At 48.9% G+C, this 124,848-nt stretch overlaps 1 protein-coding gene and 2 long non-coding RNA genes across 11 annotated transcripts; 1 reads left to right on the top strand and 2 right to left on the bottom strand.

Moving 5' to 3' along the window:
• Positions 1–3,160: 3,160 nt before the first annotated feature.
• Shal (potassium voltage-gated channel protein Shal) lies at positions 3,161–113,756 on the bottom strand. 9 transcript variants are annotated; one of them, XM_076813205.1, is made up of 8 exons: positions 112,548–113,756; positions 71,070–71,232; positions 50,304–50,492; positions 38,939–39,091; positions 22,174–22,257; positions 15,530–15,807; positions 13,584–15,154; positions 10,616–10,745 (listed from the first exon to the last, which is right to left on the bottom strand). In XM_076813205.1, exons 1-6 carry the CDS (start codon positions 113,660–113,662, stop codon positions 15,664–15,666), a joined length of 1,848 nt encoding a protein of 615 aa, XP_076669320.1. In that variant the 5' UTR covers positions 113,663–113,756; the 3' UTR covers positions 10,616–10,745; positions 13,584–15,154; positions 15,530–15,663. The 9 variants fall into 9 exon arrangements, with proteins under 9 accessions (XP_076669321.1, XP_076669318.1, XP_076669323.1 ...); XM_076813206.1 differs by lacking the exons at positions 10,616–10,745; positions 13,584–15,154; positions 22,174–22,257 and adding exons at positions 3,161–10,607; positions 28,018–28,068; XM_076813203.1 differs by lacking the exons at positions 10,616–10,745; positions 13,584–15,154 and adding an exon at positions 3,161–10,607.
• On the bottom strand, positions 31,670–37,150 carry LOC143369367 (uncharacterized). The gene is made up of 2 exons (XR_013085385.1): positions 36,693–37,150; positions 31,670–36,659 (listed from the first exon to the last, which is right to left on the bottom strand). It is a non-coding gene; the product is annotated as an uncharacterized LOC143369367 (long non-coding RNA).
• LOC143369366 (uncharacterized) lies at positions 71,168–82,052 on the top strand. The gene is made up of 3 exons (XR_013085384.1): positions 71,168–71,288; positions 81,399–81,659; positions 81,786–82,052. It is a non-coding gene; the product is annotated as an uncharacterized LOC143369366 (long non-coding RNA).
• Positions 113,757–124,848: the final 11,092 nt, after the last annotated feature.

The following is a 124,848-nucleotide window of genomic DNA, read 5'->3' as shown; positions in this document are numbered from 1 at the left end:
AACATTTCGGAAAATTCTCTCCGTCAACCTGAGGATACATTAATATACTAACGAAATCTTTTCTGTTTTTTTTTTATTTGAGATAATCTGGTTCCGAATGGCAGTGCTCACCGCAAAAGCAAATTTTTAAAAATGCTTCTTAGATGTCGGTTGTTACTTTATTATAAACGTAAATTTTTTTCCACGAAAAAATTACCAAATGTTCTTTAAATATTGCTCTTTTAAACGCAAAAAGTTTTGTAAAAATATACGCTTCCACTTCTTCAAAAAAAAATCCCAAATATACGCCTCTTTTCGGCCACCTTACTAGGTACAACCCCTTAACGCGTACCTAAGGGATGTTTCTAGCTGCGCCACGAATCATTTGAGAGATTAATTCCCTTCGAAAGGTATGACGTTCGATTTCAGCCGCTTTCACGTTTGTTCGTTCCCCGACGAATGCACGTTAACAAAGAGCCGAGCACGCAATTAAATAGTGGTCGCAGTGAACGGTATCGACCGACGCTCGATGATCGATCGCGGCCGGATCGCGAGCGGGCGTAGCCCTTAACGAGAACCCTTCATTTGCGTAATTAACTATCGACTTTCCGTCGGTAATCCTGTTAACGAGAAGCCCGCCAGTCGTTAATGGACTCCAGTGAATCGGACACGCTCCGACCGATAAGACAGTGGAATAATGATTCTACTTCCGGCGGCCCGGGTGCCATTGGCTCTACGAACGTCGAAAATAACGCGGATGGAGGTCGATGGAAATTATGACGATTCTGGGTACTCGTTCTCTCCAAACAATCCGTTAATTACGAGGTCCGCCCGGCCCTCGCGAACCGTTCAGGCTCGAGCCACGGTGTGATCGAACGGGGGTAGCGTCTTAATTAAAATCGTGCTCCACCGCGGCGGATAAGAAGAAGAAGAAGGGGCGCCGTTATCGACGGTTCTGCGTCAAGCAGAATTTCGTACCGCGGACTCGTTTCATAAAAATATTATTCGACACGGTAACCCAGATTCGCGGGCTTCACCACCGGCATGGCACCCCCTCGATCGCCTCGCAAATAGTACGACGAAATTACCACGCGCACCCCCCCGATTCGTCACGAATAATGTGGCGTTGAAAACTTGATCCCGGCACGGAAAGCGAACCTAATTATCCGTCGCCGTTGCGCCCTCCACTTTTCCAGGCGAATGCCCCTGAGGGAACTTTACGGCCTCCCCGATAGGCCATAAAAGATTATTGCAAAGTGGATCGCGCAGAAAGTAGCCGGCTCCTCGAGGTATCCCTTCGTCCCTCGGAATCGATAGGCAAGGGGGTTGGTCGTTGCCATCGTCCAGGGATTCCAGAGTATCCCTTTCGGTGTCTCCCCATCCACGTCCTTGACCAGCATCCTGAAAATAAACCGACCTACCCCGGCTGTGCAAGCCTCGAAAAAGCCGCGCGCAAGCAACGCCCGCAATCTAGCCATAAATTCCGCCGGTGAACGACGTTTACGCTGCTGCCTGCAAACACCATGGGCATCCCGTTTAAGCCGTCGAGTAGGTAACGAGCACGTCCTGTCCGTTCGTACGCGCAAACACCAATCGATTTCCCGCGTAAATGCGCGCGCCCACCCCTCCGCACACACGCTCCGCCCACCCCTGCACCGGCCGGCGTTCCGCAAACACCAGTTAATTCCGCGGACCGGTGTTTTCTTTCCGTTGTCGCCTCTACCCGTCCCGTCGTGAATGGACGGAGAGTTCGCGGATTCTTCGGGACGCTTGGGGGCGCAACAGCTGTAATTCCAGAGCGGAGTTGCGAGCTCGAACTTTCGCCCCCTACTTGCGCTTCGTTTGTGATCCCATTTACCTCGGGACGAATGGCACCGGATGGTCACACGACTCGCGATGCTGTAGTAGACCTTTCTGTTTGCTCGCAGGAGGGGATGGTGAGTGCAAATGATTTTGTGGGAGCTTCGCAGACGGGGAGATGGACGTTGGAAAGTAATTCCTAAACTCTGCAGTTCGCGAAGTATCTCGCCGTTCTAGCAGTGAAAGTTTAAAGAACATCGAACGCCCGCGTTCCTATCTGTATGTAGAATGAACGGCGCCTGTAAAGATCGCCGGACGGGGTAACTGCCGCTGTTTCCCCGTGCTGTAAAGTTTCTATCGGGGCGCAGGGACGTCGTCCACTTTCCTGTTTGCGTAAAGCGCGAGTAACAGTGGTAAAAAAGTGGCAGTAAAACAGCAAACTGTCCTGGGGGTGTCGAGCGCCTCGGTGTATATCGAGTTTCGAAGCTACGTGAGACGGTTGATACCCTGTTACGCGCTTCGATACTGTCGGTCCCAGCAGAAAATTATTAACCGCAAACGAGAGCCACCCCGTCGAATAATTCAGAGCCCACGCAGACGTCGAAGCTGCGAAGGCACCGATGAAAATGCAAGGGGTTGCAAGTTGAGCAAGTCCGTCGACGTTATCCAGAGATCCGTGCGGCGCACAGTGGTTCCAAGTCGCTGAAAGGCGGCAAACCTCTCAAAACGTACTACAATTTAGTCAGAAATGGGTGCTCGGGGGGGTTTTGGGGTCGCTGATTACGAATCTGAAATTCACAATTTTTTAAACAAAATGACGAATCCAATACGGCGGACCCGTATATCAGAAACATATCAAATTTGGTCTAAAAACTTGGTACCCTACAGTTTTCGAGGTCGCTGATTACGAATCTGAAGTCAAAATTGCAAAAGAACAGATGACGGATCTAATATCCCTGGTATAAACGTTATTTTTAAGTTATTTTTTGCGAAAATTGATTATTTTCCGATTCTTGACTAAAACGATATAATTAGAATGTCAAATTTCGTCAACTTTGACGGCCTATATCTCAATAACCAATGAATATATTTTAGAAATTCAAGCGGCATTCGATGCGCTGATGTATATACAACAAATCTGCTATAATAGCATAAAGCTGCTATATACATCGAAAATTGAATTTTGGCCAGCTTTTGACGAGTTGGGACCACTGTGCGGCGCGGCTGTTCGGAATCAATTTGCAGTGACATCGATCGAGCAAGGTATGCTGGAACGTGTTAGGAATCGAGATCGAACTCGAGCACCCCTCGCTCCGCGACGTGGACCGCGCGGAATAAAGAAAAAGCGAGTCGCTCGATCGAAATGAACGACGCTGGCTCCTTAAATATGAATTTCAATTTATTTTTCACTTGTTGAGTAAGGCGTGGAAGCTACCGAAGACGGACAACACCTTTGGCTAAAACGTCTTCACCCCTTTCCTAGTTACATCTATCGGGTGTACTCGTTACAACGTGCCGGCGCTTCACCGCTCTCGATAAACCGTGTTTCCACATCTACCTTCGAGTTCTGCCCTTCCCGACCCTGCCTCACCTCCCATTAATCCCCCCCATTCGCCTCCCCGTGTCCTACAGTTTCGATTAAAAATATGGTTATTGCCAAATGATCGATGCACACCGCGTTACCCCCGAGCCCCTGACAGGCGTCGTGTCCGCTTACAGATCCAGATTGGTGCATTCGGAAACCAAGAGGATCCGCGCGGGGGTCGACGGAGTGCTAGCGTCCATCATCCCCTCTCAGCGTGTTCCAACCCTCGTCGCGATATCTGTCGCGTTAGCTGCGGAGCCGGCTTCCTCGTCGCTCTACCCTCGAACGCGTTGCGACGTCCAACGGCTGAGTTTCTTCGTCCAGGCACGCGCCTACTGGGAAGTCCGATTCTAAGGGCGCCAGGGCGTCGATCGAGGTTACCTCGGAATACCCGCGAAATACGATCGAGGAAGAGATTTATAGAGCTGACACTGTTCTCGGCGGTGGTTCGAGGGGGAAGCGACAGGGGGCGGCTCCTCTCGTCGGCTCGATTAAGAAAATATACGAATAACGAGGGAAAGTTCGACGGTTTCACTGCGCTTCGACTGACGACTACTCTCGAGTCCGCTCGCGAACGCGCCACTTCCGAGTGGCCGGCGCATGTCCTTCGATCACTCTTCGTTCGACGACACGTGCTACGAGCGTACAATTACATAATTGTCTAATTACGGCTGGGAGAGGCAGCTCCGGAACCCGCGTCGCGAGTTGGACGAGGATCTGCGTGAAACGCGCGAGGGAACACTGTGAGGCACGAGCCGGCTGCTGAGCTCGCTCTAACGCGGGGCGGAGAAGTATATAGCTTGGATATGCCGAGTCACGTTGAGAAACTGTGGATATAGTACTCACGGGCTGATAGATTGTAGCAGAGAGAAGTTCGAAGCTGCTCCGTTTTCCGCGGGAGTACGTTTACGTTAATTTTCGATGGAATTGCGTGGAGGACACGCGTACACAGTGGTAAGACTCTAGGCAACATTCACGAGTTGAGAAGGAGATCATTGCGCGGGGCTTCGGAGGTATTAAATTCCCCGCGGGAATATGTTAACGTTAATTCTTTGCGATATTAGGCGCAGGATACGTAAGGTACCTGGCAGACGGCGAGAAAACTCCATGCAAAATTTAGTCCGCCTGGCTCGTCAAAGGGAATACCACTTGATAGATCAATTGAACCTAGTTGTGCAGAAAGCTACCAACCCTGAATGATTTGAAACTGAGTTTTAGTTTGAAGATGTTAATTTCTGAAGGAAAGTAGCTTTATTTCTATTTAGTGTATTTTATTTTTAATGGGTTATTCAATAGTGAGTAGCATAATTAATATTATTCTATTAAGAATTATTCTATTAAGAATTATTCTATTAAGAATTATTCTATTAAGAATTATTCTATTAAGAATTATTCTATTAAGAATTATTCTATTAAGAATTATTCTATTCAGAATAATATTAATTATGCTACTCACTATTGAATAACTCATTAAAAATAAAATATACTCAATAGAAATAAAGCTACTTTTCTTCAACAATTAACATCTTCAAACTAAAACTCAGTTTCAAATCAGAAAATCATTTCTGTGGCTTTTATTTTTTTAGCCTAAACTGGAACTATGCCTCAGTAGTCTTAATAATTGTATAGTGTAAGAGTTGGTCTGTGGCTTGGTAATTTTTTTCAAAATAAAGATCACAAAATTATGCGTACCGTGTTTAATTATTTTTTTTGTTATTTTGAGGGTTGGTAGGTTTCTGCATAACTGGCCCGATTTTCCGTTCGAGTGCGTTAACGTTTATCTTCTATGATATTACACGACAATATGCTATTAGACTTGGCGTTTTACAGAAAGCCAGAAAACTCTAGAAACCCCAAACTTTAGAAACCCCATCGACGCACCCCGATAAGTTTCATCGATTCTTGAAGCTTGCAACGACCACAGTTCCCCAGCATCGTCCACCTTCTAGTCAACAGAAGCCTCCCCCATCGCTCGTGCAGCTTCGCTTTTTTTTCCCAAAAAAAAACCTAGTACGTACACACCGTGGTGGCGCGAGTGATTTCCGCTCGGAAAGCGGCGCGTCAGAGGTTTTGGAGCTGCACCCCTCCCAGCTAGAATACCGTAAAACGCAATTACGGCCGAGCGCGTCAGGAACATTCGGCGATCCTGCTACGCTCACAGGTCCTGTGGACGGTGTCCTGGTTACAAAAGGATCGCTTTCCTTTCACGATGGAAAAGCGGCGCGGGCGAAGGGGCGGGGGGGGGGGGGCGGTGGGTGGTGTCGCTTTTAATCAGTTGAAGCAAAGCGAAAACAGCGGCTGGGATCGATCGTGCGATCCGAAATTCAGGCTGCCGCAGTCCACGCCAGTCCCCAGTCACCCTCGGTTCGTTTAATTCTTCGCGAGGGTGGGAACAAGCGCGGTGGACCACCCGTAACCAGGTTTCCAGGATCTTTCGATCGTCTTCGCGCGACAAACCGATTTCTCGACCGATACCGTTTCTCTGCTGGCTCGCCGAGTGGATAAAGTGATTCTGATTCGTTCTGAATTTTATTTCTTTGGAGAGCTCGTTGTGCCCTGTACACCGAGCACCATCAGGAAAACTGAATGGAGATCAGGTTTCTTCAAGCAACCCCCTCTGTCTCTTATTAGCAATCGTTTTTATAATCGCCGGGAAGGAGACCACCGTTAAGTAGCACCTCTCCCTTTCGCCCGATTTAAAGCGCACCCCCGAGACGCGCACCCCTTTGGAAAGATCGCAGGAGAGTTCTGCGAGACCCCTAAGGACGAAAGTAAAGGGACGAGCGTTAAACGAGCCATTGAACGCCCGTTCGCCGACACCCCTTCGCTCGCCGCCCCTCTTCGCGTCGCCTTAAACCCTTACTAAAGTTAATACACGTCGCATCGGAAAAATTGGCAGTACGGTAGTGAATTGAAAGACTCGTTATATCGTGTCCTTCGCTTCCCTCGATCGCGTGCTCCCGCTCCCTCTGCTCCCCTCCCTCGATCGCCGCAAGCCCCGACGCAGCTACTTTCTTCCTGCACCCTTGCACCGAGAAGTCGCCGTCTGATCTAAGGAAAACAGTTGCAGGGATTGCACCCCGACGATTCCACGCAGGCAACCCCTGCCCTGGTTTCCCACCCCCTTTAACTGGAGAGGCTCCGTCGTTTTCCTTCGGCAAGGGCGAAGGGTGTCAAGCAGCCTCCCTTCTCGGTGCATCCCCCTTTCCCTAGCAAGCGAGCCGCCAGTGTCGCGACACCTGTCTCCGCCCCTTTGTCTCCCTTTGTCGTCGCGAAATTGCTTGCTCGGCGGTCGCTTAAAACCGATCGACCGGCGCTAACGACACGATTTCCGGTTGCTTCCACCTATGAGAAGCATCTGGGTGAGCAGAGGGCCTGGGCGATCCAGCGAGGATCGAGATCGAACGAAGCTCGTCAACCCCGTCGTTCGCGCGAACGTTTCAAGCTTGAACGCCGAGGAAACGGTTCCGCGAACCAGCGGAGTCCATCGAGGAACGCGCAACCCTCGATCGAGAAGGGGAAGCGAAGGCTTGACCACTCGCCAAGAACCAAGAGACCGATCAGTTTCAGTGCACCAACCCCCGAGCTACCCTTGCACGCTTCTGCACTCTCGGCTCTTCTCATCTGGCCTTCGTTCGTTTCCTCCCGGTGGTTCCGTGCCCGCCAGGCGGAATAGGCGGCGTCGAAGCTTAACCCGACAGCCATTTCTCTCGATTAACGAACGCAAAAGGGGGTCGCGCTGTTTGGTGGTTCCTTTTCTTCCGCGGTTCGCGGTGAAGTAGATAGTCATCGGTGATAGTGATCGATCGATCTGCGGCGAGCTGGTATGATTTTTGAATTCGGGTTAAACTCGAGCCACCATTCGCGACTGCGCCCTCTTTGCTTTTAATCTTCCCCACCCCACCCCCCACCCCCTACCCTCCTCGTTTCACCCTTGTTTCGCGTGGCCATTTATCCGTAAGATTTCGTTCGCTGTCTAATGGCGCGATCCCGCGATACAACTGCTCTTCGGACGACAAAGGACCCGACACATTATTCTCGATTACCTCTACGATCATATAATATATTAATCTTCTTTTTCATTTACTTAGACTCACGTTTACATCTTTCTTTCGCCCCCCGCACTGCACCCAGCCACGCCTCTTGAACTGTAACTCTGATAATCGACTGGTGACAGCCACGTTTCTTGTTTCCCAATTGGTGATGGCTTTTTAAGCGTGTGTCTTTTGTCGGATAAGAAGCAAGGTGTAGAATGACAGTTTGCTCCAGAGTAGATATGATGTTCTTATGTCGAAGGACTGTTTACTACCAGTCCCATGAAATGAAATACAAAATTTAAAAACTCAAATTTTTGCTTTTTGTGCCGCAACACTGTGCGTCGAGTACCGGGCTACCCGAAACAATTTCAAGCCATTGAATGTGATATTGTTCGAACATTTTTGGCTAACATCAAACAATACCGCAGACAATAAAGCATTCAACTGCTTGAAGTTTGTTTCAGGTAGCCGGGTACCCGACGAGTTAAAAAGTAACAGCTCTACTCGAGAGTGAAAAGCTGCTGCGATCAAGGTTGACAGAAAATTGTTTTCGAGAGAAAGTGATGCTTAGATTGAATCTTCTGGATTAGTTGAAACATTAAAAGGACTAAAACGTTGCAAAGTATTATCATATTAAGGAAAAAGGCCCAAATGGCAAACGTTCTGGGACACCCTGTATAGATAGCAGAATTACAAATAAATTTTCTTCGCGTGTGGTATGAAAATTATAGGGGAAAAAAAAATACTGTTCAGATAAAATTATAATTTTTTTTGGAAGATGGTGCCCTGGAGGGCGTTCTGGGTAGGGGCCCAGGCTAAATCCGCCACTGTTGGAGCACCAGGTGAACTTTCTTAACAGTGGAATAGGGATCACCGAGATCTTCCAGTGGAAGGAAAGACTTCTTCTCAGGCAAGGTGAACGTCCCCTGGATTGTCTGAAATTCCCGAAACGATTGAGACAGCCAGTCCAAAGTATCTCCACCAAAGTTCCCGAGGAGTTTGTAAAGAGGGGTGGCTCGGTGCCTCGAAGGGGTTCACCTCCCACGCACTCAGGCACGCATTCTAGTTTGAAAGTTGATTTAGAATTTATTTTATTGCGCGACGCGAGGGTGCTGCAAGTGTATGTATGTGTGTCTCACCGATGTGTACATGTGTTCTGCTCCTGTCCCTCCATTTCGCATCCTATTCCCACACGTTCGAGTGTGTAGCTGTGTGTACGTGTGCGTGTACAATATATCTGTATGTTTATGTATATATATATAATATATTCCTTCCTCTTTTATTTGTATTTATAATATAATATATATATATATATCCTCTCTCAATATCTCTCTTTTGTTCGTCTTCGCTCGTTAGATCGTTTACAATTAATTACAAAGTTAATTACAGACAACACGAGACTCCCCATGCCGGATTCACGATTATTTACAGCGAGCATCCAACGGCGCCCAGGCGCCGTCGAATTAAAAACACCGATTCTTCAGAGCTTCCTGTCGCTCGAGAGAGAGAGAGAGTTCCTTCGGAATTCCGAAACTGTTTCGCCCCTCGAGGTGACCGCGGGTCGATCGTCGATCCAACGACCCCTCCCCCCCAAAAAACTGCCCCGCCACTTAAAACCGTCCGTTTCCAGACGAGCGAGACCGTTCCCAGTGGAAAAGCACCGCGAACGGGGGGCTCGTCGATAATACTGTTCGACGGATGAAAGAAACCTCGAATGCAAAACGGATCGCTGACTTAAACACCAGAATCCCGCGACGAAGACACGCAACCATCGAAGCGAGCGAGCGAACGGGGTTAAGGAGTATGGGTCAACGATCGACCCGTCGATCCGAATCAGCGCGCGCCAAGGTGGGATCGATAAGTTACCACCTAGGGAACAAAAGGATAGAACGGAAACGGGACTCTTCGAAGAGTTTTTGAAAGAACGAGGGCATCATCTTACTTTTATTTAGAGTACCAAGGTACCAGTGGGTCCCTACCATCCGCCCCAAACGTCGTATCGACCTCTCGCCGACTGCATCCCCCTGTTCTCGCCACACCCCCCTGGCAAGGGACCCTCCAACAAACTACTCCGCGCGGATACAGCACGAATTCCGTTCGCGTCTCGTCGCCCCTCTCTTCTTTTACGATCGCGATCGTAAAGCACTCCTCGCCTTATCCTAGCTCTCTCCCATTTCGACCACCTTCTCCTCGCTGTGCCCTTAAGCATATCGCTCGCCTACTTAAACCTAGCGAGCCGAGGGACACCTCGGAGACGGCGTCGATCCGCTTCCACGGTATCCATGCGTCGGCAGGATCTCTCCAGAGATCGTTCCTTAAAGCTACCAGGGACGTCGCTTGTCTAAAGGGTCGACCTGCGTCTGACGACCGCTCCAGCGAGACTCCTCCCTCCCTATTACCGTCGTTTAACGACCGCGATTTCACGTCGTCTTCAATTTTTCCGCCACGTTGAGCGCCACCCACGGAGACACCCCGACGAGGTCCTCCGCGCGGCGGAGCTTCGAGCAGGGTCCGCTTCGAAGATCGACGGACAACGAGCGGAAAGATCGAAGAGGACGAGAGGCTCCGATGAGTGGAAAGAAACGTCGCAAACGATCGAGAGGTTCCACGAGGTTACGCTCGCAATTTGTCAATTGATTCGCGTGCAGGCGCAGGTCCTGGAAATAACGAGTGTCCTGGAACGCGCGCCAGCTGTCCCGCGAGTGGCAGAGCTTCCGCTAGGAGTTCGAAATGGAAACAACTGTAGTTTAGTGACAGCCACGAGGGCAAATCGAATTCTGATCGGTCCGGAGACACTGGGGAGATAAAGGAGTCAAGCTCGTTGGATTTTCTTTGCTTTCTTCGTATCCTTTTCAGGGATTAGCTGGCGCGGTTCGAGGCGCGGCTATAGTTCGTCGATCCTCGGGTCCGTGAACGGAACGGATGGAACAAGGTGTGCAGGCGCGTGGCGCGTGCATTAACAGACTTTCGTCCTCGAAAACGCGGAGAATTCCAGCTGCAGACGCGTCCCTCCTTCGTGGTCTTCTTTCAGCCGGAGGTCGCGTGGAATCCTTGCTCCGCGAGGACGAGCGGCTTCCGTCCTCCTCGAGGATCCTCGAACCCTCTCTGGGTTCGTTGGACGCCCTCGGCGGGTCCGCGGGATCCTGTTCTCGCTCGTAGGCGTCTACGCAGAGGCGCCAGCCACTCGCGTCTCTCTCTTCCCTTCACTGCAATTAAAAGCGCCGTGCTGCTGGGTCTGGCTGCCAGACTGGGTGATTTCGAGGAGCTGATCGAGGCGCTTGACGATCGCTGGTCCGCCTCCCGGCGGTATTTTTCTACTGGCGTGACTGTGCGTCGAGGGGAAGCTGTTGGTTGAGATTGCGTTCCTTTATCTCCTGCTTCTTTTCAGTAGCTTTCTCCGAGGACTCGCTGATTTTATTGAGTGTGCTTTAGCAGGGTGCAGTGACTGGTAATTTTGTAAATTTTGAAGAATGCTACTGCGTTTGGAATGCGTTCGCCTTGCAAGAAATCTCGCGAATTGATTTATTTATTTATATATTTGTTTATTTATTAAGGGGCAAGCCCGAATTTATACAATAAAGAATACAGTGGCATACGTGCAAGCAAGAAAAAAAAACAAAGTATCTAGCCGCAAACAAAAAAGAATAAAAAGAAAGAAATACTTAAGCATTGCACCTTAGCTAAAGACAATTTTGCGCAGATTGCTCTGGAAAGTTTGTATGGATCCACCGAAACAAATCAATCTTCTCTGAATATAAATTGCCAACGCTGACGATCCGATTTACAGGATCGCGAGCACCAAACTTAGATTTTAAGCTCGAGCAGAAAAAAGATGTCCTTCCTCTTAAGCTTCTGGATGGTGCATAGAGTGAGATATCCCGCAGGAGTGAAGGACAGTTGATGCAGCCATTAACAATTTTAAATAAGAAACAGAGATCAGCAATACGCCTACGCTCCGATAACGTAGATAAGTTCAGAGATGCAAGAATTTGGCCACAATTATGATTATCGCGTGACATTGGACGTCGCTGTTTATAAGCGGCAAACCTAAGGAATCTATGTTGCATTTTGTCTACAAGTAGATTGTCTCTCTCAAGAATCGGCGACCAAATTGAGGAGCAGTACTCTAAAGATGGCCGAACTAATGTGGTATAAAGCAATCGGTTTTAATTATTTAAGAAGAATTTGTCACCCAAGGTTTAATACTAATAATAACTTCATTGGCAAACAGGTGCGAGTGCTTATTCAGAAGAATGTTTTGAAGCTGTTGGAGGTTTCGAGAGGTCGCCAGCCATCCTCCATCAGGAATGAATCGACGAGAAGGCTCCACGAGATAACAGTCTCAGCGAAATCGCCCAACATTCTGGCCCCCGTCCAATCATTCTTACTTAAACATTTTCGTGCGGAGGGTGGAGCTAGCTGGAAAGACGAATAGGGGAAATCCTCCCTCGGAGGAAGGAAAGGAAAAGAGTGGAAATCCTAGGTCGAAGGGCTTCTGCGAATAGGATAGCTTTCCCCGTGGCAAAGCGTGTCGATGTTAAATCTTTCGAGCATTGCTTTTAAAAGGCAAACCGCGTGAAATCAGGTCCCGACGCTTGTCAAAGCGTGACACGATTGACTTCTTGTTTTAAAAGGATCTTTGACGGAGGGATTGGGAGAGAGATTGTTCCTTTGAGACGCTTCCAAGAGACTTTCCTGCCTTCCCCAACGGTCTGAAAGCATTTCTTCGGAACTGTTTCGGGGAAAACCACTTGGGTGGGGATTTAAATGCGATTCGAAGACCTGTTTATCGACCGAGATTCCGCGGAACGCGCTCTTCCAGCTCGTAAGTTACGGGGAAGACGGCCAAGTTCGCCGAGAACTACGCTCGCGTCGCGTTTTCGACAGCCCGGCGGAGGTATAGCGCGCATTGTTGCGCGAGAAGCTTGGATTCGAGCCAAGAAAACATGCCCCTGGGTGCTCCGAGGGTGTTTAACGACTTGGATTGCGTTCTAAATAAACAATACAGGAATATAAAAGGGGGTAGCGAAGGACTGGAGAAATAACAACCAAGTAGCGGAGCCCAAACACCCCACGGAGTCTACGGAAGCACGAAACTCACGTACAATGCCAATTGGGAGAAATCTCTCTCGCACCGCGTTCCCCTGTGACAGCAAACTACCCGGTAACGTTCCTCTAACACAGCTCTCTAAAAGCCCGCGATCCGCCAAGCTGTCGTCGCGTTGATTAGCCGGAAGAGCCTTTGTGGCAAATTAATAACGCTTATAAAAACCGGAAAGTCGGGCCTAGCTGGCGCCCGCAAGCCCCCCGGTGCATTTCCCCAGTGGCGCGTGACCGCGCGGAAGGCTGGAGAGGAGCGCGAAGCCGCGAATCCGTTTTTCGGTCGTTGCTTCGTCGCCCGGGGGCTCATTGTTCGCGGCCACGTTTCAGGAAGCCGCGCAAGTTACCGCGGGAAAACTAGGCCTCCTTTGGAACTCGGTCACGGGGCGGGAAGGAAGGGAACCGATTGTTGGCCGAGGAGCAGCCCTGGCAAAACGGAGCCTCCGCCACGAGTGGAGCGGAAAGGAGAGCGACTGGTCGACTCGAGTGTCTCCCCGGTCTAAGTGAAGCCCTTTCGGAGGGGGGTGAGTGCTCGTGTCGCTGACGACGAGCTCACTTCTGCTCGGCGACAAGAAAAAAAAAAGAAAAAAAGGAGAAAAGAAAAACCGGCGATGGAAATAACACACTCGACCGGCTGCTGTCCCTCGACCCTGGTCGATACCCGCCCCGGGTCCCGGCTGCGAATATCGACCGACTCTCTCGCGAGGCGAGACAGCGTCCTGTCGGACTGATCGGTTTAGTAATCCGGCGGATTTCGAGGGCCCTTCGTTTCTGCTTCGACAGGCCCTAATCGGGATTTTTGATAGATGCCTGTTGGGTCTGTATCCAACCGCCTGGGGGCCAATTGTTTCGTCGAGAACAACGAATAACTTTTCGCCGAATAATATTTCTATTCTATCTGTCCTATTCTATAAATCTAAATGAAAACGAAGCGTCGAATGCCGTCCAATGTCGAACGTCCAAAGAAACTCGGGCCACTAAACGGGGACAAGCAATTCCGGCGAGTCGAGCCGCATTACAAACGCAGCGCGATTTGAGCAAGGATCAGGAAGCCGCGGCGCGGTCGCAGAAGGGTATTTCACCTGTGCAAATTTGCCTTCGGCCCCGTTTCGAGGATCAGCTCTCAGCTCCTTTCTCCGTGGCTCCGGTTGCTCTTCAACGGCCGGCTCGAAAGCCTCTCGACGTCGATATTCCAGTAACGCGCTTTGCCCGATCGATCTATTCGGCCGATTCACCCACTCGGCAGCCGGATCGAACCGGAAACCGGGTCGAATCACGGCTGCGTACGTTCCGGGAGCTTGTCTGGCCAGTCGAATAACGCTGTAAATGCGATTAAGTGAAAAGTCAAGAGGTGACCTGCGATATGACCCGAGCCAACAAGCTCGTTTCCCAGAATTTAGGGCTGCCTCGTTGGATTCGGACGATCCGAGGTATAAATCGGTCCGAGACACTGCAGAGGAAACGCGCTTTCCATCCCTTGCACGCGAGACTCTCTGATAATTTGCCTACTTCGATACTCTTCGCGGAACAACTACTACTGTTTGCGCATTCACTTAGGTCTTGAATCCCGCGCGACCATGCAGCCCACGTTCCCCATGGAATTTTCAAACTTCGGGCACCGAAAATCTGCAACTCAAACACAGTGCACTTGCCTATCTGTAGCGACCAAAGGATCAGCGATTAAATCGTCCCCAGAGTTCAAAACAAACGAATCCCAGGCTCATCCAGGTGCGGACGCTTCGCTTGCGCAACATTCCACCATCCTCCAGCGCGGCTTGGCGATCCATAGCCTGCGGCAACCTTCGGCTGGCCATTTCGATCCCCGAATAAACGGTGCTTCATCTTCGAAATGTACCTCGCGGAGCAGCTTTCAAAGCGGCTTTGTGGCCTATGCCGAACACCCTGGCGGCAGGCTCCGTCGATGTTGGCCGAGGGTGGTGCTCAAAGCCGCTGTGAACCGGAGATACAGGTCAACCAGAGGGTCGAACTTGTTCGATTACACTCGGATCTTCGAGGCAGCTTCCGAAACTCCCCCTTCGACTTTGTCGAAACGATGCCGGCTGATCCTCTGCGTTAATATCGAGTCTCCCAGTTACGCTCCGCGATCTCAACCAGCGTTCCCCTCTCGATGAGTGGAGGTGCGAGACGTGGAACTATCGCTCGTCAGGCGCCTTCGATCGCTGTGTTTTCTCTGCGGCAGCGGCAGAAGCGAAAGCCCCCCCGATGGCTCTTCGCGTACCAACGGTGAGCCCCTTTTGCTTGCGAGTACGATGAAGCTTGATCAACGTCAACGACGGGGGACCGCGGCGCGGATTTAAGGGGCAACGCCTCGCTAAATCGTCGCCCAGGACTTGCCACCCGAAACGCGGGCCAGATGGACTTTCGCGGGCACTGTAAATCATCGAGGGTATCGAGGAATTCTTGCTGCAGCCATGCAAAGAGAAGGGGGCGTCGCGGCTACTTAGATGCGCTCTAAAGTCTACGCACTCTCTTTTCATCGCTCCGAATGGACGAAGAATTAGTCGGGGGGGGGTGGAATTGTGTCGGGGACCTGGACGGAGACGCGAGCCACCGGGAGTAGCCACGCCTTACTCTGTGCTTTCGAGAATAGATTAGCAGAGGCTGGCTACTACCAGCGACCCGGGGCCTGTAGCTGTAAATAATGCACAGTTTAGCAGAAGTTTAAGACCGACGGAAGTGGCCTCGACGCAGGATGTTTCATCCCACATTCGACACCGTGCCCCGATTAATCAACTATCTATCAATCAATGAGCAGCAAGCTCGCGAAACGTTTCGGCCTCTGTTGTCAGAAGGAACGGAAGAAGTCTTTGCTCTTCGTCCATGTTCCTGGCGACTGGACAAGGCTCGTCCGTTTCTACCGTGGCTAAACGATCCCCGTAAGAACACTCGGGGAGCAAAGCGATGGAATATCCTGCTGGAGAGCGCGGCACCACTTCCGGCTGCGCCGCGAGACGCGCGCGGAACGTAGAACGCCCCGGGAATAAAGAGATCGTGAATGCAGGCTCACCGTTCTTCCGGCCGGTCGGCCATTGTTCTTTCATCGAGCAGAAGAGGAGGACGGTGGTTGGTTTTATTTATTGTTGGAGGTGGTTTGTTCGTAATAGCGGATTATGGTGATCGTGACCGGTCCCGGTGATCGACTCAAGCGGTCTCCGATACCGGGAGCGGTGGCTGCCCACCGGAAGTAGTCATGGCAGGCGCGGTGTTGGTGGTGGTGGTGGTTGGGACCGGAAGTGGCTGTAGGGCCTGCATGTCACAGGTGTGGGAACCGCGCTTCTTTAGGTCCTGCAACAATTCGCATTTCGGAAATGTTTCAATTTACACTCTTCGCGTCCATCTTCGCTGCTTCTCTCGCTACCCTTGCTCTCTCTCTCTTTCTCTCGCAGTCATCCCCTCTCTTTCGTACACTTTCAATCCCCCCCCCCCTTTCACTCAGATTCATTCGTTCGTTCCGTTCTACGCGACTCTCTCCCATTCAATCTCTCCCTTTCTCTCCGTATCTACGTATCTAGAGCGACTATGACGACTAATCGTAAGGCGAGTTACGTTATGCTACTGTCTACGTCTCCTCTCTCTCCCTCCCTCCTCTCCATCTCTCTCCGTCTCTCTCGTTTTAGCTCTCTCTTTTTCTCTATCTTTTTCTCTCTCTCTCTCTGTCTCTCTCTCTTTCTCTCTCTCTCTCTCCCGCGCAACGTGCCTTTGCGCACTATTTCTCTTGCCCGGAGCTCCTCGAGTTCGGAAAGACGGATCGACGCAGTCCCATTCTCTGCTTCCCGAGACGAGAGTCGGAGCGTGACGCTGGGCCAGCTGAGCGTTTCTCGAGACCGGGAAAGCTAGTTTTTAACTACTCGATTCTGAATGACATGGAATGAGATGCGACCTCGCGGCGACCACCACAGCGGCACCGACACCGAGCTCGCTTCGTCGCGTGAGTCTCTACAGCGCGAGGACGACTCGGAGGGTAGAAGCAGGGAAACGAGGTAGGCGGAGAGTTCGCGTCGGTGCCGCTGTGGTCGGTCGATCCGATGCTCCCGGTCGAGTTTCGAGCGACTTATCGCGCGGCCAAGATCACCGGCTAAGAGAGATGTCGAGAGGATCGGGGGAGGGGTAGAATGAAAGAGGCGCGCGGGCCACGTGCAGACGAACAATAATTCCAGAGAGAACAGAAATTCATGCGGAGAACAGTGAGAAACGTGAAACGACATGTACCAGAGGCCTGAGAAAGCGGGCGACGGTGCTGCCGGTAGACTAACGGACAACAGACAACAGGAGCAACAGTTAGAGTAAAGGTTGTGAAAAAGGGCGACAGCGATACACAACAGCAAGAACAGTCGACTAAAGGTGACGAGCAGATAGAGCTTGACAAAGGGCGGCGGTGAAAGGTGGCCGAGCAGCTGAAAAGCATGCGAGGTGCGTGTAAGTAAGAATGATCGTATCGACAGGCCACTAATCGCAGAATCAACGTCCTCGTCTCTTCAAGTCCTCGATGCTTCTTCGGCTTCGTGGTCCGCCGTGCGCGTCGCGTTATCTGTTTACCAATGACTCCGCCGTCGAGTCCGCGTGCTTCTTAATATTCCCGCGTGTTTGAATTTTGCTTATACCCGATCGTCGCGATGCAGTGCCATTGCATACGGTGCATTCGAACTTGCCCTGAGGGTATGGTACATACACGTGGAAGCTTCGTCAGCGCTCGGTAGCCGGCTGGACGCCGCGTGCGAGTATAAAAGCGGCACCTGTCACTGCCAGCGCCGGGGTCAGCCCGCTCTTTCTCGCTGACCGAAGCGAACTTCTCGTCAGGCGTCCGGAGTGTATGTACAATAAGGTAGCCTCCAACGTTACAGACGGCACGAAGTTCGAGTCGTTGCAAATGGGATGGATTCGTTCGTGGTCCCTGGACCTTAGCGGTACTTGAAAGCTACTTCTTAAGTCGCTCTTTAGCGAATTAATGCGAAACAATCCCAGGGTCCATGGAATCCATCGCACGCCTGCGACAACAGCGGCAAGCTTGATAAAATATAAAATCGCGAGTGGCACCAAGACTCCTACAAAGCCTGTGGAACTGACTTAACGATGCCAGTTCTCGGGGCGTCGAGCTAATCGTAAATAAGGGTAGGAACGGTGGTAAAAGAGAGATAAACGAGACGGGTGGACGCGAACGCGTCGACGGCCCCATAGCGCAAACCGTCGTCGGATTTCCCGGCAAATCCGCCAACTGCATCCGTGCACCGCAATGCAGTTCTCCCTCTCTCTCTCTCTCTCGCTGTCCCGAGCGAGAGTGAGTCGCCGACGCGAGCGTCATCGTCTTCCCGACGTCGTTCGACGAGCGTCGTTAATCCTGTCCAGCCTGCCCCTTCCGTCACAACGATGCTCGTCAGAACGCCCTTCCTGTCGCGCCGCGTCGCATCACGGGCGATGCACCCGCGACCGGGGGCGGCTTAAGGCTGCTTCACACGGAAATTTACAAGCTCGAACTTCAAATTTATCCTCTAATTTCTGGCAGATTAATCAGAGGGATCGAGTGTCCAAGTCGCTTTAAGGGGCAACGCGAAAAGGGGCTCCTAGGTGTAGTATGTTGGCATTGCTGAGAGGCAGCAGCTCGCGAGCCTCGATGCAGAGACTTGGTGATTTCCCCGTAGAAACGCATTCTTCCTCGTAGCGATGTTACGACGCCTGTGGCTTAGACAGCTTGCATCAACACCGTGATACTAATTGTCCGTGGCACGGTGGAGCGTCGTGACGCTGGCTGCATTCACAGACGCTTGGCAAGGTGTCCAAAAGGCGCCACCCGTACTCCCGTGTGAACGGAGCTTTTAGCCGCGGTCGCGTTGCAGTCTCTCGCCCGTGACGCACGGCACTCGCGCCTTGTTCTCTTTCGGTGGCGCGTGCACGCGTTATTTCGGTTGCACCGGGATGCATCTCCGGCGATTGATCGCGCGCACCGAGCGAGTCGACGCGCACCCGCTTCAGAGCGTCGCGAGCGCGATTCAGCTGGGACAAAGGGGCGTGCTGGAGCAGTCGCGTCGCTGACGAGGCGCGCTGATAGCTCTGCTTCCGCCAGGAGCTCGCAGCTTGGGAACTTTTCCCCGCGGAGCGAATAGTCGGTCATCGGCCTTCTCGTCTCGAATTCTTTCCCGCGATCCCTACGCTTGCTTGATCGAAAATTCATGATTGAAAAACCGAGTAACTCTGTCTTTCTTAAAATAAGAAGAGCGATCCATCGAGGCTTCTCTCGGCAACTGATCTCCTCCATTCTATCAACCCTTCCATCCATCAGCTTAGTTGTCGTGAGTCGCGAAAAATCGGCGCTCGCCGTGGCCACGTACACGCCGCGTCACGCGGTGTTAACGCAATACAGGGAGAACGCATTAGGAGGAAGACGAGGGGCGCATCATCGGCGACGTTTGGATTTCGCCCCCCGGCCGTCTTTCACGGGCGTGTACATTAATCATCGGCGAGCGCAACGAGGACGAGACGGCCTCGCTTATTAAAGCTCCTGGGGACCGTTAGTCGCAACCGTCACGCCGAGGAAACTTTAGAGGGCCGCGATCGTAAAATAAATCACAGCTACGTTAAAAATTTCCAACGATACGCGCGGGATCGTGGCGCCTGGGAAGGCTGCTGCAGCTCCCAGGGAGCGACGAGGCAACTGTGCGATGAAGGGTTGCGACGTTGAGAAGACAGTGGACAAAAGAGCAATATGACAACGTCTTAGAGTTAATATTTCAAGGGCTACGGAAGAAGAAGCTTCAAAGTGTATTACTCCTGCTCACCCTCGAGATAAAAGCGCCTTTCTGGAATAGGGGCGGAGCGGGGTGAAACTGGGTAGCTGGGTCGAACTAGGTATTCCAGTTTCTCCGTAAACAAGGATAATATCGATGGAAGAAAAATTGACGCGTACTATGGTTCGTCTGCAATAATTCGTATAAGAACTAGTATTATACTACAAACAGTGTTTCTTCTCGAGAATGCTTTCTCGAGAATTTCTCGAGAAATATGATCTGATTTCTGATTTCTCGAGAAACAAAAAATATGGAGAAATCAGGAACACTAACCACAAATCGCAGCAGTCATCGCGAAGAACCGTGAATACCCGATTTGACCCACCTGCACCTATTGTATCTGCTTCCATCCCATCCTCTCCCAGAAGAATTCCATTTCCCTAGAGAAATTTCACTCGACCAACGACAAGCCCGATGACCAATTGGTGAAAGCTCCCCCGTCACCTTTCCAAGCCCCCAAAGGAGTCGTTGCGAGTCCTTTGTCTCCAGCATTTTTTCTCGCAGAGCAGAGATGCCGGCGAGGCGCCGGACAAAGGGAGAACGCCGGCTGGACGAGGCCAGGGAAGCGTCGAGGCGTAAAAAGCGCGTAAAACCCGGCTCGCTTGGTACCGTAAACATCCGGAGTATACCGTGATTCGTCGACTTCCCGTTCCGCCGCTGAACGCGCCCTACTTCGATCGCCACCTAAAGGGGAGCCTAACGTCTCTGTCTCGATTAAGCGCGATTCGATTCTTGGCATCCTACAGCGTCGCTCGGTGGGAAGCTCGCTAAAGAAAAGAAACTGGAGCTAGAGCAGACTCGAAGCCTGGTGTGCGCTGGGGAGGGATTCCAGGGCGAGAGAGGATGCGGGAATGGACGGGAAGCGAAGAAGCGATCGCGCGGGAATGCACAAATCAGAAGCCAGATCAAGATTCAGCCGCAACCAGTGACGGGTACTCGGGGGCGGGCACCATGCCAGAAGGGTTCTCGCGTCCTGGGAAGACCTTCGCCTCCTCCTCAGGGACACGGTGGCCTCGGGGAGAAAGGGAAAGTAAAGCGACTCGGGGAAACTGAAAGGTCGAATCAGAAGAGGCCGTCGGGGAGCGTGTTCTTCGGGATGAAACGAAACTTGGGGCGACCGAGAAACGAAAGCTTGAGGAAAATGAAAGAAAAAAAACGGCCCGAAACCCAGGGAGAGACGAGACATGGATAGCGTCGCGCGTGAAGAAGCCAAGGGGGAGGGTTTCTCGGGGAAAGCAGACACCCAGAAGCCAATCCAGGGACCAGCCACGCGACACGATATGCATGTTCTCGACCATCGAGGGGATGCATGGGGAGGCCTTCGTGTGTCCTTCGTCCTGATCCTTCGAAGGACAAGAAGAGATGCCTCGTGTTCTCCCAACGGACATACAAGTATCTTATGCACATCTTACAGAAGAGATTGCACACGCGTGCGACAATGCGCGTTGCCGAGGCGCGTGATGCGTGTCTGTGTACGATGTCATGGCCGTGGGATCTGGTCACCGAGAGTGTCATCGTACCAGAGGTAGTGATCGGGTCGATACCGGTATCGATTCTATTAACCCCAGTTCATAACTTTCATCAAGCCGTAAGGAAAAAAAAAATTAAGTAATGCACCTTCTCTATGACAATTTCGCGCAGATTGCTTTCGAATGTTTGCATTGATCCACCGAAAAAATTGGTGTGGTCCGAGTAGGAATGGGCAACGCTGACGATCTGATTTAATATTAAAGTTTCGCTGCACGTGAGTATAAATATTATTTCTTAGCAGTTTGTAATAATATCTGATTCTCTTAGTTAATCAAAAATAAATAAATGAAACTCGTGTGGAGAGAAACTTTAATATTACCTATCCTATTTATAACGTTTGGAGATGAAAGCTGAAGCATTAAAAAGTAATGAAACAGACATCAATATTAAAGTAGTAGGTATGAATATTTTCGCCGAAGTATCAAACAGATTTTGATTTGATGCAATATTGATTTGGAATTGCTTTAAGGCCAATCTGTATCAAAAAGTGATACAGAGTGCCTACTTAAAATTTCGATACGTATCGACACCGTCTATTTAGCACTTTGGAATCGAATTAATTGAATATGATCAATAGTATCGATCCGATCACTGACCAAAGGATGGCTTGTGGATTCAAGCCCTGCTACTATTCAACTGTAAACGAGACACCAGGTTGTCGAACGTATCGCCTAGGCACTTGACAAATGCCTTTTCACTTTTCTATACACGTTATTTACAACGCGAGATTCGTGACACAGCGGGTACAGAGGATGGGAGAGATGTCTGTTTGAGATACCAATTGCGAACCTCGCTCTGGGAGTCGAATTCGGACAGTTCTGAATGGAAATAACGATGCCAGTCACGCTGCCATCGTTCCTCATTGATATTCTTTCCAGTTCCTCTGTATTTGTAGCGGTGGTCCGCGGTCTGAGAAGTGCTTTCCTATACTACTGATATTCCTCCGCCCAACGCTAGGTCCACGGAGAAATCCCAATTCCCTTGGGAGCTACTCGGACTGATATTAAAACCATATCTCCTTTAGTTTCTCCGATCACTTTCCATTGAAAATTTCTCTCTTTACGAGTGTTTGAAGCGCGGAACTATTTTAATAAGAAATAACGACGCTGTCTACCGTGTCACGAACACTTTTCTTCACTTTTCATTGCAATCGCACTCTGAGAACGTTCGCAGCTCTAGATCCCACGGCCGTGTACACAAGGGGACGCACTTGCGCGGGGAGGAACGCGTGCATCGTGACGCGCGCGTGCACAAGAGACATCGAAACGATTATAACATAGTGTGTGGCACAATTATCATCGTATCCAAAAATTGTTGGCCGGGTAACCACGGTTTTCTTTACCTTTTTCCGCACTTGTATACGGTCTCCATATACGAGCACCACTCTATCCTTGCTCTCGTTCGAGGTGAGCTGATACGACAAGCTCTAAAATCGGTCGATTCGTGTGTTTCTCGGGCGGCCGTCGTTGGGAGCGCCGTCGATTTATCGTTATCGCGCGGCCCGTGATTCCGTCGTTCACGACACATCGTTTTTTTTTTGTTGTATTTTTTTTTGCGACACGTTCCATTCGCCGTTAGCGTATTTTCGTTTCGTTTCACACGGTCGTTTTCAATCGGAGGCGTCGTCCACGAAATTCCATCGTGTTAGAGAGGGAAAAGAAGAGAGAGAGCGCGCGAGAGAGATCCATCGGGTTCATTATAAATTCCGCATGGTTCCACGTGGACGAATCGTTTATTCGATGTTCGTGTTTATTTGTTGTTCAGTTCGATTCGGTTTCGTTTCGTTATTTTTGTGTTTTTTTTTTTTTTTTTATTCGTGCATGCGTTTCCGTGTTCGTTAAAGATCGATTTGTCCGTCGTGGGCGAGCGAACGGATGAGCGACAGACAGGATGTGTCGAGAAAGAGGTTGCCGTTTCGCAGCGAGGTGGATGATGATGCACGGCGGTGACGCCCGCGGTTCAACGGTGACGATGACGATGATGAGGGTTGCGGAGGATGCGACGCCATCGCAGGTCCAGCGTGTCCACGGTAGATGACGGTCGTCGATGAACGGGGGTGGCACGGAAATGAGGAAATAGAAGAATTTGATTGACTTATACTGTTTTAGATTTTCGCACTGTGTGTGAGTCTTGTGTCATATACATATATATTTTTTTTGTTGTTGTCTGTTATTTTTGTTGCCACTCTCGCGTGACTGGTTGTATTTCGTGACAATAATTTGTGTTTCTTCCTCTCCGAGCGTTCCGTATATTTACACACACACGCGTCTCTAGTACACGCGCTTCGTTACTTTGTTTTTTTTTTTTTTTTGTTTATTTTCGTCTATCCTTCGTTACTCTCGGAAAGCTCGTTTCGTTCGAGGTGGCTGCGTCGCCGCAGCCGTGTCTCTGTGTGCCTCCGAAACGTGTACACGTATCTCGAGCTTTTTACCTTTCCATTCTCTAACGTTCTCGAGTGGTCGATCTCGAACCAATTTCGAACCTCGTCACGGTTTTACTCGCCGTGCGTCGTCGTCTCTGATTACACATATCTATCGTTTTACTTCGCTTATTCGATTTACTTGTTCGCCTTTTACACTGCTCTATCTCGGTTTCTGATGTGGCTGTTGTATTTTTACTTTACAGTTTCGTTCGTGTCAGTTTTACTGGGCTTTACAGCGTGCTTTACACTATGGACTGCGCTAAGAAAGCTTTAGGGCCGTTCAGAACGAGGCCTCGACGAGGTAAGTCCCGTCCATCGCAGCCCCGGTCTGTCCCCCTTGGGAACCCGACACTTGGGCCCTTGTCGCTGGGATGTACTGACTGTACGCCTGCTGAAATCCACACCACAAGCACACACTACATTGTTGCACGCTAGGCTCACCTACCCTAAGTCTGTTTTCTACATGGGCCTACGGTTTTCTCTACGTCGCCGTCAGACGGGGCGAGTTTCTTTCCCGAGATTCTACATTCAGGCCGTTTCGCCGTCGCGGGGACAGCTTCCCTTATCCCTGATCCGTCGCTAGGCTGTTTCTACGTGGATCGACGAGGCTACTCTGAGGTCGCGAAGGGGTTGCGATCCGAGATCTTTCAGAACGAGCGCGTCGAAATATTGTCGTGCCTAAAACAGTCTCCATCTAGGGATAATAACATTTGTCACGGTAACTCTCGTCGCAAGAATTCGTAACACTAGAGGTCTACGCTAAACCCTATTCTCCCTAACTCGGAGCGAGTTCGGGAAGAAGCAATCTCTCCGAGGGGGAGGGACGGAGGCACGCTGCTTCGAAGGCTGCAGCGCGAAGGGCGATCGAAAGGGGTGGCTTCTATCCAGGCATCGTCTGCTGATGCACGATTTTCCGAGCTTTCTTGAGCTCGATAGCTAACGGAAAGCAAGCCTACGTCAACTTCTACCGACTTCAACAGTCTGTCGTCTCTCGCTGTTGTCAGGGGGACGCTATCTTGGTTCCTCGCTGATCTGGCCCCTACGTAAGCGTGATCTAACGCTGGCTAACTGCCCCGGGCAACGTGGTCGTGTCTCGATCAGCGATTTTTGCCCGAGCATCGATCATACCTATCCTCCTATCAATCTTCCGTTTCCAAGTGGCGCGAGCGCTGCTCCACGCCCGCTGCGGACGGGACCATCGAGTCGGACTTAATCGACGGTCGGTTTAATTAAATTTAATTAATTCCCGTCGCGGCCATCTGCGTCGCGGTTTCCCGAACGTTAGGACGCTCCGGCGTCGAGAATTCCCGGCCCTGACGATCGCGAGGGCACCGTCGCGTTAATGGACGCCGTCGCGGCTCCGGTGGGGCCGAAAACATTGATGAACCGACCCGACGTCATCGTGGTGAACTGATTACACGAACGCTCGTTAACGCGCGCCGACGATTTCGAATATTCAAAAGCACGCCGACCTTTTCGACACTCGGGGTTGAAACTGCACCGAAATTAATAGTAGGGTCAATCCCTTTTGTTTCTGGATAAATTCAGGAAGCTTGATCGCGCGGAGCGTGTTTTTGTGTAACGTAAAGGTGCAAATCTGCGATGAGAGGAAAATCGCGCGTCTCACTTGAGACTTTAATTTCGTGAGAGGATTTTTACGCGCACTGTATCGGAAGGTACCTAATTGTAAGTTGACTAAATGATGCTTTTAATGTTAAAAATACAAAAAGGGTGTCTCAAAATAGATACCGCGATATCTCAAGGCAAATTATTTATTCTTTAATGACAAATCTGATAATCCAAACATATTTGTGGGCTTCTTACTCTTTTTTCACATTTTATTTTTATTTTATGTGTAATGAATGTGGAAGGAAGGAGACACGGTGACAATTTTGTTTAAGGTACTGCAACTGTCTCACAATTACCCTACCCACTAATGGACAAAGTTGAATTTTTTCGTGAAACTAGACTCTCGTCAGGCAAGTTTCATGATATATTTTCAGAAATTTCATCTCTCCGGACTGTTTCCATTATTTGCATTTAGTTGTGTCTCTAAGATTTTTGTCTCGCGCAGAATCACATCGTGGATTCGCACCTTTAGAGTTGATCTTTCCGTGGGATTACTTGCGACAGATTTCGATCGCAGTCATCGATTTGTATAAAGGCAAATGAACGTCACGATGAAACCTGCGCAAGCAATCCCACTGAAATTAAAGTGTGCCGCTACATCTCCTTCTAATGATCAAACAACCCCTTGCTTCGCTCAACCCTTTGACGAACGACTGCGAGTACACGCCCAAACACAGCGGACTGCGCACGTTCACGTTTCGGCGGCTCGAAAACCTGAGTATCCCACTAGAATCGATTCCCTGAGCAGGCTAAGGGTACCCCTGAGTGGCTGAACAACCGCGTAACAAAGTTCCCGCGAGTATCGACAATGAAAGTTCCGCTGAAAGAAAAGTAGCTTGATTAAAGGTCGTCGATCCGTGATCGATCAAAGAACGCCGCCAGCGTGCCTCGCGCCGATCGAACGGCGACGAGTGACGTCGCGGGCGCACAAGGAGCAGCGTCTGGGCTCGTATCCATGCAGCGTGTCTTCGATCGTTCGCTAATTAGCCCCGTCGATTTCAGCGGCGCTCGCGTCGGGGAGGGCCACTGAAAGCAAGTGCTATCGAGAAACAGAGGGTCGAAGGGAGGGCGAGCAGAGGGAGCCTCGCGACAAGGGGGCAATCTGAACGCGGTCTCTCCTCTCCCTCCCTCGAATATGTAACGTTGCGAACGCTCGGCGTACAAAGACTGCGGAGGGTAGTCGGGGGGGAAAAAAGTTGCTCGCGGTACCGAACGATCTCGCCGGGCACGACTCGTGCCCGATGATCGCGAAGAGGTACTTATGTGTTCCGGCATTCAGCAACAGTCCAGAGAGAGAAGTGTGGAAGAGGAACGGTGCCAAGAACGAGAAACAGAGCCGGTCAAACAGCATTTCCCAAGAAAGAAAAAGGTAACTAAACCGAGCTAGCAGGCTTTCGGTGGGGAACGGTGAACAAGAGGCAGACAAGTAACGAGTGTGAGATTTCGCTGGGCCTTACCTTAAACGGACGAGAACTGTTTCTACGGGACGAACCACGCACAACAGGTGCCGACAGTGTTTATGATACAAAATATACAGACATATTTACACGTTCGCGTGACACTCGCGAGGTTTTCAGGGGGACATGTATCACGGGGGTGGATTTCGAGTTGCTGGTTGGAGTATCTTAAGGGATGCAGTATCAGCTTCCATCGGATCCCTTGTATATACGTTGCTTGATTCTAGGACCGAACGAATTGAGCCTTGGCGATGGGAAACTAAATTATTATACGCATAGGTAATACAGAGCACGTTGTGTCATTCTTTATCCTGCTACTTGAATCATTTCTCGATTACAACGAGACCTTCCGTTGCTCCTAGAGGCAACGCCCGTGAATGCTGATACTGCACCGCGTCCAGCGATTAACCGCGCGACGTGGATCATAAAAATTGACAAACGACAGCCTGTCTCGCCGCGACGTTTACGGCCGATCCCATTGGCGACTTACCTGTTGAACCAGGGTAATTAATTTCGCAGGACGCTGGGATTGACGTCGATGCCGGCGGGTAGGGTGGGGCCAGGGCGCTCGATATAATCGCGTACCAGTCGAAAATAATCAGGAAGGCCGGGCCCGTTGAGGAATGCGTGGATCGCGGATCGATTAATCATCCCGCGGGCCGTAATCGACGCGGATGGACAGGCTGTAACATGCTGCTAATTCCCGATTAATCATCTTCGAGCCTAAGCTCGGCCGAAACACCGCCGTGATTAATGTAAAGGGGTAGCAGAGGCGCGAGGAGCCCTCGAATTTCAACGTGACACGTGTTTCTTCGAGATCATCGAGCGACGAGGCCGTCCACAAGATTAATCGCTGCGAGCCTACCGTACCGTGTCTGTTAAGCGCCTAATAAAGCGTTAATCGGCGAGAAGTGGGTGCGCGGTGCTTTCTAATTAATCCCCCGTGGCACGGCTGCGTTGAATTTCGATCGCCCCTCCTCCAACCGCGAGTATACTTAATTGCCGTTGGCAGGATTGCGTGCCCTTCAACGACTTAATGAAATATACAGATGTGGTCCACGCATGTTATGTACAGTCATATATTTCATCGAACCGGGTATTCATATGTATAAAGGACCGATGAGATTTCCAATAGCGATCAAATGGAGCAAAACTGGGGGGACAATGGGCAACGTCAATGCCCGAAATAGAAGTCGAGTGGCCTGGATGGCGAGGAGGCGCGGACGACAGTTCCTCAGACGTTCCGATTCGAATTTAAAATCATTCGTCCCGCTCGAGCCTTTGAATTTAGAATCGCAACCGATTGGACACCGAATTCAAGCTCCGAGCAGCGCAAGCAGGCCAAGACTGGGTCTCCGTGTCCCATTATATCGAGGGCTACTTGAAAACACTCGTCCTTCTCGATTTCATCCGCACGCTACACACCAGAGAAGCTTCCAGTGGCTAGAGAAAAGAAAAATGTCGCCAGCGCCTCTCGACTTTTGGACCGCTCGATTATCAGGGATCGGATGTTCGGGGCCACGGTTTTCGGTCACAAAGGGGCGAGCCCTCTGTCAAGTGGACCGGGGGTGGGGCTGGGAGGGGTGGTTGTCGAAAAGATGGTGCTCGTTACTGGACCGACGGCAAGTGAATTGACGGAGCTTTTCAGACGGACACTTAAGATTCAATTTTCTCTTGCCTGGCTGATCTGAAGTGGGTGCTCCACTACAGGCTCCCGGTGTTCCTTCGGCTATGCATTATTCATGAAAGCAACTCGTGTTATATATCACAATGCGCATCACAGGGCAGTGGGCGATTAATTCGGCGACACTTTCGCTCGTTTCTTTCGTTCTTTTTCTCGTTTCGTTCCGTTTCCCGTCAAGCAAATCGCGAGAGACCCCTTTTCCACGTTCGATCAACGCGACGCTTTATACCGAGGCTCGTTTGTCGAAGTTCTCGGTCAAGAAGCCGTTCCGCGGTTTGATAATTTCAAACGAACGATACACGCGCGCGTAGACTCCGATGCCGGGTTTCGGTGAATTTCGACGAGCTAAGAGAGACGTTTTCGTGACCTGAACAAAGACACCTGCTTAAACGCCTCGGGGATGATTTTGGGAGAGCGATGCGTCCTGGTTATTGAAACGCGATGGACTGACCGCGTCGGTTGAAACACAAAGTGGTACGAAGGGAAGAAGATTTTCAAGGGGGACAAGTATAGGTCTTAGATTCCAAAATCGGAGCTATCGCCTTCTAATAAAACCCAAGCACTGCCCTTGAGTGGAAGATTATATCAGAAGAAAGTGATTCCAGTGGGAAACGCGGATTGAAATACACCGTCGAGCTCGCTAGTGTTCCTCGGAAAATTCTAGAAGCTCGTCAGCTGCCACGTGCCCGAAATTTAGCACGAAATTTCGGACAGTTTGACTTTTACGCGGAGGGTGGAAAGTTCCTCGAGGCAGATCGCGATGGGAACGACAGAGGAGACGTTCATTCGACTTTAAACGCTTGCGATTGTTGTCGTTAGCGAGTTAACGGCTGGCCGAGCCGCGAGATTTATCGAGGCCCTGGCATATGGCAGCCACTCGCAAACACGTACACACAAACCGGGTTTCGATAATTTCATTGCCAGCTTCGAGAGCCACCCTCTACGGCGCGCTATCGATTCAGTCGCTGGTGCTCGCGAAAGATCTATTCGTCCATTTTCCAAGGTGTTCTAGTCAAAAGAATAGTAAATCGAAGAGAAGTCTAAATGAAAAAGCTGCGAGTCCGCGTAGTCTCTAAGACGAAGTGGATCGACCTGAAAGATGGATTCTTATTCAAGGAGGAAAGACGAGGAACTGTCTTTCACCCCTTCGTAGCCGCGCGCAAAAGGCGCCAGAGTCAGCGATTATTTTTTGCAAGCGCCACTCGTCGCTCATTGTGCGCCAGCCACGCGACGCAAGTGCGCGGCGACGCGTGCATAGGTGCAGCCGCGCTCTGCAGCGAGGTAAAAACGAGCGCGGGGGGGCTCGAGGAAGTCTGCCGGCCAAACTGGAAGAAAACTTCGACCTGCTAAGGACACGCTTAAGCCGACCGGGGATTCCAGCGGGTCCTAGACGCTCTAAACGGCGCCGTTACCCCTAGGAATGTTTTTCAAGAATTTACGCTGCAACTCGTTAAGCCCTGGCAGCTCTCAAGCCCCGGGAGTTCTTCACTTGACGAAAATTTGCCGGGACTCTGCTCCGCTACCTCGAGCGGACTCGAACGAGCAAAAAGAATGGAGAAGAGTGTTCTAGAGTCGACTTGTACACGTGTGCCGAGGATTGGGAAGTTCTCGTTGACTTGCGGAACGTTAAACTGCTGTTAGCAACACTCGCGATGGAGACACTTCGCAACTTTAGCTCGAGCTTTTTCTTGCACTGAACGCGAGGACCCCCTATCTCTGCCGAACTGGGCGCCCAAATTGCCAATTTTCGTAGTCTGGATTATCCTAGATTTTCCCTCTGACCTCGGGAAACTTTCAGTTCCGATTCTTACTAGCCTCTGATATGAATGCTAATAGCTTCCCTACTGACAACTGTCCAGAAGCAGTGAGACAGGTGATCCTACGCTCCAGGAGAACCTGCACTGCCAGACACCTGCTTCACCCATAGGATTCTGCGAAAATTTATACTTAATAGGACTACTTAAGTAGGCCATAGCCACTGATGTGCTGAATAACGTGTACAAATTTCAGACTGAATGGTCAAATAGTTTTTTTGCAATTACCTGCACCAGTTGAAAAAATGTCGTTTTGAGATAATCGCGTTTAAAGTTTCAAAACAAATTAAAAAATTCTTTTTCAATTTTTTTTGTATAATATAAGAGTAGATTAATAAATACCAAAAAGATTTATTGCATTGTATGTTGTATCTACGGAGAAAAAAATCTTTAAAAAGAGCTTAATTTTTCAAACCGTTACAGTGGACTGACCCCTTAAGCTCAATATTAGGGCAAAACGAAAAACACTAAAAAAATATTTTGTACTCTACGTGGTGGTACTAAACATTGTATTTCATCTCCATGCAATTAATTCGCAAAAAATACTTGATCTTCGAGCGATTCGAGTGCCTGGTCCGTTTAAAGACTTAATTGCAACTTATTTCTCTGTATAACTAGAACTAGTCCGTTCAATTGTACTAAATAAATAAACAAATAAAAATCTGCAAATATAACTAACTGTCAGCACTGCGTGCAGTAGAATGCTCGAGCTGAATGTTGACAGTCCCTCCGCGCCAGCTCTCAATGAAAGGATAAATCAGCCCGAGGTGTACTCAGTCCTAGTTTACCAGCTACCCCAATAGGACAACCCCCAGCAATTCTCCTCCATCACGCTACAAAGGTTGATGCTACCACCCACAAGCAGAACGACATCCGTCCAAATAGCGAGTATAGGTCAAAGAGTTGCCAGGCACTGTATGTCGCGAATGATCGAGGCGTGAAGCTCAGCAGGGTGTCTTCTGTCGGGTACGAAAGCTCGAGGGAGGCCTCGAGCCTCTCCGCGCTTGGGCGTCCCGACGCCAACCAGCACACGACACGTGTATACACGTATACACGGACCAAGCACGCGTTACACATACACATTCCCGTACATATATGTATATACATGTGTGCATTATACCTGCTGGATGTCCCTAAGGTCAAGGTGACACGTTGCCGTACAATTTTCTAGTCGATAACCGTGCAAGGATGACTGTACACCCGTATGAATATCCAACGGGCTGCGGCCCACGAGCCGCGGGGACAGGGTCGCGCGTCCGCCCCCCCCGAAAACCGAGAGAGGGGGTGGATCGCGCTCCCGGCGCCACCGGGGACCTTTTAGAATTTCTCTTCCGGCTGGGTGTCGCGGGGCTCGTCGAACGTCTGCAGCGTCGCGGTTTGCGGGATCTCGAAAGCGTCACGTCCGACAGCCACCTGCACGGAGAATCGACAGGCGGTTTCAAGGGATCGGCGCCATATCGTCCGCGGGGATCGAGCGACGCGGTACGACGCGAACGTGCGGGAGCCGTCCGTGCAGGGGATGGTGTTACGGTGCACTTTCGTCAAACGGTCAATTCGTACTGTCAATGGGTCTAACGAAGCTCGCTAAAGTTTCGTGGTGAGGTTACACGTGGCTGAAAATTCAAGAACTGGTGAGAAAGTGGGGACGGGCACGCTCGGTGGCTTTCCACGTTCAGAGAGGGTTTGGGTTCGTTGTGTGGAGAACGCTCCCGCCAATCGCAGTTTTCCCCCTACTTTCTCGATTTCGGGCGTCGAGAGACCCCGGAGGGGGGCGGGAATCGGTGCCCTATGACATACGCGTGCCGCTGTGAGGGTCGAAAGGACGCGATAGGTTAAAAAATCTCAGTTTCTTTATTTCCTTCGGACATCGTCTCAGTGGGATCATCGACTTCTTCCTGCCGCGCTCACGAGCGCTCTCTAACGGAAGAGAAAAGCGTCGCAGAGTAGGGAGCCGCTAGCGGATCGCTGGAATGTGTGAGAAACTTATCTCCGTGTCTGGAAACACCTGATCCTCGGCTCTGTTAAGGGCTCGGCGTGGCTGTCTCGTGGGAGAGGGTGGATTTTTATTGAAACAAGTGGAATCGCTAGATCGAGATCGATGTTGAAGCTGCATCTCGAAGTAGATGCTTCGCGCCGAGATCGTTGCGATCGAGGCGCGAGGCTTCGGGGACAACGCCGTTATTTAACATCTGTTGGTAAGCACCCTTAATCGCTGTGGAAGGCTGCAGAGCCGAGGATTCCTCGCGCGACCCGCGAGCCTGCGGGGATATCGAAAATTCGTGCTCCGAGCTGGCTTGCGTCAAACGGAGCAAAGGAAAATACATCAAAGCGGCGTAAATCACGCGGGGATTTCGTAAAACGCGATCCTCCCCCCGCGCCCTGTGACGGGAATTTATGCCGCTAATGCGGATCGATTACCCGAGGCATCGCTCCTTTATTACGGGCGATAAATTCTGAAAGGGAATATTTAGACAGGGGAGCGCGTAAATCGCGATTAAAGGCGGAGAACGGTCGTACAGCTTTCTAGAATTCGCAGCGGATCTGGATCAACGACCGGGCGGGATCTCGCGATTCTACGCCGCGATGATTAGCATTTAAACGACCAGAAAACACTCTGCTTAAACTGCTCCGCGCTATTCGCAGCACGCTTTCCGTACCGTTCTTCGCTTGATAATCGATCAGTTCGTATTTGTAGCCCGATCTTCGCCGCGTTTCCAATTAAAGAAACTTACGGGGCCATATCGATCATCCGAGATTCGTTGGAAGTGATCGATCGGTACTTAACATCCTGAGCGCAGAAAACGCTTACATCAGCATCGAGAAATTTTGTGGTAAAGTGCATGCATTATTTGATACGTTCAAGTAGCCAGCTGGAAGCAGTCTTTGACCTAACGCAGCGCTTAAGAGATTAAGTTACTCCGCTAATTATTTTTCGACAATAAATGCGAAAGGAGTCGAGCCTTTTAATGAAACCTAACGCCTGTTCGTTTGATGCAAGCCTCCTGGGACACGAAGTAGAATGAACACGATCGTTCTCAGCCGTCGGATCGATCCTCGAGCGATCGACTCTTGTGCACAGTGTTTCTCACAGACCGTTGAGCCTAGCTTCGCAATCGTCGCGCGGTGTTCCTAATTAATGCCAAGGTTCTCGATCCCTAGCCCTTCTTCAGCCTATCTACGAACTGGCAAGGTTTTCCTTAAAGCTACTCCTAGGGCCGAAAGCTCGCACCTTTAAACAGCCTCGTGTCACCCAGATGACCCCCATTCCAGGATCCCAAGTGTCCGAGAATCTGCCTCCGCGAAACGAAGGGATGAACGGCCACATCGATTGCGACATCGACGGCGCAGCTTTCCTCCAACTCCAGACAAGGCGGGGGAAGCGAGAGCCACGGGGAACGAGGTTCGAGTCCCACGTTCCACGCGCTATCGATTCGACTGCCTCGTGCGCGGCTCGAATGCCTCACCGAGCCCCGTGGAACTCGATGAAATCCTATCCAGGGAACGGGGACCGCGTAGACTGCGAACGAAGACGAGAGAAAGGATGCGCCGTGCGCGATCCGTTTCTCCTGCTATCCAGAGGGACACGCGGTCCACGTTCCGCCAGGCAACGTTCTTCTTTCACGCCGCTGCCAGCCCGCGAATGCTTCGGCACAGTCTCGTGGAACACGGTGGAGTTCGGCGAAGGGGCCAGAGCCGCTCGGGGACGATTAATTTGTGCGATCGGACGAGATGAAGGCGGGCACGAGCTCGGGCAGGATTCGACCCGAGGCCTCGGGTCGAGATTTTATCTAAAAATGGAAGACGTAAGGGTAGGGCTGGCGAGCGACCAGGCTCGACCTAGGGGATGATAGACTCGTCGGTGGAAGACGACGATCCGAGTGGGCGCCTGTCGATTCGATCGATAAAGGGCCCTGGATCTTCGATATGAAAGACAGAACGGTCAACGTGACTCCAGATCGCGATGAAACTTGTAGGGATCTCTCTCGAGGCTATTATGGTGATTCTAGTGTCGGGAACTTTGGGGATGAAGGTCTGGGTTGCAGGCTGGGTAAATAGTGGAGTAAATTTGACCACTGGGGTAACTTTGTCCAGGAAACTAGATCTTAAAACAAATGCCTCTAGCACCTATTGTATAACAGGTATTATTCTTGGACAAACTGCAGTTTCAAGTAGATAATTAAAGATATCCAAGGCACTTTGTCTGAGAATAATACCTGGTATACGATAGATGTTAGAGGAATTGAGGACCTCGCAGCAAAAGGGTGCAGCTCCACCTTGACCAATTTCGAGTTAATTAGAAAAAAAACTGTTCATAAATTATTGCTTTGACTTAACATTGAAAAGGGAACACTAATAGAAAAATATATATTTTCACACAATAAGTAGTAGTTATTGAGTTGATAAGATTTTATTTCTATTATTAGCGAATTTTTCAAATCTGGAGCTGCATCTGGAACTGCATTAGGGTTCAGGTTCAAAATTTGCAACAAATCGCTCATTTGTTATCGGATTTACATGAAACGTGCACCGAACGATGTAGATTTTTTTTACGCAGGGTAAACTGTACAATGATTGGCACCCTAAGCGGAAATCCCAATTGGAATGTCTATATTATTTTGTGAAGTTTTTATATGGTCTTAATTTTCAGTTATTATCAATGATTATGGATTTCTCTATAAATGAAAACCTCTTGAGTTTAAAATAAAACCTCTTGAAACCTATTAAGTCTTTTATTTTAAAAATATTCAATGAAAAACAAAAATAAGCATAAAACTACAATCACTGGCACCCTAACATTTGAGGTTATATAGAAAAACATATGTAGTTAAAAGCGAAGTTTAAAGTGTTTTAACAGACTATATCATTCACTATTAAATACCTACAATACTTAGTAAATCGGTATTTCATTCCATTACTTATTTATAAAGCGACAAAATATACTTACCTAGCCCTTATAAAAATTTTAAGAAAACACCTAAAACTCAGCGCTTTACCCCACTTCGTGGTGTCGCCAGATGTAAAATGTGTAGTTTAAATACTGGGACTTGCAGTGTTGTAGTGAAAGAAAAATAAGAAATTGTAAAAAAAGTACTTTCTAAACTCGTATTTTTTAATATTTGGCTTTTTACTCAGGAGTGCCAATGATTAGTGCAGTTTACCCTATATTACACGCCATAACTCAAAAACTGTCACAAATGGAGTTGCGCCCCCGTTGCTGCAAGGTTCTCAATTTATTTTAGAGTCTAGTTTCCTGGTGAAAGTTCTCAAATCTAAAGTCCGCCATATTTCTTGATTTCACGCACACTCTGACCGCGGAAGGAGTGACGCGAATGGGACCGCGGTAAAGAAGCTCGAACTCGAAGCGACGCGGAGTGGGAATAAAAGAGCGAGCGACGTGTTTGATTCGATTCCAGCGGGGCGGTTAATCGAGCCAGCGGTTCGCGGGAGATCTGCTCGCGAGGGCCGCACGAAATCCTCGCGGAGACAGAGAAACGGCTCCGCGGCAAGATATATCGCCGGTTGTCCCGCACATTTCGGCAATTCCGAGCAGACGCGGCGCGGAGGGTCGAGGGGGCGCGCGTTAAAGCTGCAGGAACACATTTGTTGCGCCCGCGTGACGGCGCACGTCGCGCAACGGCCGTGTTCCCTCCAGCCTATGAATCTTATCATTGATTTAAAGCCGGCAAGAAGCACATTCGCCGGTCTCGCCAATAGACTCGGTGAACGTCTGTCCGCGTAACATTCGCGTCGTAAAGATCGCGTAAACGGCCGACTGACGCATCGCAGACGCCCCGACCACGGTCATTTATCACTCGCCCTCTCGCGCCAATTAAAGTCGCTCCCGTGTAAACTCGTGCCGCTCCCAACGTTGCGGTCCGCAACCTCCGAAGCGGCGTGAAATCGCGAAGCTCGTCGAAGGGGAAGAAGAGGAACTGCGGATTAAAATCGCGTGCTAGGAGAGTCTGGATTCTATTTCGAGGCGATTGATCCAGGGGGTGAGGGAAACGGAAAAGCTTTTAAGAAAGAGATGCTGGGATTTCCTTTGGAATGGGTGGACGGAAGGTTGCGAATTCAATTTCGAAGAGATTAATGAGAGGTAAGTTGAGTAAGGGTGAAGGGTCAGCTAGAGAATTCTCGAGTTAAGGGACGATTAACGGGAAGCTGACGAAGGAAGCGGAGGACGGTGGACCGGTGAAAAATGGCGGTCGCAGGAGGGGAGAGACGAAGGAGGAACGACAGTTAATGGGGTTTCGATGGGGTCTCGTCCTCGATCTGTCCGCCGGCTGGATCATTTATCACTTCTCATTTTCCCTCGTTAACGTCGCCCTCGCTGCGTGCAAGCTGATTTACGAGTCGATGTACGCCGGCCCGTGGACTGCTGCAGTCGATACGCGTCGAGTTCTCGATACCAGAGACCCTCATGCCGTTCCGAGACCACCTAGACGCCACATTTCCCATCTCCTCGATGGTAACGAATACGATGGTGATACAGATGATTCCAGGAGATTTTGGAGGGGAATTAATTGAGAGAGATCGGTATTGTTTTACAAAACGATCGCGAGTCACGTCTCGAGCGATTCTGTTCGCGACAGGCTCGCAGCTGTCGCTTGGGAAGCTCGTGGAGCTGTACCTACAGGTAACTAACGAAGATCTACTTGCGTGCTTCTGGGAGACGAGAAGCAGAGGCTCGAAGAAAAGGCCGCTCGACTGGAAGAGGTAATCTAAGGACAATCTACGATTCTCCAAGAGACCTAATAATTTCGATTAGAGACGCAGACGTGGTGGGCTCGCTGCTCCTCGTAAATCCCCTTCGAAATCGTGCTCCTCTGCTCGATCGAATGCTAAAATATCTACGAGACAGCGAATCCAGCAGGCTGACGTCGTTCTACCAGAATCGCTACTACACCGATTTAGAATTCGCCAGGAGGCAGTAGTATAAGGCTAGATAATGTCGATTAGGCCCCAAATTCGACCGTACGTGGGCCTGAAGGGGCCGACAACGATGAGCTAGTTCTAATCTATACCCTAAGAATCTTAGTTCCCCCCTCGATCAGGGTAGTGTCCAGGAGCCAACTATAAATTGCTTCGTTACCACGGCTCGTTTCAGTCCGATTCAGTCAACGTCTCGCCCCTAGATGCGCGGACCCTTGAGCGGATTTTAGCAAAGCTACCTTACCACCGACAACTGATATGATTCCGACCCATAAAGCGACTGCAACGTAGCGTAAAGGGTATTATTCGACGAGGAACGAAATTAGTCCCCCAAAAGGGGGGGTATCACAGAAATTCATCGCAAACAAAGCCAAGTTACATACGTACCGCTCCCTGATCCGTTTAGACTCCGATCAGGACTCCAGAGGAAAGTAAAAGGCGAAAGGAGACGAGGCAGCATCGTCGAGGAGATCGATCGTCGTGGATCCGCTGGAGAAATCACTCGATCCACTCGATCGCGCGCTCTCTGTCCCTTCAGAGACGTAATATTGGATGAATTCCAAGCGCGAGGAGAAACTCTTCCACCCGAATTAGCGACCACTGCTGACGTAACCGAGCTTCTTCGTGTTCGTTCCCCTCTGAGTAATCAGCGTGGAGAGGTATGCTTGATCGAAGAAGAGATCGCTGCCCATTTCCTCGCGATTCCCTATAAATCTCCTAGCAGATTCCAAGCCGGATTGTCGGGAAGACGCGTCCGGGACGATGACACTATCACTTCTCGCGATCCATCCGAAGAGAACTACATACTGCTTCGCGACTCAGCATCCGGGGCCTGTCTCGAGGGAATCGCAGAATTTTCCCAGCCTCGCATCCCGAATACCAAGTTTATCTAGCTCTTATCAAGCGCACCGAACGATCCGCACGTAATGCGCGTGCACGGAGATAAAATGGAGAGAATATCGCCGGGGAGAGGAGTACTGCTTCGAAATTCGAGCCCTCGGTGCACGAGGGAGAGTCCACCCCGAAGGGACACCGTGCTTAGCAACTGGGATTCGCGCACAATCGCGATATTTTGAGCCCCCGGGCCTGCTCGAATATGCTGTCACGCGAGAACACCTAATCGTTTGAATGAGTGGTAACTTTGAGCCTGCCAGACGAAGGGGTGCAACAAGTTTCTAACGCCCTTCGCACTTTCGGCGATCGAATCCCAGATACTAATCTCCCAGAGCTTTATTAGCTAATCGCACCGTGAACAATCGAACGTCGACATCTCGAGGAAGATCACGATCGAAATAGGGATCGGAACGCAGAGTCCGGTCCTGGCACCAGCACCGAAAGATCGAGGTGATCGATAAGGACCGACAGATCGTAGCACCGCCCATCTCGCGGGTTTCAAGCCTCTACTGCCGAAGAAGAATCGGAGCTACTCGAGCGATAAGACTAACTAATCGCTGAGAATCGTCTTAGCATCTCCAAACTGCTCGGGTACGAGTGATCCTCGGTTAGAGTCGATACAGAGACTGTCGGATACAATAAATTCCTGACGACTCCGATTATTTTACACATAGAACGCTCAGTCTTTGTCTGATTCTGCACTCAACTATCCAAAGGTCCCTCTGCTGTCAACAATCCTCTCGATTCGATAATTTACTCCTTTTCCTGAGCTACGTACCTAGACTCCCTGTTAAAACCTGCTCTCGACACACCGCACCAACCACCAAACGCTGAAGCAGTGGTCCACGTATCCGAGTGAGCACGGTTCGCGGCCTAATGCTGCGACTGCTAACCCTGAACAGCGGTGACCGCTAATAGAGAGGCCCTTTGAACTCACCAGGCGCGCGAGGGCCGGTAATCCGAACGGTGGGTCAAGGAAACCTCGCCGTTCCCAGTCCGGGGGCGGGTCAACGGTCACCTAGAATCCTTGGCCCGAGCCCTGCTCACACCCTTGTCTCGTTGTAGGGGCTGGAGGAGCTGGTGCCCTGGCGACGTAGCCGGTCATTGTCGCCGGGCACGTTAAACGCGACGTTCGGCACGGTGGTCGGGTCGACCGACTGATAATGGGACTGGACCGGCTGCCCGCTCGGCTGCGATTGGTGAGAGTGGGAGGAAGACGAGGGTGGGCCCTCGCTTATGGAGGTCGTCGAGGCGAGAATACGGCGACCGCGTACCTGGTAACGTTGGGGGTAGCAGCGGCCGCAGCAGGAGTGCAGCAGGCCGCCCCTCGAGGCAGTGCTGTGCGCGGGGGAGGTCAGGGGCGAAGGGGAGCCAGGCCTCTTCGGGGCGCCGTTGTACGGCACCTCCATCTCCACGAACTCGCGATCCTGAAACAGAATATTTCGGCTCTTGTCAGTATACTCTGGTATAATCCTGTGGACAAATTCTTCGGTAAGGGTGAACTGATATCTCGTGCATCAGACATCGCATTACCCCTGCCCAGCCGACCATAAAACTTGCAAGGCATTCCTCAACTTCGGAAATTCGATTCCGCTCGCCCGCAGTATCGCCCGAGTCCAATACCAATCCCAGAAGCCGCGTCAATTTTTCATCAGTTATCGACGCAGCCAAGTAGATTGTGCACGTAACTGCACAGCCCCATGCGATACCGCGGGCCAACATCCTTCACGCACGGATCTCTCTAGCTCCCTTACCGCGGGCCGCGCAACAACACGCCCTTTTCCATTAAGGAGAACGTTGCTCGCGGATCGTGCTTGTTCAGGGCGATCGATAGGCGAGCCAGAATTTCATTGAAGAATCTTTACTTTTAATCAAAGCAGTCGATGCCCGCGAGTAGATAGCACACGTAACCGCGCAGTGGATCGGGAACGTGCCTGGTCAGCCACGAGCGCTCCGTCTCCTATCCAAACGCTCGACTCGTGGCTGGGTAACAGGGATGTGCGCGATCGTCGCTCGTTTAACTCGATTACTACAGACAGAGGGCTAATTCCAGCGAAATCCGCAGAGACGCGACCCTCCGATCGCGCCCCGCGATCAGTCGAAAGCGTACCGGAGGAGCGCAGGTGAAATTGTTCTGGGAACAAAGAGGAATGTTCGCTCTCGAGTCGCGGAGAGACCATTTCCGAGCGTGTCCCAGCGTCGTCAGTCAAAGTTTCGCCCGGCGAGTATTGCTGGAACTGTGCTCCAACTTGTTTCCCCGCTCGAATTACATAGCCAAAGGGGAGGCACAGGATTCGCGCAAAGGCCAGTCCCCGCCTCGACCTCCGGTGCATTTCCATCAGGATTTGCTCCGCGACCCACGCAATCGCAGAAACAGCGCCGCTGCAAACTTCGCTGCACGAGGCACTGGCGTGATTTTATTAGCGCTCTACTTCGCGACTTATCGAGTTAGCGCTAGAGACCTGAATATTGCTCCACGTTGCTCCTTCATTTCTAATACGATTTGTGAAAGTCTTTGAATATCACCCTGCCCATCGAGTCTTTAAATATTTAGCTGCCAGTGTCTTCTCTTTAAGAATCGCGAGACTGTTTGCTGGCGTCGTTCGAAACGGACCAGCTAATCTTGGACATCGAACCCAGTGGAGTGCTTCAAAAGACTGGCCCCGACTTCTTTCCAAATGGATTCCAGGAGAGACTGCGCGTCTGTCCCATTCCACAGGATCAAATCTTCTCCGCGCAGAGCTGCGAACAGCTCCGCCGGAGATCACTCGATAACCTCGCTCGTTCCTGGCATCCAGGGATCGTTCACCTGGCATTTTCCATGGCCAACTTTCTCCACCCGCAGCGACCGTTCGCGGAACAATCGAGGAGGCACCTCTGAACCCTCTAACTTTTCCAAAACACGTGCACACGTGGGGCCTGACACGCACAAGTGAACGATTCTCATAATATTGAAAAAGCTTTCGGAGAATGCAATAAAAAATCGATTTTTCGACTGCTTAGTCCCCTTAAAGAGATATTTCCTCAGTATTTCAATTTGTTATTAAATATTTTTGTTAATAACAATTACGTGCATTCTAAAAAATTTGTTCTCAAAATATCCATGCATTTGTAGATGTGAAGATGTGGGGGCTTGTAAGGCCGAACGCGTGCAATGGTGTAATTTTAATTTACGTGTGCACTGTAGGGTTAAGAAGGAGCTCTACTAGAAACGCCGATTAAGCTAATTCTGACTCGACGATGAAAGCTAAAACTCTATTAGCTTCCTTCGAGGATGGCCACTGCAGCCGTTCGAACCTTACCCCCGTTCTTCCCCATTCAGCTCACTGACCCGTGGAAATATTTAAATTTCATGAATCCGTTATATTCTAAGGCGCAAGTGACCCAGAAAACTCGGGATTATTTCACAGGGATATCGGCGGATGTTTATCCCAGCGGTAGGTCGCGGGGAACGTTGGTTCGGCGAGCACGGAGACCGAAAGGAGGATGAATATTTTCGCAAGCGGCGACGCCGCGCGCTCTAACGCGGCGTAAACGGGCCTAGAAACGTCCAGGACAATTTGCGACTCCACTCGCGAGTGTATTTCAGGACGAATCGGCTCCGTTCACGGATTAAGCTCGTCCTTATCGCGTCAGCCCGCTCGAGTCCTCGTCGCGATGGGCAGTCGAGCGTGGGAATAAAACGAGCTCGCCGAAGGGGATGAGATATATCGAGGCCGACAAAGGACGCCCGCTACCCCCATTATTTCCACTCCTGCGTGGATCCCGTCGATACGTTCTCGCGATTCCGCGTGGAAACGTAATTGGTCTTCCCCGGGTCGACGAATGGGGAACGTCGAGGGCTGGCGGCAAGGAGATTCTTCCTCAGAATCCCCCGGATTATTGCTCGAGGATGATGCTCCTGTCGTACGTGCGCGCCACTCGTTGCATGTCCATCGATCGAGTCTCCGAAGCCGCTGTGCCCCGACGATAACGTCCAGGGACACGTTCGCGTGTCCGTCGAACTTTGTCTCGGTTCGGACAACTTAGACGGTTCTTTGTCGCATAGTGGGGCAAGGATACGCGCGCTCCACTTTGATCAATGGACAAAGGAGCCCCGCAGTTCGGCAACAGAAACGGCCACGCCGTCCAATCAATCTCTCCCGAGCGGCGAGGCTCGATCTCCACCGGGCGAGTTTGTAAAAGTAAACTCGTTAAAGGCGGCGACTGTTTCGAGATCCTCGAGGGTGGCGCCCCAAGTTCGAGGGGAGCTTTCGACTCGCCCGAGAGCCCGACAGGGGGACTTAATTAATACAGGACTCGCAGAGGAACGGGTATTTTCCAAGCTTCACATTTCTCGAGAATATCGAGCCAATCATCCTTCCCTGTACTTCCACGCGGGGCGAACTCGTCGAGCAGAAGTTTCGGAAGGCTCGAGAGCTCGCGTCTGCGGGCCCAATCGCTCCCATGGTATTAAAATCGAATTGCGATCTTGGGTTTCAATGATCATACAGGTAGATGCCTTTCAGTTCGATAAGCTTTTCGTTGGCGGGGGGCACAGTGTCACTAGGGTGGATATGAAACAAGCGGGGACAGCTGGCCGCTGCGGCGTCGTATAAAAAGAAATGGCGGAGAGTACCATTCTATAAACAGAACGACGCGACGCTATTTTTGCGGGCCGGCTTGTAAAGGTGGTTATAAACGCAACTGACCTCTCCAAGATAGTGACGCGTGACGTGACACCGTTTTGGAGACCTACCAATTGCGCTTTCTATTTAGCGCAGCCATTGATCCTAGGCTCGCGCCAGACTCAAGCGTTTAAATATAAATTAAACAAATTCCCGCGCGCACCGCCTCGTTCCGTACGCTTGTACGATCGCGCTAAACGGCTCGGAAAGCGCTGGACCCTGGTTCGCCATTTTGCAACGGGAAAAAGCGACTGTAAACGTTAAATTGTCCACTGAATGGCAGGCATCGATGCTTCGGCCCTTCTCTTCAATTTCGCTGCTCCCTTTTCCAACAGTGTTGCACGCAATATGGTATTGACAACGACTGCTCGTAAACAGCATTATTATTTATTTACTTCTTTTTACGGGTTGACCCCATTGTTTACAATACGAAGAAATATACAAAGAAACATTTTAAGTGAAATGATTTTAATTAATTTGGTCAAAAGTACACTAAAAACTAGAAAAGTATTATTTTCTTGTACTACAATTGCGATGGGGATATGTCACTTTAAGGGGCGGTTCCGGTCTAAAAGTCGATTATTTTATTTCATCTTTCGAATGTTCAACCTTTTAGGAATGCGTGTTTAAAAGGATTTGTCGAAATTCGTAAAATTCCCGAAGTTATAGGCATTTGAGTAGCGGCAAATGCATGGGTAACACCCGGCCACTCGGCACTCGCGTAAAACTTTAAACGCGTTTTTCTCGAAACAGTGTTCTCAAAACGGTGGGACCTGTATCTCCAAAAGTTATTATCCGATTCGACTGAAACTTGTTTTACATTGAAGAATATACTTCTGGCTAGGAGGGAAACCAGAAAAAATACAAAAAATTGAAAATTTATAATTTTCAAAGGCGTTGAAAGACGAACAATATAGGGGGAAAGTGATTTCAAACTTCAAGTGTCGTTATTTTAAAAAAAATGTCACTTTTTTTAAATTTTTCTGGTTCCCCCACCTAGCCAGAACTATATTCTTCAAAATAAGAAAAGTTTCAGTCGAATCGGATAATAACTTTTGGGGATACAGGTCCCACCGATTTGGATGAATTTTTTGACGCCTTGAATTTAACGACTCCCCAGTGCTGTCTGTAATGATTAATTATAAAACAAAAAATATATTTCTATAATTTAAGACATCCTTAATACAATGCAACAAGTCCCATTAAATTATATATAGTAGTTTTCCTTTAATTAATTCCTAAAGATCACCTATTTTTTGGGGCTCTGGACCGGAACCTCCCCTTAAATAAAATCGTGGGGCAGGATGTTTCATCGCTTCTCATCGATCGTGACGAATTTTTATAATCACCGAATGAATTTTATTGAATTTGCACTAAAAATGTATTTATCCCTTCAACTCGGCTCCCCCAAGATTAAATCCTGAGTGCGCCACTGGATATAGAGAACAAAGTAGCTATTACCCCGACAGTTTCTTGCCTCGTTGGTGGTACGCTCACGTACATGAATTTTATGGAATACAGCAATTCCCGTTAGTTTTATACTCTAAGGAAAGAACGATGAATTTCAAATGGAGTCTCCGCAGACTTTTCAGCTGGCTCCAGTTTTTATATTATGAATTTAATATTTTAAAATAAGTATTTTATTTTGCAACTGGCTGCTTTTTATATTGTTCTCTGTGAGAAGTACGATTTTAAAACATGGACGAAAATATGGTCCCATAGAGAGTGAGGCGCCTGGTGCGCCTCGCGGTGAACGCGGCCCTGGTTCTAATCCCAATTTCGCGAAGCTGGGAGCAAGTTGGAGATGACAAGGTTCCCCAAGAAGTACGCGTGCACCAGCGACACCATTTTAGAAATGCAGTGACCGCTAGACGCGGCTAGGATGGGCATGCATTCCCTGCTTAATAGAGGCAGCGATCGGCGTTCGTAAATCCAGCTGGGCCATCCTCGTGCCCCATAAATAACTCGCCACGCCATTCGACCTGACCCCGGACACTTGTCGCGATTTTATGGACGTCCCTACCTATGCGAGCATTCCTGCCCTATGTCGCGGAGGCGCGGCGACGGGGACGCGCAACGGAACCTGGACACCCGACGACTTGGTTTCCTGGTTCGCCTTGGAAATCGACCGCGAACGTCTGCGACTAGGAGGCGACCTTTAATCGTATTTTACAGACGCCCGTGACTGGTCACGGAACGTAGCTGGCAGAAGGAACATGGAGTTTCTCAGGGAAGCATCGAGCGTTATCTCAACTTCGATTATTGTCAACGAAAGCGACAAGCGAAGCTTTGGAATTCAGAGATGCGTTTAGCACTCGCGGTCTGTCCAACCACGGAAAGTCACTTGGGTTAGAGGAGAGAAGGAAAGCAAAGGGATCTCTGAGTGCAAGAGCGAAATGGTTCCGTGGAACGCGGCGGAAGAATTAAAGCTGGTGTCTGCCGTGTGCAAATTCGCAGCCGGTGGAAAAGCGCGAGGCCAGCAGGGAAAACCGAGCGATGAACATCCGTGGGCCAAAAACCGGCGACACGGCTGGCCACTCGTGAATTTAATATCGTCCAGCTGGAAGTAAACGTGCTGGAAAGCAGGCAGTGGAAAGACGACTGGGGAAGGAAATGGGAGTAAAGAGACAGGCAGCCCAGGGAAGACGGTAAAACTGAAGCAAAGCGAGACCGTGACCCGAGATCTCGTCGAAATTTTTCCCTCGATCGATCGTCCACTCGACGAAAACACGCTTCTCTGTTACAGGATCAGAAGTTTTGAGCCTTTGAGCCGGAGCGGGGCTTTCAGTCTCGATCCTCTTCGGGAATCCCGTGCTCGTCGAATTCTTTCCTCGAAAAGGGGAATCTCTAGGGAACTGGCGAGCGTGACGCGACGAAGACGAATACGCGAGGCGAGCTTTTTCAGCCGCAGGGAGCTCGCGAGTAGCCGCTGGAGGCAGGTGCTTTCGAGGCGTCCACCAGAAGCAGCGGAGCCGCGAGAGCACTTTCTTCCGCCACGGTTGCGCCCGCTGTGCCACGCGAATCGGAAAATCCGATGGGGCTGCGCTATTCTCGGACCTCTTTAACGCCGTTTCCCAGCTATAATTAGTCCCCGCTATGACGTCTCGCCCCGACGACTCCGATATCCCGATGAGATTCGATCGGGGCCGACCACGACCCGGAAGAAATCAATACGCCGACACGAAGACACCGATTGGCCGCGTCTGATACTCGCGAGCTGCGCAACACCGACGCTCGAAGATCACTCGCCGCGATTTTCCAGGCAATCTCTCAACCCCTTCCGTCATCTCCGCGAGCGCAATTCAGGGAGCCTACCAAACCGCTTCCACGGTCTTCCAGTGGATGTAAAACGATGGGGGAAGAGTTACTACTTTGATTTAAAACCGCTCGAGAGCTATTCGTAGAAGTAGCGGGTGCTGTGCGCCGCGGAAGTAACTGGCAAGGTCCATCGACTCGCCGGGAAATAGAGCTCAAGACGAGGGGACACTGACACGATTGCCGAGGAGCCTGATCGATCTGCCGAGCAGACGATCCACCGCGTCAGCGGGCCGAACGTGTTCTGGAGTTGTTACCCCATGACGTTATCGTCAAGCACGTCATCGCTGCATCGAGACGTTCTCCTCTCGAGCCGCCGGGCACGTTGAAGCCGCCGTTTCAAGATTCCGCGGAGCACAGACTGTCAATTATAAAGGGGCACGGGTGAAGAACCGGTGGGTGCTCGAGTGGGAGGGAATATCGCGAGGCAAGCTGAATCAGAGAACCGTCGAATGCCCTTAAGAGAAGAAGGGAGGGCCGGGAAGCTTTTAATTGGGAAACGTAAACGAAAAAGAGAATAGAGAAACAGAACAGAATAATGGTCAATTGAATGACACAAATATTTCAGGTGATCACTCGTCTGCAAGGGTATTTTAACCTGACCTGCTCCACAATCCCTCGAAATAACGTTTCCATTCATCCCTGACGTCAAACGGAAATTTGGTTCCTGCCTCCGCCGTGTTTTCCCACCCTGATCGAGTATTCTTACCCCGCCCCCTTCCAAAACGATGCCCGAAGTTAGTCGAAATCAAGCAGAAAGTTCGACCTCGCGGCTTCATCCCGCGGGAGGGTGTTAATCAATCTCACCGGGGGGTTAATTAATTACTGCAAACCGACGCGATGGAGTGGTCAGGCGATTCCGGAACGGCTGGAAGTATGCCTGACAGTGGAATTCGAAAACCACCAAGAATCTTCGGGGATCCTCGAGCTTCAAAGATTCCAAAATTCTCTTCAAGTGGCCCCTCGGCGGGGACGTCACGCGAAGACGTCTCGCGAAGACGTCTGGCTTTTCACGGGGTCCGGTGGCGTTGCAATGTCAGTCGTCAAGAGCCTACTCGGCAACTTCGAAATTACTAAAGTTCGCCTCGTTGTCGCGGGACACAAAAGCCGGCTCCGATAAGAACGCAGGAAGCGAGGATGGACGAGAAGCAGAGGCAGGAAGACGCGGGGGATGGTAGACGCGGGCGGAGGTGGAGGAACGACGCTTAAAGTTTCCTGGACCGGGCGAGGAGGGAGAAAAATTCGTGGAGCATTGGCAGAGGGTGGACAGTTAGACGCCGGCACGCAGACGTGCTCAAAAAGCATCCGAAAGCGGCAGGAAGTGGAGCGACGCGGCCCTGGGCCGTGTACACGATTTCCTTGACGACTCGACAAAGGCGGCCGGAATCCCATTGGTTTCTGGGTTAAGTACACCCACCAGGGAAGCCCGCGAAAGGGAAGGGTGAGACTATCGTCAAACAATGCCTGCCTTCAAAAGAGACCGAGCCGATTGGCAGCTGATAAAGGATGGAAGAGCCCGCGAAGGCTGCGCGGTGAAATGAACGATGGAATTCGATGGATCCGAGCGATTAATAATTTCGAGGTAGCAGAACCAGGTGGAACTCTCTTTCGGAGCGTGCTGGAAATATTGAGGAATTCTGGGATCGAGTTTAATCCATCTTCGAGGGAGGATAAACTCGAGTGTTGGTGCAGGGGTGCGTTAAAGCCTCTCGATTCTTCCAATAAGTAGATCTGATTTGTCCGGAGTCTTGTGTTCGCGAAACGAACGGAATGCTCCGTCGAAGCGATAACCTTAGCGGTTAATCGATGCATCCTTGCCCGAGAACTTGCAATTAACGCGATTTCCGGGGACATTCGGGCTCGATAAGCCCACCAGGCAGGGCTCTGATTCATGCACCGCGGATTGACCTATTTAGCCGGCTTTCAGTAGTCCATTTCAATTTCTAGCTTATGAACACGCGTGTGCTTAGAAACGCTTGCGAATACGCTTTGTACACGGTCCGATTTGGAAAAGAAACTTGCCGGAATTATGGGATAAATCGCAATATGCAAATTGCACGCGATAAGGGAAGTCGCGAAGACTTACCACTTCGCAATGCAAGATGCGAGCCCTCGTTTTCGAGATGCAGCAAAGTGAAACTTAAAGGCCGACTTCTGGGGCGCGCAGCTTGAATTTCAGTAGTGCACACACTCAACCGCGAAAAAGACACTTGCACGTTTTATGCGACTTTAATTGTGAAACGTTTAGAAACGAATATCACTTTGCTGGCGCGTCGGTTGAACTCCGAAACTACTTAGTGGTGTCGTTCGCGCTACCAAAACAGGACTAACCACGCGACCTTAGGGGTACCGCTGTTTGGCCCGAAATTCTCAATGTACAAATACAGTGGCGTGGGGAATTAAGGAAGCTCGCGGAGTCGGTTGCTCGTACGATTTATGACGTACAGTGGCTCACAGCCATAATCGTACACTCTTTAAAATCGCATAACTTTTTTCAAATTAATCCAAACGACTTGAGTTTTTTTTAGAAGCTAGAAGGATTAGTTTGCTAAGTGACGTGATTCTTTGTTTTGGAAAAAATGCACTTGGTCGGAATAGCAAAAAAAAAATAGAAAAGGTCGTTCTTTAAACTTCTTTTTATGAGCCTGTAATGAAAATTCAAAAAACCCGTTTATAGATTGAAGTAACTTGTATACGTGTTTAAAATTTAGTGAAAATCGGTTAACGTTGCTCCGAGCTATAAACGCTTAAAGATCGCAGAATAAGGTCGAGAATCGCTGATTTTGGGAATTTCCGCACAACTTTTTTAAAATTAATCCAAACGACTTGAGTTTTTTTAGAAGCTAGAAGGATTAGTTTGCTAAGTGACGTGATTCTTTGTTTTGGAAAAAGTGCACTTGGTCGGAATAGCAAAAAAAAAATAGAAAAGGTCGTTTTTTAAACTTTTTAATATGAGCCTGTAATGAAAATTCAAAAAACCGTTTATAGATTGAAGTAAGTTATCTCAACTGATACTAATACACAGGCTCATTCTTGAGAATCGTGGCCACTGCTTTTTGCGCAGACTGTGCAGAGAGACGGTGGTCGTGTACCTGTCACAGCGACGCGAAAGGGTTATTCTCTGTGTGCAGGCACGAGGGGCTGGGTGTGCTTAGCGGGTGACACGGCATCCCTTGCACGAGAACGGCCGAGCTAAAATTAGACGCGAACAGAGGGGGTTTATTCAAATTACTCCGCAGCGCGGGCGCGAAGCGGTCTCCCGGATTTTAAGCGACGACGTGTTACTTCTCTTGCTTGGGAGAAACGAACCGACTCGGATAACACGACGTTTCCACGAGAGACCGCCGCGAAATTAAACGAGGCCCACGCGAGGCTTAACGAAGCGTGGGTGTCTTCGTCGAGAGAGGAATATTCACAGTCCGATCATTGCCTTCCAATTCGACGTTCGACGAATTAGATTGACAGAAGTAAGTACTTAATTCAGACTTGGATATCGGTCTTTTCTTTCTTTGAAGAATGTCAGACTTCACGGTATTTTGGACGTATGAAAGAATTTTTAATTAGTCTTCGCTAGTAGGGTAAAGTTCTTAATTTATTCTTTAACAATAGAATATGTTTACAAATTTTTGTGACGTAATAAATGTGTGTAATACCACAACGATAATTATGCACATTCAGATATCGAAAAATGGAAATTCATTTGAAAAATTAAAAATTAAATTTTAGAGACTTCCAATTGGCTTTCTTTTCAATTTAGCTTTCTGGATAAATGAGTCTTAAATGTGTTATTTTAACTCCAAATTTTTTCTGCGTGTTTATAACAAGCTTATAAACATACATATACACGTGTTTGAGAAAACATTAATCCTAACATTATTAAATAATTCATTTTCCACTGAGTACACATTCGGGGCGAAGCGACCGGGGTAAACTGAGCTGCAAAAAAAGATGCGCGAGTGATGTGCGCAATAACCTAACCTGTCAGCTAGCTGAGAAACCACGCGGCGTGATGAAACAGAATCTAACCTCGAAAAAATGAAAAATCTGCCACAGTTTTTGCAACCACGGTTCAAATAAACTAGAAACTGACGTGCTACACACGTCATCCCAGCGCAAGGGGTTAATAATTACCTATATCCTTAATTAAAACTCGTATTTTATTACAGCTCACTTTACCCCAGATAGTAGCTCACTTTACCCCATATATGGGGTAAAGTGGTCGTTTTCGCATTTTCTTTTCAAGTTGAATATTAATATACTTTAAGTTTATTTTAAGTATAGCTATTCGACATTTATCAATAGTAATGTTCAAATTATATTATGAATCTATTTCCACACATTTTTATTGGAAGGGAAAAATTTTATTCGACTTCAAACTTTTTTTCGCGTCACTTTGCCCCGGTCTGCCCTACCTGTCTTTACCCTAACCTAATCCTTCCAGCTTCTCAAAAAAGCTCAAGTCATTTGAAGCAATTTTAAAAAAGTTATTCTGTTTTAAAGAGTCTCCCCATACTTTTGTCCACCACTGTACATAAAGAGGGTGTGCTATGAACATTTCCCCGCATAAAAAAAAGGCAAATATTATATATTTCCCTGTTGCAGAGAGGTTGTTTCCCTTTTTCTATCCGCGATAAATAAAAATTCATAGAGAACTCACCGTGGTCTTCTCTAAACACCGAAGTAGATGATGATGCTGCAGTTCGAAGATGTCCTCCTCCTTGTAAGAATCGTCCAGCTGCAGACCGCTCTCCTGCGCGGCCAGTCGAGCCTCAGCCGCCTTCTTTTTGCTCACGAACGCCGCTCCGCTCGACGCTTTCGCGATCCTGATGCGCGCCAATCTGGCTTTCTGGAACAGAAGCGAAAGACCCGCGATTACCACTCGATCCCGCGTTCCAACCCCGCTGCGTGTAAATCCCATTATCAATCCGTCCCGTTTATAAAAACCAAGTGCACAACATCCGCGAATTAAATGCTGCCAGGGGATGCAAAAAGCTCGCGAAACGTTAACCCAATTCTCGGCCGCTTTTGGACAGGAATCAAGCCCGGGGAGCGGGAAAAACCACCGACGCCCTGCAAGCGTTTCGCGCGAAGAAACAGAGCTCGGAAAGAAGAGAAGGATCGCGAGTCAAAGGGAGGCGGGGCACGCGTGCCGTTCCAGGTCGAGGGAAATTGTCTCGCTCCGAACAATGGAGTGCCAGGTGGTTTTGCTGGGAAGCCGCGAGAACTGCCAGCGAGATCGTCCGCGGCCGCGGAAAACGCATCAGAGCCCTCCACCCTCTCGCTTCCAGAACGGAATCCCGCGCAGAAGAAGTCATTAGACTAACAACGACGCATTGTCTGCCCCGTGTTTTTCCTTTTTTTCACCACCCTCGCCCCCTCAGCGGCCCGGGGGAGCCCGCCCCTCGCCAGGCTCGGTCAATTAAGCTTTCAGCGGCGATTTTCCGCGAGAAATTACCGCGCGCCCATTCAGACGCCGCGAACACGCGACCAGCCGACGCTCTAAGCTCGTCCACAGCCGTTTCTGCAACGATTATGCTCGAACCGTGGCGTTCCCGGGGGGGTCGAAGTCGTCGAGACGGTCGCTGCGGCAAACACCGCCTCGAGACAAACTTTCCGCAGTTCTCGGTGAATTACGGCGAACCGACGGAGCGTGTTGCAACGGTGAGTTTAGAGCCGATAGGTGTTGGGGATCATTTTTCGCAGCAAGGAGGAAATGCGAATTTCCCTCGCTGTGTAATGCTCAGGCTTCAATTTTCCGCAGAACCCCCTCGGGAAATTTCGATAGGAGAATTCTACGTGCGGAGAGGGACACGCTAATGGCGAAGCGTTTTCTTTTCAACAGTTGAATAGTTCGATTTTCTTTGAGGAAATCTAGCCTCCTCCGAGGATGCACTCGCGTAGAAATTTCTACGAATTTAAAGCGGTCCCGTTTTTACTGTGGAACTTTTACAGGAACGGAGATTAAGGGCAACAATCCCGCCCTCGAGGGTGAAGCTTCAACCACGAACGAACCTGGAGCCAGCTGGAGCTCGCGAGGACTGCTTGTCATTCCTCTGGATTCGCCGGGCTGATAAGACGCGATAATTCAACAGAGTGGAGTGAAGTTCCGCCCCGTGGAAAACTTTGGTCCGCGCGTCTGCATCGCGAAGCAGATAGCTTTTCTTTTTCCTTCCCCCGTGGGAGCCGCGAAGACGTTGCCAGCGTAATTGTGAAATAACGCGGGATAAAGCTGCTCGTTAAAAGAACTTTACGCCACGGAAGTCGGTGGATTTCCGCGACATCCTCTGGGACTATTTTCCAACCCAAAGAGCTCTGCTTACCCGGCCGTAAAGAACGGGAAATATTGATTTTCTCCTGAGTAAAATTCACGCGTCTCGCCTTGAATGTATCTCTGAAGGTGCAGAATTTTTTCGTATGTAACTATGGAAGTTATAAAACTAGTGGAGTAATGGAAATCTCCAGAATCCGATCTCAAATAAATACGAGAGCAGAAACTGCCACCAGTTCAACTGCGTTTTCGCTTGAAATTTGCCACGCGCAAACAATTTTTCCCAAAGTCAGCGGCTCATTGCCAAAGCACCCAGCGCTATTTACGTCAATGTAATTTACCGGGCGACGCTGTAACATTTATCTGGTGCGGGCAGCCGCACCTACGGACACTGTGTGGCACCGTTGTACGAGGCATCTCGCGTGGAAGGCATAAAGAGGCTGAGTTAAATGACATCGCTCTACCACGCAGCGCCACGGCAAACTCCAGTGAATCCATCATTAACCCGTTATTTCCCTTTAACGAGCCTTTCGCTGCGTTCGCAAGCTCCGCAATCTTGCGGGTCCAGGCAGTGCTTGATTAACCAATAAGCAACATAAGCGCGTGCTTAGGGTATCAGGAGAAGGGGGGCACTATAGAAATTTTTCTGAGTTTTAAAATCTAACTTTTGTTAGAAACAATTCTCAGTAAAATGTGATCAGCCTGTCATAAGGGGGCCTGGAAATCTTTTCAGTACTTAGGGCCTCTAAGGTCTTAATCAGGCCCCGAATCCAGGGATCTACGCGCTGAGGACCAGTTATCAGATCGACGGGTAGCAAAGATCATCGATCTTACGAGAAATCTCGAGTGCAAACTGTGCCTTTACACTCTCACATTTTTCTTTCACTTGTGCGTGTTATATTTCGGCGGATTTGACCGCCGTAGTCGTCACGGGCCACGATTAACACGATTCATTTTTTCCGCTCGCGATAAGCATCGGTAATAGAAGTTTATCCAGGAATCTGGCTCGGGGCAATTTGCATCGCGCTCGATCAAAGTCGTCGGACCGCGAGCATGAAACTGTACGCGCGCACGTTACTCGCCTTATCGAGGTTCGTGCATCTCGCTGGAATTCTTTTAGGAAACTCTCTTAACGGTAATGTGCAGTTCGTGAATTAGGTGGCTGGTTAGGGAAGCCGCGGACGATTAAGGAAGATCGAGGATGGGAGTTTCAGTTGAAGAACGCGGGATTCATGGCCGAGGACTCGCGATGAACGCGTCAGCTGGCTCTGACACAACCCACGGTCCGTCTCTAAAATTGTCTTCGATTCCTGCACGTCGATGACTCTGGGTTGCAGCGGAGACGCGTCTAAAATCAACACGAGGAATACGCTTGCACCCGCCTCATCCCTGATCGTGAACCGGCTAGGCCAAGGACTCGGAGACTTCGGAACGAGGTAGAATTCCCTAATGGAATCTATTCCATAAAATCTACCACGTACCACTACCTGTATTTCCGATATATTTGTCGGAATTGAACTCTGTGAGCAGGATTTTGGTAGCCAAGACGATATTGTTCGACTCCGAGGTTCTAGGGTACACCTAAGTGCCATGTGGTTCATTACAGGTGCATACCCCTGAAGGGGTTATACCTAGTCAGGCGGTCGAAAAGAGGCGAATATTTGTGAATTTTTTTTGAAGAAGTGCAAGCGTATATTTTTACAAAACTTTTTGCGCTTAAAAGAGCAACATTTAAAGAACACAAGACGGAGAGAATTTTCCGAAATATTAATTTAAAACAAAATGGCGACTATTTAAAGTTGAAATCCTGATTTTTTTCGCGGGATTTTTGCAAGTATTTGTGCCCTACCTCTGCGATTGTGTTAGAGAACGTAGGTCATTGGGGATACACTAATCGGACCCTAGAGTTTCTCGCGACAAGACCTCGGCGGCGCGCAGTATCTCTTCCTAATTCTAAACAAACTCAAGTCACACGCGATAGCTTGGTGACTCCTCCGATGCCCACCCCCAAGGGCGCGCCGCTTATGTCAAGGTCCCATCTGCGACTTGACCCTCCAACAACGAAATAGCGTATCTGCCTTCGAACCACCTTGAAAACACCTAGCCGCTAACATATTCGAAGGCTTCAGTGGCACGTATCCACCCCAGAGGCAGCGAAGTACTCGAGAGATCGAGACAGCGCGCAGACTAAATCGCTCCATCGCCTAACGCCAAGAAAGAAGCCGTGACGATCGATCGCGGATAGCGTGGCGTCGCGTATTCAAGCGAACAAGGCGATAGATCCTCGTAGCGACCACCAGGGTGGCGCAGGGGGCACGTGGCGTGGCAGCAGGCAGTAAAAGCCACGGAAAGTGCACGCGGTCGCGGCCCGGCCCGTCGAAGCCGCGCTCGAGGACAACTTCCTGACATTTCGCAGCTGCGGCCCGCCGCGTAAACATCCGCGGACGCCAGCGACCGACACCTTGCAGGCGCGGATCCGCCGCGTCCGATCGCCAAAATATACGATCCCGGCGGATATAAGTACGGTAAACACGGGTATGGAAGCCTGCGGATGCACACTGGGCGAGTGTATCGCGGCGCTATAATAGGCTTGCCTGCGATTTCGCGTAATTCCCAGGGCCAATGGACAGTGTTTGGCACGGTGGATAAATTTAGGGACACGGGTAGCGTGGGATAATCGAAGGAACGTGAACGTTTCATCTCTGGATGGGAAATATCAGTTTTTGCTTGATTATTAGTAGTATGTCTTTATCATACTGAGATTGCGTAGATAATTACGAAGATTGTAATTTGAAGTGAGAGGAGAAGAAGAAGAGGCTCAACTAGGATAGCTGTTTTTAAGCCTGACCTGGATATCAGCACAAGGAGGTGGTCCGCGAACAGATCCTATTGGGAAAGGGGAGGGTGGTTCGGGAGATTTGAGGGACGAATTTGAATTTGATGACAGATTTGAAGGAAGCAAGTATAGGAAGCTCGCGGATATTTTTTGGAAGGATGTAGTAAGGAGCAGCGAGAAGGAACCACGACACTTGCTTGAGCGAAAGCGTGGGGTTGCCAACAAGAAGCCCCTCTGCTGCATCGCAAGTACCTAATTTCGAAATTAAAATAGATAAGGTCCCGGTAGAGAGTCAGGGGAATGCGAACGAACTTTGTCATCCTTCAGAGATGTTTAGATTAAAGCTACCCAAAGGGTCGCTACAAATTGAACTCGCTTCTCCCGTGTCTGTTTTCTGCGCCAGCGGGAGAAGCCACGACTCGATCGACTCCGCCATATTCCGTGAAATGTTTTTCCGGGGGGAGGCTGGGAGTTGAGCGGCGGGCCAGCAGCGATAACGACGAAAATAAAGGAAGGGAAGAACAAGGGGCGAGGCATGGCTGCGCGCATCGGTCATCCGGTGGAAGAAGGGAACCGGAAGCGTGCAACGACGCGGAAGGTCCCGTGTCATCGGGCACGGGGGTGTGATCGATCGCGGAGGGGCTCGCGACGCGCGACGCGCACCACCGGAAACGGAAAACTGAAATTTCCTGGCGCGGCTCCAGCGAGCCCTCCCGCGACCAGCTGAGAGAGGAAAAAGAAATTAACGGCTGCCCGCGAGATTAATCGGGCCGACGAGACGCGTGAGTTACGCCAGCGACGAGGAGGATCGGGAGTAGCTCAACGTTTCGAGGAGGAAGCTCCACTTCGACGAAGATAAATCGCCTCGAGGAGAACGCCTGCGAGTACCGTGCAACCACCGGGGACTGGGAACGCGTCGACAGTTTGCTGAACTCGATGTCGACGATTCGACACGATCTTTCGAATGTTTGTTAGCTGCTGCGAGCGATAATGTTAGGAGGATTATGTTGATTAGGTGGGCTGGGTACCGGGGCAGGGATGGGGTGGCCAGTCGATCAGATTCGCGTGGAGAGTTAATCGACGCGGCCGCTAATTAATTCGCTTATGAATACTGGTTTTTATCGAGCTTGCTGGACGACGGCTATCTATAGACTGGTATCGAATTAATTAACCATCGACGCGATGCGAGGGCCGTCCTTCATCCTGTAATAATAATTACCGCGACAGGAGACCGCTCCTGGTTCGCGGACATGGGGCTGCGACACGAATTCTTGGAGCGCGCTGAAATTCTAAAATTGGCGCCAGTTCTGGTGGCTTGAAAGGAGATGGAACTTTGGAAGCTAGTTTACGAAGCTCTTGTTCATCTGAGCAAATTTCATTGGAAGCAATATCTGATGCAATTTGTGGAGTAAGAGTCAGGTATACCCATATGACGATTCGTAATACTAGAATGCTTGTGAACAAGTTGGAGCAAGGGGAAAGTGTACGTATGTGGTCAGACACGCCGCAGCCCTGTAGCTATGTTCTTCTGTAACTTTTTACACAAGCGCTGTTCTGAAATGTCAATTTACATCCCTATTCACCCTTTGAGGATGCTCTAAAAAGCTTCATTTCCTACAGGCTGCAGTACCACTCATACCATCAAGTGTAATATAAAAATTACACATGTATCAAGGAAATACTCTCTCGATATACAATTCTACTATACTGCTCGACTCTTTTTTTTTGCCGAATATATGATTATGTACACGTTAATTGAAAAATAAATACCCAATGAAAGGCATGTACAATCTTCTTAAAAATCCTTTAAGAAGTAAATAAGATAGAAAATAATTTGAATTTACGAAATTAACATTCACCCTATTCATCAAGGTACTCGTCAAGGGCGAGAACGCCAGTCTTCGCGGTTCAAGTACATGACTTCTTATCTTCTGAAGCCCCTGTACTTCCGTCTCACCCTGCAGACCGGGGAGCCGTGCTCATCCCTCCGCGTTACTTATCCTAGCACGGTGAGAATCGAGAAAGGCCATCGGTGCAGGGACACGAATCGCGCGGTCGGAAGTATCGCGTGGCTCTCGACGATTAATGCGAGGAAGATGAGGGAACGCGGATGCCGGGAGAACCGATAAGGGGGAACAGAAGGCACGATTCCAATGTTTTCGGGGTTGCCCTATAGCCCACCCCCTCTCCCTACACATCCCCCCGTCCAGGCCACAAAGTTAATTAAGCGAACGTCGACAAATAACGCGCGGGTCACGGACGGCTGAAAGAGGCGCGGCCTATAGCGTTCCAAGAAACGGCCGAAGGGGGTGAAGTGCGCAAGACCTAGTTTCCCGTGGGCATTGAAAATGAAAATAGTGGCGAGCGGTGCCCTGCGCTGGAAATATTTGCCGGTTCAACGGGGAATTCTGGTACCCGGGAGCTCGATTCATCGCGTCCCTCCGAGCTTCACTGAAACCTTAAATAGCCGTCCCGTTTCTCGCGGTCCCGGGGAGGGGAAAGAAAAACGTCCTCCGCCGAGGGTGGAGCAGGGGAGGCTCGAGTGGAGGGCGGAAGGAAATCTTGAAATAATCTTCCCGACAAATGACGAGGCTCGACGTTTAATCGCTCCGCGAGCTCCCAAGGATGCCTCCATATAATCACCCCAACGACCAACCCTCGCTCTCTACCCTTCGAGCGACGGGCGAAGCGTAGGGAAATTAATTCCCGACCCAGCGCGGGGAAATTGTATGCAAATACCTAGTGTATAATCGAGTAGCGACTGCACTTTAAAGAAATGCATCCCGGGTCCGGAAGAGTTTCAAAGGCGGCCCCGGCCAAAGGGAATAATTTAAGGGGCGTAATCAGGGACCCTCCACCGTACTCCTGATAGCCTCTCTAACGAACTTTATTGTTTCATCGTTCCGTCGCCGCCTCGAGGCAGGCTCTCCTTTCGTGTTCGATCGGAACGCGTCGTATTTTATAGCTCTGGACTATTTTGATTCGAGTAAACAATTCTTAGGTCCGCCTTCTTTTTCTCTATTCGCTGAGTCCGGAAGGGGGTAACAGGGTGACAATGGCAGCAGCCCTTGTCAAAATTCAATAGCCCTCGAGGGGAAACGTACAGACCAGATAAATTGACGCCTCGAGACAGAGGCTTTCTTCGAAGACACTCGGCAATTACTTCGTTCAGAAGACAGCGACTTCTTCGACGATTTCTTTGCGCTACTCGCCCCGTCGGCGACGTCCTCCTGCCACTGGAAATTGTTATCGCCGCGGCATTGTTGGCGCGCGTGCACGACGAACGCTCGATTCAACGCTGTTTGGGAGAGCAGGCCTGTGCGCGGCGCAGATACGCTTCAGAGAGGAACTTCGTTCTACCGTTTCTACGCGCGATATTGTGCCAGCGATGAATGCGTTTTCGAATCTCTGCTACTTCCGACCCTTCGCCCGCGTACCTGCTGGACGCTGATAAATTTCGCGACCCTTTTTCGTAAAATGGATCTCTCGCTTGAACGAAGACTTCCGCCAGCACTTCGTTTCAACGGATATTAACATCCTCCTATCGAAGTTGAGGCAAGTTATGCAGAGAGCTACTAATCCGCAATGATCTGAAATTGAGTGAAATTAGTTTGAAGATTTTAATTGTTAAAGAACAGTAGCTTCATTTCTATTGGGGATATTTTATTTCTTCTTATCGATTCACGATGTTTTTTAATGGGTAATTTAATAGTGAGTAGTATAATTAATCTTATTTTCAATTTCATGCAGCTTTTACTTTTTAAGCCTAAAGTGGAACTACGGTTTGGGAGTTTTAATAATTGTATAATGTAAGAGTTGGTCTAGGGGTTGGTAACTTTTTGGAAAATAAATATTATTGAACAAAGTTATTATTATATATTATATACATATGATTATTGTTATTATTATTATTACTACGACTTTATTACTCATTAGATGGAAGATATGGTAGAGGAAGTGCGGCATATTTGGAATACTGTTGGTAATTTGGAATACCGAAGTATCTAATAAACTACTAACGCTATCCAATTTGTAACACCGTAGAGTCTTTGTGGATGAACCGCCATTTTTACATTTTCGACTTAATCTGCAGAATAAGAAAACGTGAATCTGCAAACGTGAGTCTGCAAACGGTCCTATTGTTCCGAGGACATTTATCGCGGCCGGGTAATGTCCCGAATATCGGGGCGCGGAGAAAGCTAATCGACGAGCGCTCGAGTCAAAGGAATCCGAGGCACTTCCCTCGCGGCTCCCGTTCCTTTGCCATCCCGCCGCTCCTTGCCGAAAAATAAAAGAGAGAGGAAAAATCGCCTGTCGTCGCGCGCGACTCGATAATCCCATTGTTGTCGACAGACGCATTGTTCTCGGCTGCCGATCGAGAAGAATAACGGGAAGCCGAGCCGTGATTTGGTGGAATTCCGCGAGCAACTTTTCTGGAAGGACTCGCGTGTTCCGAACCATGGAAACTTCGGTAAAAATTCATTGTAAGCTCGCGCGATGTTGAAATTTAGTGATTACGGCGCTGGAGCGTGGGCGAACGGTCGAGCGTTTAAAATGGAAAATTAATTGAGTTTCGAGGCTGTGTAAGCGATTGTATCCGAGCTGGCGCCCGCTGGACGACACGTAGCGATTTAATGGGAGGAAGGGGGCGGAAATTTCGGAACATCTGTTGGAAATTATGGCGGGCACACCTGAAATCGACTTATGTCGCAATAAGCGGCCGGGGCCATTTGAATATTCGATCGACATTACGCTGTAGCTCTGGCGCGGCCAATCGGGCTCTGGCACGTGCTAATTAGACCCGATCAATTAATGTTGCTCCACCGTGATTCCATATTAATTCGCGTAACACGCTTTGGTAACAAGATTTCAATCGACTTCTACAGCATAGTGGAAACAGTGCAATTTTTAGTGAATAAAATACACTCTTGATTAACCGTTAAAGCACCTCTCTCGCCTCGATCCTCTGCGACGCACAGCAATTGTCGTCAACTCGAGTCCTGCTCAAAGAACAGAAGAAGACGAGCAACCTCGCGATCGGCGTTTCGCGTGTAAAAAGAAAGAAAGTGAACACCCCCAGAAGCAACGGTGAAAGAAGAACGCCCAACCGCCCGTTCGGACAGCCGGCGCGAGTAAATCGCGCGCGAATGCCCGCGGAATACGGTTTACGAGCGCGCACGTTCGATTATTCGCGGAAATTCTGCGGACGGCGATAAATCGCTGGGACTTCGCGAGGCGATGACGCGAGCCCTGTATAAACATTGGCTTCGCGAAGTTGACGATAAAACGGCGATTCTCCCCCCCGTCCGCCCCCCGAGATCCGTGATTTATAAACCGACTCCAAAAATTCCCTCGCGTAACTACGCGGTCGCCCAGTTTTTGCCGTTGTAAACACGGCCACGTTCGATCGTTAAACCAGACGTAACACGGCCCATAACACCGCCCTGGTAATTCGAAAACGGCCTCCTAATAGCGGCCACTAATTACCAACCGTTAATTAACGTTATGCCTCCCGCGACTACGCGGGCCTCTCATCGAATCATAAATTCCGTCCGAAACACTCGCCCGACTCTCCCACTCGTAAAAAACTCTCTCCCTTCTTTCAGCGCGTTCGAATCGCGGCGTCCACTCCTCGTCCCCATCCCTTTGTCCTCTTCGAGCGGTCTCTGCATCGATCCGCAGGGCCTATCGACGCGCGACCACGTAAATCGACGTTTTATCGGCGCAATAACGGAACGACAGCGTGTCGACGGTAATTTAAACCGTAGTATCTGCTCCTGGGTTTGATTTATCAAACCCGCGCGAAGCCCACGTGGACGCGTTTTACGAGGTGAAAACCCGTTGACAGAGGGGCTCGAACCCCTTCGCGACAGCGTCCCGACCCTTTTCGTCACTCCTCGAAACATCAGACCTTTGTTCCCACTGGAATCAAACTGGCCGGTGTTCGTTAAATTCGTTTTCTAAATAATCCACCGATTCCCAGCTCAGCACCCGAATGCACCCCCCGTCCGATTTGTCCGCGAGAGACGCTCCAGATTTCCCGCTGGATATAAACTCCGAGTTACTTTGAATAATGAGTCACGCCCTGTGGGGGTGCAGAGCTTCGGAAGAAAAATAATTGAACGCTGCTGCAGTGGCAGGCAATTCCCCGCGTAGATAGAGGAAGTACAGTATATTTGGAATACCAGTTTGTTTAAGGCGAATAAAAAATTACGGAAGCGGGTGGGAACAAATAAAACTACATAATATCATAGGGAAACTAATAAACTTTTGCGTTTCAAACTCTCCGTAATAATAAAAAAGAAAAAGTAACTGAAACTATGGCCGAAATGAAAAATGACAGTAAGTATCGATTTCGTTAAGGTGCAGGTAATTTGGATTACCGGTACTACAATTTACCTTCACTTTGTAAACTTAAAAATCCATGCAGATAATTAAATTATTTGCTTATTACGATTTAATCAGGCTGAAAAATCACAATGTAGGAACAATCTTTGGTAAATACCTATAAATGGACAGCGCTGGCCGAAACCGACGCGGCGGTAGCTGATACGCGTGAAACAAAAGCATCGCTAAGCTTTGGACTATTCCAAATTACCTTCACCTTCGGTATTCCGAATTAGCAACAGTATATCCAAATATCTTCCTCTACTATCACACCGAACTTCCTTATTCGGCACTTCTCGACTGAAGTCTCCCGCCGATGGATAATCGATCCGACTGAAAAATCAGACCACAGACCCAACATTGTCCTACCTGGTAAACGGAACAGTGACGCTCCACTGTTTACCAGCGGCCACGCGTTGTACGCGCGAATCGGCTCCCGGTACCGATCGATCCCGCCCGAGGAATCGTTATTAACGCTGCCGGCGCGTAAACTGTTTGAAAGTGCGGCTGTCTTTAGCCGCGTTCAAGAATAGCGCGACGCCGCTGACGCGGTCGTTTTCGCTTGCCCTGGTGCACTGGCGGTGCCCGACGACCAAAGTCGCGCGTGATGGACCGACGACCACCGGGGGCGAGGTGACGTCAGAGAACGCCGTGCCACCGTCCATCTGTTTACGCCTATGGGTCCAGAGATCCAGAGATCCATGGTCCTCCCCCCACCACTCTCTCCACGTTGACGAACCCCTTTTTCACCGAGCCTCGCCGATACCCCGGCCAGAGTACACTCAGGGCTGACTTTAACGAGCTCGTTCTACTCGCGGACGTGTCGATTATTTTTCTTGCAGCGCGAGCGGTGCATACAACATTTCCACGGCTCTTTTTCTTCGCGGATTATCCCTCGATTCGGGGATTAGCTTCTTCCCCCTTTTTGCGAGGGTGGTTCCCTGCGTTTCATGTTTTTATGCAACGCGGGGAATGTTTTAGTAGAGTACGCGGTGCATGGGAGCGAAGTTCTGCTGTGTTTGAAGGGGCAACAAAGTCGAGTGACGTGGGATTGACTGTGGCCATGACGGGAAGAGTGCAGCTTGGTTGCGAGGCACTTGTTTATAAGTTTATCTAAAGGAGGACAGTTGGCCTTTCTATGTCGCGGTTTGTAGTTAATTTTGCACGAGGAATCAACTGCCGGGGGGAAATCGTCTTCGGTGGATACCTACATTGAAGCGTGTCGAGGGTTAGTCTACATTTCAGAAACAATAGATTTTTGTGACACTTCCGAGCAGCAGGACACGTCACCAGTGCTGGATTAACCAATAAGCAAACTAAGCACGTGCTGAGGGCATCAGGAGAAAGGGGGAGATCATAGAAATTTTCTGAATTGAAGAGTCCTTGTAGAAAACACTGTAAGTGCCAAAAATCAAAGTTTAGACTACAGTGTTACCATTGGCACGTAGAACATTTTCCGATAAAATTCTGCTTTTTTAATTTTGACACTTACAGCGCCTCTCTTTAATTTTAAAATCTAGCTATTATTAGAAACATTTGTTAGTCAACTTATCAGAAAAGCCTAAGAAATTTAACATTGGGTTGATCACCTCGTATAAGGTGGGCGCAAAATCTTTTAACTGCTTAGAGCTTCTAAAAGTCTTAATTCAGCCCTGCACGTGATTTCGCTGCACCCTCGCGCACCCGTGGCGCCGTCACCGTAAAGCAGACTCGCTTCCAAGCCGAGCGTTCCGTCAAATTGGATCGTTAAATAGGTTAATCACTGGTTAGGCGAAGTAAATCTTCGTCAGCCAGGGGTTCGCCGTAAATATTCGCAACCAGCTTCCCCGTGACTCGGGTGTCAAAGCGTCTGCCAATAATTATTCGGAGCCCGAAGGGAGACCGCTAAATGAGCGCTCAGAACTATGCCAAATGGGACGAATCACGCCTACCCCGACGCACGGGCCGAGTCTTCCCAGCTTTCATCCGCTTCGGAGTTTACCCGTCCAGCGGACACGCCGACAAACAACCCGACTATCGATCAAACTTAAACGGGCGACCCGTGTTTCTTCGAGCTGCGCGTTCCTGCGCGCAATTTTTCAAGCGGTGACACACGGAACCTGCTGACGTTTCTCCAACGTCCCAGCAAAAAGGAAGAAGAGAGGGTGGGAAGAGAGCGAAGATATTCAGCAGGACGAAACTTTCATCCCCCTAATCTCTCCATTTCCACTCAACTTGGCCCGCCAGGGCTGCAAATGTGGCTCCTCCCGAGCTCCCCCTGGGTTCCTTCGCTGGAGGATCGGCAGAACTCGCGACCATCGCGCGTTTCTCGATCGCTCGGAGAGCGCGAGCGGTCGCCCATCGCTGAAAGCGATTTTCAGGGGTATCCTGGCACGGATAATGCCTCCGAGCGATCCAGTAGTCGAGCAAACAAACGGAATGTTAGACGGAGTGGCGGCGTTCCTTTTCCCTTGGACGCTCGTTATTTTTTTTTCTTCGTCTTCGACCCCCGTCCGCGCGCCACACACTCCCCGGCAGGGAAGAAGAGAGAGACCTTTAAGGGAGGAGCGTGACGAGAGTTCGCTCCAAGAATAGAGATACGTGGTGAAGAGGGAAGAAAGAAATCTTGTATCGCGGCTGACACGGCCACTGTGCACGGAAAATAAACCGTGTCGCCTAAATGGAACACCGATTTCGAACGATCTTGTCGAGTTTGGATGACTTTAAAGTACCGAGCTTCTCTGACACAAAGGCCTACTCAATTATGCTGCATATTCTTGTAAATTGGCGATTCATAAGCTCTGAAAATTCTATTACAACCAGGGCCGGGCTTCTCTATAAAGAGGCCCGGGTGCGAGATATATTTTGGGGCCCCAAACAATTTCTCAAAAGGATAATAATAACAATAATAAAGGAAATAATATATGATATATTAGAATAATGTTCTAATTTCTTTTTTCTGAATTTTAATCAAATAAAAAATTTCGATCTCAATTGTTTCTTTTTTACTTTCTCTTTTCTTCATTTTTCCTCTTTTTGGGGCCCCTGATTACATCTCTATCATTTTTTATGCTTTCCAAGAAGAAACCATTCTCTATACCCCTTCGGAAACACGCAGTAGTGTTTCATCTGAAAAAAAATCGAACAGTCCTGTTCCCAGACTTAACGACCGTCGAGACGCGCGTATCGATAATCGTAAAGCACTTAATCCTCGAAACAAACGTGGACGAGTTTCCAAGGCGAGACTATAATTTCCGTCGCGCAGCGGAAAAGCCTGAGTGTGGCAGAGGAGTAGATAGATAAAAGTTCCCGAGACTTTTTTCCACTTGCGGAATAATGTCACCGCGAAAAGTTAACGCGATATCTCTCCCGTTCGCCCGTTTAATTACTTTAGCGCTCGAACACGGCCCCCTTTGTGTCCAGCTCGCTCGCGCGGACCGACAAAAACACGCGATCCCTCGTTGCACTTTTCCATTGTGCCCGACCCTGTGCCTTTGATTCGTTCCCCGTCGAGCACCCCACCCACGTCACTATCGTTTCTCAATTATCTGATTTTCGGGAAACGGCACGTGACCTTTTTGGGAAATTAGATGAAGTTTTTTACGGCTCCCCGGAAGTCGGGGGGCGGTCGATAGACCGAGCGAAAAGTTCGCCGTTTTATTTTTTTCGGGCAGCCGAGATTTATGCAGCGAAGCGTTCGGATAGGCCGAGCACCGGCGGAAGTCGGAGTTTGTTTCAGGACGAGAAGTTCAGGAGGGAAGACCGTTTACTTATGGAAGCTCCACTCAAATATTTGTTTACCCGCAGCCGGGTGAACTTGCTTGCCGCGAGTAACATCGATCTCCGAGGGAAGGATCGGAAGCGGAAAGCAGCAAGGAGACCTCGGAGGCTGCGTAGCAGACTTCAATGTTTCACTTTCAATCTATTTATTTGCGCAACGCCGACGCCCGTCCGCCGCGTTTGCATTTCCTTCTTTAGCGGCGACCTGGTCTCATAAGCAAATTCTGCGATCGGAATGACGCTTTGACGCGGCGCGTGGCTTCTGTTTGCTCGGATCACGTTCAATCTTCATTTATTGGGTGGGTAGATTACGAAGAGTTTGGGGAGACCGGGACTAAAAGTTCCGATTTCGATAAAACATAAAAAAAAAATTGCTGGAAAATAATGTAGTTATTCTCTTCGCTATTGACTAATTTCTTGTTAAATTTATTATATTTTCTGATTTTAAGCTCGTTGTATTTAATATATTGTAATAGGTTTTTCATAAAAAGTAATTTATTTGTGGCTGATCGAAGCGGAACTTCTTACCCCTTTATGGGGCAAGTTGTTATCGCATTCGGGTAAGTTGTTTCTAAGATATGAGTTGCCTTTTAATGAAACATTTCATTTTCTAATGAAATAAAACAGAATTTTATTAATGTTTATTTATGAAGGTTCGGATCAACAAAAGTCCCTGACCCCGGGTCGGTTGTAACACTGCGTGGAGTCGATAGTAGCACAAATTTAACTTTAGAAAATTAGAATATTTATTGACTTTAATTATAATAATAAATGAAAAAAGTAAAATTTACAACCAATTATGCGGTGTCGCCATTGTGGCAGAAATAGAAAACGTTTTGGCTGGTGCATTCTTCATATGATCAATCCTTACATTCAGTACATTGCACCCATTTTTTATTTGGTTTGCTTGTGCTGTGCTATAGGATTCCATGCAAACAAGACAATATTATTAATCTTCTTTGTCAATATTCGGTTCTGTCCCGGTACAACCGACCCCGACTGCCGATGTTACAATCGCCCCCGACCAGCTTTTGAACTTAAATTATAAATTTATTGACGAGACACTTAAAAGTGATAAAAAAACGATCAGTATTACTTTAAAAGTGGCCAGATTAAATATTAAAAAATAGAGAAAACACGAACTTGCAAAGGGAGTATTTATATTACAATTTTAAATCAGTAAGGAAAAGTTACTTTAGGGTATCGAAAAGTTTTCTTCCCTATGCATGTCTATTGTGTATCTATACTGCTAGGATACGGATGTGTGTATTCGAAATATCATTCTTCGTCATATATCCAAAATTTGTGTTACTATCTACCATATGTTTTGAGATATTTAACGTGTTACAATCGCCCCCCTGTTACTATCACCCCCGGTCTACCCTATTAGGTTTATTTTGATAAAATAAATAATGTCAGTGCGAGTTTTAAGAGCCATTTTACGTTACGTGCGCCAATTGTCCACGATTTACTCTATGGTTCGTAAATACTGCCCACGGAGCGGCAAGTAGATTCAGTCGTTACCGGCCAGGCAGCCGGTGCTACGGTTTAACGAACCCCCTTTAATTCACCTTTCATACATTTGCTCTAGCCATTACGTTTTGAGATAGAAGGAGTAGATCTCAAGTGTCCCAGCGCCGACGCTACTCCATATTAATCGCTCGACGCGAATAGAACTGTTCGTAATCAAAAGTCAGGCTCGATTCGGGGAATGGCGGTCCGAAGGCGGTGGGAAAAGCGAGGCAACGCTGACAAATGAAGCGGCGACGGAGTACAAAATGGGATGCAGAGAGCCGAAAGATACGCCGGTGTCCGAAACCGCGAATCGGGACGAGCGTGGCCATGCATATGTAGATGCGATGCATCTGCATTGCAGATTTAACCGAGCCGGGAAAGAAAGCGAGCCCCGATTTCAGGGCTGCGAATTGTCGGCAAGCTGCTCCCCTCCTAATTTCCGAGAACTCCTCCCCCGATCTTTGACTCGGTGAATCTGGTGGCTCCTGACGCGATTGCTTGGATATCCGACGATTTCGGAATCATTTTTCCAGATCCTCATCTGTCCAGGTATTTGCCTCCCCTTAATCGATACCTATAATTATTATAACAAGGAAAGAATGTAACTTTGACAACCAGCGCGACGTTTACAGTCCTCCCATCGAGATCGGCGCTTTGCAGACACAAACACTTTGCAGAACCGAATCTGAATTAAACCCTAAAGCATTATTCTTTACTGACTTCCTCGCGTCTCATTTACATTTCTCAATACCCGTAATTTTATACCGAGTGTGTCGTCATCCATGGACTGTGATTCGTGATGCAACAATCGCCATCAATCAGATTCGCGAGGCGACCGGAATGATCCCCGACCACGATCATCCTCCTCGCCACTTTATTCGGCCAGCTGCCTCTGTCTCTCGCCGTACACGGGATAGTGGTAATGAACTGAGGGTAGCCCGCTGGCAGATCGCCAATGAAAACCTCCTGCTAGAGGCTCGAAACAGCAACCGTGAGATTTCTGCTGCTGCCTGGCTGAGGAAATTATTGCGAATCGACTTTGCGCGACCAAGCCACTTCTGGCGCTCGACTTTGCCAGAGAAGTTTCCAATTCGCTGCCGACTGTCAGCCTGTCATTTCGGCGCGTTCTGTGGTTCTATACGAAAAACGGGGCGGAACTGGCTTGTTAATTCTTCTGGGGGACAATTGTGGGGCAGATCAATTTTTAGAGAAATAATGAATATGTTTAATTCCACTCTACTTCGTAAATAAATTATTCGAACTTCCTACACACCAGCAATTTACATCCAATATATCTATTTCCTCCTCACTGACACATGGATCACAGAAATAGGCAACTGTGGGCGAACAAATGAACTTCCCGGTCATGGGACTCGAACCCAAGATTCTTTTTTTTTTTATCATGATGCTTATTGACAAGATGGAGTACACTTGCGTGGTATTCTGCCCTCCTTAGTTAAAATCTCCTATCTAACATTTTGAAACAACCGAGAAAACTGAAGTTTTATCATTCACTTTGTACCGTCCTTATTTTCCTTCATTCAAATTAAAACATGTTGTCGCTATTTCGTAACAGGCTGATATAATTTTTTGCAATAGCTGTACCGGTAGGTGATGTATTATTAACGTACCAATTAATTAATTGTTTCATATAGGATATTATAAACATTTGCAAAGGAGTTAGGTTAAATACATTATACTGTTTATAAATCTTTACAAAGCACGTAGAGTTTTCTAACTTTACTTAAAAGGTAATAGACGCGTGGAACTTTAAATATTTCAACATATCTCAAAAAATGAAAAAACGCTAAATAGGACAGTTTAACTACGGAGGGCAGTATTCATGAGTGCAACAAACATAAGAAAAAAGCTCAATTATCTGGGATGGTTTGTGAGTGTCCGGATGCTCGAACACTGTCGAGACTCCCGCGCAGAACGCTCAGTTATGTCTACAGATTTGAAAATACAATCGTACTACTGTACGCTATCCCCCGCAAAAGGGGGGGGGGATCTATGTACGCGTTACCAACTCCCCCAACACCGACTCTCCGATATTACTCTCTTCCGAACTCTACAAATACTATATAAATAGGCCGTTCCCAAACGCCGAACGCCTACGCAACCAAAGACGGTACAGTTATGGTGGGCCTCTATTAATCGATGAAATCAAGACCGCCAGAGGGAACGGACGATACTCGGTGTGTTGAATTTATACAGCGAATAGTACGACGAAGGCAAAACAGATATCTGTGTCAAGAAACTGAATGGTCTCTCGAGCCTGGGCGAGGATAATTGCGGGGAATCGACGGCGAGCGGGGCACGTGAACTCGAAGAAAATGCAGGCTCGCTCGGCGGCGGAGTGTATTCGCGGTTTAATGGGCGCTCGATCGAATTGACCGATTTAACGAATTAGAAACGGAAAGGCGGGGTATAATCTGCTGGCTGGGATTCAAACGATTAAAGGCCTGGCTATCCCTCCCGGGGAAAGCGGAATGGCAATCGTAGTCGTCATTAGCGTTCGCGATACCGGAGCACTCTCGAGAGCGCGCGTCTTTGATCTCCGCTAATAAAACGCCGGCCGCCGATTAAAAATAACTCCGCGGCTCGCCGCGGATAATTTCGATGCCGGAGCCCTCTTTCTTCAAGCGCGCTTCTTTTTTAGATCGCAGGGTCTGCGAGCCCCGTGTCTGCTCCGAATGGGCAACAACCGTGGAAAACCGGCGGCTTTGTATCTCGAGCAACTCCCCAATCCTCAGGAACGAAGGATACCAGTTTCAGTACGAAGCGAGGAGAAGCATTCGATGAAAGCTGTACGCGGATCAACCGTGGCAAGAATTTTATATTTAGACGCTTATATTTAGACGACTCTTTGTGAGATCCCTTGGACCCTGTGGTAGCCTGAAAATCGCCAGCATCTACGCTTGATAACTGCTAGACTAGAACAGGGAGCAGTGAAAGCCTGTCTTTTCGAGGTGCAGTCAAGAGACTCTGTCCAGATGACGAGGATTTATAAACAGTGCTACGCGGTGCCGCAGCGCGTCCGGGCGGCAGTAGTGAAAGTTTCGCAAGAAATTCGCGCGGACGGTCGGCACGCTAAATCGGAAAATGCTGATACACGAGCAGCTAAGAGTGTTCCGCGCAACTGTGCCACGGGGACGGTGTATTAGCGGCTTGCGTCGCGCGGGGTGAGATTAAATCGTCGGTCTTTTCGGGGACGCGGCACGCTGCTGTAATTCCTCGTCGATCCCGTCGACAGCCGTTGCACCGAGGAAACCAAGAGAACAGTGGGCTTCCCCTTCCCAACGGGGCGGAAATTCGACCGCGAGGAGAACTCGCCGCGGACCAGTCGAAAGTTTTACGACGATCGTCCGCGCGAGATGAAAATACGCTCCTCGATCCACCGTCGAGCGATACACTCTGGGAAACTAATAAAACAATCCTCGTCGGGGCTCGACGACGAACGATTCTCGTCGGATGGGAAGAGAGATTTGTTTCCATGGTTTCTGGGGATAAAAGTGGCGCCGGGAACGGGGCGGAAATAATAGGAAAGAGTTGTTGCTTCGAATTGAGATTGATAGGTACTCGGAGATTTCATATCTGGGAGTAAGCTTGCAGAAATAATGCGTGCCTCGTGGAAGGGCGCAGAGGTAGATTAATCAGCTTCCCCGGCTCCCTCGGCAAGGACGTTCAATTCCGCAGGTGGCTGATTCGAGTATTTTATATACGGAAGTGGCTGGAACCGGTGCGCTCATCATTCTCGGTCTTACCGGGAAATGTACCCGCGAAAATCCCGCCGGACTACTTGCCGCCGTGAAATTCAGTGGCACGAATTTACGACGTGCGTAGATCTAAAATCAGTGCTGCGAAAGCTGAAGTCTGTCACCAAGGTAGTCTCGGACGTAGTGTCACTGTGTATTTTCCGCGGGGACGCGAGGATGGTGCAGTCAGAGTGTAATTTCAATCGCATGGAACCAGACAGGAAAATCAACGAATCGGTCGACGATTCTCCTCCGCGCGGCCTTGGGGCGAGTAGGTCCAAAGACAACACCCAACAATATCGATATCCACCGTACCAGAATAAAGTGAACAGCCCGTGGCGCGAATAGTGACACGGCTATTTGCGGACGCGCAAGAAAACTGGCGAAAACAGTTCGCGAGAGACGGGACAGAGACCGGCTACGCTGCGCGCTTTCCCGGCAACCCCGTCTCCGCAACCCGTGGGTATTTGGAAATCCGTCGACGATCTCCCTCCGATTCTCTGCACCCCCCCCACCTCCGACAAAGCCTCGCCGAGCCGGCGGGGCGAGAAAAATCTCCAATTCCACGGAAAGCGAATGAAAATAGTCGTCACTTACGACCCGTGAAACGAGAATTAATATTAATCCGATATCTGCTCTTAAATCACGCCCACGATCGGCGATCCGTTGAATTACAGCGGGGCCAGGCCGGAATTAAGGTCGAATTAAATTTCGACCGAACTTGGTCGCTCGTGATAAAGCGCGGCCTCGATAACGGATTGATAATGCGAGGGTAGATAGGGCGAGCTGGAATGATGGACCACCGCGGTTTTAACGCGCCGTCTCTGTCCCGAATTCCCTCGATTACGGGTGGAGAGAAGAGGGGTGGGAGAAAAAGGGAGTACCAGGAATTTCACTCACCCTCTGCGCCTTTCGCTTGTCGGCCCGCTGATTCTGGTGATATATTCGGCTGAAATTACTGACGATAACAGGCACCGGTAAAGCGATCACAAGGACACCGCTAAGGGAGCATACACCCCCCACGATTTTTCCCGCGATCGTTTTCGGAACCATGTCACCGTACCTGCAACAGAGAGAAAATTCCAAACTGTTAGCACGTCGTCCACGCAGATTCAGATTGTACTACTTCGACTGCTACTTTTCTTTTTATAAAACGAACAGTGCGCTATGGACATCCTGGATAGTATTGAATTTCACTCTCTTAACCCCGGGTTGTCACACATATTTTTTATTTTTAACGTAGTTGTCACACTGTGTTAATTCGATCTAATTGTAAGCCAATTTTCAATCAGCTGCTGTTTAACAACTATCTGTTAAATTCAGTCGCAAAAATTCTGAGATACAGTTTGAACATTGTGGAATATATGTTGGTCGTTGAAAATTAATATTTGATGTATCATCAGGTTTAAAAAAAAAGTTTTCACAGAAAAAGAGTTCCAGAAAAAGTTATTTTGCTTAAAAAAGCTTTACTTTTCCAATTTTTAATATTTTTAGCTAAACAAATATCTGGTTATACTCTTGAGACATGTTACTAAAACAAAGAAATAAAAAAGTATTTAGTAAATCCAATTCTACTCGCTCGGGAAACCTACGGCTGTCTACCTGTAGAGGATAAATGAAATTACTACTACATGGTGCCAGTAGTAGCTTCATTCTCAATGAAGCCTCAAAGATATTACACCTCAAAGTGAAATTGTGGATCACTTTGACTCAGTGTGACGACCGAAATTTAATACTAATTTTCTAAACAATATTCCTAATATTCCAATATCTAAAGTTACAGAGAGCAGTATTAACCACAAGATGCGTCTGACGACGAACCGTCCGCGACACTTCAAACTTTAGTCGCATCAACCACGTGCTGACGAACTTATTACTCATAGTAAAACACATCCAAATTTTGTAATATAGTAGATCAATTTGAGTAAAGGGCAAGGTTGCACCGTAAACACTATTAATAACTAATGAAAACAGATGAAAAATTTCTAATAACTAAATTTCACCGAAAGGAGACACAGTGCGTCCCCCTATTTCCAGCCATCGCCACCCACCCACGTCGTCCTCGCGAAGCAGTTTAATTGAAAAATCCTGTACAACCTCTGGCACGCTGTTTGCATAATTTCACGGTTGTTTTACGGCCGCGAGTGCTGGCGATGAATCACGACCAGCCACGATTTATACGATAATTTACATCGTAAATTCTCGCGCCAATGGGAAGACTCAGAAAAAAAGCGCGCTAAGGAGGAATGAAATTCCGCGGGGACGCGTGAAAGAGCTGGTACAATCGCGCGACCTAGTACAGGGCTCCATTTGACGGGGAACACTTTCAATTTCTCCCGTGGATCGCGCTAAACGAGGGAAGACGGAGAAACGGGGAAACGACTCGGGAAATTCATAGTGTCCCGGGAAGATTACGAGCGTTCCCCCCTCCTGTGATGAAACTTCCCACGGCTGTCCCGAAACGACGTTCCAAAGTTTTTCACCGCTAGTTTGTACCTTTGCGAATACACTTCGGCGAGCTCCGTAAACTCCACGGCGGGAAATTATGCAGAGCCACGCGTTTTTCGCCGCTCTCCATCCACCTGTTTCGCTCGCCGATTCAACTTCTCCCGTCGTAATTCGTTCGACTTAACGCGCAGGAATTAGTGTAAATCTCCACTGCGATCTAGATGCTCCGCGATGCTTCGCAGTGTGGGAGTTTGTATCGCTTTGAACGAGGGTGATCAAAGAAGCGGACTAGGAAATTAATTCCGATAATTGGAAATTAATGAAAGCCGCTGTTAACTGCGCGAACTAGCTATGCTTGATGTACCAGAGAACTGTGAACGCGAGTACGTAGGTACTGCCGCAAACGACGCCCACTTGACGTGGGTCTGGAACGCGATGTCTGGCCATGACGTCTTATTCCACTGAAAGTGAAAAGCTGGCTCGTTTAGGTAGGCGGCGCCTGACGTACCGTGCTGATATGCAAATTCCGGCGTAAAGCTTTTCTATAAGCTATTAGAAACGGAACGGGTGGCGACGGGAGTCTGTGACATTGAATTATTCCGGCTGCGAACAATGGAGATTCATTGGGGACAATTGCAGCGAGGGCGGGGATCCGATGCCGACGAGCTGCGTGGGAATTGAATTAACCGGCTGCTAATAGAATCGAAATAAAATTAGAAGCTCTCGGGCGGAGTGGTAATAAAGCTGGGCGAATTATTGCTGAAACGATTCACGATATTAATGCCCTGGAAAAGGGGGGATTCGCTGGAGGGATGTGTTTATAGGAGAAATCTGATTGGAGAGTGATCGATGGTGCTAGAGCGATCGGAAAAAATAAACGCTGCGCCGCCGTAGCGTTTAAATAAGAGGAAGATAAATCGAAGGGTCTGATCGATGGTCAGAGCACGAGTTTCGAGGACCTCTATTTCCTGCTTGAAAAAATAATCGCGAGTAGGAGCGGTTTCTTGGAGCGCCTGTTGGAGTTGATTCGTATATGGCCATTTTCCAAGGGAAAATATGATCGACCGTATCACTTGCATCCCTTATATCACTTGTATCACTTAATACCCTATCTTATATCTAAATCCTTCTGCCCTCATCCCTTTCTCCTCCCTATTTCTATTCCTATTTTAATCTACCTGTTCTCCCTCATCCCTTAATCCCACTCTTCTCCCCGTTCCAACCCATCCCGTTCCACTGTGGCCCAAAATTTCCCCCATTATTATCCTCTTCCGTTCCCTGCACCTCGCCACACCTATCCAATACACGCTCGACATCTTTCCCCTATATCACCACCCCCGCGAGAAACAGGAGCGAAATATTCCCCATAGCTGACAGTTGGGTGAGAATAATGCTGCATCGATGACAGACGGACGGGTATAATTCAAGCTGCCCGATCTTCGGGCCACGCGCAAATTGCCAAGGTGATTTAGCAAATCGAAAACGTCACATTGAACGTTACCCCGGGAGCAGCGAGCGGACCGAAGTTTCGGTGAACGAAGTGCCTGTCGAATAAATAAAACCGCGACGGATAGATTCGGCTGTCGAAGTCGGCGAATTTATTGGCGTTCGCCGAATGGCGCGCTGTGACAGATGCAATCGACGTCGCCTAGCAGAGTGCAGCCCGATCGAGCGAAAGATCAAAAGGAACGTGCCCGGTCGCTCCAACGGAGAGCTGGAAGGGAAGGAGAACGAAGCAGGAATTCTGAAAACGGCGTAATGGATCGCGCTCGACGACGACAGGCTGCTCCGAGTTATAGCACTCGAACCAATCGGAGAACGAAATAGAAACATATTGTGGCAAACAGAGAGAGAATTTCTGACGATCCCTCGCTTCTCCTACTGCTCGGTAGGCGTTCCTCGATCGCGGAAGAAAAATACATATAAACTCCAAACTCCCCAGGGGACTTGGAGTTTTTATGGCACGCGGAGTGCCTTCGCTGTCGAAATCCACCGAAGTGCATCATACTTCTATCCTGCAGAAGTGGATCATAGGAATGTCACAGTTACTCGAAGGACCGACGCAAGATCTCGTCGCGCATAAATTAAATGAACTTGGAAACGAATTCAGTAGAAAACAGACAACCTCTAATCTCTCCTCTCTCCCCTTTAATCCTCTTCCTCTGAAGCCCACAGTGAGCTACAGAGGAAACCCAGCGCGCAAGGTGTCGCGCGATCGGTCAAAGGAAGCGAGTTTTTCGCAGAGAGGCAACACACGCGAAATTTAAAGCGTGTCGGGACCAAACTGCTCCTCGCAGAGAGCCTGACGAACACTTTACACCCGCGCGAACGGTTCCCGGTTTTTGCGGCAGGCCTGTTCGGGCCGCGCTCCCGAAACTCGGCTAGCAGCGCGGATTCCTTCGGCTCGCCCGCAAAGTGTTGGTAACGAGCGGCGACGGCATCGGTGTGGCTGCCAATTAGCGCACACATTTCTCTTTTTAATAATGCAACCGCCTACGTACGCGGCCCGCAGGCTTTCACCAGCTGTAATTACGTGGAAACCGCCGGCCACTAATGCGTGCCGGCGCAAACACGTTACGGCCACCGGGAATCTATGCTTATCGCTCCTCTCCCCGACCAGCCTCCACTGATTTCTCCCTTTCGCCCTTTGTCCCCGGCGCTACTGTCCCGATGAATGTGCTCGGGACGCGAGACTGCATCGAAAAAGCCCCAACACCCTTTGTCACCGCCTCCCTTCACCGCCGCACCTCGCTTTATTTACATGTGCCAGGTATTTCTGCGGGAACAGTGAATAGACAGCGTACTCCGACGACCCCCTTCAGCCACCGCGTAGCCAATCCTGCCTTCGCTCTATTAAAACGTCCCTTCTCGTTCTCAAACTCTTAAAGTGCGAATCCACGGTGAGATTTTTACGTGACACAAAAATCTCAGCAACAACTAAATGCAGGGGGGACCGCGGCAGGTTGGTACGTTTTACAGTTTTCAAATTTTTTTTCTCGGTCGAATGAGCTAATTAATAACAAATAGGCTTAAATATACTTTTGTCCTTCCTCTTTAATGTATTGTCACCCCCGGATGAATACACGCTAGCGCAAAGGGGTGATGGATAATGGGATATCAGCAGGGCTAGGGAAATCTGGGAGGCAGCCGCGATTCGGGTCGACGTGTTCCGACCGTGTATCCCGAATTAGTTGACGGCACGCGGGCATCTGGATCCCGCGGGACGAGATGGGTCGAGGATGGGCGGGAGAACGAGGACCGCGCGCTTGTCCCGGAAGGGCCCACGAAACTGCGACATAATTCGATAAAGCGGTTCGGGGGCTCGTGAGCGACGACGATCGAGGATTGGCCCGCTGGCGATGTTCCACATTACGGGCTTCCCGGCGAACGCTTGCTTTCGCGAGGCCACTTAGAGAGCACCCGTAATACCGCGCGCAAAAACACGGGCTTCCGCCGAATTATCGCCGCCGCGATGGACCCGATCCAGGGTCCCGTTTTTCCAGGATTTATTTATCAATCTGTTACCATTCGAGTACCCGGACCGACGTAGCATCTCTTCAGTCTAATTCGTTACACCCTAAATTTTTCACCCTTATTGTAAATAGTGGCCCAAAAAATAGCCTCTCTTTGATCCCACGATTTTGGAACGGAATTTTGTGCCAAATGATACCTTATGATGAGACATCAATCACAACAAATTTTCGAGTTCAGGTGACAATTAGTTTCTGAGATATGGAAAGTCAAATAAGTGAAAATTCCTTAACTTCTATGTCAGTCCGAATAAGTTAAACAATTATTTTCAGGGGTTTTGCTGACTGCTAACAACGAATTCGAACTTAGATTTTAAATAGAAATAATTGTATAAATTAACGGACTGACATAGAAGTTCGTACATCGAAGCGAATGGGTTGACGCGTTAACGAATTTTCACTTCTTTGACCGCCCATATCTCAGAAACTAATTGTCACCTCAGCTCGAAAATTTGTTGTGATTGATGTCTCATCATAAGGTATCATTTGGTACAAAATTCCGTTCCAAAATCGTGGGGCCAAAAAGAGGCTAAAAAACGATTCATTTTTGGGCCACTCTTTACCTCGCCACATGTCTGAGCTTTTGTGGGGTAGAATTTAACCGAACAACGAGCGTCTCAGTGAGCAATTTCGATGCTCCTTCGACCCTGCTTTTCCAGCGGAGGTGAAAATGATTGTGGTTTTTATCAGCTGACAAAAATGGAACATCGACCGACTGCAACAAGGGCAAAAAGTCCTGAGAATTCTCTCCATCGAACCGTGTAAAATGTTAGTTAACCTGCACTCGATTATCCAGACAATTTTAGCGAATTTCCTTCACGTTCGCACCCGATACATTTTCGTCCTGGATACCCTTGTTTTCTGCTGCGAACGAACGACTCGAGGTCTAGGGGTCGTCCTTAAATTCTGTAAATTCTTTTTGGGGGTCGCAAATATCTTACGTTTGCTTGCTAAGTGAAGAAAGGGAATCAGGTTGTGTCTTACGTAATATTTTTTAAACCTACTTTTCAATATGTGTATTCTAAAAACCGATGTTTCATCGCGAAACCGAGTTAAATAAATTATATGTACAAATCTTTAAAAGAATTTGAATAACTGAAAAAAAAGCAATGTAACAAATATCGCGTAAGGGGGTAAGAAATCGGCGAAATTACCCTTACGTGACTTGAGGACAGCCCCTACGCGCACAGTGGCAAAAAATCTCGTTTCCCTGCTTTGGAATGGAGCGGCTCACACTCGCCCCTGCCAGTTACTCGCGCTGAAACGAAGGTGCTATTCACACTGACGACACCCACCCATCACGGAAGTGACATGTGCACGGAGACCTTTAATCATCGATCCCCGGGTGGATCCAGCGAATCGTAAAGCAATTTTATCTCGTGTCCGACAAATTGGCGGGAAGTTAATGGGCGTATTACGAGCTCTTTCGAATTAATGAAAATTTCAAGAACCCCGGGGGATAATTACTCCGTAAACCGTGTCGCGTTCGTTGCCGAATGGGTAAGGGAATAAAAAAAAGTCCGGCGAGGGTGGCGACCCCCGCGAGCCCGACCTGATTTCTTTATCTGCTACCTCGCTTTCTTCGTCGAACGAAAGAAAGATGGGTGGAGCAGAGGGAAAACTACTTTTCCACCCTGGCGAATCCGATCGTTCCGTTCTCCGCCGCGCAACCACCGTCAACCGGATCTTCGACCCCGCGGAAAGTTATGCTCCCACCCTTTTTCCCCTCCCCTGAAAAACGCCGAGCAATCCGCCCGAGGACTCCTGAAAGGAAGACGTATCTCGAAGGAACAAGGCCCGACGGCTCGATGGCGTTAAAATTTTTATTCGTCGGCCCCGCTACCTTCGTCCCCTCTTTTATGCGGATACGCAAGTCTCTCGAGGGCGGAGGGAAATAAAAATTCTCCATGGGGAAAGGAATTTCGGAGGAGCCACGTCAGCCACGTGCCCGGTTACCTGGATCGTCAGCTTTATGCTCGAAGCGTCCCCGTTTCCTCGGTCAAAGTTTCGAGCACTGTTTCCTTTTTATTCGACCAGCGCGGACGTTGAATTAGAGGAATCTCGTTTAGCCGCGTCAGCAAATATTCGCGCGATCTCCTGATCGTTTTAAGAGGACCGAGAGCCTCGGCGTTCTCAATAAAAATAGTAGTAATACGCCGGCTGCTGGGGACACGCGATTCCCATTATTGAAGAGCGTCAGAAACGCGATTACTCGCAAGGAAGACAAGGTTCCCGTGGGATTACTCGCGACGGGAGCAGCTACTGGCCCTGCGCGCGCGCTGATATGCATTAGAACCCATCGTGAAAATGGCTTAACGAACTTTGGGAAGACGATCGCGCCGCGTAATTCGCTCAAAATGAGTTTCGTGTCGCGACCCCAAGAGCTTCCGCCACCCTCCAATACCTGCGGCTGAAATTCTGTGGCTGACGCGATTCCGCTACATTTCTCTGGATAAAAAGCTTCTTGCGAAATACAGGCTCCCCTTGCTACAACTGTGCTGCTTTCAAACAGCGCGCGTAAAAGTATAACAAGTTCTTAGAGAAACACGCAAATATGCCCCGAAGGGAGGCAGAGCCTTTCGCTTCGTTATTCAAGGAAACTTGTCAGCACGTTCAATGTTTCCGCTTTTTTCTGTTTTATCCCGCCCTCGAATCAAGCTACCATTCGCGCGTCGAATAATCAGTGGTATTTCGAGGATAATAGGTCACTGGAGTTCCGCCCGTTCTCGCAGAAGAAGGCCGTCCTCGCTATCGGTTAACGGCTAGAACGGAATGAAATCCGCGCTGCTCGAACGCCGCGCTGTGGCTCGGGGGGGAAAAAAAGGATACTTCTCGCTGGGAACGAAGGGAACGAGGGGCATTCAGAGCTAAGTAACGACTAGGAGTCGCGAGATAGCAGGCCATTGCGGCGAAACTCCCAAGGATACGGGCCGAAACCAGGAATCGTCAGAGTGACCGTGAGACCCTTTTTACGGCTGTTCTTTACGATGCTAAAAGCGCTTCAAAGTTTTTACGATTCGACTACTCGATTCCAAGCGCGTTCGCAGCCGCCACCCATCCTCGTCGACTTTGTCGCGCGATTCACCGTTTCGTTAACTTTAATGCCTGCAATTTGCTGCAACGGCCAGGGAAACGTTACAGGTACCCTATCATCGATGTACATACCTCGGCAGCTTGAGACGCTATGGCTTTATTAACGAGTCGGTGTGCAATTGTCTCCGAGTCGCGATTGGGTAGGAACACTGTTCCCCTTTTCAGTTCTCAGGAGGAATGTAATCTTCTTGCATTTACTTTAGATTCATTGAAAGAATAATTTTCTCCTTTGGACGCGATTTTATTCTCTGTTTAATTTAATCAGATCCTTTTAGTTGCCATGATAGGACACTGAAACTCTGTTTTAAGGGGACATAGGACTATTGAAATCTTGAAACATCGATTTTTCTATTATTAGATATTAATTCTGAAAGTGCCATGCTTTGTGAACATTTACAACAATGCTTCGTGAAGAAATTCGAAAGGTATAGTACGTAAGGAGAAAGTAAAGGCGAGTAAAGGCGAGGCCGTAGTATAAACTGTTAATAGTCCTAACCATAACAAACAAATAAACATTAGTACTACGTATACTAATACTAAAAATACTTAAAACTAATTCAACAATGAAATATGAGACATGAGATATGAGATGTGAGATGTGAGATGTGAGATGTGAGATATGAGATATGAGATATGAGATATGAAATATGAAATATGAAATATACTCTACTCCCTATACTCCCTTAAGGATCCACGCACTGGTAGCAGAATTCCGTGATAGTAGGTAAATGGCAGAAAGGAGCACCAGATGCAAGTAACTCCGAGTTCAAGGAGAACGTTGGTACGGAGACACGCATTTCTTGTTTGTCGTTCTAGCTGGGACACGCGACGGCAACCAGTTTAGAATCTAGCGGGAACGCACGGATTAGAGGGTCTATCTTTAGAGAAGCACGCCGTGACGGAATACTTGCCGCTTAAACGCGCGACAACCCCGCCTAAAAGTCCATCTCCCCGACCAAACGGCGGTCGTAAATAATCTGCGCGCAGGTGACTAGCCGGACCTCTTGTCGATAACTCTCGAGACATACACGAACAAAACGGCAACAAATCGAGCTATTTCTAAACCGATTTTTCAAAGAATTCACCGCTTTAACATGGAACGTCATGGAATTCTAAAAATTCCCATCTACCACCCGTAAATTCTCTGCGAAGAAGAGTAGAAATGCTGGAAGATCGCGAAAGCTTCTGATTAAATCCGTTCGTCACACTCAGCAGCGAAGAAGCTAAAAGAAGGAGCCTCCCCCCCACGACCCTTCCCTCCTTCCTCTCCCTTTTCGGTGATTATTCGTCCAAGCTGCTTCGCTAACGAGGATCGAACGCAACGGCATCGAATTTGCTGCCCAGCGGGGGTGAAAGAAAAAAGGGACATTCTAGGGGAGGGAAAATCGATCGCGGGACAAGTGTTTGCTTCTCGTTGGCGGCGAGCAAACGGCTCGCTCGATAATGCGACGCGCGCGATAAAAACGGAGCCTGGATGGATCCTCCAGAGCTTTGTTTGAGCTCGGTGTCCACGAGCGGCGGGGCCCTTTTCATCCGCCCGCAAAATGGAACAGTCGCCGCGCGGACGGTAATGAAAGTGTCATGAAATTAAAAGAGCCTGAATGGGCAACGTTTCCCGCGGCCATCGTCGCCGTAGCAAGTAAATGAGGCTCGTCGATGGTCCGCAGCTTCAAACACCTCTATCGGGTGAAAATTTCAGACGCGGGGCAGCGTAAAGGCTTCCACCAGAACGGCGGGACGAAAGAACCGTCGGGCTATCGACGAATTATCGACTTGGAATTCTGTGTCGATACGCAGACACGGGTGCTGTTGCTGGCACGTCCGTCGAGGCTTTCTGACCCACTCGGGTCCATTTTCTTTAAAATAATCTTCCAACTTTGAGAAAGGCATAAGAAAGTTGCTTTTAGCACGCGTAGTCTCTCGTTCCTTGATATTACGTTAAACGTACAACCGAATTAAAAGTTGCTTGCCGATTGATTGGTACAGCCACGAAACGAGAGGAAAATAGGCTCGGCGAATTTATTTTCGCGGCCGTGACGCGGCTCGCTTCTGTCTACGCAGTGCTTCTTAGTTTTCGAGCTGCCCCGTAGGCGTGGAAGCTGCTCCGCCGGAGCGGGATGCAGCGGGCGCTATTAAAAGACGAACACCCGCTTTCCAGATTCGCCGCGAACTGTCAGCGAGGCTTGTCTGAAAATAAAGCGCATTCTCACCCTGTACGCGGATAGAGGCCGTGTGACGATCTCGCCGTGACGGGAGTCGACCTGGGACACGAGGGGAATGGATCTTGGGGAAGAGATCGGCGTGGAACACCGCGGGCGAACGAAGATAAAGGCGACTAAAATAGAGACCGTGAAATATCGGCCGGCCCTGTATCTCCAATTTGGAGGTGACAAATTTTGGGTGAAGGATCGATGAATAGGTGAGTCTTGATTTACTTAACGATTTAAGGATTCACGTGGGTATTTTTCAAGAAGCCGGTAGCTATGGGATCGAGGAAGAAGGTTTTATCGTAGTGATGGAGAAGCAGATGATTGAATTATTTCAGATGTTCAACGAAACGCTCGATGACAAGGGGGTAGAGGAAATAGTCGAGACTCGAGGGAAGCAAAGCGCGCGCGGCAGAAGCGAAGGAAGATAAAGTGGCCCCGCTGTTTGAGGATGACAGATGGGCTTGTGTTTCCGCTGGATTTACAGAAATTCCTGTCCACGAGGAGAAAAATCGGCGGGAATGATCGGTTCACTGCGTCGCGATTAAAACGCGAACGGGATGGGAAACAGAGTTGAAACTTCGAGGGAACTGTTTGCTGAGGTCGCCAAGAGAGAGGCTGACATCTGTTTTGTCGAAAGTTTAGAGAATTCCTCGCGAATTAATTAAACGCGTGGAAAAATATTCTCGAGTCTTCACACTGATAAAAAAAAGTACCTACTTTATATCTCTGAGAAAAGAGGTTTCCCAAAAATCTCAGACACTCGAGGTGAAGAGTAGAAAGGAATAAGGAGACAGTCCACGGAATCGTCGATTAATTTGCCCGCTTTCTACTCTACGGAATTCCAAATGCAGGGGGATGAAACAGGAGGCGAGACGCAAGCATCCCCTTTCCGCTCGGTACAATGAATGAAAATCATGGGACGCTCGCGGCCAGACAACTCCGCCAACAGATTAGGAATAATTGGGGACTACGCGTGGTGATGACCCTGCTCGGTCTGGGATTTCCCAGCACCAGGGCCACGGGAACGTAAGTTCGTCGAGTTATTAGCGGCACCGTGCGAACTTCTTGATTAATTGGATGGTACGAAAGGACCCAAGCAGGACGAGATCCACGCTGACGGGAATCTGTCGCGACGGCGATTTTCCTCCGAGGAACCACCCCATAGTGCACTTTACGGAAGCATCTACGAACGAACAGAAGATCCGAAAGTCTGAGGGGCCTATCCCCCAATGTTTGCGCGGTCAAAGAAGCAAGCTGCCCATGGATAGAGCGGATAGCAGATCCAGCCGTTCCTTCAACGAGGAACTTGTAAACAACGAAGGAAGATATATTTGCGTCGCGCGTGCACGTGTCGACAAAGGTAACGAAAGGGCGGAGTAAACAGCTAAACTCTGGGTGAAAGGGTTTCGCAAAAGACTGTTTACGCCGCGACACGCGCGATCGACCGGGAACGCGCAACGATCCGTGGGGGCAGCGATTTTCTCGGCGGCCGAAGGAGGCGAGCCGATCGTGATCGCTTTATCGCACCCCTGTCTCGGACTGCGATAAAGGAGGAGGGTGGCGCCGAAGGGAGGGCCAGCAAGGAGCAGCTGAGCAACCCGTGCTCGTTGGGTCGTCTTCCTTCCTCGCGGTGGTGCAACCTTCGCTATTTTTGTCACGAATGCGAACGCTATTTATACGTGTCAAGTGTTTGCTTCCACATTCTACTTCCTCTGGCGATCCAATTATTGCCCGTATCGTAGAGCGGAATAAACTCTCGAACGCGGTAATGTAGTCACTTTACGTTATTCGAAGAAAGCATTGGATGGCGATTTTGTTTACAGGAGGAGTGGAAAGTAAATATGTAGTTGGGGGTCGCGTTAATTTTTACACGAAAACCTCGCTCGTTTAAGTTCATCCTCGTGGTTTCTGCGCCTTTGCGGGGGTGGCAGCCGCTTTAACGACGGCGTAATAACCGCGTTCGACGAGCCAGAATGATCACTAAAGGGCGGGAACTGGGTGGAAAGTTGACGGGGCTGGGGTTTACGTGGCTGGGAATTCAAATGGAATCGCCAAGTCTCGTTCCGTCCTAGCATCGATTAACCCTGTCCCCTCTGCCCATCCTTTCCACCCCTTATCACGCATCTGCGTCGTATCTGCGCGCGTATCTCTAAATCCCGTCATAATTCCCCGCGTATCTTTCGCGATATGACTCGCACGAGTGGGCGGATGTTGCACAGCTCCAGCGAATGCAATGCAAACTTCTCCACTCGACAGCCAACCATGTTTTACAACAGAAATCATAAATTCCTTCCCACTCTGCCTAGGAAAGTATTGGGTTGTTGCGTATGAAATTATAGTTAAGCGTAGAGGAACTTTCAATGAAAATATTTTCTGCTTTTTAACTAATTTTTTAATTCCTGTGATATTTCTCGAGTCGCAAGCCAGCGTTAGTCAGCGTAATTGTGTCCACAAAATAACCAAAGTAGTTGCTACCAGGGATGGATTTATAGATTCTCATAAAATATCCCTTCCCATAAAATATCATGAAATATTTTAATTCAAAAGAGTCGAGACAATTTTGAAATTAATTACACGAAAGGAAAGTGAATTGTTTTTAATGTTATCTCAAGCTTTTGTGTTTAAACATTTTTCAATTTCTTTCGCCGAAAATTTGCCACCCCAAAACTTCTCCACTCTAGGCTACAGTCTGCTTAGCCTATATACAAACTCACCCCCAGTTGCTACGCGCTAAAACATATCCGTGACGAAGCTGTAGAATGTGAAGTAATAAACAGCCAGCAAGTAGAAAGGAACATTGATCGAAGCAAAGCAGAGGAACGTTTCTTCCAATAGAAACGTCCCTATAGATTCGCCCCCGTGCACATCGGGACGCAACGAACCAGGCCTCAAAAGGGGGAAAGAAAGACGAAACAAGGCGACCCATTAAACCATTGCTCGGTGGAGAAATTTAATTAACGCGATGACTCAGCCAGCTCCCGTTCCGGCGTCGTGTTTAATTAATAACCCAGCGGGGCTGACGCCTCCGATTTACAGGGCCACTTCTCAGCCCTTCGAGATTGGCCGCTTCTAATTATTGCCAGGCAAGATTGATTACCGATCGACTCGAAGCCAGCGTTTTCGCGGGAGCCGGCGGAACGCTACCCCCGCCGAGCCTCTCCAGAAGGAATTACCGATTACGTCACGAGATAGGGCTCGAACCGGGGAGAACTTGTTAGAACTTGGAGCACTCTCTCGGCCCTTCCCGCGTGCTAGCAACCCGAGCGAGTCATCCGACTTTTCCTCCACTCGGAGTCTCGTCAAGTTCGCCCAAGTTACTGAATTCCTCGAATTGCCTTTCTTCCCCTGTTTCCGTTGCCCACCATCGACTGCTACGATCGTCAACGGGGATCTAGGGCTTCGCACTGATCCCGAGGGCTCAGCTTCCCGATTCGAGATCGCGTTTTAATCGCACCCTCGCCACGAGCTTTGCATCCGCAATAGCTTCGTTTAACTCGAGCCCTCGAGGAGGAACACCTGAGATCCCCAGAAACAACTCGATACTTCCATTTAAAACACAGCAATCGGCTGTGGGACAAGGGCGTCCGTAGACTTTTTTCCAGAGAGTGCAACTTTGGACGTGACGGTAATAAAAAATATAGTAATGAAAAAACAACCCTCGCGATGACCCTTGCTCTTTTGAGCCCATTTCGTAGTGGCAATTTACTTAAAAATTTAAAACCGAAATTTAAAAGTATTAACTTATTTAGTATAAACTTAAGAAAGATCAGTTTTTAAAAATAAGCGATTCATCTCCCTTTGGACGTGACGGTAATAAAAAATATAGTAATGAAAAAACAACCGTCGCGATGACTCTTACTCTTTTCAGCCCATTTTGTAGTGCCAATTTACTTAAAAATTTAAAACTGAAGTTTAAAAGTATTAACTTATTTAGTAGAAACTTAAGAAAGATCAGTTTTTAAAAATAAGCGATTAATCTCCCTTTGGACGCTCCTGCTGCAGGGTCCCCGTGGGAGTTCAAGCCAGCAGCAAGGGAGGAAGGAAGACAGAGCCATCGCCTGGGAGAAATATCTCGTGCAGGGGTGGAAAAGGCACGTTTCAAGATTGAGGTGGCGTGTCGCGACGCGTCGGTGGCTCTATTAAAAATTGCCGCGGTCGTATGGGGCGACAGGGGCCACGTGGCTGAGCATCAAATCCTCGTGAAACTTATATTCACGCTCCGCTGCGATCTTGCGAATCTGCTGGCGAATTTTGGCCGCAAAATGGTCGGGCTGCGTGGCCCTTTCTAGAGATTTATCGCCGTACTGTATCCCTCGCGGAACGGTGACCACAGCGGCGTTACTTGGCGCGATGAAAAATTGGAAGAGCCTGCCACGCGAGTACGTAAATTAAAGGGGGAAGGAGTTACGGAAGGCTGAAGGGTGGGAAGTTCGAAAGGAATTTATGGCACGGTCGTATCTTCTGAAACGGTGCGCCCGCGAGGTCTTTTGAAGGTCTGGGATCGATTTATTGGCAAGAATTTGTTGGAACCATCCAAATTCCTAAATTCCCAGCGAAACCGGAGTTCTTCCTGAAGATAGCACCTGCAGGAAGCGATAAGTGGCTGATGGCAGAGAATGACGTATCAAACAACCACCTTCGCTGGCTGTGATTACGTAATGTCGCGCGAGGGACATAAGTGGGCATCGAGGATCGCGGAGGATTTCAACCAGCGTTAATATGTTTGAATTGTCATGGACGGAGGTGGGATCGGAAGTGACGAGGCTTGGCAGGCGACCAAATCAGACCAAATCGAATTTCCCTGTGGACCGATTTGCGGATGAAAGCATTCCCTTTAATCTCGCGGCTGGAAAATCGCGGGAAGATGACACTTTGCAGAGGAATATCAATTTAAGGGGGTATAGGACTATTGAACGACTGAAAACGACGGTTCCTCTGCCGGTTGGATTGCTTAGATACCAAACAATCACCATACCGGCATTTTTCACAGTTTTTTATGTACGCTTTTACAAGTAATATAAAATAAGAAAATTGTCAGAATGTTGAAAATTATTTAAGTTATTTGAAGCTAAACATAGTCCCGCGTAGCGCGCAGCTGTAATCGGTGTACATAGTCCCAGGTGAACCAATCGCCTAAAAGCAAAATGCTTTGGGGTGAGTAATTTCTACACTAATAGTTATCGTGTGAAATTTTGCTGGGCGAATTTGAACAAAATTGTAGAAGTTATACACGAATCAATTTTTCCCCACATTTTTATGGGAAAAAATCGTCTTTAGTCAGTTATAAAATGTTTTACAAACATCCAATGTTGATGCGAAAATTCCACACGATAGAGAAAGGAATTCTACAGCTTCAGTTAAAATTTTAAATGAAAATATTCATTCGTTCAAGAGTTATGACGTACACCGTGTTTGAAAATGTAGTTTCGAGATAAACGGCTTCAAAGTGTAGTCCCCTACGCCAATACCACTCTGCGGGGCCGTTAATCGACGGTGCACTCAATTACGTTCAGCGCTATAACTTCCGTAATTATTCGAATTTCTTCACGAAACATTATTGTAAATGTTCACAAAGCATGGCACTGTCAGAATGAATAGCAATAAAAAAATCGATTTTTCAAGATTTCAATAGTCCTATACCCCCTTGAGCCAGTCTGTCCTGGTCAACTTCTGTATAAGTCTGCGAGGGAGCTCTGACCCAACCTGTCGCAATGGATAATCCATTACGCGGCGCGTGTGTGTGTGTGCTTGATTAGCTTGTTCGAGGTTGAAGGCGAGCAAACCTCGGCGGGAACAGCCCTGAGGGGCGACAGCCCTGTTCCACGCGTCTGGGAGCCTCGGGTAGATTAAACAGGTGGATTGCGCGTGCCGTGTGATGTTAACCAGAAACCTTCCGCGAGCAAATTAATCACGCGATCGGAGAAAACAAAAGTACAATTTCACGCGGTAATTCGACGGTATCAGGAATCACTGCCACGACATCCTGGCGTGTATTAAACGGTTCTTACGTTGTTAAGCGGCCGGCACGCGACGCGATTAACACGCGCGGTTAACCCACCCCTGCGATAATTGGTTAAGTTTCGAGTAATTAAGAAGTTCCCGCGGAACGGTGATCTCTCCCGTGCGCCGGCCGATTATGCTAACGAATATGAATCACTCAAGCCTATCTAACTATCGATCACGGCTCGAGCGATCGCAAAAATTTTATCTGAAGTACTCGACAGATCTCCTTGGGATTTCAGGGATGAAAAGGAGACTGATCGTTATCTTGTAGCAGACAATATTAAGGTCAACCCTTCGTGGTCGAAAATTAAACTAAATTTTACCTTAATTTGACGCTAATATTAGAATTTAAACGTTTGATGAATTTTAACAACAAAAAAAACACGCTGTTTTCCACAACTATTCCTTCAACTACAAATTTCATCATATCGAGATTTACATTTCTAGAAAAATACTATTATAGAGCATGATTCCATCAGTATCGCAATTATCACAGAAAAGTTAATAGAAAATGGAAAAATTACGAAAATGGTAACTCAAAAATGGCACTGGGGTGCAGTGAACCCGGTGTGACCAATTTACGTTTACAAGAAGGTATAAACATGGAGGGTTAATTACCTCGTCCCTCCAACTTGATTCACAAAGTTAAAAAGAATCGTGTACAGCTGCAACTTCATTTCTGTCATATACATATTCAGAGACGAAAGCTGAACGAACAATGTAATTATTTTCGCCACAGCGCAGCGTCTCCCGTTCAGTTTCGCGCAGCCGCCTGAAAATATAATGCAGAGGGGAAATTACCCCGCAGCCAGGATCTAGATAAAATAACAGAATTATTGGAGAAAACGCGGCGTTCTGATAACAAGCCGCCGATAACGAACGCCCGGACGACTCGCGTCGCACAATGGAACGGCGATTCCTCGCGATGCTAATCGGCTGTTAGCCCAGCAAAGCGAGTAATTCCGCGTTGCGCTGCGTACAGCTCGGGAACCAACGAAAACAGAATTAAGTGCAGATTTACGGGGCGATAAAACGGACAAGCGAGATCGCGGGTAATCAGCTATCGTATGACGCGGAATTAAAGCGATCCCGGTGTTTCGAAATTAAAGCGAGCGCGGGCGGATTTACGGCGGGGGTATAAACAGAGGGAAAAGCCGTGGCCGTTTAATTAAAATGCAACTTCTGCCGATTCCGCGGGGGAGGAAAAATCAGGCATTCGTCGGTGGCTCGCCTTGGCTAGCCGCGGACCACTGGCAGGGATATTAATTAAACGTTTATCGCGCCGAATTGCCGCTCGGGGGGAGCCGGGGATGGGAAGTCGCAATGAAATGCCAACGAAAGGCGGGAAAATTGATGGATGAAAGGAGGAAACTAATTTTTATGTTATTCCAGCTTGACAAATTTTGCGTATTTCCTCGATGATTGTTGCGATGCTTGTTAAGGGAAATAAGGCTTACAATATTTCGTTAAATTGCAGGCATTGGAGAAATAGGTAATATTGGCAGAGATCCATGTGCATCGAACCACAAACGTGAGTTTTTCAGGGCACGCGAAAATCACTAATTTCGTCCGTGGATATTGGAAATAGAAACATCTTCGAAATTCGAAGGTTCCTCTGGAATTTCTGGCTTATTGACAGAAGCATTGATTCGCATTATGGCTCGGCGCTACGCCGCGTCCTTTCTCTTTTCATCCTCCCCCTGACCACCCCTTTATTCGCGTTTCTCCAGCGTGCAGAGAGGCTGGCTCGCGTCCAAGGGTGCGGGAAACGGAGTCGAAGAAGAAAGATTCGAAATCGATGCCTGGTTCCTTCCCTCCGCTCGCCCCCCACCCTCGCAAACACTACACAACGCTCGCGGGACGTTTTCCCGTGGTAAAAGATCCAGTCGCAACTCCGTTTCATCTCATCCCGATCGCCCACCCCCCCCCGCGACTTGTTTTCCTGCTCTCTGGCGTCGCCACTTTGCTGGCAAATCGAGGCTCGATCTCGCGAATTCCAGTCCACGAATTCGAACTTTAATCGTGAACTCCGTTCGTTTTTCTGCCCTGCGAGGAATTGCGAACGAAGTTGTAGGTGCAGAGACAGATGGGACTTTGAAGTTGTTTGCAGATCTTGCAGGAATTTTCCGAGCTCCAATTCTTTATCAAGGTATTCCAACGGGGAAACATATCGAAATGACAATCGCCGATTTTGATGCGACTTTGGTAGAAAGTAAGTCTTACAAAAATACTTGATGCGCATTTTTTTATCGGCTGATATTCGTGTTGAAGGGGTGAAAGTAGCCCTCAAAGTTAAGTGCGGGGGTATATTGAAAACTACAGGGCTAGGAGAACGGTGCAAATGGCAAAAGTGTGTATTTTCTGATAAGGAATGTAGCGGTGGAAACAGATTCCAAAGAAATCTGATTTTTTTGGAATCTGTTTCCACAACCTGTGTTCCTCGTTAGAAAATACAAAAATTTTCCATTTACATCGTCTTTCTAGACGTAGTAGTCTTCAAGACATTCGACCAAACATGTTTCTCGCTCCCAACTTTGAGTTCTGTTTTCACCCCTTCGGGACGAATATCAGCTGATAAAAAAAGGCACGTGTGAAATTGTTTGGTAAAAGGTAATTCTTATAAAACTATTTCACACGTATCTTTTTTGGTAAAAAGTAGTTCTTATAAAAGTCGCATCAAAATCGACGATTATCATTTCAATTTGTTCCCTTGCAAGTTCTATCTAGTCGAACATCAGACTATTACAATGATTGGAGCATTGCATTCGCATAATTCAAGTCCGGATGGGACTTGAAATATGTCATTAATATAGGACAGTGGAAATATACAGTCCCCAGCTCGCGATGCTTCAATCCTCAGCCTGTTTTCAATAATATTTACAGAACCCAGTGAATCATACTTCTCTAGAACACCTTCCCTCGCACGAGCTATTTTCGAAGCCACATAAGACCGTTAATCACCGCGCGTTTTCTCCGAGCTACCATAAATCCTTGAAAAAATCTGCGACCTTCCAGGAACAGACAGTCACTCCTCAGCCGTGAAATTTAAATCTGTCGTTCGAGCCACTCTCCGGAGGCCCGCTCCTGAAAGCTTCCATTAGAATATTTGAAACGGGGCGAAAATATGAATTAAAGTCGGGAATAAATTATCCTTCGCCCCGTAAATCGAGGGACGTTCGGTGCCGGTCCCTCGCAATTTATTCTCATCTTCTTTCGCACCGATTACCGGGCAGGCGGCGAGAAGCTGATTGAACCGTAAACCGTGAAAGAGGCTAATGAGAAAGGGCAATTGCGTTTGAAAGTGTCGGGTCGATTCGTGAGCGAGTATCCGTTAAATGTCACGTCCAGCACGGCGAGGCATTATTCTTAGTCGATCATCGGTGGCCGTGAAGTAACCACAGGAGCCTAACAAACCTCGGCCATTCCTAGATCTTCCTCGGCGTCTCCCGGCGCTAGAATCGCCGAGGAATTCAAGACCAAGACAGACGAAGGGTACAGCGGACCTAATGGAAGGCGAAGGCTGGGTGAAATGGAGTTCAAGTGACAGCAGAGAGCAAGAGTAAAACGAAGGCTGAATGAAATCGAATGGAAGTTAAAGAAAACAAGCAAAGAGTCAGGATAAATCGGGGCCTGGAGCCTTGAAGTTCCAGAGGGCAGAGGGGTGGCCATAAATTCGACTCGATGTCGATATAAAGATCGAAATCGGCGAATCGCTGCGCGCAATCCCAGCTCGCCTGCCCTTGGCTACTTTTCAGGAGGAGCTTCTCGACGACAGAATGCCCAGGCGATTTCTGCCCAGGAGGATCGAAGAGAGCAGGGAGGATGGCTGTCTCGAAAGTTGCGAAAGGTCGAGCGTCGTCGTTGTATCGAAGGGAGAGAGCCACGAGGAGGCTCGCTTCCGGCTCCCAGCAGCCGCGAGCTTGGAGCGCGGCCAAGAGCCTCCCGCGCGGCGAAATCGCGGCAAGCGGCTGGCTAAATCGTTGTCAAAAACCGTCCGAAGGGGTGGAGGGAAAAACTGGACGCGAGTCCACGGGCAACGATAGAAACGCGCTTCCTGGGAACTCGCGCGTGCAACGCTGACCGATGTAACTTCCGCGAGAAAAACGTCCTCGATTATTTATTGAGCGGGGGATGCTTGGGCTTGACATTTCTTCGAGACTCTCGAGAAAGAAGGTGGAAAGTCTGAGGCACGGGTACTGTGAATTTGATACAAGAAGAGAAACGAGGACAGAGAAGCTAGACTAATAAAGAAGAATCAATTTTTAAGTCAAACAATTTTACCTAATTTGATCAAAATGCATTAAAAAATAAGAAATAAATTAACCTTTTAAAAATTGAACTGTTTGTACGTGACTGATTATTTCCCGATAAATTGTATATTTACTTTAGGCATCGACTTCTTGTCGCTTTCGAGAAGAACGCGAGTGGCTGTTGTGGTTATAAGGGGGTGTTTTTTTTTTTAATTTTGTAATGTCATCATAACCACGTACGCCTGCAATGTTTCCAATCTATTGGATTAGCGGAAGTCGGTTAAAATTGGATTACAAGATTTGAGCCAAACAAACAAACGGACAGAGGAGTAAAGCTAAGTAAAGCCGTTTAAAAACGAGGCGATCGTAAAGCTGAAATATAAACGATCGATTGTTTAACAGAAGATAGGGGTCAGGGAATCCGCACGAGAGAGTTGGACAGACGATTTTCGTGATAGACGAAGCGAGGGAGCCCAGGGGGAGCGAGAGAGGATGAGAATTTCTGTGAGGAACAGGCCAGGCCTTTACGCGAAGTTACCGGCATATAATCGAGAAAGCCGTGCTCTGCTGGCGAGTATCTGGGTCATTCCTAACAAAGTGAGTCGACTTCGAGCTAAGCCGAAACTTTCCGTCGGTCACCGTTCAGGCACCAACGTTCCACATGTATATATGTATTCCAGATCTGTAATTATTCATTAAAAAAAATAGCCCCGTTACGTCACTGGACTCTATTGGAGCATCGAGAGCCACTCCGCGACCACTTTCCCCCCAAGTTTCCTCGTTCACCCGTTTCAATCCCTCTCGATTCAAAAGTATCCATACCCCCGATATCAAAAACTACTGATTCTGATTGAATAGCAGCCAAGCAGCCTAGCGATGACTGATCGACTACCTACTGCTGTAAGATAAGAGCGAATATACCAAAATTCGGAGCAACCTGTGCCCGACGGAGCAAAGTCTCGTAATCTACCATGAAAGCAACGTTCCAGCCGCTCAGCAGGGAGGATTGAATTTCCCCCAAGGCTGAGAAGCGGGCTTATCGAGGCAGCCGCCGCTGCGAGCGGATGGAACGATCGGTTGTTATTAATTTTTCTTTTCCGCGCGATCTGGCCCCGCCCAAACTAGCCTTGTACACAGCTCCAGCCGGCCAGATCGATAGAGACATAGATGCCGGAAGGCCATGGAAGATCCTATGGGGATGAGGGCCACTGGCGACGGCGAAGAGCGGAGGATCGTCTCAGGGGGCTGAAAACTGCTGGTTCATCCTCGATTTCGTGGACCAACGGTAAGTACACGAGCAACCAGAGCCACGGAGTTCCTTTTACAGCGCAAACTTTTCAGCTTCTTTATGACTAAAAAGCTAGTAAGTAGCTTTTCTGATGCTACTGTGACACTCTCACTCTGGCGAATATTTAAAATTTAAATTGGATGAAAAGTCCCCCGAAATTCCCATGGACCAACAGAAATCCTAGAGATGCTTTAAGGCGTTGGACCATTAGGAGTTACTGTAACATTCTGTGCATTGAAACTCCTAGTTTAGTGGGGAGTAAGAGAAATCACCGAGTGTAACTCCGTTTATTTAAGCCTATTTTTTGTGTACACAAACGTGACAAAAGCTAATAGTTAAGCTAACACTTTCAATTAGACTGGAGAAGAGTCTTTAGATTGAACCCTCGCCTTTGCGATTGTCTTTTTAAATGATTTTATTCAGCTTCGATCCTCTGCTTGTATGTATGGTTCGAATCTGGCAACTCAAATTTCACCCACTTCCAACTATCCAATTGTCTTGAAACTTTGCAGGCGCGCGTAATTTGGATGGCAATACAATATTTAAAAAAAAAATTAACCCCGAGCGGGTGAAAAAATTACCCAGTCGTCAATAAATGTAATCCATAACCACAAATCCAGACGACTTGAAATCAGCCACTCGCGTTCTTTACGAAAACGACAAAATGTACTAAAAATGTAGTGAAAACTAAATTAAAATGCACTAAAAAGTAAAAAATAATTATTTTCTTGTACTTCAATTTCGATGGTGTTAATATCAGTTTAAATAAAATAGTGGGGCACCACGTGCAACCAGAAGTTGAAGTATTAAAGTGATTCATTTCCTGTTATGAAATATCGTGCACCACGATTTTATTTAAATTGATATTAACACCATCAAAATTGAAATAGAAGAAAAGAATTATTTCTTAGTTTTTAGTGCATTTTAATTTAGTTTTCACTACATTTTTAATAAAATCATTTAACATAATTTTTTTTATACATTTTTTATTCTTCTTTCTTTTCTCTTGCTTGCTTATATACACTTGCTTCTGCAATAAAGACACTTCTTAATAATAATAATAACGCGGCCCTGCCAAGAGCAAAAGCAGGAACATTAAATTAGTGGAACCCCGCCGCAAACTGATCTCTCATCTCGTGATTTCGATAACGAAAATAGATGCCGAGCCTCTAAGAAACTTTCTTTTTTTTTTGAAGCAAAGGAGCAAGGATTCTTTCGAGATCTGAAATCGAATTGCAGAATCTCGGGGGAGGGCGATCATTTGGAGTATTTTTGTAACCGCGGTGTCCGTGGGTGAATTCGAAATGGCGCACGAAAAGATTCTCGTCTCGGTAGGTAAGAGGATTGCTGGGAGAAGCGTCTCGGGGCAGATTTCCATGGAAAGGGGGTATCGGTGAAAGGAAAAGTCGGAGGAGCGCCTCGCCGGGCTTCCACGAGATCTAAATAACGGAGGGATAAATCTTCCGTGGTTAATAAATGCCCTGAATCTCGACCAGTGGACCGGAGCCCGGCTTCTGCCTCTTTTTCGCTCCGAAGCCCCCTTTTTTCGCCGGTCGCCCTCATGAATTACAAATCGTATCTTGTTAACGTCGCTGCCCGACAGAAACGAACGGCCGTGTAGCAGCGAACGGGCACGGTTAACCGAGCCATTTTTTCGAAAATGCTCCCCAGCTTTTCGCGCGCGGGAAATCAACCCCTGTTTCACTGGCTGCGTGGCCCAGTTTCGCTTCGGCGTTGTAAAATTCATCGCGTTCGAATAAAAGTACCCAATTACTGGGACGCTATACACGGTGCGCTATATATCAAATGTTTATTGAAATGTAAATTGAATTGAGGGCCCAGTGGAAAACAGGCACATGCCCACGTCTGCATAAATTTTCGTTTCTTTGCGCGATTAATTCGTTCCTGCAATGTAGCGTAATTCCACCACCTCCTACTATATTAGCAAATAGGTTTCACAAAAACAAGTGCGTAGTGAAAGAAGGGACCCATGTCACTCGGGCCCTTGGGAACACGTGACGAAATAAAATTAATTTTTCAGCTAAATTTTGACAATAGTTATGTCATTTACCATGTAATTCAAGTACCGCTTAAAATAATTACAATTTCGCACCGCAATTCCTACGAAAATAATTTTTCCTTCAAGTTGCTTTCCTCTAAAATCACAAAACGGTGGTACGTGCCTGTTTCTGGCTGCTGAATTGTCTGTGAATTTAAAAGTATTGCCAAGCGTAAAGGTGCCATTCTTGCAGTTCCCTTCGTTGTACTACGGATATCTAGGAATTCCTTGTGCTCGTGTGATCAGAGACTTATCCACTTGAAGTTAGCTCGCGGACAGATCACTTTATTATCCCAAGCTGGAGCGGTGAATGCTTCGAGCTCTTCCCAATCGGACGACATTTGAGTAACGGGACGAGATCGATGGCCCCGGGATCAGAGATGCAGGAAGGTAACCTGCGTTAAACCCCTGGGAGTTGCAATTAATATTAGCGTTATCACGTGGGACGAGAGGACTGCAATGCTTCCTCGGCCGCCGTTTAATACAGTCGTAAGGGAGGAAGCGTCTTTGACACGCGAAGGAAGCCCTCCCTCGATAGTCAGCCCGTCCTTGCGTGACCTTAGCGGGTTAAATAAGTAAGCCGAAGGGCGTGTCCCGCCATCGGCGCGGTCGGAGGGTATAAATCACGAGTTTCCCCGTCAAGATACGGGTCCACCCTTCCCGCAGGGAGAAATACGACGGACGTTACGCGGCACGTGCTCCGATGAGCGGAACAAGAAGGACTAGGGAGGCGAAGGCACGCGGTGCACGGGAAAAACGGGATTGGAAAACTAGCTGGCGCAGCGCGAGGTTTAATGTTTCCAGGAATTCATCGTGGGATCTACAGCCAGCGCAGACTGCGTCGGGAAGAACGCAAACGGAACACCTATGGCGGAAGGACCAATGGAAACGCAGAAGGAAATCATGCAACTTCCTTCGAGCGAAGCATTCCCGCGATATTAGCGTTTCTGATTCAACTTTTCCACCAGCGAAATTTACATGCTCGTAAAAACATACCGCGAACGTTGCAGGGGAGAGGGCTGGCCTGCATAAACATTCGGGCGAGTGTACGTTATCTGCGGATCGATGAAATCCCCTCTGAGGACGAATAATAATGTACTCATCGTTGCTAATTAGATGTTTTCTCTGTATCGTTTGTCGGAGGCACAAACTTTCGCCACTCGAACCCTCCGGCGAATATATTCTCTCATTCTAGATTCTAGCCACCGGGGAACCTACTTGCGAATCCAGTGGCGGATTTAACGGGTGACCGATGAGCAGTTGCCACCTGGCCCCCTTCCCAAAAGGCCCCCCTAGGGACCTGTCTTCAAAAAAGGATTATAATTTTATCCAAACACTATATATTTTTCTGTACTACTGCACTTAGCCCATTTTTAGTAACCTACCTCTTCATTTTCCCGAAACATGGACCCCTGCCCAGAAGGCTAATAGGGCCCTATCTTCAAAAAAACGAATTATGATTTTATCCAAACACTATAGTTTCCTTTTCTGTACTACTACACTTAGCCCATTTTTAGTAACCTACCTCTTCATTTTCCCGAAAAATGGGCCCATCAGAACGTTTGCGACTTGGGCCTTTTTCCTAAAATCCTTTCCTAATTATTACCAAAAGGTCTCTTAAACTCTGACGATCCCCAGTGTCCGATCGATGGAGTGCTGATGGCCTCTTAGAAATTTAGCGAGCTCGCGGAGCCGACCTAAGGGTTCCTTGAAAGGAAGACCGGAGAATTCGTTGTGGATTTTCCCCGAGGAAAAGTCAAACGAAAGGGTCCTTTGAGGAGCGTTTAATTAAGGATCAAACGCGGCCACGAATTAAGCCGGAGGACGCGAGTGGACGTAGATCTGGTCGGTTTGCTCTCATCGACCCGGCTCTTCGGAATATTTCCCTCGTCCACCCCTTTCGTGGCGCACGCGGGGGAGGGCGCGAGAGCGGTTTCACGCGGAAGGCGCCACTCGAAGAGTACACCGTCGCGGCGAGATAAAAGCTCTGGTTACGCGAGTCTATCATTAGGCATCGTTCCTCGAGGATTTCGATGCAAAAGGTGTGAGAGGTTCCAAGGATTCAGAGGGTAGGTACAACAGTGGTGAAGTTAGCCTCGAGTCTCACGGATCTGAGATGTTCGTGGATGTAAAATCCTCTGTGGGTTGTAACTGCCGCAGCTTAACTCGAATTCATAACCTTCTTCGCGAACTACACGCCGAATAGTGCAACAATGGATGTTTAAGCTGAGGAATCCCATTGTTACAGACAATTCTGGCGATGGAGATGTTTGGTGGAGGAATCGCCTTCTTTTCGCTCCAACTAGAGCGAAAACTTTTGGCACCGCTCCTGAATGTCTACTTCTATTAAACGTGTTACTGTTCCCGCGTACACAAAGGGTTCCGCCGTTTACAAATGAACGAGCCGACCCGTGCCACGGTTTAGTCGTCCCGATAAATTCTCAAACTCTTTCATCGGATTCCCCTGCAGGTCCCTGCGCCGAAATTTCCCACGTACCCCCAGTTAATATCGGCCACGCGCAATAGCGACGCGATCAGCCGGTTCCCAGAGATTGCCAGCCGAAATTTACATGATTTGAATCGCTGATGGATTCGCAGCCATCGACTTCCCGTGCACGGCGTTGTAATACACCGATGACAGGGGCTCCATTAGCATTTTATTGGGGACTATGGCCTGCCTGTTGCATTGATTAGTCACCGGTACGTAGTCGCGATCGAAGCGCAGACAGATTAGCCTTTAGAGAATCTCCGCGTCGCTTCTCCAGCTCTCTCGCGGAAACGAGAATGCTACTCCCTTCAATTTTTCGCGAAAGAGACTGACCTCGTCAGGAAGGGATAATTCACGCGGGGTGAAAGGTTTAACGAGATCGCAAAGGGACAAATATAGGAGGCACAGCGACGTGCAATGAATATGCAACCTTCTTACGTTTCTACTCTGTTATTTTAAATCGTGTGAAATCAAGAGCTACGAACCTGAAATTATACCTGAATGGGACATCGATGAATGGCCCTGTTTCAGTACCACCGACGTACACTCGATTCTCCGTAGCCGTTAATAGGTAGAGAAAATTGGGGGGAATAATGGTATACTCGAGGCTGTTATCTCGCGGACCGTGGTCTAGATGTGTGTCGTAACCGAGAGCCCACGGCGGAGGACGATGGTCGAGCGTCCCCAGGGGTGGCGATATATTTTTATCGTTCTCCAGAAAGGAGCCCGGCCAGCAAGTCCCGCCGCGCGGAACGACAGGAAATCGATGGCCAATGAAAGTTCCATTATAAACTCGCGCCGCCGTCGCCGTCCTACGGCCGAATAATTATAATAAAACATTATCGCGGCCCCCCCCAAGCCGGGAATTAATTATAATACGCCAATATCGAATCGTTGTCGAGGAAATTACTTCTCAAAAAACGCTGTAAAAATTCAGCGATCCACGGGAAGCGATGAAACATTTTTCAATACCACTCATTTCAATCGCAATGATTGGACTGACACCCCGTATCTAGCCTCTCTATCGAACGCGACTATTTTCCTGTCCGCTCCTTATCGCGGAAGTCCAGCGGAGTTCACGGAAGCGCGACGCTTATTTTTCAATATCCCTGGAACCGCTGGAGCTTCACGTTTCACCCCTTCGAAGCCTATTACCGAGATTAATGCAGCAGAGAGGCTCGAGCGTTATCAGGCATGCCTTGTTTCATGTCTCCACAAAGTAGGTACATAGTCGAAATTAAAGAGAGGCTCGCCTGACTCCTGTCAATTATTCTAATTAAAACAATATAACATAGGTACTCGGGAGAAATCTAGCGTGTCCTCCCACCCAGTGAGTCGAAACTGTCCAACTCAAGGTACGCAAAAACCACCCTTAAAGCTTCGAGCTGCAATCCTGGAACGCCCTGTACAGCCACGATGCACCACGGTCGATACTCACTGACGAATGAGAGTAGCTCCTGGCAAATATATTTAGAGGCCCCGGCAAAGGAAGAAAAGGACGCGGGGAGATCGCGAGGGTCCTTAGGGGGTTCGGTGCGCGTTACACCCCCGGTCCTAGGGGCGCGCTCGAAAAACCCTGTTGCGACGCTTTCAGCGGGAACCTATTGTGCGCGCACCAATGCGTCCCGCGGTCATTGCGATCGAGGTTTATAATGGGAGGCGCGGTGAGAAGGAGCCGAAAGATTCCATTGAAATCGAGGACAATTACGGCCAAAACGCGGCGCGTAGCTCGGTGTCGCCGCCGAAAATCGCCATTGCGATGGAGAAGAAAATCCAGTAACGCAGCCACGTCGAAAAAGAGGGGCGGGAGAGGGAGGCCTGTGAAGAAAAGAGTCACAGCTGAGGGGGTTAATGAGGCCGTGGCGCAAATTACCCTACGTCGACGTTATCTCTCGTCCGTGTTTCGTCCTCATTGGCTCGTTCGTTACGCGATCCCCGTAGAACCCAGCCATGTGCACGCGCCTCTGCACGGAACCCGACTGTCCGCCTTGCACCGCGCCACCCATCGAAAATGCGAAATCTATCCGGCTAATCGGCGCGGCTGGTATTACTCGCGTAATCCGATATAAACGGGGCCACCGGAGTAGCAAATTATTAGACTCACGCGCGTGTATCGTTTTCCCGGTGCGACTGACGATCGCTTTAACTCCACTCGATTGTTATATCCCAATTGACAGAGGGTGTGATAAAGATTAAAGAGGAAAGCCGAATACTAAACAGTAGTGATAACGGCAACATTTTTTCCAAGAAAATGTCAACTTTCACATAGATTTCCAAGGTCAATTGTTTGCCATATTTTTCTCAATATTTTTCCGTCATTCTGCAACATCTTAGCTTTAAGCCTTCGTGGTCGCGGGGGGTGTATTGTATCCCAAGAATAATTTTCGAGTTAAAATGTCGTGTCTTTGCGACTTCCAAAGGGGACTTATCGAAAGAAAAAAAATAAAAAGGAATTAAGAAATCGCTTTTTTCACACAACCGTGGAAAATCGCTTATTTTCAACTACATATTTTATCATATAAAAATTTACATTTCTAGAAAAAAGACTATTAGACCATGACTGTATAAGTATTACGAACGTACAATTATCAGTGAAAAGTTGAAAGATTCAAAAATACGAAAATGGTAACTCGAAAAATGACGCTGGGGAACCCCGTGTGACCAACTTGTGATTATAAGAAGGTGTGACCACGAAGGGTTAAGGGGGTCGGTTACTCCCCAAATTTTCGAAAATTGGTTTTTAGGATGTTTGCATATTCCGCTAGCTACACCTTTTCCACGTATTTTCAGCGCAACCGGGCCCCGAGATTCCAAAAATTGTAGGGATTACAGTAACAAATGTACGGGCCTGCACATGAGATTGGATAACGATGTCCAACTTTAAACGCGATTTCCCAGAAACTACGTTTTCCAAAACGGCGAACATAAAATCTCGAAAACCGCTCCAACGATTTGAATGAAAATTTACAGGGTGCTGCAGGAAACTATTCCCCTCCATGTATTGGGAGCACATTTTCAATATAAATTCTTAAAAAAAAGATACAAAATATTTTTTCTACAAAAAAAAGAAAAACTCAGAAACATCAACAGAAAAATTGTATTAATTTGTTTGTCAAAATTTTGCTTCGTGCACAAGATGGAGACTGTCTTACAGATTATAAAAATGCTTTTACTTTGTGATTTAGGTGATTCACCTGTCCGGAATCGTGTTCACCATCGAACGGTGAGTCGCGTACACGCTCTCGCATTTATATTTATAACTTTCTTCCCTACAAATACATTTAAAATTTTCTTTTTGCGCATTAAAGTCAACGAAATGACGCTTAAAAATTAAAACAAAAATTATCTCTATATGCATTTGGTACTTCAGAATATGCGTTTGAAGACGGGCCTGATTTTGGGCTGTTGAGGGTAACCTACCCCCTTAACGACGAAAAAGATTCATCTCTCTATCTTATTTCTATGAAAAGTTCTACAGTTTTGACTGAAGAAGTGGAGTTCGTCCCACTGTGCGGCGTTGGGGGAATCGGTAAGGCGGCTGAACAGTACCCTGAGGACCCGCCAGAATCTAGGGTTCGAGTTCCATCGCGGAGGCTCGCTTTTTCCGCCTTGAATAAAAATGATCCCACGGCCGGTTACACCCCGAGACCAATCGTCCGATGAGAAAATCTCGGGCGCCAGGTGAAATCGCATCTCGCAAGCGCCTCACGTTGCAGCTAGACAAACCTAATCGCCCGGCCGCGGCACAGGAACCGACGTCATAACGGGCAGTAAAGAAGGCCATACGTGGCTCGACGTCGCCCTCCTTTCGCCCCGGCCCGACGGAATCGTTCGAGATTCCACGAGATCCTAGGAAATCGCGCGCAATATCCGCCCTGCCAGCGCCCACCCCTCCGCAATCTCCATTATCGCGCGCTGCGTCGCGGGGCGAATCTTCGCGGAGGAGGGTGAAAGCTTCGGGGACGGTGGTCTCGGTCTAAGCCAGAAAATAACTCGATAATCTCCACGTTGCCCGCGCGCAACGGCTCGCAATTTTAATGGTCACCGAGAGCGAGCCGCTGAATTGCCGTCGTATTACGAGGGCCAGCTTTTTCAGGGAATAAATGGATGGTAACGAGCGCTCGACACCCTTCCTGCTTCGCCCCCTCGCTCCACGGGAATGGCAGAATCAGCGAGGAAAGTATTACGCGCTGCACACGCGGGGAAGATGGCCGCGCGTCACGCGCGACGAATTTCCGCGCTGGCCTACTTCGAATTCGCAAATTGCCTCGACCGCGCTGGACCACCAACTTTTCCTACCCTCTCTCTCTCTCTCTTTTTTTTCGTCATTGCCACGAAGCCAGCGGCGGCTGTTTCGCCGTGTCTTTCTTTCTGTTCGGGAATAAAGCCCGCTGCTCGAAATTTGTAACGGATCGAGCAGTGTGCCAGCCACGATGAAACTCGCTCGTGATGTACAGAGGATATCGGGCTGGGGAATGAGTAGGTACTCTGGTTTTAACCCCTTGACGGATTTCTTTGTTCCTTTGCCGAACTTCTGGCACAATTTTAGTGGACAGGTTTTATTTTTGCTTAAGAAGAATTGAAGGACCTGGGTAATACCTATTTTAAGTGTCTAGAGTGTTTTTCGGTGGTTCATTTCGCGCTTTTAAAACCAACGCTTTCTTTTTCTTTCTGCTTTTGTTGCCTCTACTATATTGTCCTTTCCTAAAGTAACCGAATGTGAGACCCATTTCTTAAAAACATCATAACTCTTGACTGAGAACACTTTTATTAAAATTCGATACACGTTTGAAAAGTAGAATATGTATTCTGCAGCAACCTACTGGAAAGTACTATAACAAAAATTCGGTTTCTTCGTAATAAGATAAAAAGAAAGTCATTCAAATACGCAGATAAAAAAATGGGTTCCTAATACGAGACCTACTTTGTTTTTTCCTGAAATATATTTTTTCTTTATTTTTTACGTCCAAGAGTTCTGTAGCGGAGATAAGCAAGGGTTTCGTATTAGGAGAGGTCGTCGTATTCGGCTTCTTCACCCTACTTGTATTCCTAACTGGTTTCTCACCACATATGTGTTAAATAAATAAATAAATTCGGTTAGCGAGGGATCGACGAATGAAATTTCGACTTTCGAAATGGTCCAGAAATTTGATAAATTCCAAAGTCAGTGTATCGTAACATGAAATATCCGCCCAGCAAAGGAAAGTTCGCGAGAATCGAATAAATTGATAGTCAAACGACCACTCACTTCGTACTCCGATTGGGATATTTGATTCTGACCAGGATGCTGGAAGTTGTAGATCCAAAATCGGAAGTAACCAACTCGACAGTAAAAGCTACCTCGACTATACCATGTAATATCCGCGCTTCCTACGATCTCGCGAATAAATGAGACATTACGTTCGAGCATCCCCCGTCATTGTGTCCTCAAAAAGCCATAAAAGACGCTGGGCGATTCACGAGCTACTTAAAGCCCGCGGTAAAAAGCATCCGATAAATATTCTCCGATGGTCCGACGACGAAAAACTACCAGCTTCCAAGTGCAGCCCCGAAGGGAGGGTGCTTAACGACGAGGGAAAAAGGGCGCTGCACCCTTAATTCCGCGGCAACCTTCGCGAGCGTTTCTTTACCTCCTACGACCACTCCGAGCACGCTTATACACGCGGCGTTTTTATCGCGTTTTAGTTCACGTTTTTACCCCTCGTTCCGCACCGAGGAGATTGATTCAAAGTTTACAGGGGAGGAGGGGGGTGGTACGTAGAAAACCTGCGTTGGGAACCTCTCCCGCTGGAAATATCGTTAATCTCGTTGTGACTAATCGATTCTTTTTTCCCTTCAAATTCCAAACACTGTGGAGAATTTCGTCGGGCCATGTTGGAGGTAATGGTATCCAAAGTTTCCCCGCTAATTCAATTTTCTGCTGGTTTCCATTGGTTAGAAGACTCTTAAATGGATAGTTTTGATAGAGGATTTTAGGGGTTAGCCACCTTTGAAACAGTGATGGGTAAAAATTGTTATTCACGTATAATTTCGAATAACGAATAAAAGTTAAAAAAAATTATTCGTCATAAGTAAAGTTAACTCGAATTATCGAACGAATGCCAAACAATTTGTTTACCTTTTATTCATTATTCGAAATTTTATTCAAATAAATTTTGCCCATCTCTGCTGTGAGGCTTCAAAAAATCGATTCTTTTTTTCGTCTTAAATGGTACCTTATAGTCCCAAAAATGAAATGACACTGGTTAAATTAACCATTTTGTTTCCAGAAAATTAAAACAATTTTTTTTATGTACTTCAAGGCCTTAAAACACATTCTTCATTTATCTTATTAGTTCGCCACAAAACATCTGAAATTTACGTATGAGTTTCAGACCCAAAGGTGGTCTAACCCCTTAGAACGTCTTGTGCTTAAGTTTCTGATGAATTCTTAGGAGCTTCTCGAAGGCACTCAAATTTCCTCCACGAGTGCGGTTGATATATGATTTTTTTATAGAACCCACCGCTAATTCAATTTCAGTTTCCTGCTCATTTCGATTGATTTCCAGCTTCGTGAATTTTTAATAGAAGAACTAAGACGTCTTGTACTCAGCCACTGATGGATTCTGAGGGGTTTCTGTGATTCGAGAGGCGCGTACGCAGAAGCTTGGATACTTGGCAAGTTCTGCAGTGTTATTAATTCGAGGGAAGGAGGCACAGCGTGCGTTTGAAGAGGATCACGACGCGTGTCCAAGGCTCGTGAAAGGAGCGTTTTCACCTGGGCAAGATGTGTTCGGTGTCTGCGTGGTTATTTTGGCGGCTCGCCAATCGAACTCAAGAACCAGACGAGTGTTTACCGAACGTTTATCCGCCTTCGTTATTCGCACTCCTCTTTCACCCTATCCTTTCCCCCTATCTCCTCATTTTCGTCACCTTCGCGCCGTCGCTTCTTCCGACGATCATCCACCACGATCCATCCAGTGATCGGTTTCACAAAGCCACGAAGAGCGAACGAGTTACGGCATCGAGATTATTAACCAAGCTCCCTCCTTCTTTAATCATTCATTTCCTGGATAATTTCAAGCTGTGCATGAAAACTGATAAAGGAGCCAAGCATGGCACTAGAACTGGGACTTCTCCTGAGATATAATGGAGGATATAGGATCTCGAACCATATAATTCAGTTGAATCGCATTTCCCTCCACCCGATGCCCCTTTCTCAGCATTTCCTCCATCAGAATTCGACAGTAGCCCAATCTCGCTCCAAGACATACCGCGACCCCCGTTCTGCCTCCACCATTCAGACTCCAGCACGTACCACGCCTACGATCTGTCCCCCATCGACCACCGAGAGGACGGAGATGAATATTCCACTGGAAATCCGCCGCGAAAATCCGCCCCGCGTCCCTTAGACCTTCAGGATTTTCCAGCCGGAACGACCTTCCCGTATCCTGGTATCAGCCCTCTATCGCTCCATCATCCCCCTTCCTTCGATCGAATCCCCGAGATCCTTAAATAACGGGGTTGGCTTACGCCAGACAACAAATAGGGGATGAAACTCGAGAAGCAGCAAGCATGTTTGCGGTCCGCGAAAGAGTCGCTATCAGAACAGTTCGACGCTGAGGGGAGCCGAAATATCGAGCGGGCTTTAGCCGTTTTTATTGCCCGCTGCCAAAAATACATCGCACAAGAATTCAATTATCCACTAAATAAATCTGTTCAAACGCGTTGCCGTTCCTGCACAGTAATTAGCGGTAAGAGCGCGCTGCCAGTTATTGGAGTATCCTGTTCATTGGAATAAATAGATAAAGATGAAGATAATAGCCAGCGCGATGGCTGGTCCGCGGCTTCAATACATCGCCGACGCGTTTTCCAATCACCCCCTGTTTTCCCTCCCGTTACTCGATTTATCCCCGGTCGGCTCGCTCGATTCGACCGTTTATCGCGAGTTTAACGGGGAATCAGGTATCCTTTATTGCGCGTATTTCTGACATTTGCATGCCTCGTTCCGGGGAGAGAATCACCGCTCTAAAGCACGCACGCTTTCTCGCTCCCTGTCTCACCCTCCAACCCTTCCGTCCCTCATCCTGCGGCGATGTCTGGCCGACTCTACCACCGTGGCGGGGCAGCCCCATAAATCCTTGGAGGCGGGTTATCGAGAGGAAATAACGGCGCGAATCCCGCTGGCGTGCAATTTTAGAATTGTGACCGCGATAGCGCGACGCGCTGCGGTCCTCCATTTCCGGGCTCGCCATTCCGTTGCCCTTAAACGATCATCGCGGCCCTTTCTCCCTGCCGTTGCAATCGACGCTTTAAATGCTCCACGATATTACCAATTACTTCGTAGCATAAAGGCTTCATGGGGATCCAGAGTGATTTTCCTTAGGTTGCTCTTCACGTTAAAATATAAAGTCGGTTGGTAAACGAGGCTGCGATCGAATCCACTGACAAGCAGCCAGAGTCTAGGGTAACTCGAAGCAGGGGTGAACACACCAATGGACAAAATCGAAATTCAAAGCTCGCGCCTGCCACCTACCCTCTCGCCACCTCGTTATGGGTCCTCGGTGGATTGTTCCGCGAAGCGTTATTTTTTTTTCGAAACGACCTCGCTTGTTCCCGTTTCGCGGGCGATAAAAATGCAAAACGGGAGACGCGGGCAAACAGGACCCCCGGGGGAGGAATCGAAGCCTCTATCGATGCTTCGGTCGAGGAAAACAATCCACTTTGCGAATTAGAGGAGCTGGGAAATTGGGGGGAGGAACTGCGGAATTGGCGGCGTCGATGAATAGGGGGCTCCCCGGGGGATGGGGAAATTTTCCGCATTCGGAGGAGCGTGTGTTTTTCCACGAAGCGAATCGAAGCGGCGGAAATCCATGCGACGAGCGTGAGCGGTGCAACGTTGCAATGTGCAGCTACAGGAGTAGCCATGCGTAATTTGTACGGTGCTAGAGAGGAATTAAGAGGTGGAGGAATAGAGGACGCTGCCAGTTTGAAAAGTGAGACAATGCGAGAGAATTGGGGGTCCTATCGATTGGGGAAGAGAATCAAGAATCCGGAGGTATCCACGGTTCGAAAAGAGGAACAATGGCCAAGATAGGGCGAGAAGAACATTGACGAGTCGATGCTAAGAGGGGGAGCAGTGAAACTAGAGCTTTCACGCCTCGGTCCTTTTTATTTTCCTCGAGATACGACCACTCCCCTCTTATCGACTTTCAAACATAAAGGAGAACGCTAGTTTGGCCGGATTACCAGGAGAGGAAACGAGGGAAATAAGATTCGCTGGCTAACTTTTATTTATTTCGCTCTTAACAGAGCAAGTGGGGGAATAATCGAAGAAAAGCATCGTGCTTTTCTCTGTCTCGAAGCAGTGTTAAGCCTCGTGGCCACTAGCAATAAACTTGCGAGATTTATTGCGCAAGAAACTTGCGCGAGCGTTTACATTACAGCAATTTTTTTACGCAAGTTCTTGCCTGCAAGTAGTTGCGAGAAAAATCTTGCGGACGATATGTCCCGCCTGTCTACACTGCAGTGTTACACCTGAGAGTTGGGAGCAAATATTTCTACGTAAAGTATCTACTATAATGTCTAGTGTTGGCTAGAACCGTGATTTGTGAATCACGAGTGATCTGCGATCACTGTGATAAATCACTGTTAGTGATTTTGCACTCCATCCCTAATAATGTCGGACCAACAAACTAGAATTTAGAATTAGTCGGACCAAACATTACTAAAAGTGATACAAAAACGCTGGCGTGCACGCAGATCCGAAACCGAATACTATGGTCCACCTACTTGCATTCTACTCTCGCCAAAAATTTCCAATTCGTTTGGAAGTAAAATCTTTCTCTGTGAGAGAAGATTATCAGGTATCTACGCTATGACAGAATTCACTTGCTGAGACCAACTGTCGCAAGTAATCAGAACTTGCTAGACTTACTCTCAGGCGTGTTTACACAATGCTGACAACGACTCTCGCAATAAATGTCGCAAGTTTATTGCTAGTGGCTACGAGGCTTTAAGAAACCCTGGTAAAAAGAGGAGTTCTATTCACCGAATTAAACTAAATATCAAGCTTGAACAACTACCAACCCCTTCTGAAACAAAGTAACTCCCAAGCAGACACTGGTTCCCATTCCCTAAAGAAGAGCTCATGTAACACAAATAACCCAAAGAAACCTCCCTTCACAGAAGCGCAGCGCCGAAATTAGCATAGCCGCGACCAAACTCGCCCAATAAATCCTGATCGAACGCATTCCCCAGCCGTGAGCTGGAGAAGCAAAAGCTATTAGAGCTGGGCCCGCGCGAGGCCGCGCCGAGGTCCGTGAGCCGCGTAAATTAATATGCCGGATGAAAATTCATGGGGCCTAGAGGCGAGCGTCGCTCCTCGTCGTCGATCCTTTTCCATTAATATCCAGGCGGGGAACGCGGGCGTCCCGGCGCTGGCGGCTGTTTGTCCAGCTTTCAAAATGCGTTTGAAAAGTAACGCGTTAGAAGGCCGCTAGAGAAATCCTCGAGGCACCTGTTGATCCTTCTCGTTAAAGTTTGAAGGAACCGACCTGGACTAGGCCTGGACACGCGAGCTGGGATCCAGCCGGCGCTGACACAGGAAAAGAACCGGGGACGTTATTACCCCGCGCGCAAACACATGAATATACATCGAGCCTCCGCGTTAAGTCTCCTCTCCCGTTGCCCACCACCAACAGGGCGCAGCTCGGCCGATGGAGAGCAGAACGGATGCTCGCGAATATTCCACTCTAATTGGTCGAACGCCGACGGGGAACATTTCTACAGATTTGCATACCCGACTTCGTAGCGGCGGTTTTAATTAGAACGCATTTCAGCGGGCCCGGGTGCTTCTCTCATTTTTTTCCCCCCATTGTTCTCCGTCAATTTTTCACGCTCCTTCGATTCCAAGACGAGCACGAATGTATTTGGTTTCGGCTGAAAAATATTTACGCGGAGCGACGGGCGCGTTTTGTTTCCCGTAGGCCGCGATACCTACCCCTGTGTTTTTTCGTCGACCGCGTACCCTCCGCCTCTTTCAACCACCCTGCCGGTTTTATCGAAAAATACGGGAAAGGAGAAACAGAGCGTGACAAACGGCAGCGAAGCCTTTCCGCGAATTTTCCCGACCTTTACAGGCTGATTCGGGAATTGCACGAGGTATTTCATTGCATCCGCTAAGCGGTAATCCCTTTAACGAGAAGAGAAACATCCAGTTCCCAGTTCATTCGCAGAACGTCGTCGCGTGTGCAGTCTGTGCCAGTAACTTCACCGGGTCGAAAGTACCGAGACCCTGCCACATCTTTGCCGTCCTTTATACTCCCGCGAGAAGCATTGCTCTTTCGCTGTACTATTCCATTAGCACGGCGTGCCCTTCCGCGCTCCGAAATAGATAATATCGACGGCGCTGACCTTCCCATTCGAGACTTTATCAACTTTCGCTGCCAATAAAACACTCACCGTAATCCACCGCGCTCTGCCGTTTAACGTTACTTTAAACGGCCATAAATAATTGCGGCGGTTCAACGGACCGGTGGGGGGTGGTCGCGGGGAATACCAGCGCGCGAACTCCAGCGACTGGTGTCGCGCCTGGGTCTCTGATAAATTCGCGTCGGCGGTGGCGTTTGCGTTTGAGCAGGCGAAACAATTTAACGGGGCGCGATTAAAATCGTCAAAGGTCGACGCGCGGCCCGCAAGCGAAAATCCACGCGCTAGAGAGAAACACCGTCGAAAGTTGAACGGAGAGTGCACGGGGGCCAGGAGTGGGCCAGATAAATCACAATAATTAACAAGGAAAACGCGGAAACGCCGCCTAAGGCGAATGTCCCAATTTCTGCTGATTTAAGAGGTAACTCGTCATAAAGAAGGTGCAAAAAATTTGTTTGTGATCAAAATTTGCAGAGTAATTGATTAATTATTTAATAGTAAATCAAGCAATTCAAAAACTATTTAAAAAAGATGTTTCAAGATGTTTAACTATTAGTAATTTGTAATTAAATATGTTCTAATAACGCATATAATAATAAGAGAAATACGAAATGAGCAGAAATGGGGACATGAGCAGAAATCGGGACATTCACCTTATTCCGATTCCATCGGCGAAACGCATTTGCCCGGACACTCGGCCCGCGATCCGCGCAATAATGGACCGTCATTATCCTTTAATGAACCTTATACGCTCCCCCGGTCCGCGCATCCTTCCCCCAATCGTCGTCGAACTTAGTTAATCAGCGAAACATTGTCGCCTGTCCTCCCAGTAAACTCCGCCGTGTTCATCAATTACTGAGTTCCATCCGACACGGAGGCATTCCAGAGTTTTTCATCAAACTTTCGACCAGGGACCGGCGAAGAACGAAGGGGGGGAATTGAACGGGAAGACAGGTTCGTCGCGTCGCGGTGGAAAAGGAAATTATTATGTCACGAGCGACTCCGTCGTTTCTTTTCCTCGGGGCACGCAACGTTGTTCCGTCGGTTCGCTTTATCGGGGACATTTTAGCGGAGGAAACACTGCAGCGAGAGGGGTGGCGCTGAGAAAAGCGGGCGCACATGCCTCGGGCGCATGGATGCGGAAAACATTGCGAGTTGCTCGGTTCTGGGGGCGCCTGAAAGGAAAACTGATCCGCGCCTTTCAGAGGGAGCAAGGCTTTCCAGAGCCTGGTGGCTTCTGAAGCACGGCATCGCGCTACATTTAATCACCTTCGAGCGGCCTCATCGAGTCGCTTTCAACTAACCGGAGTGCAGCAAGTATTCTCGGGAGAGAGAGACACCGAGAAAGAGAGAGAGAGAGGGAGGGAGAGAGAAAGAGAGAGAGAGAGGGAGAGAGGGAGAGAGAGAGAGAGAGAGGGAGAGAGAGAGAGAGACGGTGGGTATTCCCCCCTGCAAGCGCTGTTATGAAAATGTAACTCGATTCGCCAGACCGTTTCGCGCGGCATCCTAAATTTCGGCTCGGATTAGGGGAGGATGAAAGCCGACTGGAGGCTTCGGGAGATCTACGCGGCCCAGCCACGGATTTGGCTGGCGCTCGATCGGACGCGACCACCGGCTGCGCGGGCATGTAAGATCAACCTGATTGTCAGCTGTCCGTGCGAAAACGAAACGAAAATACCACTGACATAGATTTCACCAGGCAGAAATAGAGGGGCAGAGCCTGTCTTCCCCGTGAATCAGACGTGGGACACGCGAGCGAGCGAATTTTTCCACCCGGCTCGCGAGCATCGCGGAGTCTCCCCCACCGAATTCGCCCTCCCACGTTCCCGAGGGAACATTAATATTTCCGCCCAGCCTTATGGATCTGTTCCACTCGCGAGCAAAAGTCTCGGATCGTTCCGCGTAATTTTTTCATCGCCCTCGCTGAGAGATCGTTCGAGCGAACCTGCAAGATTAAGCAAGCCGGAGAGTTTCCTGTCGGCTGCAGCTCGAATTTTACAACCACGGATCAGGGGCCTGAATGTTTCAAGCGTCTTGTGGGGTTCTGCTAAGGGAGACGCCGAATTCAGAGACAAATGGTCCGAAAACGACCCTTTGCGTTTTCAGTGTTGCAAGAGAAATTTGGTAGAAGGTCTGTACTTCCGACTCCGCCGCAAGAGGGCATTCGACCGATCCCGCTCTCTCGCAAGTTCTCGCATCTAGCCATTCGTATCTATTAAGGGGTTATACCTAGTCAGGCGGCCGAAAAGAGGCGAATGTTTGTGAATTTTTTATGAAAAAGCGGAAGCATATATTCTTACAGAACATTTTGCGCTTAAAAGAGCAACGTTTAAAGAACATATGATAATATTTTCGCAGTTAACGTCCTTGTAGATTTTGGGGTATTACTGGAAGCCATTTTTATACCTGACACAAAAACAACATTCTTTTACGCTATTAAGGGGTAATATACACTTAATTGTGTGAAATAATGTTGCAAATATGGGCCAGTTTTTTATATACACGCGTCTTTTAGTTTAGGGAACAAAAACAGACTTGTGGAGAGCAACAAAGTATACATAAAAAATTCTCATGAGACAAAACGCAACCGTCCTTTTCTCTTCTTCGTTCTACCTACGAACCATTCCACAACCCCCGCCAAATATTAAATAAGAGGATCTTTTAATTGCACGGCTTCGGTCCTCGTTTCATTAAGCTGCATTCGCTTCGTTTGGGCGAGAGTTAATAAATAGCGCGCAGAAACCCTGCCAGACTGGCGACTTCTTCAACCCCTGAGTGTAAAATACACTGCAGCGAATCTGTATGCGAAACGAAGTGAAACAAAGGTACCCAACGTCTCCAGAAGCCCTACAAGCTGGCTGATTCCAATGGAAGAAAGGGGGAGAGACGCGAATAGGGCCGGGAATTTTAATCCACGAAGAAAAACAAATTTCGTCCGCGAAACAGCAGGACGTTTTCAAGAAATTAAAGGCAAACAGAAATGTTCTCTCGTCGGTGGGTGTGCAGGAGGTCGGACGGTTGTTCGAGATCGGTTGCTTTAATTCGTCGCAAAGCAGAAAGACTGGGTTTACAGTGGGAGCGACGTGACGGGAGAAGGAAACGGGAGGAATTGTCGGTGGGCTTTTCTGCCGCGGATATTTAGAGAAAGCGGGGAGGCCCTTCGAGGTGAAAAAGGTCGACAGCGACGTCCGTTAAAAATATCACTAGAGACTGGTGCTTGTTCAAGCTTCGGGCGGTTTACACGGAGCCAATTACTTTCGCGGAAGCGTCCTTAAGTCGTATTCCGTCGCGTATTTGCTGGGAATATCTGCTACCCTACCCCTTTAATTCCTCCCTTAAGGTATCCAGCCATTATATTCGACTGAATTCGAAACAATGGATAGAAAGCATGAGTACCTTGAAATTTCTTCAGAGTAGGTACTTCAGATAAAAAGATCGAGTTTACTACAAACCCACTCGGTTCAAAATACGATTCGTTCGCAATGAGGATAACTTTAGATCTACCCAGGATTTCGCTTCACACCCGGCAGTTGCGGTAGCAGAGGCCAACCGGAATGTAATCGCACGAATCTACGAATAAGAAGCTGAAGATAAACTCACCCTAAGGTAGTCATAGTAACGATGGTGTACCAGAAGGCGGCAGGGATCGAGGTGAAGTTCGTCCCGTCTACGTTCTTCTCCGCGTAGAACATGACGGTGGCGAATATGATGATGGCCATGGCCAGGGAGAACACGAGGAAGCCGAGCTCGGACGCGCACGACTTGAGCGTGTAACCGAGGATACGGAGGCCCTGCGAGTGCCTGGAGAACTTGAAGATCCGGAACACACGGAAGACGCGCAACGTGACGAACGCGCCGGACACGTCGTCGTTGTCGGTGATACCGAGGCCGATGTAGTACGGCAGGATGGCGACCACGTCGATGATGGACATGACCGAGCGGGCGAACTTGCAACGGGACGGTGCGGCGAACAGCCTCAACAGATACTCGGCGGTGAATATCATCACGCACGCTGTGTCCAGACAGAAGAACACGATCTTGTAACGCTCGCCGCATGAAAGCGTGCCGGCGCGTCCCGGCCGATTACCGCACGGCACGGTCTCGACCACATTCGCCAGCACGCTCACGGCAATGAAGAAGCCGGTCACGTAGTAGAAGACCAGGGCGGCCGTGGATATGTGAGGATTCTGGAAAGCCCGCCACATCTTCTGCCTGATGTCCAGCAGCTGCTGCAGATTCTGGTCGCCGTTCTCGCTCAGCTTGTCGTCCATCAGCCGCTCGGCGTTCTCCCGCTTGCGGTCGCGGTAATCCTCGTAGCAGCAATCGCCGATCACGTCCGGCAGTATGCCGAAGAACGCCAGCTCCTCGTCGTAGCTGGTCAGGCATTCGTGCTTCGGATAGTGTAGCTTCCCGGTTCTGTAATAGTTCAATATGTGACGAAAGATGTCTGGATCACGGTCGAAGAAGTACTCCTTGCTCTCCTCGTCGTAGAAGAACTCTCGCTCGTTCGAGCCGAGAAGAGTGTCCGGATACTTCTCGAGGGTGTTCCGCCATGTCTCGAACCGCCGACCGCTCACGTTTATCAGCAGCTTCTCGTCGTCCGCCTTGCGGCGATCCTTGGGGATCGGCGGCGGGGGCAGCGGATGAGTAGCGATCGGCACCCAGCCGATCGCCGCCGCGCGAGCGAACGGCAGCCACGCTGCCACCGAGGCCATCCTCGATGGTCGAATACTTTGCCCGACTCACCCAATTTTTCCACCGTTCTTGCCACTCCGTGTCAACCCCTTCGCCCCCCCTTCACCCTTCCCCTACACCCCCCTTCCACTACCTCTTCCTCCTTCAACCTTCTCGGTCCACCGGTGATCCTATTGGCCGTTGATAAACACCTTCGACGCGCTGGCTATAACGAGGCGGCTTCGCGCGGTACCTTTGCGGTTTCACGAGTGACCGGCTAATGTGTTTTGGTAAATGACAAATGTAACCCTGCCTCGGTTCCTGGAATCCGTTGTCGTGGAGCACGAGTGTACACCTATTTACACTTTTAATCCTCCTGCACCGTTCGCGAATGAACAAGCGGATGGACCCGGAACACAGCCGCTGCAACGCACACCAGGGTGCCCCGGTGCGACGAGAAGCATGCACGATTAAGTCCCAAGGACAGTCTCTGTTAGCGAGGCTGAGTCTTCTCGTGGCCTGTCGCCATTCGACCGTTGCCGTATTAGCTGATCGTGCAGAGGCAGAGACAGCGTTCCCACCAGCAACGCGTCCGCGACCACGACCACGACCACGGCCACGACGTCGGCGACGACACCGCGACCCTAGCACCGAGCACGACCACCAAGTCCGTCATCGTACCACGGCATTCCTTCGCTGTTGTCCACCCGTTCGCGCTACACGACCCGCGGCATTCACCAGCAGCGTCTCGAGCCGAAGGAACGCGAGCACCGCGGCATCCAATCGCCTCCTGGCACCGTGCCTTCCACCATCATCGATACACGCTGCTCCTCTCCTCGTTCCTCAGTCCCGCCGTCACGTCCGGAACGCTATCTAGCCCCCTAGACCCTCCGCCTGCTCCTCCTTTTCCTCTGTCTCACGAACAACCACGATCTTCCAGGTCCCGGCTACATCCTCGGGCACGCTCGAAAGGAGCGTCTCGCCCGTTCAGACGGCGATTCCCCGCGTCGCGCGAGACGACGGCACCAGCAGCATTCTCGCTTCTTCCCCGGCGACGACTTACGATGCGCGACGCTTTAATTAATTCCAGAAGAGGATCCACGCTGGTTCTCCTCTCCTCGTCAATTAATCCCCGTCGACTGGACCATCGTTTGCTTGTCTCTCGCGGAACAGAGCCGGACTGCACACCTCGATGCTCCTGAAGCGTCTGCTCCACAGGTCTCCGTCGAGGACAGCCAGCATCCGTCAGAGAAGGCGACGTACGCGATCCCTTAGGCAAAAGCTCTCCGCACGAATCCAACGGCTATCCGCGGCTCCCCGTGGCGTGCTCCGCGTGAACGGTTCGCGAGCGGCTCTCGATCGTCTTCCGAAATGTGACTGAGTCAGCCAGCGTGTGGACGGCACGCGCGAGCTTTTTTTACCCGCTCGCCGATCACAGCAGGCTAGGGCCACGCTGACTCCATCCGTGACACGTCAGAGCGGGCAGGCACGCGAGTTAAAAGCTTCCACCGGCCGCGCAGATGTTTCCCTCTCGGCGCTGCTCCCGCGATAGACGGGCACGTCGCATGCGTGTCACGAAGGCGGCTTCCCCGTCACACCGCGTAGGAGAGTCCAACACCTTCGAGCAGCTTCCTCGAGTCACTGGGAGCCGCGGGATCCTTGCTCCGCCGTCTCCCTGCACGATCTCCGTCGCGGCTCGAACGCTTCGGCGTGTCCGCGCGCCTCCGCGGTCATATCTCTTGGACCACGCCGTCGAAAAACCCGGGAAACAGCTAGCTTTCTCTGGCTACCAATCTTTCACCTGCTCCCTCGCTCGGCTATCCTCCGCTGCCTTCTATTCTGTTTACAAGGACGGTCCCCGAGGCGCGCGATCCTCGACTCGCTCCTGGATGGGTTTCATCGTGCGATCCTCGAGCGACCTGAGTGCCTGGGATCCGCGACCTGACGGTTGATCCACAGCGATCGCGGTCGATACCGAGGGACAGGATATATCGCGATCTCCTCGTGGACAGGCGAGGCGCGACGCGGGCTGCGTGAACGCGGAAGCGGGTAGCACCCGTATCTCGATACAGAGGGTGAGCGTGGTCGCGTGCGACTGGTGGACGTGACAGGCGTGTGCGCGTCGGCGGCACGGCGCTCTCTCGCGTAAAGCTAGGCGGGTGCTGGACGCGCGAGCTTCGGCTGGCGTAGCCCCCGCTCGGTTGGCGACTCGCGACTGAGCTTCGCTGCGGTATCGGTCTCGGTCTTGGTCTCGCAGCTGGCTAGCTCGCTAGCGCGGTAGCGAGGTGGCCGGCACCTCCTCCGGAAGGGAAGCGTGCTGGCTGCTCTCGAGCCTCGAGCGTCGAGCATCGAGCCGCCGTCGCCGCCGCCGGAGCAAGCAGCCGCGACGCAGCGCCGAGCGAACGGTCACCTAGCCAAGGTCCAAATTGATTTTTACGTCGTGGCGTCGGTGGCGACGCACCGCGGCGTCCCGACGCGACGGCGAACCGCTTCCCCGTTGCCCGGGCAACCCTCCACCTTCGTGACGTCATATGCCTCCACTCCCGTTTCGCCACCCTCCGGCCCGGCGAATCTCCTCTCTCTCTCTCGGCTCTTCGTCCTCTCGCGCCGAGGCTGATCGCAACCTGGACCACTTTTCCGACGGGATCGTCGAGGCCTGAAACGTGGCGGATCAGCATCCACGGTTTCAGAAGGACTTGGAAATGTTTGCTTGCTGTCTGATGGGGATGAAGGAGCCGGTACCGAGCGAGGGTAGTGGTCCTGTACTGCTGGCACTAGTTGAGTCTTCTAGACTTCGCAGAAGTATTATACAATGCTGGCGAGAGTATCCTTGAAGGAGCTTCGATGGTGATTTAAGAAATGATTTAGATAAAACGTCACTGCTTTCGCGTGGGACACTTTCATCACCACGCAACCCCCATCGTCGCAACGTTGTGGCAAGCACAGTCGATAAATGACGCTCCATTTGTTCCCCAAACTGGCCGAGCTATTATCCCACGGGAAGCCTGAGCATGGGGCCATTTTTCCATAGCCAGGGTTACGAGTACCCGTAAATTCCAAGCGAAGTCTATCAGACGACTTGGAAACCTAATATCCGAAGTCATTTTTTAAGCACAGAGGTAACCATTAGCGGCCGACGCACAGTGGTACGTAATGACATTTTTTTCTTCAATTCACCCTACAGGTCATAATTTTTCAGAAAACTTGACGATGTTTTTTTTTCAAATTCTTCGCAATTAAATTCTCTATCGATCTGTCTGGCCGAAATTTTCAATTTCGTTGCTGATTTTTTTATATTTAGCGAATTATGCAGCACTTTTCGAAGATCAGTATCTGTGGGCTTTTTTGGCCGCCTGTTCCGAAAATCTGACTTTAAATTCGGAACAGGTGGCCAAAAAATCCCACAGATACTGATCTTCGAAAAGTGCCGTATAATTCGCTAAATATAAAAAAATCAGCAACGAAATTCAAAATTTCGGCCGGACAGATCGATAGAGAATTTAATTGCGAAGAATTTAAAAGAAAACATCGTCAAGTTTTCTGAAAAAATACGACCTGTATGGTGATTTGAACAAAAAATGTCATTACGTACCACTGTGCGACGGTCTACCCGTGCTCTTGAATTTGGAAAATACTCGCCCGCAGAAAACGCTCGTCCAGGTCGCGACCCTTCGCCGGTATTCGCGACGCCTCCCTCTTCCCTCCTTCTCTCCAATATCCACGCGCCTCTCTCCTCGCTTCGCCACTTTCCCTTCGTTAAACTCCGGGATATTTATTTATTCGTCCACCCAACAGCAAAGCTCCTCGTCGTCCAGCCTCCCCTCCCGTTCGTTTAGCGCGGCGCGTGGAAATTGGGGATGCACGGCCGCCCGTCAAGCTTTTCGCTTTGCGCCGGCGGGCTCCCCCGCTTCCCTTTCATTGAATTAAAATGTAGGTTTATGGGGCTGTGCGCACCGAGGCCTCGCTCGCCCAACAGCGTCCAATTATTCAGCGATTTTAATTTGGAGCGAACCGTTCCGCTGTTTCGCCGGCGGTTTATTGAATGCCGCGTCACCCTTTCGCTGGAATCGCACTTGCAAATTGAATCGATCACCAGCCGCGATAGCTGCTCCTTCTCCTCTAACATTCCATTCTGATCCTCTTTTTACACCACTTCAAGTGATCGTGTGTAAAAAGAGTTCCTTTAGCGCGCGATAACATACAATCCATGCACCATATCGAACTGGAAGCATCCACCGATACTATCATACTTAGCCCTGATTAATTAAACGTCTCCGAAGTGTGTGTCTCTCCAGAGACAACACGGACCATCTTCCCACTCCGCTCTGCGGTGTTCCGAAATTATGAGACGTTAACTCGCGGCAGAAGCTACTCCGGAACTCCTCCGCGGTTCGCAAGAAATGTCCCCCTCGCTAATCGTCGCGAACGCAGGTATTTGCATTTCCGGGTCAGGCTTGTTATCGCGTACCCGCGTCTGGGCGAGATCATTCGCGGGGGGGGATTATTCACGCGTTGCTTGACTTCCGCGGGAATATTCCAGGACGCTCGACGAGTCAAAGGGAATGGCAAGGAGGGCACGGAAGCTGCCGCGTTTCGGGTTTCCCTCCGGTGAATTAATTCGCCGGTGGACTCGCGCAGAGGCGGCCGCTCAAAGGCGAATAAAAGCTCCTTCTCCGCGAAGAATCCAAGGAGCGGCGACGCGAATTCGGTCGATGGTAAAAATCGTGGCAGTGGAGAAAGGAGAGGGAGGAGAAGGGTTGACTCTCGAGCATTTCGCCGGGGAGGAAGGTGGACAGCGGATTAGGGGGTTGGGAACGGCGATGACAAGGCGGGACAGAATAAGAAGAAAAGAGGTCTGGGTTAGGTAAAAAGAAGAGAGCGCTGCTGCTTCCTCTGGAAGGGACTCGAAGCCGTGGAGGCCCGTCTGAGCTGCAAACGGGAAACGAGCAAAAAGTGTATCAGCGAGAGGAGAAACGGAGCGCTGCTTCTTGAGGGGAAACGGAAGAAACATGGGCGTGTGGTGCATAGCCGACTCGGGGCTGCAGGAAATAAGGAGAGAAAAATACTGAAGCGACACGAGGGTGCAAAGGTAACGCGTAATTGGCTGGAGCGTGACAATTCGGTACGCGCTACGCGAAGCTCTTGGAGATGTGCTACATCCAGGGGTGGAGACTTAGAGGGTTGGAAAAGCTTGGGATCAGAGTTTGGGACTTGTTTTGGAGCTAGGTTCGGTATGGGAAAGTGCGATGTTCATCGATGTTTACGAAATATCGATTATGGGGGACCAAACATCGATGTTAACCTTCCTGAACTCGCGTGTTGGTCTCACAGACCGGCGGATACAGAATTCGCTCATTTTTTCAGAAATCATTAATAGGCCCGGTTGATTTTTTATAATACACCCGCGGAATGTAGTTTTAAGTTCAAATTATCGAAGACTGTTTCGGAAGACTACTAAAGAAAGAAATATATATTTTCCAAATTAGTTTGTGCATTTTTTTATTGTATTATAGCCCTGAATAAATATTAAAAATTAATTTTAATGAACTATACAGAATGAATATCATATCTTCAACGCGTAAAACACGGTCTCACAGACCGACGCGAGTCATTGTGCAATGAAAAATCACGCGAGTTCAGGAAGGTTAAGCTAATTTCCGAACGCACAATCGAACGAAAGGTATTTAGAAAAGATCTTAGGACGGCCTAAAAAGTTACCGAAAGTAGTAGCTTCTTTGTCGACCCCAAAAATATGTCGTCAGTTCGCTATATTCGCCGCAGAGCAAGAAGGAAGCGTGCCCTTTGGTCAGCCAAAGCTAAATGTCTCCTAAGTCCAATACATTCAAACTTAATATAAAATTTCGCGAATCCCGCGACGCGTTAGTATTACACGTCGTAAGAGATTCAGAGCAGCAGGGATGGTGCTCGCGCGGCATTTACAATGCGAAAAAGAAGACGAAATAGTGACCAAGGTCTGCGCGATCTTCCCCGGACCACTTTATACGGTCCGAGACAAGGAGTGGTCCAGTGTTCATCGCCGGCAGGTAAATTTGCGCCGCTAATGAAGGCGCGAAAGAGTGCAACCTCAAAACGCAGCCCACACCCTCTCGTGCGAGGTGTAACGTCCGCTCGAGTGCGCCCAAGCTCGCGCTTTCTTTGGTTCCTCGCGAACCCTTTAACCTCCGTTTAATCCTTCCCGTGTTAAATCTCCAGGAAGAAAGAGGATGTGAAACACGTGAACGGAGAAGGAAGACCGATGTTCGAGGAGGAAAGATAAAAGGAATCCGGGAAGATTAGAACGATTGGATAATTCCAGCCCCTTAATTCCTCTCGATCTTCCCCAGGATCAAGGATCAATACGGCTCACCGAGACAGAAGCGAGAAAATGCCGTCGTATCGGAATCTTTCCGCTGGGAAGCTTTTAATCGGATTTCAACTTTCCTCGAAGAACAACCGTCCCCTTTTTCGGCGGAACAGGACGAGCCTTGCTTTCTTCCCGACGGCGGGAGGTCGACAAATCAGATAGCTCCGAGATCGAGCAGCCTTTCACCCTACACCTATTTCGACCAATTTTGTCATCCCCAAATTTGCCACTGTGCGCAGTCGCCCTGCTTGGGCCCTGGAAAGAGCCGGACGCATGAATTTCAATATAAAAATTGCGCGCGACGCGGTGCATCCGTTCACCTCGACGCAGTTGAATTAAAAAGGGAATAACAAGCGCGTGGCCATTAAGCGATCGGGGGAGCGCGTTAATTGAAAAGTTCCTGGCGCCGAAATTAAAGGAACTATTTAGCCAGGCTTTCGGCGGAATTACAGGAGAGGTCGCTTAAAGCCTGCGAGCGGCGTAAAACGAGAGGCTCCTTTCGCGCTGGCCTGAATGTTTCTTTTCAAAGAGCGAATAAAAGGGAAAATGGAAACGACGAGAAGCGAACCGTCGGCCGTCGCTAATTCTATCTCGCCTCGTTTCCAAGGGACGTTTCACAGTTGGAGCCCCCATGTCCTCTCCCCGTGTAAATACCTCGGGGGGTGGGAAGGAGCCGCCTTTCGTCAGTCGCGACTCACTCGCGATTAAAACCCTATCCCTTCGGAACGAGCGCGTCGAAGAGGGAGCGATGGTAAACTGAGAACAGAGTCGCTATGTAGATAGAAGCGCGGAAGGGATGAGCTAAAAAATTATCCTCCACGAGGGGTGAAATTAATCCCGGCGATTATCTCCGTCCTTTCGACGGGAAATGGTTTTTCCGAACGCAGGCCGTTAATACTTTTCGAAACGAGTTTCACCGCCAGCCTTAACTTCCAACGGCGAACACTTTGCGCTCCAACTATGGTAAACATTGCTCGCGAGAGCGACTATTTAAATACTGCCTTTAAAATTACCATGGCTACTGTATTCTTTATGAACGAATTATAATTTACTGGATGGGGTACGAAAGAGCTTGGAATTGGTTATAAATATGTTCCAGAAACGCTCAAGGCGTAAAGGGTTGATGATATAGGGCTACAACGCGTCGACGAATAATACATTCGATAAAAGCGTGTTAATTCGTACGCTGATATTTTTAAAGAAAGTATGGCGATCGGTTCAGCGGAACTTCGTATGGGCGACTAAAATAAAGCCTAATTTCTGCAAAGCTATTTCAAAGAACTTGTTTATTCCGACTTGTTGAAACATTCAGGACGACTTACGAGGGAACAACCCTGCCCAAATTCACTCTCAGGGGGTGTAATTGACCCATGAAAATCCGGTTGTTTTCCGATTTTGTGTTATAACTCGCGAACGGTAAAATAATTTCTTTACCAAATGCTAGATCTAATTAAAAGATGTAACTTTTGTCTTGAAACTTTTTTTCTATCTCTTACAGCTCCCGAGTTATAACACAAAATCGATAGCGACTATTTTCACAAAAAAATACTTATTTTTTTTTATAAAATCAGAATCTAAATTTCGGGTGAAGCTGAGTAATAAAGCTAGCAATATATAAATTAACATTTTTACATTTGCTTTAAGTAGCCTATCATCAGGCCCGTTCTTGGCGGGGGTGTAGAAGGTGCCCCCGCATTTATTATATGTAAAATTTTGACTAATAATAATAATAGTCGAAACTCTTTTGCATAATAATTGTTTAAAACTATGTATATATAGATATAAAAGTAAACACTGCATATCAAATTCTTAATTAAAGAATATTAAATTAATAAGGGCGGCGATATTGTTTTTACACCTGAGCGGCCAAAACCCAGGAACGGCCCTGCTTATCATATGATAAGCATTGCATCTTTTGTGAATGGTCTACAAGTCTCAAAATGCATAAAATTCTTATCCTTTTCCTTCTTTAATACATTTTAATTAGCTGCCAATGTTACCCCTACCCCAGTTTACGGTTCATATTTAAAAAAGTAAAAAAAAAATCCATAAAAAGTAGTCGATATTTGTGGATTCGTGGAGCAGTTCCCGGCGCTCAAAGGTATAAATTGGCAACATCGTCATTGGCGAGTAAGGAGCGAGCAAACGTTGCGCCAGAAAAATAAAAAGGATATTTTGTCGACTCACCAAGAAGGATCGGAAGCTTTTGGGAGCGTCTTGAGGCAGGGATCCGGTTTATGACGACGATTATTCTCCGCGGGATAGGACTCCGGGATCAGTGGTGTAACGAAAACAGAAAAAGGAAGAAGATGAAAGTCAGCCGACAGGCGAGTGTAAATTGAACGCGAAATTAAATTCTGCGGTGCACGCAATCCACGCGATGCTACCCGATCAATTCGCGGAACTGCAAAAAGGAAAAGGAATGAGCAAGCAACCGAGCACAATTGAGGACCTTGCGGCAAGAGGGGTGCAGCTCCATCTTTATCAACTTCGAGTAAAATAGAAAAAAACTGTTTATAAAATTATTGCTTTGACTTAACATTAGAAAGAGAACACAAAATGAAAAGTATATATTTTCACAGAATAAGTAGTAGTCATTGCATCCATAAGTTTTTATTTCTATTTTTGGCGAATTTTTCAAATCTAGAGCATTCGTATTATGGAAAGCTATTCAAAATCTGCAATAAATCGCTCAATTTTTATCGGATTCGCAACAACCGTGCACCAACCGATGTAGAATTGTTCTTACGTATATTACACGTCAGAACTCAAAAACTATCAAAAATGAAGCCGCAGCCCTGTTTCTGCAAGGTCCTGAGTTTACAAAGAATCGATTCGCGAATTTATTAAGGTTTGCAGAGGTTCGTCGAGGACCCGTTTCCGGGACAATGGCGGAGAGTCAGAAGACGGTATCGTTCAAATTGTACATAAAGACGATCTTTATTATTAAATACTTCTTGGACACCGATACTTTTTGTTGCGTTTTTACCACCCTCGTCCTTAAATCGCTCCGCACGCGTTCTCTGCCCGGTCTACTCGGCTCCGACGCTCGCGACGCATCGATAATTCATCGCCCGGCCTTTGCAGGGGCTCGCGATGGATCCTCGAAGGCCGTCGAAGCGATCCTTCTCTCGATCGGCCACATCCGATTGACACAGTTACGCGAATAAATATAAAAAGTGGGAATCCCGCGATCCTATCGTCGTTCCACGCAACCAAACCTCCGCGGCCTGTGCCGGAGCGATCGATCCTCCGCCTCTTCGTACAAAAACGTCCATCGCCGAAAAAACGTGCGCGCCGAGAGGCAGTCTGCTCTCACAAGCCCTTCGAGCGATTCCTCGGGTCGCCTTTGGGTACGCCTCCGTGCACTGTGTGCTTCGAACTCTCGAGATACAGAAATATTCGTTGGCATGGATCTCGCGATACCTACGCGTCGTGCAGGCCGAAAATTAGCGGAGGACGCGGCGGCGCCGGCTGTCAGCTCGAGCTCTCTTTTAGGCAAATGGAAATTTCGGGCAGTCTCTGCCCTTTAGTGTCGCTTCTCGGCTGCAGCCCGCGCCGCGCGCCCCCGTCGCGTGATTACCACCGCGCGCGCAAAGGCTTCACTCGACGCCTCGTAAAATCGCGCGCGCCGTTCTCGCCTTGCATTCGCGACGGCAACTCGAGCGCTCCCCAGCCTTTCGTTAAATATCGTTACTTAAGAAATGTCGAAGTTCAACGCTGGTACAAAATTCGTTAACGTCGCGTTAGAAATCCTATAACCTACGGCTCCTAATGCGCTAGCGTCACTTTGAGCTTATCCTAAGCTTTGTTCGCAGGATAGATCGCGAGCGAAGCTCGTCCAAGATCGTCCGTGCTCCCACTGCGCGCCGGCCTCACGATTCGTCTTTCTTCCCCACCCCTGAACCCGAGGGAAATCCAGCGGATGAACTTGCCACGCTTTCGGGGCCGTTCCCTTTAACGAACCCGAGCTCCAGCGGCACGGGAACACGATCTCTTACAGAAACGAACCTCGTCTCGCGGTAGGCTGGTTCCGATCGCGACAAGGGGGAATGATAAACATTATCACTCGGTCGAGTAAAGCGCGAGTTACTCTAGGAACTTTTCAATAGCCGAAAAGTCCCACTTCGTTCATGTACAATAACTGATGTTACGGTTGGAACGAGATCTAATTGGCGCTCGTAGCTATTCGATGGGCCCGTCTATATGTCTTGTCTGGCTACGTTCTCGTGCAGACTTAGAGGAAAGAGGCGCGGGTTGTGGCTTCCAGCGACCAACTGATCTCGTTTTAACCGCAGCATCGATACAACGAGGACAGACCGTACCCATTTACATGCTCTCTTCGCCTTAATTATGTTCATATCTTTCTATATATATATATAATATTTATATATTTATATGTTCATATTTATATATGTATACTGATTATTTACAGGAATCGTTACATGTATAAACGACGACATTTAGAAACACGCATTTTCGATGAAGATTAGAGTACGCTAGCGAAGGGAGGCGGCTTTGCGAAGCTCGAAACTATTTAATTAACGACTCGTCGCGGCGCTGGCTATACCGACGAAACGGAGGGAAACAGAGAATCGAGGGAAAAAAAATGGGAGACGGAGGGGATAACGGAAAGGCGAAGCGTGCCAGGCCCCCGAGAATTGGCGGGAACGAGAATCCGCGGATTCGTGGCCGGTGAACGAGCACGGGCTTCCAAATCTCTGGCGTGAATTTAGTCTTCCTAAATCTGCGAAACCTTGATGCTCTTGAAATACGCGGGATTCACGGAGGATGTCATTTAGAGCGTCGAGGGGAGGATAGAGGGGATCGATGAAGTTGAAGATTAAAGCACAAAGGGAGCAG

The sequence above is a fragment of the Andrena cerasifolii genome, chromosome 5 (assembly GCF_050908995.1).
Source record: "Andrena cerasifolii isolate SP2316 chromosome 5, iyAndCera1_principal, whole genome shotgun sequence".
NCBI classification, from domain to species: domain Eukaryota; kingdom Metazoa; phylum Arthropoda; class Insecta; order Hymenoptera; family Andrenidae; genus Andrena; species Andrena cerasifolii.
Note: the sequence above shows the minus strand (reverse complement) of the source record. Positions and strands in the feature narration are given on the sequence as shown.

Excerpts from the sequence above, each read along its gene's own strand:
- Shal (XM_076813203.1), bottom strand. The coding sequence starts at position 113,662 with ATGGCCTCGGTGGCAGCGTGGCTGCCGTTCGCTCGCGCGGCGGCGATC. Across the intron at positions 50,493-71,069 it reads ACAAGCGAAAGGCGCAGAGG|AAAGCCAGATTGGCGCGCAT; the intron begins GTGAGTGAAATT and ends CTTCTGTTCCAG. Across the intron at positions 15,808-22,173 it reads GTATACAAGTGCGGAAAAAG|GACCTAAAGAAGCGCGGTTC; the intron begins GTAAAGAAAACC and ends GAATTGTTGCAG.